The sequence below is a fragment of the Carcharhinus amblyrhynchos genome, chromosome 7 (assembly GCF_965287045.1).
Source record: "Carcharhinus amblyrhynchos chromosome 7, sCarAmb.v2.hapA, whole genome shotgun sequence".
Lineage (NCBI taxonomy): Eukaryota > Metazoa > Chordata > Chondrichthyes > Carcharhiniformes > Carcharhinidae > Carcharhinus > Carcharhinus amblyrhynchos.
Window position 1 is genome coordinate 18,952,244 of NC_137330.1, and position 144,179 is coordinate 19,096,422.

Consider the following 144,179-nt stretch of genomic DNA (forward strand, 5'->3'; position numbering starts at 1 on the left):
AATCAATTGTGCGTTCACTAAAATGTTTATCTCCCCAAGATATACACTTTGCCGCAATGTTAGAATTGTGGAGTTTAAGGTGACAATGGTATTGAGGAAAACATTGGAATCAACTCTGGTGGGACTCAACATGCTTACCTCATCCAGATATGCACTTTGCTGCAGTCTCCGCTTTTCAGCCAACATGAGTCACTGGGTTTGATCATATATTTACCTCCAAATCTGGATTTACTCAAAATGCTGATCTCGTCGAGATATGAACTTTGCCTCAATATGACAGGTTGGAATAGAAGTCTCAATGGCATTGAGACAATCTCTGGAAACAAAGCGGGATGGAGTGACATCATGAACTTGGTGAAAGATTCACTTTTTGAAACTGAAAAGCATTCACTGAATCCTGAAATGTCAAATTTTTGGAGATATCATTGCAGAAAAGGTCGGAAAGAACTCTGGAGTAGCTTGAAATGCCTATCTCATCTAGCTGTGGTACTTGGCGGAAGATCAGACTTTTGGCAAAAGAGACTGATAGTCATTCAGCAACTCTTTGGAAATCTCTGTTGATCTTACCAGAATTCATCGCGCTTTCAGATACTGACTGCAATGTCAGGTTTTCAGAAGGAACACCTCAAAGGCATTGAGGAAATTATTGGAATCAAATGTGGGTTGTCTAAAATGCTTATCTCACCGAGATATGCACTTTGCAGCAATATCATTGTTTTGGCAGTAAAGTGTCAATGGCATTGAGAGAATCTGTGGAAACAATGGTGGAGGAGTCAAATGATTCACTCTGGGAAATATTCACTTTTGCAAAGTGAACACCATTCCCTATACACTGGAATTCCAGATTTTTGTTGGTATCGTTGAGGAAATCGTCAGAAAGACTTCTGGATAAGCTCAAAATGACTATCTGATCTTCTTTTGGAACTTGACGAAAAATCAGACGTTTTGCCGAAGAGACTCATTGGCATTCAGCAACTCTATGGAATTCTATGTTGATCTACCCACAATGCTTCGCGCAGTTAGACCATGAGTGCAATATCAGATCTTCAGCAGGAATACATCATTGGCTTTGAGGGAATTATTGGAATCAATTGTGCGTTTACTAAAATGTTCATCTCCCCAAGATATACACTTTGCCGCAATGTTAGAATTGTGGAGTTTAAGGTGACAATGGTATTGAGGAAAACATTGGAATCAACACTGGTGGGACTCAACATGCTTACCTCATCCAGATATGCACTTTGCTGCAGTCTCCGCTTTTCAGCCAACATGAGTCACTGGGTTTGATCATATATTTACCTCCAAATCTGGATTTACTCAAAATGCTGATCTCGTCGAGATATGAACTTTGCCTCAATATGACAGTTTAGAATACAAGTCTCAATGGCATTGAGACAATCTCTGGAAACAAAGCGGGAGGGAGTGACATCATGAACTTGGTGAAAGATTCACTTTTTGAAACTGAAAAGCATTCACTTAATCCTGAAATGTCAAATTTTTGGGGATATCATTGCAGAAAAGGTCGGAAAGAACGCTGGAGTAGCTTGAAATGCCTATCTCATCTAGCTGTGGAACTTGGCGGAAGATCAGACTTTTGGCAAAAGAGACTGATAGTCATTCAGCAACTCTTTCGAAATCTCTGTTGATCTAACCAGAATTCATCGCGCATTCAGATACTGACTGCAATGTCAGGTTTTCAGAAGGAACACCTCAAAGGCATTGAGGAAATTATTGGAATCAAATGTGGGTTGACTAAAATGCTTATCTCACCGAGATATGCACTTTGCAGCAATATCATTGTTTTGGCAGTAAAGTGTCAATGGCATTGAGAGAATCTTTGGAAACAAAGGTGGGGGAGTCAAATGATTCACTCTGGGAAATATTCACTTTTGCAAAATGAACACCATTCCCTATACACTGGAATTCCAGATTTTTGTTGGTATCGTTGAGGAAATCGTCAGAAAGACATCTGGATAAGCTCAAAATGATTATCTGATCTACTTTTGGAACTTGACGAAAAATCAGACTTTTTGCCGTAGAGACTCATTGGCATTTGGCAACTCTATGGAAATCTATGTTGATCTACCCACAATGCTTCTCGCAGTTAGACCATGAGTGCAATATCAGATCTTCAGCAGGAATACATCATTGGCTTTGAGGGAATTATTGGAATCAATTGTTCGTTTACTAAAATGTTTATCTCCCCAAGATATACACTTTGCCGCAATGTTAGAATTGTGGAGTTTAAGGTGACAATGGTATTGAGGAAAACATTGGAATCAACTCTGGTGGGACTCAACATGCTTACCTCATCCAGATATGCACTTTGCTGCAGTCTCCGCTTTTCAGCCAACATGAGTTACTGGGTTTGATCATATATTTACCTCCAAATCTGGATTTACTCAAAATGCTGATCTCGTCGAGATATGAACTTTGCCTCAATATGACAGTTTGGAATAGAAGTCTCAATGGCATTGAGACAATCTCTGGAAACAAAGCGGGATGGAGTGACATCATGAACTTGGTGAAAGATTCACTTTTTGAAACTGAAAAGCATTCACTTAATCCTGAAATGTCAAATTTTTGGAGATATCATTGCAGAAAAGGTCGGAAAGAACTCTGGAGTAGCTTGAAATGCCTATCTCATCTAGCTGTGGAACTTGGCGGAAGATCAGACTTTTGGCAAAAGAGACTGATAGTCATTCCGCAACTCTTTGGAAATCTCTGTTGATCTAACCAGAATTCATCGCGCATTCAGATACTGACTGCATTGTCAGGTTTTCAGAAGGAACACCTCAAAGGCATTGAGGAAATTATTGGAATCAAATGTGGGTTGACTAAAATGCTTATCTCACCGAGATATGCACTTTGCAGCAATATCATTGTTTTGGCAGTAAAGTGTCAATGGCATTGAGAGAATCTTTGGAAACAAAGGTGGAGGAGTCAAATGATTCACTCTGGGAAATATTCACTTTTGCAAAATGAACACCATTCCCTGTATACTGGAATTCCAGATTTTTGTTGGTATCGTTGAGGAAATCGTCAGAAAGACTTCTGGATAAGCTGAAAATGACTATCTGATCTTCTTTTGGAACTTGTCAAAAAATCAGACGTTTTGCCGAAGAGACTCTTTGGCATTCAGCAACTCTATGGAATTCTATGTTGATCTACCCACAATGCTTCGCGCAGTTAGACCGTGAGGGCAATATCAGATCATCAGCAGGAAAACATCATTGGCTTTGAGGGAATTATTGGAATCAATTGTGCGTTCACTAAAATGTTTATCTCCCCAAGATATACACTTTGCCGCAATGTTAGAATTGTGGAGTTTAAGGTGACAATGGTATTGAGGAAAACATTGGAATCAACTCTGGTGGGACTCAACATGCTTACCTCATCCAGATATGCACTTTGCTGCAGTCTCCGCTTTTCAGCCAACATGAGTCACTGGGTTTGATCATATATTTACCTCCAAATCTGGATTTACTCAAAATGCTGATCTCGTCGAGATATGAACTTTGCCTCAATATGACAGGTTGGAATAGAAGTCTCAATGGCATTGAGACAATCTCTGGAAACAAAGCGGGATGGAGTGACATCATGAACTTGGTGAAAGATTCACTTTTTGAAACTGAAAAGATTCACTGAATCCTGAAATGTCAAATTTTTGGAGATATCATTGCAGAAAAGGTCGGAAAGAACTCTGGAGTAGCTTGAAATGCCTATCTCATCTAGCTGTGGAACTTGGCGGAAGATCAGACTTTTGGCAAAAGAGACTGATAGTCATTCAGCAACTCTTTGGAAATCTCTGTTGATCTTACCAGAATTCATCGCGCATTCAGATACTGACTGCAATGTCAGGTTTTCAGAAGGAACACCTCAAAGCCATTGAGGAAATTATTGGAATCAAATGTGGGTTGTCTAAAATGCTTATCTCACCGAGACATGCACTTTGCAGCAATATCATTGGTTTGGCAGTAAAGTGTCAATGGCATTGAGAGAATCTGTGGAAACAATGGTGGAGGAGTCAAATGATTCACTCTGGGAAATATTCACTTTTGCAAAGTGAACACCATTCCCTATACACTGGAATTCCAGATTTTTGTTGGTATCGTTGAGGAAATCCTCAGAAAGACTTCTGGATAAGCTCAAAATGACTATCTGATCTTCTTTTGGAACTTGACGAAAAATCAGACGTTTTGCCGAAGAGACTCATTGGCATTCAGCAACTCTATGGAATTCTATGTTGATCTACCCACAATGCTTCGCGCAGTTAGACCATGAGTGCAATATCAGATCTTCAGCAGGAATACATCATTGGCTTTGAGGGAATTATTGGAATCAATTGTGCGTTTACTAAAATGTTCATCTCCCCAAGATATACACTTTGCCGCAATGTTAGAATTGTGGAGTTTAGGGTGACAATGGTATTGAGGAAAACATTGGAATCAACTCTGGTGGGACTCAACATGCTTACCTCATCCAGATATGCACTTTGCTGCAGTCTCCGCTTTTCAGCCAACATGAGTCACTGGGTTTGATCATATATTTACCTCCAAATCTGGATTTACTCAAAATGCTGATCTCGTCGAGATATGAACTTTGCCTCAATATGACAGTTTAGAATACAAGTCTCAATGGCATTGAGACAATCTCTGGAAACAAAGCGGGAGGGAGTGACATCATGAACTTGGTGAAAGATTCACTTTTTGAAACTGAAAAGCATTCACTTAATCCTGAAATGTCAAATTTTTGGGGATATCATTGCAGAAAAGGTCGGAAAGAACGCTGGAGTAGCTTGAAATGCCTATCTCATCTAGCTGTGGAACTTGGCGGAAGATCAGACTTTTGGCAAAAGAGACTGATAGTCATTCAGCAACTCTTTCGAAATCTCTGTTGATCTAACCAGAATTCATCGCGCATTCAGATACTGACTGCAATGTCAGGTTTTCAGAAGGAACACCTCAAAGGCATTGAGGAAATTATTGGAATCAAATGTGGGTTGACTAAAATGCTTATCTCACCGAGATATGCACTTTGCAGCAATATCATTGTTTTGGCAGTAAAGTGTCAATGGCATTGAGAGAATCTTTGGAAACAAATGTGGGGGAGTCAAATGATTCACTCTGGGAAATATTCACTTTTGCAAAATTAACACCATTCCCTATACACTGGAATTCCAGATTTTTGTTGGTATCGTTGAGGAAATCGTCAGAAAGACTTCTGGATAAGCTCAAAATGATTATCTGATCTACTTTTGGAACTTGACGAAATATCAGACTTTTTGCCGTAGAGACTCACTGGCATTTGGCAACTCTATGGAAATCTATGTTGATCTACCCACAATGCTTCACGCAGTTAGACCATGAGTGCAATATCAGATCATCAGCAGGAAAACATCATTGGCTTTGAGGGAATTATTGGAATCAATTGTGCGTTCACTAAAATGTTTATCTCCCCAAGATATACACTTTGCCGCAATGTTAGAATTGTGGAGTTTAAGGTGACAATGGTATTGAGGAAAACATTGGAATCAACTCTGGTGGGACTCAACATGCTTACCTCATCCAGATATGCACTTTGCTGCAGTCTCCGCTTTTCAGCCAACATGAGTCACTGGGTTTGATCATATATTTACCTCCAAATCTGGATTTACTCAAAATGCTGATCTCGTCGAGATATGAACTTTGCCTCAATATGACAGGTTGGAATAGAAGTCTCAATGGCATTGAGACAATCTCTGGAAACAAAGCGGGATGGAGTGACATCATGAACTTGGTGAAAGATTCACTTTTTGAAACTGAAAAGCATTCACTGAATCCTGAAATGTCAAATTTTTGGAGATATCATTGCAGAAAAGGTCGGAAAGAACTCTGGAGTAGCTTGAAATGCCTATCTCATCTAGCTGTGGTACTTGGCGGAAGATCAGACTTTTGGCAAAAGAGACTGATAGTCATTCAGCAACTCTTTGGAAATCTCTGTTGATCTTACCAGAATTCATCGCGCTTTCAGATACTGACTGCAATGTCAGGTTTTCAGAAGGAACACCTCAAAGGCATTGAGGAAATTATTGGAATCAAATGTGGGTTGTCTAAAATGCTTATCTCACCGAGATATGCACTTTGCAGCAATATCATTGTTTTGGCAGTAAAGTGTCAATGGCATTGAGAGAATCTGTGGAAACAATGGTGGAGGAGTCAAATGATTCACTCTGGGAAATATTCACTTTTGCAAAGTGAACACCATTCCCTATACACTGGAATTCCAGATTTTTGTTGGTATCGTTGAGGAAATCGTCAGAAAGACTTCTGGATAAGCTCAAAATGACTATCTGATCTTCTTTTGGAACTTGACGAAAAATCAGACGTTTTGCCGAAGAGACTCATTGGCATTCAGCAACTCTATGGAATTCTATGTTGATCTACCCACAATGCTTCGCGCAGTTAGACCATGAGTGCAATATCAGATCTTCAGCAGGAATACATCATTGGCTTTGAGGGAATTATTGGAATCAATTGTGCGTTTACTAAAATGTTCATCTCCCCAAGATATACACTTTGCCGCAATGTTAGAATTGTGGAGTTTAAGGTGACAATGGTATTGAGGAAAACATTGGAATCAACACTGGTGGGACTCAACATGCTTACCTCATCCAGATATGCACTTTGCTGCAGTCTCCGCTTTTCAGCCAACATGAGTCACTGGGTTTGATCATATATTTACCTCCAAATCTGGATTTACTCAAAATGCTGATCTCGTCGAGATATGAACTTTGCCTCAATATGACAGTTTAGAATACAAGTCTCAATGGCATTGAGACAATCTCTGGAAACAAAGCGGGAGGGAGTGACATCATGAACTTGGTGAAAGATTCACTTTTTGAAACTGAAAAGCATTCACTTAATCCTGAAATGTCAAATTTTTGGGGATATCATTGCAGAAAAGGTCGGAAAGAACGCTGGAGTAGCTTGAAATGCCTATCTCATCTAGCTGTGGAACTTGGCGGAAGATCAGACTTTTGGCAAAAGAGACTGATAGTCATTCAGCAACTCTTTCGAAATCTCTGTTGATCTAACCAGAATTCATCGCGCATTCAGATACTGACTGCAATGTCAGGTTTTCAGAAGGAACACCTCAAAGGCATTGAGGAAATTATTGGAATCAAATGTGGGTTGACTAAAATGCTTATCTCACCGAGATATGCACTTTGCAGCAATATCATTGTTTTGGCAGTAAAGTGTCAATGGCATTGAGAGAATCTTTGGAAACAATGGTGGAGGAGTCAAATGATTCACTCTGGGAAATATTCACTTTTGCAAAATGAACACCATTCCCTGTATACTGGAATTCCAGATTTTTGTTGGTATCGTTGAGGAAATCGTCAGAAAGACTTCTGGATAAGCTGAAAATGACTATCTGATCTTCTTTTGGAACTTGTCGAAAAATCAGACGTTTTGCCGAAGAGACTCATTGGCATTCAGCAACTCTATGGAATTCTATGTTGATCTACCCACAATGCTTCGCGCAGTTAGACCGTGAGGGCAATATCAGATCATCAGCAGGAAAACATCATTGGCTTTGAGGGAATTATTGGAATCAATTGTGCGTTCACTAAAATGTTTATCTCCCCAAGATATACACTTTGCCGCAATTTTAGAATTGTGGAGTTTAAGGTGACAATGGTATTGAGGAAAACATTGGAATCAACTCTGGTGGGACTCAACATGCTTACCTCATCCAGATATGCACTTTGCTGCAGTCTCCGCTTTTCAGCCAACATGAGTTACTGGGTTTGATCATATATTTACCTCCAAATCTGGATTTACTCAAAATGCTGATCTCGTCGAGATATGAACTTTGCCTCAATATGACAGTTTGGAATAGAAGTCTCAATGGCATTGAGACAATCTCTGGAAACAAAGCGGGATGGAGTGACATCATGAACTTGGTGAAAGATTCACTTTTTGAAACTGAAAAGCATTCACTTAATCCTGAAATGTCAAATTTTTGGAGATATCATTGCAGAAAAGGTCGGAAAGAACTCTGGAGTAGCTTGAAATGCCTATCTCATCTAGCTGTGGAACTTGGCGGAAGATCAGACTTTTGGCAAAAGAGACTGATAGTCATTCAGCAACTCTTTGGAAATCTCTGTTGATCTAACCAGAATTCATCGCGCATTCAGATACTGACTGCATTGTTAGGTTTTCAGAAGGAACACCTCAAAGGCATTGAGGAAATTATTGGAATCAAATGTGGGTTGACTAAAATGCTTATCTCACCGAGATATGCACTTTGCAGCAATATCATTGTTTTGGCAGTAAAGTGTCAATGGCATTGAGAGAATCTTTGGAAACAAAGGTGGAGGAGTCAAATGATTCACTCTGGGAAATATTCACTTTTGCAAAATGAACACCATTCCCTGTATACTGGAATTCCAGATTTTTGTTGGTATCGTTGAGGAAATCGTCAGAAAGACTTCTGGATAAGCTGAAAATGACTATCTGATCTTCTTTTGGAACTTGTCGAAAAATCAGACGTTTTGCCGAAGAGACTCTTTGGCATTCAGCAACTCTATGGAATTCTATGTTGATCTACCCACAATGCTTCGCGCAGTTAGACCGTGAGGGCAATATCAGATCATCAGCAGGAAAACATCATTGGCTTTGAGGGAATTATTGGAATCAATTGTGCGTTCACTAAAATGTTTATCTCCCCAAGATATACACTTTGCCGCAATGTTAGAATTGTGGAGTTTAAGGTGACAATGGTATTGAGGAAAACATTGGAATCAACTCTGGTGGGACTCAACATGCTTACCTCATCCAGATATGCACTTTGCTGCAGTCTCCGCTTTTCAGCCAACATGAGTCACTGGGTTTGATCATATATTTACCTCCAAATCTGGATTTACTCAAAATGCTGATCTCGTCGAGATATGAACTTTGCCTCAATATGACAGGTTGGAATAGAAGTCTCAATGGCATTGAGACAATCTCTGGAAACAAAGCGGGATGGAGTGACATCATGAACTTGGTGAAAGATTCACTTTTTGAAACTGAAAAGATTCACTGAATCCTGAAATGTCAAATTTTTGGAGATATCATTGCAGAAAAGGTCGGAAAGAACTCTGGAGTAGCTTGAAATGCCTATCTCATCTAGCTGTGGTACTTGGCGGAAGATCAGACTTTTGGCAAAAGAGACTGATTGTCATTCAGCAACTCTTTGGAAATCTCTGTTGATCTTACCAGAATTCATCGCGCATTCAGATACTGACTGCAATGTCAGGTTTTCAGAAGGAACACCTCAAAGCCATTGAGGAAATTATTGGAATCAAATGTGGGTTGTCTAAAATGCTTATCTCACCGAGATATGCACTTTGCAGCAATATCATTGTTTTGGCAGTAAAGTGTCAATGGCATTGAGAGAATCTGTGGAAACAATGGTGGAGGAGTCAAATGATTCACTCTGGGAAATATTCACTTTTGCAAAGTGAACACCATTCCCTATACACTGGAATTCCAGATTTTTGTTGGTATCGTTGAGGAAATCGTCAGAAAGACTTCTGGATAAGCTCAAAATGACTATCTGATCTTCTTTTGGAACTTGACGAAAAATCAGACGTTTTGCCGAAGAGACTCATTGGCATTCAGCAACTCTATGGAATTCTATGTTGATCTACCCACAATGCTTCGCGCAGTTAGACCATGAGTGCAATATCAGATCTTCAGCAGGAATACATCATTGGCTTTGAGGGAATTATTGGAATCAATTGTGCGTTTACTAAAATGTTCATCTCCCCAAGATATACACTTTGCCGCAATGTTAGAATTGTGGAGTTTAAGGTGACAATGGTATTGAGGAAAACATTGGAATCAACTCTGGTGGGACTCAACATGCTTACCTCATCCAGATATGCACTTTGCTGCAGTCTCCGCTTTTCAGCCAACATGAGTCACTGGGTTTGATCATATATTTACCTCCAAATCTGGATTTACTCAAAATGCTGATCTCGTCGAGATATGAACTTTGCCTCAATATGACAGTTTAGAATACAAGTCTCAATGGCATTGAGACAATCTCTGGAAACAAAGCGGGAGGGAGTGACATCATGAACTTGGTGAAAGATTCACTTTTTGAAACTGAAAAGCATTCACTTAATCCTGAAATGTCAAATTTTTGGGGATATCATTGCAGAAAAGGTCGGAAAGAACTCTGGAGTAGCTTGAAATGCCTATCTCATCTAGCTGTGGAACTTGGCGGAAGATCAGACTTTTGGCAAAAGAGACTGATAGTCATTCAGCAACTCTTTGGAAATCTCTGTTGATCTAACCAGAATTCATCGCGCATTCAGATACTGACTGCATTGTCAGGTTTTCAGAAGGAACACCTCAAAGGCATTGAGGAAATTATTGGAATCAAATTTGGGTTGACTAAAATGCTTATCTCACCGAGATATGCACTTTGCAGCAATATCATTGTTTTGCCAGTAAAGTGTCAATGGCATTGAGAGAATCTTTGGAAACAAAGGTGGAGGAGTCAAATGATTCACTCTGGGAAATATTCACTTTCGCAAAATGAACACCATTCCCTGTATACTGGAATTCCAGATTTTTGTTGGTATCGTTGAGGAAATCGTCAGAAAGACTTCTGGATAAGTTGAAAATGACTATCTGATCTTCTTTTGGAACTTGTCGAAAAATCAGACGTTTTGCCGAAGAGACTCATTGGCATTCAGCAACTCTATGGAATTCTATGTTGATCTACCCACAATGCTTCGCGCAGTTAGACCGTGAGGGCAATATCAGATCATCAGCAGGAAAACATCATTGGCTTTGAGGGAATTATTGGAATCAAATGTGCGTTCACTAAAATGTTTATCTCCCCAAGATATACACTTTGCCGCAATGTTAGAATTGTGGAGTTTAAGGTGACAATGGTATTGAGGAAAACATTGGAATCAACTCTGGTGGGACTCAACATGCTTACCTCATCCAGATATGCACTTTGCTGCAGTCTCCGCTTTTCAGCCAACATGAGTCACTGGGTTTGATCATATATTTACCTCCAAATCTGGATTTACTCAAAATGCTGATCTCGTCGAGATATGAACTTTGCCTCAATATGACAGTTTAGAATACAAGTCTCAATGGCATTGAGACAATCTCTGGAAACAAAGCGGGAGGGAGTGACATCATGAACTTGGTGAAAGATTCACTTTTTGAAACTGAAAAGCATTCACTTAATCCTGAAATGTCAAATTTTTGGGGATATCATTGCAGAAAAGGTCGGAAAGAACGCTGGAGTAGCTTGAAATGCCTATCTCATCTAGCTGTGGAACTTGGCGGAAGATCAGACTTTTGGCAAAAGAGACTGATAGTCATTCAGCAACTCTTTCGAAATCTCTGTTGATCTAACCAGAATTCATCGCGCATTCAGATACTGACTGCAATGTCAGGTTTTCAGAAGGAACACCTCAAAGGCATGGAGGAAATTATTGGAATCAAATGTGGGTTGACTAAAATGCTTATCTCACCGAGATATGCACTTTGCAGCAATATCATTGTTTTGGCAGTAAAGTGTCAATGGCATTGAGAGAATCTTTGGAAACAAAGGTGGGGGAGTCAAATGATTCACTCTGGGAAATATTCACTTTTGCAAAATGAACACCATTCCCTATACACTGGAATTCCAGATTTTTGTTGGTATCGTTGAGGAAATCGTCAGAAAGACATCTGGATAAGCTCAAAATGATTATCTGATCTACTTTTGGAACTTGACGAAAAATCAGACTTTTTGCCGTAGAGACTCATTGGCATTTGGCAACTCTATGGAAATCTATGTTGATCTACCCACAATGCTTCTCGCAGTTAGACCATGAGTGCAATATCAGATCTTCAGCAGGAATACATCATTGGCTTTGAGGGAATTATTGGAATCAATTGTTCGTTTACTAAAATGTTTATCTCCCCAAGATATACACTTTGCCGCAATGTTAGAATTGTGGAGTTTAAGGTGACAATGGTATTGAGGAAAACATTGGAATCAACTCTGGTGGGACTCAACATGCTTACCTCATCCAGATATGCACTTTGCTGCAGTCTCCGCTTTTCAGCCAACATGAGTTACTGGGTTTGATCATATATTTACCTCCAAATCTGGATTTACTCAAAATGCTGATCTCGTCGAGATATGAACTTTGCCTCAATATGACAGTTTGGAATAGAAGTCTCAATGGCATTGAGACAATCTCTGGAAACAAAGCGGGATGGAGTGACATCATGAACTTGGTGAAAGATTCACTTTTTGAAACTGAAAAGCATTCACTTAATCCTGAAATGTCAAATTTTTGGGGATATCATTGCAGAAAAGGTCGGAAAGAACGCTGGAGTAGCTTGAAATGCCTATCTCATCTAGCTGTGGAACTTGGCGGAAGATCAGACTTTTGGCAAAAGAGACTGATAGTTATTCAGCAACTCTTTGGAAATCTCTGTTGATCTTACCAGAATTCATCGCGCATTCAGATACTGACTGCAATGTCAGGGTTTCAGAAGGAACACCTCAAAGGCATTGAGGAAATTATTGGAATCAAATGTGGGTTGTCTAAAATGCATATCTCACCGAGATATGCACTTTGCAGCAATATCATTGTTTTGGCAGTAAAGTGCCAATGGCATTGAGAGAATCTTTGGAAACAAAGGTGGGGGAGTCAAATGATTCACTCTGGGAAATATTCACTTTTGCAAAATTAACACCATTCCCTATACAATGGAATTCCAGATTTTTGTTGGTATCGTTGAGGAAATCGTCAGAAAGACTTCTGGATAAGCTCAAAATGACTATCTGATCTTCTTTTGGAACTTGTCGAAAAATCAGACGTTTTGCCGAAGAGACTCATTGGCATTCAGCAACTCTATGGAATTCTATGTTGATCTACCCACAATGCTTCGCGCAGTTAGACCGTGAGGGCAATATCAGATCATCAGCACGAAAACATCATTGGCTTTGAGGGAATTATTGGAATCAATTGTGCGTTCACTAAAATGTTTATCTCCCCAAGATATACACTTTGCCGCAATGTTAGAATTGTGGAGTTTAAGGTGACAATGGTATTGAGGAAAACATTGGAATCAACTCTGGTGGGACTCCTCATGCTTACCTCATCCAGATATGCACTTTGCTGCAGTCTCCGCTTTTCAGCCAACATGAGTCACTGGGTTTGATCATATATTTACCTCCAAATCTGGATTTACTCAAAATGCTGATCTCGTCGAGATATGAACTTTGCCTCAATATGACAGGTTGGAATAGAAGTCTCAATGGCATTGAGACAATCTCTGGAAACAAAGCGGGATGGAGAGACATCATGAACTTGGTGAAAGATTCACTTTTTGAAACTGAAAAGCATTCACTGAATCCTGAAATGTCAAATTTTTGGAGATATCATTGCAGAAAAGGTCGGAAAGAACGCTGGAGTAGCTTGAAATGCCTATCTCATCTAGCTGTGGAACTTGGCGGAAGATCAGACTTTTGGCAAAAGAGACTGATAGTCATTCAGCAACTCTTTCGAAATCTCTGTTGATCTAACCAGGATTCATCGCGCATTCAGATACTGACTGCAATGTCAGGTTTTCAGAAGGAACACCTCAAAGGCATTGAGGAAATTATTGGAATCAAATGTGGGTTGTCTAAAATGCTTATCTCACCGAGATATGCACTTTGCAGCAATATCATTGTTTTGGCAGTAAAGTGTCAATGGCATTGAGAGAATCTTTGGAAACAATGGTGGAGGAGTCAAATGATTCACTCTGGGAAATATTCACTTTTGCAAAGTGAACACCATTCCCTATACACTGGAATTCCAGATTTTTGTTGGTATCGTTGAGGAAATCGTCAGAAAGACTTCTGGATAAGCTGAAAATGACTATCTGATCTTCTTTTGGATCTTGACGAAAAATCAGACGTTTTGCCGAAGAGACTCATTGGCATTCAGCAACTCTATGGAATTCTATGTTGATCTACCCACAATGCTTCGCGCAGTTAGACCATGAGTGCAATATCAGATCTTCAGCAGGAATACATCATTGGCTTTGAGGGAATTATTGGAATCAATTGTGCGTTTACTAAAATGTTCATCTCCCCAAGATATACACTTTGCCGCAATGTTAGAATTGTGGAGTTTAAGGTGACAATGGTATTGAGGAAAACATTGGAATCAACTCTGGTGGGACTCAACATGCTTACCTCATCCAGATATGCACTTTGCTGCAGTCTCCGCTTTTCAGACAACATGAGTCACTGGGTTTGATCATATATTTACCTCCAAATCTGGATTTACTCAAAATGCTGATCTCGTCGAGATATGAACTTTGCCTCAATATGACAGTTTAGAATACAAGTCTCAATGGCATTGAGACAATCTCTGGAAACAAAGCGGGAAGGAGTGACATCATGAACTTGGTGAAAGATTCACTTTTTGAAACTGAAAAGCATTCACTTAATCCTGAAATGTCAAATTTTTGGGGATATCATTGCAGAAAAGGTCGGAAAGAACGCTGGAGTAGCTTGAAATGCCTATCTCATCTAGCTGTGGAACTTGGCGGAAGGTCAGACTTTTGGCAAAAGAGACTGATAGTCATTCAGCAACTCTTTCGAAATCTCTGTTGATCTAACCAGAATTCATCGCGCATTCAGATACTAACTGCAATGTCAGGTTTTCAGATGGAACACCTCAAAGGCATTGAGGAAATTATTGGAATCAAATGTGGGTTGACTAAAATGCTTATCTCACCGAGATATGCACTTTGCAGCAATATCATTGTTTTGGCAGTAAAGTGTCAATGGCATTGAGAGAATCTTTGGAAACAAAGGTGGGGGAGTCAAATGATTCACTCTGTGAAATATTCACTTTTGCAAAATTAACACCATTCCCTATACACTGGAATTCCAGATTTTTGTTGGTATCGTTGAGGAAATCGTCAGAAAGACTTCTGGATGAGCTCAAAATGATTATCTGATCTACTTTTGGAACTTGACGAAAAATCAGACTTTTTGCCGTAGAGACTCATTGGCATTTGGCAACTCTATGGAAATCTATGTTGATCTACCCACAATGCTTCTCGCAGTTCGACCATGAGTGCAATATCAGATCTTCAGCAGGAAAACATCATTGGCTTTGAGGGAATTATTGGAATCAATTGTGCGTTCACTAAAATGTTTATCTCCCCAAGATATACACTTTGCCGCAATTTTAGAATTGTGGAGTTTAAGGTGACAATGGTATTGAGGAAAACATTGGAATCAACTCTGGTGGGACTCAACATGCTTACCTCATCCAGATATGCACTTTGCTGCAGTCTCCGCTTTTCAGCCAACATGAGTTACTGGGTTTGATCATATATTTACCTCCAAATCTGGATTTACTCAAAATGCTGATCTCGTCGAGATATGAACTTTGCCTCAATATGACAGTTTGGAATAGAAGTCTCAATGGCATTGAGACAATCTCTGGAAACAAAGCGGGATGGAGTGACATCATGAACTTGGTGAAAGATTCACTTTTTGAAACTGAAAAGCATTCACTTAATCCTGAAATGTCAAATTTTTGGAGATATCATTGCAGAAAAGGTCGGAAAGAACTCTGGAGTAGCTTGAAATGCCTATCTCATCTAGCTGTGGAACTTGGCGGAAGATCAGACTTTTGGCAAAAGAGACTGATAGTCATTCAGCAACTCTTTGGAAATCTCTGTTGATCTAACCAGAATTCATCGCGCATTCAGATACTGACTGCATTGTTAGGTTTTCAGAAGGAACACCTCAAAGGCATTGAGGAAATTATTGGAATCAAATGTGGGTTGACTAAAATGCTTATCTCACCGAGATATGCACTTTGCAGCAATATCATTGTTTTGGCAGTAAAGTGTCAATGGCATTGAGAGAATCTTTGGAAACAAAGGTGGAGGAGTCAAATGATTCACTCTGGGAAATATTCACTTTTGCAAAATGAACACCATTCCCTGTATACTGGAATTCCAGATTTTTGTTGGTATCGTTGAGGAAATCGTCAGAAAGACTTCTGGATAAGCTGAAAATGACTATCTGATCTTCTTTTGGAACTTGTCGAAAAATCAGACGTTTTGCCGAAGAGACTCTTTGGCATTCAGCAACTCTATGGAATTCTATGTTGATCTACCCACAATGCTTCGCGCAGTTAGACCGTGAGGGCAATATCAGATCATCAGCAGGAAAACATCATTGGCTTTGAGGGAATTATTGGAATCAATTGTGCGTTCACTAAAATGTTTATCTCCCCAAGATATACACTTTGCCGCAATGTTAGAATTGTGGAGTTTAAGGTGACAATGGTATTGAGGAAAACATTGGAATCAACTCTGGTGGGACTCAACATGCTTACCTCATCCAGATATGCACTTTGCTGCAGTCTCCGCTTTTCAGCCAACATGAGTCACTGGGTTTGATCATATATTTACCTCCAAATCTGGATTTACTCAAAATGCTGATCTCGTCGAGATATGAACTTTGCCTCAATATGACAGGTTGGAATAGAAGTCTCAATGGCATTGAGACAATCTCTGGAAACAAAGCGGGATGGAGTGACATCATGAACTTGGTGAAAGATTCACTTTTTGAAACTGAAAAGATTCACTGAATCCTGAAATGTCAAATTTTTGGAGATATCATTGCAGAAAAGGTCGGAAAGAACTCTGGAGTAGCTTGAAATGCCTATCTCATCTAGCTGTGGTACTTGGCGGAAGATCAGACTTTTGGCAAAAGAGACTGATAGTCATTCAGCAACTCTTTGGAAATCTCTGTTGATCTTACCAGAATTCATCGCGCATTCAGATACTGACTGCAATGTCAGGTTTTCAGAAGGAACACCTCAAAGCCATTGAGGAAATTATTGGAATCAAATGTGGGTTGTCTAAAATGCTTATCTCACCGAGATATGCACTTTGCAGCAATATCATTGTTTTGGCAGTAAAGTGTCAATGGCATTGAGAGAATCTGTGGAAACAATGGTGGAGGAGTCAAATGATTCACTCTGGGAAATATTCACTTTTGCAAAGTGAACACCATTCCCTATACACTGGAATTCCAGATTTTTGTTGGTATCGTTGAGGAAATCGTCAGAAAGACTTCTGGATAAGCTCAAAATGACTATCTGATCTTCTTTTGGAACTTGACGAAAAATCAGACGTTTTGCCGAAGAGACTCATTGGCATTCAGCAACTCTATGGAATTCTATGTTGATCTACCCACAATGCTTCGCGCAGTTAGACCATGAGTGCAATATCAGATCTTCAGCAGGAATACATCATTGGCTTTGAGGGAATTATTGGAATCAATTGTGCGTTTACTAAAATGTTCATCTCCCCAAGATATACACTTTGCCGCAATGTTAGAATTGTGGAGTTTAAGGTGACAATGGTATTGAGGAAAACATTGGAATCAACTCTGGTGGGACTCAACATGCTTACCTCATCCAGATATGCACTTTGCTGCAGTCTCCGCTTTTCAGCCAACATGAGTCACTGGGTTTGATCATATATTTACCTCCAAATCTGGATTTACTCAAAATGCTGATCTCGTCGAGATATGAACTTTGCCTCAATATGACAGTTTAGAATACAAGTCTCAATGGCATTGAGACAATCTCTGGAAACAAAGCGGGAGGGAGTGACATCATGAACTTGGTGAAAGATTCACTTTTTGAAACTGAAAAGCATTCACTTAATCCTGAAATGTCAAATTTTTGGGGATATCATTGCAGAAAAGGTCGGAAAGAACTCTGGAGTAGCTTGAAATGCCTATCTCATCTAGCTGTGGAACTTGGCGGAAGATCAGACTTTTGGCAAAAGAGACTGATAGTCATTCAGCAACTCTTTGGAAATCTCTGTTGATCTAACCAGAATTCATCGCGCATTCAGATACTGACTGCATTGTCAGGTTTTCAGAAGGAACACCTCAAAGGCATTGAGGAAATTATTGGAATCAAATTTGGGTTGACTAAAATGCTTATCTCACCGAGATATGCACTTTGCAGCAATATCATTGTTTTGCCAGTAAAGTGTCAATGGCATTGAGAGAATCTTTGGAAACAAAGGTGGAGGAGTCAAATGATTCACTCTGGGAAATATTCACTTTCGCAAAATGAACACCATTCCCTGTATACTGGAATTCCAGATTTTTGTTGGTATCGTTGAGGAAATCGTCAGAAAGACTTCTGGATAAGTTGAAAATGACTATCTGATCTTCTTTTGGAACTTGTCGAAAAATCAGACGTTTTGCCGAAGAGACTCATTGGCATTCAGCAACTCTATGGAATTCTATGTTGATCTACCCACAATGCTTCGCGCAGTTAGACCGTGAGGGCAATATCAGATCATCAGCAGGAAAACATCATTGGCTTTGAGGGAATTATTGGAATCAAATGTGCGTTCACTAAAATGTTTATCTCCCCAAGATATACACTTTGCCGCAATGTTAGAATTGTGGAGTTTAAGGTGACAATGGTATTGAGGAAAACATTGGAATCAACTCTGGTGGGACTCAACATGCTTACCTCATCCAGATATGCACTTTGCTGCAGTCTCCGCTTTTCAGCCAACATGAGTCACTGGGTTTGATCATATATTTACCTCCAAATCTGGATTTACTCAAAATGCTGATCTCGTCGAGATATGAACTTTGCCTCAATATGACAGTTTAGAATACAAGTCTCAATGGCATTGAGACAATCTCTGGAAACAAAGCGGGAGGGAGTGACATCATGAACTTGGTGAAAGATTCACTTTTTGAAACTGAAAAGCATTCACTTAATCCTGAAATGTCAAATTTTTGGGGATATCATTGCAGAAAAGGTCGGAAAGAACGCTGGAGTAGCTTGAAATGCCTATCTCATCTAGCTGTGGAACTTGGCGGAAGATCAGACTTTTGGCAAAAGAGACTGATAGTCATTCAGCAACTCTTTCGAAATCTCTGTTGATCTAACCAGAATTCATCGCGCATTCAGATACTGACTGCAATGTCAGGTTTTCAGAAGGAACACCTCAAAGGCATGGAGGAAATTATTGGAATCAAATGTGGGTTGACTAAAATGCTTATCTCACCGAGATATGCACTTTGCAGCAATATCATTGTTTTGGCAGTAAAGTGTCAATGGCATTGAGAGAATCTTTGGAAACAAAGGTGGGGGAGTCAAATGATTCACTCTGGGAAATATTCACTTTTGCAAAATGAACACCATTCCCTATACACTGGAATTCCAGATTTTTGTTGGTATCGTTGAGGAAATCGTCAGAAAGACATCTGGATAAGCTCAAAATGATTATCTGATCTACTTTTGGAACTTGACGAAAAATCAGACTTTTTGCCGTAGAGACTCATTGGCATTTGGCAACTCTATGGAAATCTATGTTGATCTACCCACAATGCTTCTCGCAGTTAGACCATGAGTGCAATATCAGATCTTCAGCAGGAATACATCATTGGCTTTGAGGGAATTATTGGAATCAATTGTTCGTTTACTAAAATGTTTATCTCCCCAAGATATACACTTTGCCGCAATGTTAGAATTGTGGAGTTTAAGGTGACAATGGTATTGAGGAAAACATTGGAATCAACTCTGGTGGGACTCAACATGCTTACCTCATCCAGATATGCACTTTGCTGCAGTCTCCGCTTTTCAGCCAACATGAGTTACTGGGTTTGATCATATATTTACCTCCAAATCTGGATTTACTCAAAATGCTGATCTCGTCGAGATATGAACTTTGCCTCAATATGACAGTTTGGAATAGAAGTCTCAATGGCATTGAGACAATCTCTGGAAACAAAGCGGGATGGAGTGACATCATGAACTTGGTGAAAGATTCACTTTTTGAAACTGAAAAGCATTCACTTAATCCTGAAATGTCAAATTTTTGGGGATATCATTGCAGAAAAGGTCGGACAGAACGCTGGAGTAGCTTGAAATGCCTATCTCATCTAGCTGTGGAACTTGGCGGAAGATCAGACTTTTGGCAAAAGAGACTGATAGTTATTCAGCAACTCTTTGGAAATCTCTGTTGATCTTACCAGAATTCATCGCGCATTCAGATACTGACTGCAATGTCAGGGTTTCAGAAGGAACACCTCAAAGGCATTGAGGAAATTATTGGAATCAAATGTGGGTTGTCTAAAATGCATATCTCACCGAGATATGCACTTTGCAGCAATATCATTGTTTTGGCAGTAAAGTGCCAATGGCATTGAGAGAATCTTTGGAAACAAAGGTGGGGGAGTCAAATGATTCACTCTGGGAAATATTCACTTTTGCAAAATTAACACCATTCCCTATACAATGGAATTCCAGATTTTTGTTGGTATCGTTGAGGAAATCGTCAGAAAGACTTCTGGATAAGCTCAAAATGACTATCTGATCTTCTTTTGGAACTTGTCGAAAAATCAGACGTTTTGCCGAAGAGACTCATTGGCATTCAGCAACTCTATGGAATTCTATGTTGATCTACCCACAATGCTTCGCGCAGTTAGACCGTGAGGGCAATATCAGATCATCAGCACGAAAACATCATTGGCTTTGAGGGAATTATTGGAATCAATTGTGCGTTCACTAAAATGTTTATCTCCCCAAGATATACACTTTGCCGCAATGTTAGAATTGTGGAGTTTAAGGTGACAATGGTATTGAGGAAAACATTGGAATCAACTCTGGTGGGACTCCTCATGCTTACCTCATCCAGATATGCACTTTGCTGCAGTCTCCGCTTTTCAGCCAACATGAGTCACTGGGTTTGATCATATATTTACCTCCAAATCTGGATTTACTCAAAATGCTGATCTCGTCGAGATATGAACTTTGCCTCAATATGACAGGTTGGAATAGAAGTCTCAATGGCATTGAGACAATCTCTGGAAACAAAGCGGGATGGAGAGACATCATGAACTTGGTGAAAGATTCACTTTTTGAAACTGAAAAGCATTCACTGAATCCTGAAATGTCAAATTTTTGGAGATATCATTGCAGAAAAGGTCGGGAAGAACGCTGGAGTAGCTTGAAATGCCTATCTCATCTAGCTGTGGAACTTGGCGGAAGATCAGACTTTTGGCAAAAGAGACTGATAGTCATTCAGCAACTCTTTCGAAATCTCTGTTGATCTAACCAGGATTCATCGCGCATTCAGATACTGACTGCAATGTCAGGTTTTCAGAAGGAACACCTCAAAGGCATTGAGGAAATTATTGGAATCAAATGTGGGTTGTCTAAAATGCTTATCTCACCGAGATATGCACTTTGCAGCAATATCATTGTTTTGGCAGTAAAGTGTCAATGGCATTGAGAGAATCTTTGGAAACAATGGTGGAGGAGTCAAATGATTCACTCTGGGAAATATTCACTTTTGCAAAGTGAACACCATTCCCTATACACTGGAATTCCAGATTTTTGTTGGTATCGTTGAGGAAATCGTCAGAAAGACTTCTGGATAAGCTGAAAATGACTATCTGATCTTCTTTTGGATCTTGACGAAAAATCAGACGTTTTGCCGAAGAGACTCATTGGCATTCAGCAACTCTATGGAATTCTATGTTGATCTACCCACAATGCTTCGCGCAGTTAGACCATGAGTGCAATATCAGATCTTCAGCAGGAATACATCATTGGCTTTGAGGGAATTATTGGAATCAATTGTGCGTTTACTAAAATGTTCATCTCCCCAAGATATACACTTTGCCGCAATGTTAGAATTGTGGAGTTTAAGGTGACAATGGTATTGAGGAAAACATTGGAATCAACTCTGGTGGGACTCAACATGCTTACCTCATCCAGATATGCACTTTGCTGCAGTCTCCGCTTTTCAGACAACATGAGTCACTGGGTTTGATCATATATTTACCTCCAAATCTGGATTTACTCAAAATGCTGATCTCGTCGAGATATGAACTTTGCCTCAATATGACAGTTTAGAATACAAGTCTCAATGGCATTGAGACAATCTCTGGAAACAAAGCGGGAAGGAGTGACATCATGAACTTGGTGAAAGATTCACTTTTTGAAACTGAAAAGCATTCACTTAATCCTGAAATGTCAAATTTTTGGGGATATCATTGCAGAAAAGGTCGGAAAGAACGCTGGAGTAGCTTGAAATGCCTATCTCATCTAGCTGTGGAACTTGGCGGAAGGTCAGACTTTTGGCAAAAGAGACTGATAGTCATTCAGCAACTCTTTCGAAATCTCTGTTGATCTAACCAGAATTCATCGCGCATTCAGATACTAACTGCAATGTCAGGTTTTCAGATGGAACACCTCAAAGGCATTGAGGAAATTATTGGAATCAAATGTGGGTTGACTAAAATGCTTATCTCACCGAGATATGCACTTTGCAGCAATATCATTGTTTTGGCAGTAAAGTATCAATGGCATTGAGAGAATCTTTGGAAACAAAGGTGGGGGAGTCAAATGATTCACTCTGTGAAATATTCACTTTTGCAAAATTAACACCATTCCCTATACACTGGAATTCCAGATTTTTGTTGGTATCGTTGAGGAAATCGTCAGAAAGACTTCTGGATGAGCTCAAAATGATTATCTGATCTACTTTTGGAACTTGACGAAAAATCAGACTTTTTGCCGTAGAGACTCATTGGCATTTGGCAACTCTATGGAAATCTATGTTGATCTACCCACAATGCTTCTCGCAGTTCGACCATGAGTGCAATATCAGATCTTCAGCAGGAATACATCATTGGCTTTGAGGGAATTATTGGAATCAATTGTTCGTTTACTAAAATGTTTATCTCCCCAAGATATACACTTTGCCGCAATGTTAGAATTGTGGAGTTTAAGGTGACAATGGTATTGAGGAAAACATTGGAATCAACTCTGGTGGGACTCAACATGCTTACCTCATCCAGATATGCACTTTGCTGCAGTCTCCGCTTTTCAGCCAACATGAGTCACTGGGTTTGATCATATATTTACCTCCAAATCTGGATTTACTCAAAATGCTGATCTCGTCGAGATATGAACTTTGCCTCAATATGACAGTTTGGAATAGAAGTCTCAATGGCATTGAGACAATCTCTGGAAACGAAGCGGGATGGAGTGACATCATGAACTTGGTGAAAGATTCACTTTTTGAAACTGAAAAGCGTTCACTTAATCCTGAATTGTCAAATGTTTGGAGATATCATTGCAGAAAAGGTCGGAAAGAACTCTGGAGTAGCTTGAAATGCCTATCTCATCTAGCTGTGGAACTTGGCGGAAGATCAGACTTTTGGCAAAAGAGACTGATAGTCATTCAGCAACTCTTTGGAAATCTCTGTTGATCTAACCAGAATTCATCGCGCATTCAGATACTGACTGCATTGTCAGGTTTTCAGAAGGAACACCTCAAAGGCATTGAGGAAATTATTGGAATCAAATGTGGGTTGACTAAAATGCTTATCTCACCGAGATATGCACTTTGCAGCAATATCATTGTTTTGGCAGTAAAGTGTCAATGGCATTGAGAGAATCTTTGGAAACAAAGGTGGAGGAGTCAAATGATTCACTCTGGGAAATATTCACTTTTGCAAAATGAACACCATTCCCTGTATACTGGAATTCCAGATTTTTGTTGGTATCGTTGAGGAAATCGTCAGAAAGACTTCTGGATAAGCTGAAAATGACTATCTGATCTTCTTTTGGAACTTGTCGAAAAATCAGACGTTTTGCCGAAGAGACTCTTTGGCATTCAGCAACTCTATGGAATTCTATGTTGATCTACCCACAATGCTTCGCGCAGTTAGACCGTGAGGGCAATATCAGATCATCAGCAGGAAAACATCATTGGCTTTGAGGGAATTATTGGAATCAATTGTGCGTTCACTAAAATGTTTATCTCCCCAAGATATACACTTTGCCGCAATGTTAGAATTGTGGAGTTTAAGGTGACAATGGTATTGAGGAAAACATTGGAATCAACTCTGGTGGGACTCAACATGCTTACCTCATCCAGATATGCACTTTGCTGCAGTCTCCTCTTTTCAGCCAACATGAGTTACTGGGTTTGATCATATATTTACCTCCAAATCTGGATTTACTCAAAATGCTGATCTCGTCGAGATATGAACTTTGCCTCAATATGACAGGTTGGAATAGAAGTCTCAATGGCATTGAGACAATCTCTGGAAACAAAGCGGGATGGAGTGACATCATGAACTTGGTGAAAGATTCACTTTTTGAAACTGAAAAGATTCACTGAATCCTGAAATGTCAAATTTTTGGAGATATCATTGCAGAAAAGGTCGGAAAGAACTCTGGAGTAGCTTGAAATGCCTATATCATCTAGCTGTGGTACTTGGCGGAAGATCAGACTTTTGGCAAAAGAGACTGATAGTCATTCAGCAACTCTTTGGAAATCTCTGTTGATCTTACCAGAATTCATCGCGCATTCAGATACTGACTGCAATGTCAGGTTTTCAGAAGGAACACCTCAAAGCCATTGAGGAAATTATTGGAATCAAATGTGGGTTGTCTAAAATGCTTATCTCACCGAGATATGCACTTTGCAGCAATATCATTGTTTTGGCAGTAAAGTGTCAATGGCATTGAGAGAATCTGTGGAAACAATGGTGGAGGAGTCAAATGATTCACTCTGGGAAATATTCACTTTTGCAAAGTGAACACCATTCCCTATACACTGGAATTCCAGATTTTTGTTGGTATCGTTGAGGAAATCGTCAGAAAGACTTCTGGATAAGCTCAAAATGACTATCTGATCTTCTTTTGGAACTTGACGAAAAATCAGACGTTTTGCCGAAGAGACTCATTGGCATTCAGCAACTCTATGGAATTCTATGTTGATCTACCCACAATGCTTCGCGCAGTTAGACCATGAGTGCAATATCAGATCTTCAGCAGGAATACATCATTGGCTTTGAGGGAATTATTGGAATCAATTGTGCGTTTACTAAAATGTTCATCTCCCCAAGATATACACTTTGCCGCAATGTTAGAATTGTGGAGTTTAAGGTGACAATGGTATTGAGGAAAACATTGGAATCAACTCTGGTGGGACTCAACATGCTTACCTCATCCAGATATGCACTTTGCTGCAGTCTCCGCTTTTCAGCCAACATGAGTCACTGGGTTTGATCATATATTTACCTCCAAATCTGGATTTACTCAAAATGCTGATCTCGTCGAGATATGAACTTTGCCTCAATATGACAGTTTAGAATACAAGTCTCAATGGCATTGAGACAATCTCTGGAAACAAAGCGGGAGGGAGTGACATCATGAACTTGGTGAAAGATTCACTTTTTGAAACTGAAAAGCATTCACTTAATCCTGAAATGTCAAATTTTTGGGGATATCATTGCAGAAAAGGTCGGAAAGAACTCTGGAGTAGCTTGAAATGCCTATCTCATCTAGCTGTGGAACTTGGCGGAAGATCAGACTTTTGGCAAAAGAGACTGATAGTCATTCAGCAACTCTTTGGAAATCTCTGTTGATCTAACCAGAATTCATCGCGCATTCAGATACTGACTGCATTGTCAGGTTTTCAGAAGGAACACCTCAAAGGCATTGAGGAAATTATTGGAATCAAATTTGGGTTGACTAAAATGCTTATCTCACCGAGATATGCACTTTGCAGCAATATCATTGTTTTGCCAGTAAAGTGTCAATGGCATTGAGAGAATCTTTGGAAACAAAGGTGGAGGAGTCAAATGATTCACTCTGGGAAATATTCACTTTCGCAAAATGAACACCATTCCCTGTATACTGGAATTCCAGATTTTTGTTGGTATCGTTGAGGAAATCGTCAGAAAGACTTCTGGATAAGCTGAAAATGACTATCTGATCTTCTTTTGGAACTTGTCGAAAAATCAGACGTTTGGCCGAAGAGACTCTTTGGCATTCAGCAACTCTATGGAATTCTATGTTGATCTACCCACAATGCTTCGCGCAGTTAGACCGTGAGGGCAATATCAGATCATCAGCAGGAAAACATCATTGGCTTTGAGGGAATTATTGGAATCAAATGTGCGTTCACTAAAATGTTTATCTCCCCAAGATATACACTTTGCCGCAATGTTAGAATTGTGGAGTTTAAGGTGACAATGGTATTGAGGAAAACATTGGAATCAACTCTGGTGGGACTCCTCATGCTTACCTCATCCAGATATGCACTTTGCTGCAGTCTCCGCTTTTCAGCCAACATGAGTCACTGGGTTTGATCATATATTTACCTCCAAATCTGGATTTACTCAAAATGCTGATCTCGTCGAGATATGAACTTTGCCTCAATATGACAGGTTGGAATAGAAGTCTCAATGGCATTGAGACAATCTCTGGAAACAAAGCGGGATGGAGAGACATCATGAACTTGGTGAAAGATTCACTTTTTGAAACTGAAAAGCATTCACTGAATCCTGAAATGTCAAATTTTTGGAGATATCATTGCAGAAAAGGTCGGAAAGAACGCTGGAGTAGCTTGAAATGCCTATCTCATCTAGCTGTGGAACTTGGCGGAAGATCAGACTTTTGGCAAAAGAGACTGATAGTCATTCAGCAACTCTTTCGAAATCTCTGTTGATCTAACCAGGATTCATCGCGCATTCAGATACTGACTGCAATGTCAGGTTTTCAGAAGGAACACCTCAAAGGCATTGAGGAAATTATTGGAATCAAATGTGGGTTGACTAAAATGCTTATCTCACCGAGATATGCACTTTGCAGCAATATCATTGTTTTGGCAGTAAAGTGTCAATGGCATTGAGAGAATCTTTGGAAACAAAGGTGGGGGAGTCAAATGATTCACTCTGGGAAATATTCACTTTTGCAAAGTGAACACCATTCTCTATACACTGGAATTCCAGATTTTTGTTGGTATCGTTGAGGAAATCGTCAGAAAGACTTCTGGATAAGCTCAAAATGATTATCTGATCTACTTTTGGAACTTGACGAAACATCAGACTTTTTGCCGTAGAGACTCATTGGCATTTGGCAACTCTATGGAAATCTATGTTGATCTACCCACAATGCTTCTCGCAGTTAGACCATGAGTGCAATATCAGATCTTCAGCAGGAATACATCATTGGCTTTGAGGGAATTATTGGAATCAATTGTTCGTTTACTAAAATGTTTATCTCCCCAAGATATACACTTTGCCGCAATGTTAGAATTGTGGAGTTTAAGGTGACAATGGTATTGAGGAAAACATTGGAATCAACTCTGGTGGGACTCAACATGCTTACCTCATCCAGATATGCACTTTGCTGCAGTCTCCTCTTTTCAGCCAACATGAGTCACTGGGTTTGATCATATATTTACCTCCAAATCTGGATTTACTCAAAATGCTGATCTCGTCGAGATATGAACTTTGCCTCAATATGACAGATTGGAATAGAAGTCTCAATGGCATTGAGACAATCTCTGGAAACAAAGCGGGATGGAGTGACATCATGAACTTGGTGAAAGATTCACTTTTTGAAACTGAAAAGCATTCACTGAATCCTGAAATGTCAATTTTTTGGAGATATCATTGCAGAAAAGGTCGGAAAGAACTCTGGAGTAGCTTGAAATGCCTATCTCATCTAGCTGTGGAACTTGGCGGAAGATCAGACTTTTGGCAAAAGAGACTGATAGTCATTCAGCAACTCTTCGGAAATCTCTGTTGATCTTACCAGAATTCATCGCGCATTCAGATACTGACTGCAATGTCAGGGTTTCAGAAGGAACACCTCAAAGGCATTGAGGAAATTATTAGAATCAAATGTGGGTTGTCTAAAATGCTTATCTCACCGAGATATGCACTTTGCAGCGATATCATTGTTTTGGCAGTAAAGTGTCAATGGCATTGAGAGAATCTTTGGAAACAAATGTGGGGGAGTCAAATGATTCACTCTGGGAAATATTCACTTTTGCAAAATTAACACCATTCCCTATACACTGGAATTCCAGATTTTTGTTGGTATCGTTGAGGAAATCGTCAGAAAGACTTCTGGATAAGCTCAAAATGATTATCTGATCTACTTTTGGAACTTGACGAAAAATCAGACTTTTTGCCGTAGAGACTCATTGGGATTTGGCAACTCTATGGAAATCTATGTTGATCTACCCACAATGCTTCTCGCAGTTAGACCATGAGTGCAATATCAGATCTTCAGCAGGAATACATCATTGGCTTTGAGGGAATTATTGGAATCAATTGTTCGTTTACTAAAATGTTTATCTCCCCAAGATATACACTTTGCCGCAATGTTAGAATTGTGGAGTTTAAGGTGACAATGGTATTGAGGAAAACATTGGAATCAATCTGGTGGGACTCAACATGCTTACCTCATCCAGATATGCACTTTGCTGCAGTCTCCGCTTTTCAGCCAACATGAGTCACTGGGTTTGATCATATATTTACCTCCAAATCTGGATTTACTCAAAATGCTGATCTCGTCGAGATATGAACTTTGCCTCAATATGACAGTTTGGAATAGAAGTCTCAATGGCATTGAGACAATCTCTGGAAACAAAGCGGGATGGAGTGACATCATGAACTTGGTGAAAGATTCACTTTTTGAAACTGAAAAGCATTCACTTAATCCTGAAATGTCAAATTTTTGGAGATATCATTGCAGAAAAGGTCGGAAAGAACTCTGGAGTAGCTTGAAATGCCTATCTCATCTAGCTGTGGAACTTGGCGGAAGATCAGACTTTTGGCAAAAGAGACTGATAGTCATTCAGCAACTCTTTGGAAATCTCTGTTGATCTAACCAGAATTCATCGCGCATTCAGATACTGACTGCAATGTCAGGTTTTCAGAAGGAACACCTCAAAGGCATGGAGGAAATTATTGGAATCAAATGTGGGTTGACTAAAATGCTTATCTCACCGAGATATGCACTTTGCAGCAATATCATTGTTTTGGCAGTAAAGTGTCAATGGCATTGAGAGAATCTTTGGAAACAATGGTGGAGGAGTCAAATGATTCACTCTGGGAAATATTCACTTTTGCAAAGTGAACACCATTCCCTATATACTGGAATTCCAGATTTTTGTTGGTATCGTTGAGGAAATCGTCAGAAAGACTTCTGGATAAGCTCAAAATGACTATCTGATCTTCTTTTGGAACTTGACGAAAAATCAGACGTTTTGCCGAAGAGACTCATTGGCATTCAGCAACTCTATGGAATTCTATGTTGATCTACCCACAATGCTTCGCGCAGTTAGACCATGAGTGCAATATCAGATCTTCAGCAGGAATACATCATTGGTTTGAGGGAATTATTGGAATCAATTGTGCGTTTACTAAAATGTTCATCTCCCCAAGATATACACATTGCCGCAATGTTAGAATTGTGGAGTTTAAGGTGACAATGGTATTGAGGAAAACATTGGAATCAACTCTGGTGGGACTCAACATGCTTACCTCATCCAGATATGCACTTTGCTGCAGTCTCCGCTTTTCAGCCAACATGAGTCACTGGGTTTGATCATATATTTACCTCCAAATCTGGATTTACTCAAAATGCTGATCTCGTCGAGATATGAACTTTGCCTCAGTATGACAGTTTAGAATACAAGTCTCAATGGCATTGAGACAATCTCTGGAAACAAAGCGGGAGGGAGTGACATCATGAACTTGGTGAAAGATTCACTTTTTGAAACTGAAAAGCATTCACTTAATCCTGAAATGTCAAATTTTTGGGGATATCATTGCAGAAAAGGTCGGAAAGAACGCTGGAGTAGCTTGAAATGCCTATCTCATCTAGCTGTGGAACTTGGCGGAAGATCAGACTTTTGGCAAAAGAGACTGATAGTTATTCAGCAACTCTTTGGAAATCTCTGTTGATCTTACCAGAATTCATCGCGCATTCAGATACTGACTGCAATGTCAGGGTTTCAGAAGGAACACCTCAAAGGCATTGAGGAAATTATTGGAATCAAATGTGGGTTGTCTAAAATGCTTATCTCACCGAGATATGCACTTTGCAGCAATATCATTGTTTTGGCAGTAAAGTGCCAATGGCATTGAGAGAATCTTTGGAAACAAAGGTGGGGGAGTCAAATGATTCACTCTGGGAAATATTCACTTTTGCAAAATTAACACCATTCCCTATACACTGGAATTCCAGATTTTTGTTGGTATCGTTGAGGAAATCGTCAGAAAGACTTCTGGATATGCTCAAAATGACTATCTGATCTTCTTTTGGAACTTGTCGAAAAATCAGACGTTTTGCCGAAGAGACTCTTTGGCATTCAGCAACTCTATGGAATTCTATGTTGATCTACCCACAATGCTTCGCGCAGTTAGACCGTGAGGGCAATATCAGATCATCAGCACGAAAACATCATTGGCTTTGAGGGAATTATTGGAATCAATTGTGCGTTCACTAAAATGTTTATCTCCCCAAGATATACACTTTGCCGCAATGTTAGAATTGTGGAGTTTAAGGTGACAATGGTATTGAGGAAAACATTGGAATCAACTCTGGTGGGACTCAACATGCTTACCTCATCCAGATATGCACTTTGCTGCAGTCTCCGCTTTTCAGCCAACATGAGTCACTGGGTTTGATCATATATTTACCTCCAAATCTGGATTTACTCAAAATGCTGATCTCGTCGAGATATGAACTTTGCCTCAATATGACAGTTTGGAATAGAAGTCTCAATGGCATTGAGACAATCTCTGGAAACAAAGCGGGATGGAGTGACATCATGAACTTGGTGAAAGATTCACTTTTTGAAACTGAAAAGCATTCACTTAATCCTGAAATGTCAAATTTTTGGGGATATCATTGCAGAAAAGGTCGGAAAGAACGCTGGAGTAGCTTGAAATGCCTATCTCATCTAGCTGTGGAACTTGGCGGAAGGTCAGACTTTTGGCAAAAGAGACTGATAGTCATTCAGCAACTCTTTCGAAATCTCTGTTGATCTAACCAGAATTCATCGCGCATTCAGATACTGACTGCAATGTCAGGTTTTCAGATGGAACACCTCAAAGGCATTGAGGAAATTATTGGAATCACATGTGGGTTGACTAAAATGCTTATCTCACCGAGATATGCACTTTGCAGCAATATCATTGTTTTGGCAGTAAAGTGTCAATGGCATTGAGAGAATCTTTGGAAACAAAGGTGGGGGAGTCAAATGATTCACTCTGGGAAATATTCACTTTTGCAAAATAAACACCATTCCCCATACACTGGAATTCCAGATTTTTGTTGGTATCGTTGAGGAAATCGTCAGAAAGACTTCTGGATAAGCTCAAAATGACTATCTGATCTTCTTTTGGAACTTGACGAAAAATCAGACGTTTTGCCGAAGAGACTCATTGGCATTCAGCAACTCTATGGAATTCTATGTTGATCTACCCACAATGCTTCGCGCAGTTAGACCATGAGTGCAATATCAGATCTTCAGCAGGAATACATCATTGGTTTGAGGGAATTATTGGAATCAATTGTGCGTTTACTAAAATGTTCATCTCCCCAAGATATACACATTGCCGCAATGTTAGAATTGTGGAGTTTAAGGTGACAATGGTATTGAGGAAAACATTGGAATCAACTCTGGTGGGACTCAACATGCTTACCTCATCCAGATATGCACTTTGCTGCAGTCTCCGCTTTTCAGCCAACATGAGTCACTGGGTTTGATCATATATTTACCTCCAAATCTGGATTTACTCAAAATGCTGATCTCGTCGAGATATGAACTTTGCCTCAGTATGACAGTTTAGAATACAAGTCTCAATGGCATTGAGACAATCTCTGGAAACAAAGCGGGAGGGAGTGACATCATGAACTTGGTGAAAGATTCACTTTTTGAAACTGAAAAGCATTCACTTAATCCTGAAATGTCAAATTTTTGGGGATATCATTGCAGAAAAGGTCGGAAAGAACGCTGGAGTAGCTTGAAATGCCTATCTCATCTAGCTGTGGAACTTGGCGGAAGATCAGACTTTTGGCAAAAGAGACTGATAGTTATTCAGCAACTCTTCGGAAATCTCTGTTGATCTTACCAGAATTCATCGCGCATTCAGATACTGACTGCAATGTCAGGGTTTCAGAAGGAACACCTCAAAGGCATTGAGGAAATTATTGGAATCAAATGTGGGTTGTCTAAAATGCTTATCTCACCGAGATATGCACTTTGCAGCAATATCATTGTTTTGGCAGTAAAGTGCCAATGGCATTGAGAGAATCTTTGGAAACAAAGGTGGGGGAGTCAAATGATTCACTCTGGGAAATATTCACTTTTGCAAAATTAACACCATTCCCTATACACTGGAATTCCAGATTTTTGTTGGTATCGTTGAGGAAATCGTCAGAAAGACTTCTGGATAAGCTCAAAATGACTATCTGATCTTCTTTTGGAACTTGTCGAAAAATCAGACGTTTTGCCGAAGAGACTCTTTGGCATTCAGCAACTCTATGGAATTCTATGTTGATCTACCCACAATGCTTCGCGCAGTTAGACCGTGAGGGCAATATCAGATCATCAGCACGAAAACATCATTGGCTTTGAGGGAATTATTGGAATCAATTGTGCGTTCACTAAAATGTTTATCTCCCCAAGATATACACTTTGCCGCAATGTTAGAATTGTGGAGTTTAAGGTGACAATGGTATTGAGGAAAACATTGGAATCAACTCTGGTGGGACTCAACATGCTTACCTCATCCAGATATGCACTTTGCTGCAGTCTCCGCTTTTCAGCCAACATGAGTCACTGGGTTTGATCATATATTTACCTCCAAATCTGGATTTACTCAAAATGCAGATCTCGTCGAGATATGAACTTTGCCTCAATATGACAGTTTGGAATAGAAGTCTCAATGGCATTGAGACAATCTCTGGAAACAAAGCGGGATGGAGTGACATCATGAACTTGGTGAAAGATTCACTTTTTGAAACTGAAAAGCATTCACTTAATCCTGAAATGTCAAATTTTTGGGGATATCATTGCAGAAAAGGTCGGAAAGAACGCTGGAGTAGCTTGAAATGCCTATCTCATCTAGCTGTGGAACTTGGCGGAAGGTCAGACTTTTGGCAAAAGAGACTGATAGTCATTCAGCAACTCTTTCGAAATCTCTGTTGATCTAACCAGAATTCATCGCGCATTCAGATACTGACTGCAATGTCAGGTTTTCAGATGGAACACCTCAAAGGCATTGAGGAAATTATTGGAATCAAATGTGGGTTGACTAAAATGCTTATCTCACCGAGATATGCACTTTGCAGCAATATCATTGTTTTGGCAGTAAAGTGTCAATGGCATTGAGAGAATCTTTGGAAACAAAGGTGGGGGAGTCAAATGATTCACTCTGGGAAATATTCACTTTTGCAAAATAAACACCATTCCCCATACACTGGAATTCCAGATTTTTGTTGGTATCGTTGAGGAAATCGTCAGAAAGACTTCTGGATGAGCTCAAAATGATTATCTGATCTACTTTTGGAACTTGACGAAAAATCAGACTTTTTGCCGTAGAGACTCATTGGCATTTGGCAACTCTATGGAAATCTATGTTGATCTACCCACAATAATTCTCGCAGTTCGACCATGAGTGCAATATCAGATCTTCAGCAGGAATACATCATTGGCTTTGAGGGAATTATTGGAATCAATTGTTCGTTTACTAAAATGTTTATCTCCCCAAGATATACACTTTGCCGCAATGTTAGAATTGTGGAGTTTAAGGTGACAATGGTATTGAGGAAAACATTGGAATCAACTCTGGTGGGACTCAACATGCTTACCTCATCCAGATATGCACTTTGCTGCAGTCTCCGCTTTTCAGCCAACATGAGTCACTGGGTTTGATCATATATTTACCTCCAAATCTGGATTTACTCAAAATGCTGATCTCGTCGAGATATGAACTTTGCCTCAATATGACAGTTTGGAATAGAAGTCTCAATGGCATTGAGATAATCTCTGGAAACAAAGCGGGACGGAGTGACATCATGAACTTGGTGAAAGATTCACTTTTTGAAACTGAAAAGCATTCACTTAATCCTGAAATGTCAAATTTTTGGAGATATCATGGCAGAAAAGGTCGGAAAGAACTCTGGAGTAGCTTGAAATGCCTATCTCATCTAGCTGTGGAACTTGGCGGAAGATCAGACTTTTGGCAAAAGAGACTGATAGTCATTCAGCAACTCTTTGGAAATCTCTGTTGATCTTACCAGAATTCATCGCGCATTCAGATACTGACTGCAATGTCAGGTTTTCAGAAGGAACACCTCAAAGGCATTGAGGAAATTATTGGAATCAAATGTGGGTTGACTAAAATGCTTATCTCACCGAGATATGCACTTTGCAGCAATATCATTGTTTTGGCAGTAAAGTGTCAATGGCATTGAGAGAATCTTTGGAAACAAAGGTGGAGGAGTCAAATGATTCACTCTGGGAAATATTCACTTTTGCAAAATGAACACCATTCCCTGTATACTGGAATTCCAGATTTTTGTTGGTATCGTTGAGGAAATCGTCAGAAAGACTTCTGGATAAGCTGAAAATGACTATCTGATCTTCTTTTGGAACTTGTCGAAAAATCAGACGTTTTGCCGAAGAGACTCTTTGGCATTCAGCAACTCTATGGAATTCTATGTTGATCTACCCACAATGCTTCTCGCAGTTCGACCATGAGTGCAATATCAGATCTTCAGCAGGAATACATCATTGGCTTTGAGGGAATTATTGGAATCAATTGTGCGTTCACTAAAATGTTTATCTCCCCAAGATATACACTTTGCCGCAATGTTAGAATTGTGGAGTTTAAGGTGACAATGGTATTGAGGAAAACATTGGAATCAACTCTGGTGGGACTCAACATGCTTACCTCATCCAGATATGCACTTTGCTGCAGTCTCCGCTTTTCAGCCAACATGAGTCACTGGGTTTGATCATATATTTACCTCCAAATCTGGATTTACTCAAAATGCTGATCTCGTCGAGATATGAACTTTGCCTCAATATGACAGTTTAGAATACAAGTCTCAATGGCATTGAGACAATCTCTGGAAACAAAGCGGGAGGGAGTGACATCATGAACTTGGTGAAAGATTCACTTTTTGAAACTGAAAAGCATTCACTTAATCCTGAAATGTCAAATTTTTGGGGATATCATTGCAGAAAAGGTCGGAAAGAACGCTGGAGTAGCTTGAAATGCCTATCTCATCTAGCTGTGGAACTTGGCGGAAGATCAGACTTTTGGCAAAAGAGACTGATAGTCATTCAGCAACTCTTTCGAAATCTCTGTTGATCTAACCAGAATTCATCGCGCATTCAGATACTGACTGCAATGTCAGGTTTTCAGAAGGAACACCTCAAAGGCATGGAGGAAATTATTGGAATCAAATGTGGGTTGACTAAAATGCTTATCTCACCGAGATATGCACTTTGCAGCAATATCATTGTTTTGGCAGTAAAGTGTCAATGGCATTGAGAGAATCTTTGGAAACAAAGGTGGGGGAGTCAAATGATTCACTCTGGGAAATATTCACTTTTGCAAAATGAACACCATTCCCTATACACTGGAATTCCAGATTTTTGTTGGTATCGTTGAGGAAATCGTCAGAAAGACTTCTGGATAAGCTCAAAATGATTATCTGATCTACTTTTGGAACTTGACGAAAAATCAGACTTTTTGCCGTAGAGACTCATTGGCATTTGGCAACTCTATGGAAATCTATGTTGATCTACCCACAATGCTTCTCGCAGTTAGACCATGAGTGCAATATCAGATCTTCAGCAGGAATACATCATTGGCTTTGAGGGAATTATTGGAATCAATTGTTCGTTTACTAAAATGTTTATCTCCCCAAGATATACACTTTGCCGCAATGTTAGAATTGTGGCGTTTAAGGTGACAATGGTATTGAGGAAAACATTGGAATCAACTCTGGTGGGACTCAACATGCTTACCTCATCCAGATATGCACTTTGCTGCAGTCTCCGCTTTTCAGCCAACATGAGTTACTGGGTTTGATCATATATTTACCTCCAAATCTGGATTTACTCAAAATGCTGATCTCGTCGAGATATGAACTTTGCCTCAATATGACAGTTTGGAATAGAAGTCTCAATGGCATTGAGACAATCTCTGGAAACAAAGCGGGATGGAGTGACATCATGAACTTGGTGAAAGATTCACTTTTTGAAACTGAAAAGCATTCACTTAATCCTGAAATGTCAAATTTTTGGAGATATCATTGCAGAAAAGGTCGGAAAGAACTCTGGAGTAGCTTGAAATGCCTATCTCATCTAGCTGTGGAACTTGGCGGAAGATCAGACTTTTGGCAAAAGAGACTGATAGTCATTCAGCAACTCTTTGGAAATCTCTGTTGATCTAACCAGAATTCATCGCGCATTCAGATACTGACTGCATTGTCAGGTTTTCAGAAGGAACACCTCAAAGGCATTGAGGAAATTATTGGAATCAAATGTGGGTTGACTAAAATGCTTATCTCACCGAGATATGCACTTTGCAGCAATATCATTGTTTTGGCAGTAAAGTGTCAATGGCATTGAGAGAATCTTTGGAAACAAAGGTGGAGGAGTCAAATGATTCACTCTGGGAAATATTCACTTTTGCAAAATGAACACCATTCCCTGTATACTGGAATTCCAGATTTTTGTTGGTATCGTTGAGGAAATCGTCAGAAAGACTTCTGGATAAGCTCAAAATGACTATCTGATCTTCTTTTGGAACTTGTCGAAAAATCAGACGTTTTGCCGATGAGACTCTTTGGCATTCAGCAACTCTATGGAATTCTATGTTGATCTACCCACAATGCTTCGCGCAGTTAGACCGTGAGGGCAATATCAGATCATCAGCACGAAAACATCATTGGCTTTGAGGGAATTATTGGAATCAATTGTGCGTTCACTAAAATGTTTATCTCCCCAAGATATACACTTTGCCGCAATGTTAGAATTGTGGAGTTTAAGGTGACAATGGTATTGAGGAAAACATTGGAATCAACTCTGGTGGGACTCAACATGCTTACCTCATCCAGATATGCACTTTGCTGCAGTCTCCGCTTTTCAGCCAACATGAGTCACTGGGTTTGATCATATATTTACCTCCAAATCTGGATTTACTCAAAATGCTGATCTCGTCGAGATATGAACTTTGCCTCAATATGACAGGTTGGAATAGAAGTCTCAATGGCATTGAGACAATCTCTGGAAACAAAGCGGGATGGAGTGACATCATGAACTTGGTGAAAGATTCACTTTTTGAAACTGAAAAGCATTCACTTAATCCTGAAATGTCAAATTTTTGGAGATATCATTGCAGAAAAGGTCGGAAAGAACTCTGGAGTAGCTTGAAATGCCTATCTCATCTAGCTGTGGAACTTGGCGGAAGATCAGACTTTTGGCAAAAGAGACTGATAGTCATTCAGCAACTCTTTGGAAATCTCTGTTGATCTTACCAGAATTCATCGCGCATTCAGATACTGACTGCAATGTCAGGTTTTCAGAAGGAACACCTCAAAGGCATTGAGGAAATTATTGGAATCAAATGTGGGTTGTCTAAAATGCTTATCTCACCGAGATATGCACTTTGCAGCAATATCATTGTTTTGGCAGTAAAGTGTCAATGGCATTGAGAGAATCTTTGGAAACAATGGTGGAGGAGTCAAATGATTCACTCTGGGAAATATTCACTTTTGCAAAGTGAACACCATTCCCTATACACTGGAATTCCAGATTTTTGTTGGTATCGTTGAGGAAATCGTCAGAAAGACTTCTGGATAAGCTCAAAATGACTATCTGATCTTCTTTTGGAACTTGACGAAAAATCAGACGTTTTGCCGAAGAGACTCATTGGCATTCAGCAACTCTATGGAATTCTATGTTGATCTACCCACAATGCTTCGCGCAGTTAGACCATGAGTGCAATATCAGATCTTCAGCAGGAATACATCATTGGCTTTGAGGGAATTATTGGAATCAATTGTGCGTTTACTAAAATGTTCATCTCCCCAAGATATACACTTTGCCGCAATGTTAGAATTGTGGAGTTTAAGGTGACAATGGTATTGAGGAAAACATTGGAATCAACTCTGGTGGGACTCAACATGCTTACCTCATCCAGATATGCACTTTGCTGCAGTCTCCGCTTTTCAGCCAACATGAGTCACTGGGTTTGATCATATATTTACCTCCAAATCTGGATTTACTCAAAATGCTGATCTCGTCGAGATATGAACTTTGCCTCAATATGACAGTTTAGAATACAAGTCTCAATGGCATTGAGACAATCTCTGGAAACAAAGCGGGATGGAGTGACATCATGAACTTGGTGAAGGATTCACTTTTTGAAACTGAAAAGCATTCACTTAATCCTGAAATATCAATTTTTTGGAGATATCATTGCAGAAAAGGTCGGACAGAACTCTGGAGTAGCTTGAAATGCCTATCTCATCTAGCTGTGGAACTTGGCGGAAGATCAGACTTTTGGCAAAAGAGACTGATAGTCATTCAGCAACTCTTTGGAAATCTCTGTTGATCTTACCAGAATTCATCGCGCATTCAGATACTGACTGCAATGTCAGGTTTTCAGAAGGAACACCTCAAAGGCATTGAGGAAATTATTGGAATCAAATGTGGGTTGACTAAAATGCTTATCTCACCGAGATATGCACTTTGCAGCAATATCATTGTTTTGGCAGTAAAGTGTCAATGGCATTGAGAGAATCTTTGGAAACAATGGTGGAGGAGTCAAATGATTCACTCTGGGAAATATTCACTTTTGCAAAATGAACACCATTCCCTGTATACTGGAATTCCAGATTTTTGTTGGTATCGTTGAGGAAATCGTCAGAAAGACTTCTGGATAAGCTGAAAATGACTATCTGATCTTCTTTTGGAACTTGTCGAAAAATCAGACGTTTTGCCGAAGAGACTCATTGGCATTCAGCAACTCTATGGAATTCTATGTTGATCTACCCACAATGCTTCGCGCAGTTAGACCGTGAGGGCAATATCAGATCATCAGCACGAAAACATCATTGGCTTTGAGGGAATTATTGGAATCAATTGTGCGTTCACTAAAATGTTTATCTCCCCAAGATATACACTTTGCCGCAATGTTAGAATTGTGGAGTTTAAGGTGACAATGGTATTGAGGAAAACATTGGAATCAACTCTGGTGGGACTCAACATGCTTACCTCATCCAGATATGCACTTTGCTGCAGTCTCCGCTTTTCAGCCAACATGAGTCACTGGGTTTGATCATATATTTACCTCCAAATCTGGATTTACTCAAAATGCTGATCTCGTCGAGATATGAACTTTGCCTCAATATGACAGGTTGGAATAGAAGTCTCAATGGCATTGAGACAATCTCTGGAAACAAAGCGGGATGGAGTGACATCATGAACTTGGTGAAAGATTCACTTTTTGAAACTGAAAAGCATTCACTGAATCCTGAAATGTCAAATTTTTGAGATATCATTGCAGAAAAGGTCGGAAAGAACTCTGGAGTAGCTTGAAATGCCTATCTCATCTAGCTGTGGTACTTGGCGGAAGATCAGACTTTTGGCAAAAGAGACTGATAGTCATTCAGCAACTCTTTGGAAATCTCTGTTGATCTTACCAGAATTCATCGCGCATTCAGATACTGACTGCAATGTCAGGTTTTCAGAAGGAACACCTCAAAGGCATTGAGGAAATTATTGGAATCAAATGTGGGTTGTCTAAAATGCTTATCTCACCGAGATATGCACTTTGCAGCAATATCATTGTTTTGGCAGTAAAGTGTCAATGGCATTGAGAGAATCTGTGGAAACAATGGTGGAGGAGTCAAATGATTCACTCTGGGAAATATTCACTTTTGCAAAGTGAACACCATTCCCTATACACTGGAATTCCAGATTTTTGTTGGTATCGTTGAGGAAATCGTCAGAAAGACTTCTGGATAAGCTCAAAATGACTATCTGATCTTCTTTTGGAACTTGACGAAAAATCAGACGTTTTGCCGAAGAGACTCATTGGCATTCAGCAACTCTATGGAATTCTATGTTGATCTACCCACAATGCTTCGCGCAGTTAGACCATGAGTGCAATATCAGATCTTCAGCAGGAATACATCATTGGCTTTGAGGGAATTATTGGAATCAATTGTGCGTTTACTAAAATGTTCATCTCCCCAAGATATACACTTTGCCGCAATGTTAGAATTGTGGAGTTTAAGGTGACAATGGTATTGAGGAAAACATTGGAATCAACTCTGGTGGGACTCAACATGCTTACCTCATCCAGATATGCACTTTGCTGCAGTCTCCGCTTTTCAGCCAACATGAGTCACTGGGTTTGATCATATATTTACCTCCAAATCTGGATTTACTCAAAATGCTGATCTCGTCGAGATATGAACTTTGCCTCAATATGACAGTTTAGAATACAAGTCTCAATGGCATTGAGACAATCTCTGGAAACAAAGCGGGAGGGAGTGACATCATGAACTTGGTGAAAGATTCACTTTTTGAAACTGAAAAGCATTCACTTAATCCTGAAATGTCAAATTTTTGGAGATATCATTGCAGAAAAGGTCGGAAAGAACTCTGGAGTAGCTTGAAATGCCTATCTCATCTAGCTGTGGAACTTGGCGGAAGATCAGACTTTTGGCAAAAGAGACTGATAGTCATTCAGCAACTCTTTGGAAATCTCTGTTGATCTAACCCGAATTCATCGCGCATTCAGATACTGACTGCATTGTCAGGTTTTCAGAAGGAACACCTCAAAGGCATTGAGGAAATTATTGGAATCAAATGTGGGTTGACTAAAATGCTTATCTCACCGAGATATGCACTTTGCAGCAATATCATTGTTTTGGCAGTAAAGTGTCAATGGCATTGAGAGAATCTTTGGAAACAAAGGTGGGGGAGTCAAATGATTCACTCTGGGAAATATTCACTTTTGCAATATTAACACCATTCCCTATACACTGGAATTCCAGATTTTTGTTGGTATCGTTGAGGAAATCGTCAGAAAGACTTCTGGATAAGCTCAAAATGATTATCTGATCTACTTTTGGAACTTGACGAAAAATCAGACTTTTTGCCGTAGAGACTCTTTGGCATTTGGCAACTCTATGGAAATCTATGTTGATCTACCAACAATGCTTCTCGCAGTTAGACCATGAGTGCAATATCAGATCTTCAGCAGGAATACATCATTGGCTTTGAGGGAATTATTGGAATCAATTGTTCGTTTACTAAAATGTTTATCTCCCCAAGATATACACTTTGCCGCAATGTTAGAATTGTGGAGTTTAAGGTGACAATGGTATTGAGGAAAGCATTGGAATCAACTCTGGTGGGACTCAACATGCTTACCTCATCCAGATATGCACTTTGCTGCATTATCCCATTTTCAGCCAACATGAGTCACTGGGTTTGATCATATATTTACCTCCAAATCTGGATTTACTCAAAATGCTGATCTCGTCGAGATATGAAATTTGCCTCAATATGACAGTTTAGAATACAAGTCTCAATGGCATTGAGACAATCTCTGGAAACAAAGCGGGAGGGAGTGACATCATGAACTTGGTGAAAGATTCACTTTTAGAAACTGAACGGCATTCACTTAATCCTGAAATGTCAAATTTTTGGGGATATCATTGCAGACAAGGTCGGAAAGAACGCTGGAGTAGCTTGAAATGCCTATCTCATCTTGCTGTGGAACTTGGCGGAAGATCAGACTTTTGGCAAAAGAGACTGATAGTCATTCAGCAACTCTTTGGAAATCTCTGTTGATCTTACCAGAATTCATCGCGCATTCAGATACTGACTGCAATGTCAGGTTTTCAGAAGGAACACCTCAAAGGCATTGAGGAAATTATTGGAATCAAATGTGGGTTGACTAAAATGCTTATCTCACCGAGATATGCACTTTGCAGCAATATCATTGTTTTGGCAGTAAAGTGTCAATGGCATTGAGAGAATCTTTGGAAACAATGGTGGAGGAGTCAAATGATTCACTCTGGGAAATATTCACTTTTGCAAAATGAACACCATTCCCTGTATACTGGAATTCCAGATTTTTGTTGGTATCGTTGAGGAAATCGTCAGAAAGACTTCTGGATAAGCTGAAAATGACTATCTGATCTTCTTTTGGAACTTGTCGAAAAATCAGACGTTTTGCCGAAGAGACTCATTGGCATTCAGCAACTCTATGGAATTCTATGTTGATCTACCCACAATGCTTCGCGCAGTTAGACCGTGAGGGCAATATCAGATCATCAGCACGAAAACATCATTGGCTTTGAGGGAATTATTGGAATCAATTGTGCGTTCACTAAAATGTTTATCTCCCCAAGATATACACTTTGCCGCAATGTTAGAATTGTGGAGTTTAAGGTGACAATGGTATTGAGGAAAACATTGGAATCAACTCTGGTGGGACTCAACATGCTTACCTCATCCAGATATGCACTTTGCTGCAGTCTCCGCTTTTCAGCCAACATGAGTTACTGGGTTTGATCATATATTTACCTCCAAATCTGGATTTACTCAAAATGCTGATCTCGTCGAGATATGAACTTTGCCTCAATATGACAGTTTGGAATAGAAGTCTCAATGGCATTGAGACAATCTCTGGAAACAAAGCGGGATGGAGTGACATCATGAACTTGGTGAAAGATTCACTTTTTGAAACTGAAAAGCATTCACTTAATCCTGAAATGTCACATTTTTGGAGATATCATTGCAGAAAAGGTCGGAAAGAACTCTGGAGTAGCTTGAAATGCCTATCTCATCTAGCTGTGGAACTTGGCGGAAGATCAGACTTTTGGCAAAAGAGACTGATAGTCATTCAGCAACTCTTTGGAAATCTCTGTTGATCTAACCAGAATTCATCGCGCATTCAGATACTGACTGCATTGTCAGGTTTTCAGAAGGAACACCTCAAAGGCATTGAGGAAATTATTGGAATCAAATTTGGGTTGACTAAAATGCTTATCTCACCGAGATATGCACTTTGCAGCAATATCATTGTTTTGGCAGTAAAGTGTCAATGGCATTGAGAGAATCTTTGGAAACAAAGGTGGAGGAGTCAAATGATTCACTCTGGGAAATATTCACTTTTGCAAAATGAACACCATTCCCTGTATACTGGAATTCCAGATTTTTGTTGGTATCGTTGAGGAAATCGTCAGAAAGACTTATGGATAAGCTGAAAATGACTATCTGATCTTCTTTTGGAACTTGTCGAAAAATCAGACGTTTTGCCGAAGAGACTCTTTGGCATTCAGCAACTCTATGGAATTCTATGTTGATCTACCCACAATGCTTCGCGCAGTTAGACCGTGAGGGCAATATCAGATCATCAGCAGGAAAACATCATTGGCTTTGAGGGAATTATTGGAATCAATTGTGCGTTCACTAAAATGTTTATCTCCCCAAGATATACACTTTGCCGCAATGTTAGAATTGTGGAGTTTAAGGTGACAATGGTATTGAGGAAAACATTGGAATCAACTCTGGTGGGACTCAACATGCTTACCTCATCCAGATATGCACTTTGCTGCAGTCTCCGCTTTTCAGCCAACATGAGTCACTGGGTTTGATCATATATTTACCTCCAAATCTGGATTTACTCAAAATGCTGATCTCGTCGAGATATGAACTTTGCCTCAATATGACAGGTTGGAATAGAAGTCTCAATGGCATTGAGGCAATCTCTGGAAACAAAGCGGGATGGAGTGACATCATGAACTTGGTGAAAGATTCACTTTTTGAAACTGAAAAGATTCACTGAATCCTGAAATGTCAAATTTTTGGAGATATCATTGCAGAAAAGGTCGGAAAGAACTCTGGAGTAGCTTGAAATGCCTATCTCATCTAGCTGTGGAACTTGGCGGAAGATCAGACTTTTGGCAAAAGAGACTGATAGTCATTCAGCAACTCTTTGGAAATCTCTGTTGATCTAACCAGAATTCATCGCGCATTCAGATACTGACTGCATTGTCAGGTTTTCAGAAGGAACACCTCAAAGGCATTGAGGAAATTATTGGAATCAAATGTGGGTTGACTAAAATGCTTATCTCACCGAGATATGCACTTTGCAGCAATATCATTGTTTTGGCAGTAAAGTGTCAATGGCATTGAGAGAATCTTTGGAAACAAAGGTGGGGGAGTCAAATGATTCACTCTGGGAAATATTCACTTTTGCAAAATGAACACCATTCCCTGTATACAGGAATTCCAGATTTTTGTTGGTATCGTTGAGGAAATCGTCAGAAAGACTTCTGGATAAGCTGAAAATGACTATCTGATCTTCTTTTGGAACTTGTCGAAAAATCAGACGTTTTGCCGAAGAGACTCATTGGCATTTGGCAACTCTATGGAAATCTATGTTGATCTACCCACAATGCTTCTCGCAGTTAGACCATGAGTGCAATATCAGATCTTCAGCAGGAATACATCATTGGCTTTGAGGGAATTATTGGAATCAATTGTTCGTTTACTAAAATGTTTATCTCCCCAAGATATACACTTTGCCGCAATGTTAGAATTGTGGAGTTTAAGGTGACAATGGTATTGAGGAAAACATTGGAATCAACTCTGGTGGGACTCAACATGCTTACCTCATCCAGATATGCACTTTGCTGCAGTCTCCGCTTTTCAGCCAACATGAGTTACTGGGTTTGATCATATATTTACCTCCAAATCTGGATTTACTCAAAATGCTGATCTCGTCGAGATATGAACTTTGCCTCAATATGACAGTTTGGAATAGAAGTCTCAATGGCATTGAGACAATCTCTGGAAACAAAGCGGAATGGAGTGACTTCATGAACTTGGTGAAAGATTCACTTTTTGAAACTGAAAAGCATTCACTTAATCCTGAAATGTCAAATTTTTGGAGATATCATTGCACAAAAGGTCGGAAAGAACTCTGGAGTAGCTTGAAATGCCTATCTCATCTAGCTGTGGAACTTGGCGGAAGATCAGACTTTTGGCAAAAGAGACTGATAGTCATTCAGCAACTCTTTGGAAATCTCTGTTGATCTAACCAGAATTCATCGCGCATTCAGATACTGACTGCATTGTCAGGTTTTCAGAAGGAACACCTCAAAGGCATTGAGGAAATTATTGGAATGAAATGTGGGTTGACTAAAATGCTAATCTCACCGAGATATGCACTTTGCAGCAATATCATTGTTTTGGCAGTAAAGTGTCAATGGCATTGAGAGAATCTTTGGAAACAATGGTGGAGGAGTCAAATGATTCACTCTGGGAAATATTCACTTTTGCAAAGTGAACACCATTCCCTATATACTGGAATTCCAGATTTTTGTTGGTATCGTTGAGGAAATCGTCAGAAAGACTTCTGGATAAGCTCAAAATGACTATCTGATCTTCTTTTGGAACTTGACGAAAAATCAGACGTTTTGCCGAAGAGACTCATTGGCATTCAGCAACTCTATGGAATTCTATGTTGATCTACCCACAATGCTTCGCGCAGTTAGACCATGAGTGCAATATCAGATCTTCAGCAGGAATACATCATTGGCTTTGGGGGTATTATTGGAATCAATTGTGCGTTTACTAAAATGTTCATCTCCCCAAGATATACACTTTGCCGCAATGTTAGAATTGTGGAGTTTAAGGTGACAATGGTATTGAGGAAAACATTGGAATCAACTCTGGTGGGACTCAACATGCTTACCTCATCCAGATATGCACTTTGCTGCAGTCTCCGCTTTTCAGCCAACATGAGTCACTGGGTTTGATCATATATTTACCTCCAAATCTGGATTTACTCAAAATGCTGATCTCGTCGAGATATGAACTTTGCCTCAATATGACAGTTTAGAATACAAGTCTCAATGGCATTGAGACAATCTCTGGAAACAAAGCGGGAGGGAGTGACATCATGAACTTGGTGAAAGATTCACTTTTAGAAACTGAAAAGCATTCACTTAATCCTGAAATGTCAAATTTTTGGGGATATCATTGCAGAAAAGGTCGGAAAGAACGCTGGAGTAGCTTGAAATGCCTATCTCATCTAGCTGTGGAACTTGGCGGAAGATCAGACTTTTGGCAAAAGAGACTGATAGTCATTCAGCAACTCTTTGGAAATCTCTGTTGATCTAACCAGAATTCATCGCGCATTCAGATACTGACTGCAATGTCAGGTTTTCAGAAGGAACACCTCAAAGGCATTGAGGAAATTATTGGAATGAAATGTGGGTTGACTAAAATGCTAATCTCACCGAGATACGCACTTTGCAGCAATATCATTGTTTTGGCAGTAAAGTGTCAATGGCATTGAGAGAATCTTTGGAAACAAAGGTGGGGGAGTCAAATGATTCACTCTGGGAAATATTCACTTTTGCAAAATGAACACCATTCCCTATACACTGGAATTCCAGATTTTTGTTGGTATCGTTGAGGAAATCGTCAGAAAGACTTCTGGATAAGCTCAAAATGATTATCTGATCTACTTTTGGAACTTGACGAAAAATCAGACTTTTTGCCGTAGAGACTCATTGGCATTTGGCAACTTTATGGAAATCTATGTTGATCTACCCACAATGCTTCTCGCAGTTAGACCATGAGTGCAATATCAGATCTTCAGCAGGAATACATCATTGGCTTTGAGGGAATTATTGGAATCAATTGTTCGTTTACTAAAATGTTTATCTCCCCAAGATATACACTTTGCCGCAATGTTAGAATTGTGGAGTTTAAGGTGACAATGGTATTGAGGAAAACATTGGAATCAACTCTGGTGGGACTCAACATGCTTACCTCATCCAGATATGCACTTTGCTGCAGTCTCCTCTTTTCAGCCAACATGAGTCACTGGGTTTGATCATATATTTACCTCCAAATCTGGATTTACTCAAAATGCTGATCTCGTCGAGGTATGAACTTTGCCTCAATATGACAGTTTGGAATAGAATTCTCAATGGCATTGAGACAATCTCTGGAAACAAAGCGGGATGGAGTGACATCATGAACTTGGTGAAAGATTCACTTTTTGAAACTGAAAAACATTCACTTAATCCTGAAATGTCAATTTTTTGGAGATATCATTGCAGAAAAGGTCGGAAAGAACTCTGGAGTAGCTTGAAATGCCTATCTCATCTAGCTGTGGAACTTGGCGGAAGATCAGACTTTTGGCAAAAGAGACTGATAGTCATTCAGCAACTCTTTGGAAATCTCTGTTGATCTTACCAGAATTCATCGCGCATTCAGATACTGACTGCATTGTCAGGTTTTCAGAAGGAACACCTCAAAGGCATTGAGGAAATTATTGGAATCAAATGTGGGTTGACTAAAATGCTTATCTCACCGAGATATGCACTTTGCAGCAATATCATTGTTTTGGCAGTAAAGTGTCAATGGCATTGAGAGAATCTTTGGAAACAAAGGTGGGGGAGTCAAATGATTCACTCTGGGAAATATTCACTTTTGCAAAATGAACACCATTCCCTGTATACTGGAATTCCAGATTTTTGTTGGTATCGTTGAGGAAATCGTCAGAAAGACTTCTGGATAAGCTGAAAATGACTATCTGATCTTCTTTTGGAACTTGTCGAAAAATCAGACGTTTTGCCGAAGAGACTCATTGGCATTCAGCAACTCTATGGAATTCTATGTTGATCTACCCACAATGCTTCTCGCAGTTAGACCATGAGTGCAATATCAGATCTTCAGCAGGAATACATCATTGGCTTTGAGGGAATTATTGGAATCAATTGTTCGTTTACTAAAATGTTTATCTCCCCAAGATATACACTTTGCCGCAATGTTAGAATTGTGGAGTTTAAGGTGACAATGGTATTGAGGAAAACATTGGAATCAACTCTGGTGGGACTCAACATGCTTACCTCATCCAGATATGCACTTTGCTGCAGTCTCCGCTTTTCAGCCAACATGAGTTACTGGGTTTGATCATATATTTACCTCCAAATCTGGATTTACTCAAAATGCTGATCTCGTCGAGATATGAACTTTGCCTCAATATGACAGTTTGGAATAGAAGTCTCAATGGCATTGAGACAATCTCTGGAAACAAAGCGGAATGGAGTGACTTCATGAACTTGGTGAAAGATTCACTTTTTGAAACTGAAAAGCATTCACTTAATCCTGAAATGTCAAATTTTTGGAGATATCATTGCACAAAAGGTCGGAAAGAACTCTGGAGTAGCTTGAAATGCCTATCTCATCTAGCTGTGGAACTTGGCGGAAGATCAGACTTTTGGCAAAAGAGACTGATAGTCATTCAGCAACTCTTTGGAAATCTCTGTTGATCTAACCAGAATTCATCGCGCATTCAGATACTGACTGCATTGTCAGGTTTTCAGAAGGAACACCTCAAAGGCATTGAGGAAATTATTGGAATGAAATGTGGGTTGACTAAAATGCTAATCTCACCGAGATATGCACTTTGCAGCAATATCATTGTTTTGGCAGTAAAGTGTCAATGGCATTGAGAGAATCTTTGGAAACAATGGTGGAGGAGTCAAATGATTCACTCTGGGAAATATTCACTTTTGCAAAGTGAACACCATTCCCTATATACTGGAATTCCAGATTTTTGTTGGTATCGTTGAGGAAATCGTCAGAAAGACTTCTGGATAAGCTCAAAATGACTATCTGATCTTCTTTTGGAACTTGACGAAAAATCAGACGTTTTGCCGAAGAGACTCATTGGCATTCAGCAACTCTATGGAATTCTATGTTGATCTACCCACAATGCTTCGCGCAGTTAGACCATGAGTGCAATATCAGATCTTCAGCAGGAATACATCATTGGCTTTGGGGGTATTATTGGAATCAATTGTGCGTTTACTAAAATGTTCATCTCCCCAAGATATACACTTTGCCGCAATGTTAGAATTGTGGAGTTTAAGGTGACAATGGTATTGAGGAAAACATTGGAATCAACTCTGGTGGGACTCAACATGCTTACCTCATCCAGATATGCACTTTGCTGCAGTCTCCGCTTTTCAGCCAACATGAGTCACTGGGTTTGATCATATATTTACCTCCAAATCTGGATTTACTCAAAATGCTGATCTCGTCGAGATATGAACTTTGCCTCAATATGACAGTTTAGAATACAAGTCTCAATGGCATTGAGACAATCTCTGGAAACAAAGCGGGAGGGAGTGACATCATGAACTTGGTGAAAGATTCACTTTTAGAAACTGAAAAGCATTCACTTAATCCTGAAATGTCAAATTTTTGGGGATATCATTGCAGAAAAGGTCGGAAAGAACGCTGGAGTAGCTTGAAATGCCTATCTCATCTAGCTGTGGAACTTGGCGGAAGATCAGACTTTTGGCAAAAGAGACTGATAGTCATTCAGCAACTCTTTGGAAATCTCTGTTGATCTAACCAGAATTCATCGCGCATTCAGATACTGACTGCAATGTCAGGTTTTCAGAAGGAACACCTCAAAGGCATTGAGGAAATTATTGGAATGAAATGTGGGTTGACTAAAATGCTAATCTCACCGAGATATGCACTTTGCAGCAATATCATTGTTTTGGCAGTAAAGTGTCAATGGCATTGAGAGAATCTTTGGAAACAAAGGTGGGGGAGTCAAATGATTCACTCTGGGAAATATTCACTTTTGCAAAATGAACACCATTCCCTATACACTGGAATTCCAGATTTTTGTTTGTATCGTTGAGGAAATCGTCAGAAAGACTTCTGGATAAGCTCAAAATGATTATCTGATCTACTTTTGGAACTTGACGAAAAATCAGACTTTTTGCCGTAGAGACTCATTGGCATTTGGCAACTTTATGGAAATCTATGTTGATCTACCCACAATGCTTCTCGCAGTTAGACCATGAGTGCAATATCAGATCTTCAGCAGGAATACATCATTGGCTTTGAGGGAATTATTGGAATCAATTGTTCGTTTACTAAAATGTTTATCTCCCCAAGATATACACTTTGCCGCAATGTTAGAATTGTGGAGTTTAAGGTGACAATGGTATTGAGGAAAACATTGGAATCAACTCTGGTGGGACTCAACATGCTTACCTCATCCAGATATGCACTTTGCTGCAGTCTCCTCTTTTCAGCCAACATGAGTCACTGGGTTTGATCATATATTTACCTCCAAATCTGGATTTACTCAAAATGCTGATCTCGTCGAGGTATGAACTTTGCCTCAATATGACAGTTTGGAATAGAAGTCTCAATGGCATTGAGACAATCTCTGGAAACAAAGCGGGATGGAGTGACATCATGAACTTGGTGAAAGATTCACTTTTTGAAACTGAAAAACATTCACTTAATCCTGAAATGTCAATTTTTTGGAGATATCATTGCAGAAAAGGTCGGAAAGAACTCTGGAGTAGCTTGAAATGCCTATCTCATCTAGCTGTGGAACTTGGCGGAAGATCAGACTTTTGGCAAAAGAGACTGATAGTCATTCAGCAACTCTTTGGAACTCTCTGTTGATCTTACCAGAATTCATCGCGCATTCAGATACTGACTGCAATGTCTGGGTTTCAGAAGGAACACCTCAAAGGCATTGAGGAAATTATTGGGATCAAATGTGGGTTGTCTAAAATGCTTATCTCACCGAGATATGCACTTTGCAGCAATATCATTGTTTTGGCAGTAAAGTGTCAATGGCATTGAGAGAATCTTTGGAAACAAAGGTGGAGGAGTCAAATCATTCACTCTGGGAAATATTCACTTTTGCAAAATGAACACCATTCCCTGTATACTGGAATTCCAGATTTTTGTTGGTATCGTTGAGGAAATCGTCAGAAAGACTTCTGGATAAGCTCAAAATGACTATCTGATCTTCTTTTGGAACTTGTCGAAAAATCAGACGTTTTGCCGAAGAGACTCTTTGGCATTCAGCAACACTATGGAATTCTATGTTGATCTACCCACAATGCTTCGCGCAGTTAGACCGTGAGGGCAATATCAGATCATCAGCAGGAAAAGATCATTGGCTTTGAGGGAATTATTGGAATCAATTGTGCGTTCACTAAAATGTTTATCTCCCCAAGATATACACTTTGCCGCAATGTTAGAATTGTGGAGTTTAAGGTGACAATGGTATTGAGGAAAACATTGGAATCAACTCTGGTGGGACTCAACATGCTTACCTCATCCAGATATGCACTTTGCTGCATTATCCTCTTTTCAGCCAACATGAGTCACTGGGTTTGATCATATATTTACCTCCAAATCTGGATTTACTCAAAATGCTGATCTCGTCGAGATATGAAATTTGCCTCAATATGACAGTTTGGAATACAAGTCTCAATGGCATTGAGACAATCTCTGGAAACAAAGCGGGAGGGAGTGACATCATGAACTTGGTGAAAGATTCACTTTTAGAAACTGAACGTCATTCACTTAATCCTGAAATGTCAAATTTTTGGGGATATCATTGCAGACAAGGTCGGAAAGAACGCTGGAGTAGCTTGAAATGCCTATCTCATCTTGCTGTGGAACTTGGCGGAAGATCAGACTTTTGGCAAAAGAGACTGATAGTCATTCAGCAACTCTTTGGAAATCTCTGTTGATCTAACCAGAATTCATCGCGCATTCAGATACTGACTGCAATGTCAGGTTTTCAGAAGGAACACCTCAAAGGCATTGAGGAAATTATTGGAATCAAATGTGGGTTGACTAAAATGCTTATCTCACCGAGATATGCACTTTGCAGCAATATCATTGTTTTGGCAGTAAAGTGTCAATGGCATTGAGAGAATCTTTGGAAACAATGGTGGAGGAGTCAAATGATTCACTCTGGGAAATATTCACTTTTGCAAAATGAACACCATTCCCTGTATACTGGAATTCCAGATTTTTGTTGGTATCGTTGAGGAAATCGTCAGAAAGACTTCTGGATAAGCTGAAAATGACTATCTGATCTTCTTTTGGAACTTGTCGAAAAATCAGACGTTTTGCCGAAGAGACTCATTGGCATTCAGCAACTCTATGGAATTCTATGTTGATCTACCCACAATGCTTCGCGCAGTTAGACCGTGAGGGCAATATCAGATCATCAGCACGAAAACATCATTGGCTTTGAGGGAATTATTGGAATCAATTGTGCGTTCACTAAAATGTTTATCTCCCCAAGATATACACTTTGCCGCAATGTTAGAATTGTGGAGTTTAAGGTGACAATGGTATTGAGGAAAACATTGGAATCAACTCTGGTGGGACTCAACATGCTTACCTCATCCAGATATGCACTTTGCTGCAGTCTCCGCTTTTCAGCCAACATGAGTTACTGGGTTTGATCATATATTTACCTCCAAATCTGGATTTACTCAAAATGCTGATCTCGTCGAGATATGAACTTTGCCTCAATATGACAGTTTGGAATAGAAGTCTCAATGGCATTGAGACAATCTCTGGAAACAAAGCGGGATGGAGTGACATCATGAACTTGGTGAAAGATTCACTTTTTGAAACTGAAAAGCATTCACTTAATCCTGAAATGTCACATTTTTGGAGATATCATTGCAGAAAAGGTCGGAAAGAACTCTGGAGTAGCTTGAAATGCCTATCTCATCTAGCTGTGGAACTTGGCGGAAGATCAGACTTTTGGCAAAAGAGACTGATAGTCTTTCAGCAACTCTTTGGAAATCTCTGTTGATCTAACCAGAATTCATCGCGCATTCAGATACTGACTGCATTGTCAGGTTTTCAGAAGGAACACCTCAAAGGCATTGAGGAAATTATTGGAATCAAATTTGGGTTGACTAAAATGCTTATCTCACCGAGATATGCACTTTGCAGCAATATCATTGTTTTGGCAGTAAAGTGTCAATGGCATTGAGAGAATCTTTGGAAACAAAGGTGGAGGAGTCAAATGATTCACTCTGGGAAATATTCACTTTTGCAAAATGAACACCATTCCCTGTATACTGGAATTCCAGATTTTTGTTGGTATCGTTGAGGAAATCGTCAGAAAGACTTCTGGATAAGCTGAAAATGACTATCTGATCTTCTTTTGGAACTTGTCGAAAAATCAGACGTTTTGCCGAAGAGACTCTTTGGCATTCAGCAACTCTATGGAATTCTATGTTGATCTACCCACAATGCTTCGCGCAGTTAGACCGTGAGGGCAATATCAGATCATCAGCAGGAAAACATCATTGGCTTTGAGGGAATTATTGGAATCAATTGTGCGTTCACTAAAATGTTTATCTCCCCAAGATATACACTTTGCCGCAATGTTAGAATTGTGGAGTTTAAGGTGACAATGGTATTGAGGAAAACATTGGAATCAACTCTGGTGGGACTCAACATGCTTACCTCATCCAGATATGCACTTTGCTGCAGTCTCCGCTTTTCAGCCAACATGAGTCACTGGGTTTGATCATATATTTACCTCCAAATCTGGATTTACTCAAAATGCTGATCTCGTCGAGATATGAACTTTGCCTCAATATGACAGGTTGGAATAGAAGTCTCAATGGCATTGAGGCAATCTCTGGAAACAAAGCGGGATGGAGTGACATCATGAACTTGGTGAAAGATTCACTTTTTGAAACTGAAAAGATTCACTGAATCCTGAAATGTCAAATTTTTGGAGATATCATTGCAGAAAAGGTCGGAAAGAACTCTGGAGTAGCTTGAAATGCCTATCTCATCTAGCTGTGGAACTTGGCGGAAGATCAGACTTTTGGCAAAAGAGACTGATAGTCATTCAGCAACTCTTTGGAAATCTCTGTTGATCTAACCAGAATTCATCGCGCATTCAGATACTGACTGCATTGTCAGGTTTTCAGAAGGAACACCTCAAAGGCATTGAGGAAATTATTGGAATGAAATGTGGGTTGACTAAAATGCTAATCTCACCGAGATATGCACTTTGCAGCAATATCATTGTTTTGGCAGTAAAGTGTCAATGGCATTGAGAGAATCTTTGGAAACAATGGTGGAGGAGTCAAATGATTCACTCTGGGAAATATTCACTTTTGCAAAGTGAACACCATTCCCTATATACTGGAATTCCAGATTTTTGTTGGTATCGTTGAGGAAATCGTCAGAAAGACTTCTGGATAAGCTCAAAATGACTATCTGATCTTCTTTTGGAACTTGACGAAAAATCAGACGTTTTGCCGAAGAGACTCATTGGCATTCAGCAACTCTATGGAATTCTATGTTGATCTACCCACAATGCTTCGCGCAGTTAGACCATGAGTGCAATATCAAATCTTCAGCAGGAATACATCATTGGCTTTGGGGGTATTATTGGAATCAATTGTGCGTTTACTAAAATGTTCATCTCCCCAAGATATACACTTTGCCGCAATGTTAGAATTGTGGAGTTTAAGGTGACAATGGTATTGAGGAAAACATTGGAATCAACTCTGGTGGGACTCAACATGCTTACCTCATCCAGATATGCACTTTGCTGCAGTCTCCGCTTTTCAGCCAACATGAGTCACTGGGTTTGATCATATATTTACCTCCAAATCTGGATTTACTCAAAATGCTGATCTCGTCGAGATATGAACTTTGCCTCAATATGACAGTTTAGAATACAAGTCTCAATGGCATTGAGACAATCTCTGGAAACAAAGCGGGAGGGAGTGACATCATGAACTTGGTGAAAGATTCACTTTTTGAAACTGAAAAGCATTCACTTAATCCTGAAATGTCAAATTTTTGGGGATATCATTGCAGAAAAGGTCGGAAAGAACGCTGGAGTAGCTTGAAATGCCTATCTCATCTAGCTGTGGAACTTGGCGGAAGATCAGACTTTTGGCAAAAGAGACTGATAGTCATTCAGCAACTCTTTGGAAATCTCTGTTGATCTAACCAGAATTCATCGCGCATTCAGATACTGACTGCAATGTCAGGTTTTCAGAAGGAACACCTCAAAGGCATTGAGGAAATTATTGGAATGAAATGTGGGTTGACTAAAATGCTAATCTCACCGAGATATGCACTTTGCAGCAATATCATTGTTTTGGCAGTAAAGTGTCAATGGCATTGAGAGAATCTTTGGAAACAAAGGTGGGGGAGTCAAATGATTCACTCTGGGAAATATTCACTTTTGCAAAATGAACACCATTCCCTATACACTGGAATTCCAGATTTTTGTTGGTATCGTTGAGGAAATCGTCAGAAAGACTTCTGGATAAGCTCAAAATGATTATCTGATCTACTTTTGGAACTTGACGAAAAATCAGACTTTTTGCCGTAGAGACTCATTGGCATTTGGCAACTTTATGGAAATCTATGTTGATCTACCCACAATGCTTCTCGCAGTTAGACCATGAGTGCAATATCAGATCTTCAGCAGGAATACATCATTGGCTTTGAGGGAATTATTGGAATCAATTGTTCGTTTACTAAAATGTTTATCTCCCCAAGATATACACTTTGCCGCAATGTTAGAATTGTGGAGTTTAAGGTGACAATGGTATTGAGGAAAACATTGGAATCAACTCTGGTGGGACTCAACATGCTTACCTCATCCAGATATGCACTTTGCTGCAGTCTCCTCTTTTCAGCCAACATGAGTCACTGGGTTTGATCATATATTTACCTCCAAATCTGGATTTACTCAAAATGCTGATCTCGTCGAGGTATGAACTTTGCCTCAATATGACAGTTTGGAATAGAAGTCTCAATGGCATTGAGACAATCTCTGGAAACAAAGCGGGATGGAGTGACATCATGAACTTGGTGAAAGATGCACTTTTTGAAACTGAAAAACATTCACTTAATCCTGAAATGTCAATTTTTTGGAGATATCATTGCAGAAAAGGTCGGAAAGAACTCTGGAGTAGCTTGAAATGCCTATCTCATCTAGCTGTGGAACTTGGCGGAAGATCAGACTTTTGGCAAAAGAGACTGATAGTCATTCAGCAACTCTTTGGAACTCTCTGTTGATCTTACCAGAATTCATCGCGCATTCAGATACTGACTGCAATGTCAGGGTTTCAGAAGGAACACCTCAAAGGCATTGAGGAAATTATTGGGATCAAATGTGGGTTGTCTAAAATGCTTATCTCACCGAGATATGCACTTTGCAGCAATATCATTGTTTTGGCAGTAAAGTGTCAATGGCATTGAGAGAATCTTTGGAAACAAAGGTGGGGGAGTCAAATGATTCACTCTGGGAAATATTCACTTTTGCAAAATTAACACCATTCCCTATACACTGGAATTCCAGATTTTTGTTGGTATCGTTGAGGAAATCGTCAGAAAGACTTCTGGATAAGCTCAAAATGATTATCTGATCTACTTTTGGAACTTGACGAAAAATCAGACTTTTTCCGTAGAGACTCATTGGCATTTGGCAACTCTATGGAAATCTATGTTGATCTACCCACAATGCTTCTCGCAGTTAGACCATGAGTGCAATATCAGATCTTCAGCAGGAATACATCATTGGCTTTGAGGGAATTATTGGAATCAATTGTTCGTTTACTAAAATGTTTATCTCCCCAAGATATACACTTTGCCGCAATGTTAGAATTGTGGAGTTTAAGGTGACAATGGTATTGAGGAAAACATTGGAATCAACTCTGGTGGGACTCAACATGCTTACCTCATCCAGATATGCACTTTGCTGCAGTCTCCGCTTTTCAGCCAACATGAGTTACTGGGTTTGATCATATATTTACCTCCAAATCTGGATTTACTCAAAATGCTGATCTCGTCGAGATATGAACTTTGCCTCAATATGACAGTTTGGAATAGAAGTCTCAATGGCATTGAGACAATCTCTGGAAATAAAGCGGGATGGAGTGACATCATGAACTTGGTGAAAGATTCACTTTTTGAAACTGAAAAGCATTCACTTAATCCTGAAATGTCAAATTTTTGGAGATATCATTGCAGAAAAGGTCGGAAAGAACTCTGGAGTAGCTTGAAATGCCTATCTCATCTAGCTGTGGAACTTGGCGGAAGATCAGACTTTTGGCAAAAGAGACTGATAGTCATTCAGCAACTCTTTGGAAATCTCTGTTGATCTAACCAGAATTCATCGCGCTTTCAGATACTGACTGCATTGTCAGGTTTTCAGAAGGAACACCTCAAAGGCATTGAGGAAATTATTGGAATCAAATGTGGGTTGACTAAAATGCTTATCTCACCGAGATATGCACTTTGCAGCAATATCATTGTTTTGGCAGTAAAGTGTCAATGGCATTGAGAGAATCTTTGGAAACAAAGGTGGAGGAGTCAAATCATTCACTCTGGGAAATATTCACTTTTGCAAAATGAACACCATTCCCTGTATACTGGAATTCCAGATTTTTGTTGGTATCGTTGAGGAAATCGTCAGAAAGACTTCTGGATAAGCTGAAAATGACTATCTGATCTTCTTTTGGAACTTGTCGAAAAATCAGACGTTTTGCCGAAGAGACTCATTGGCATTCAGCAACTCTATGGAATTCTATGTTGATCTACCCACAATGCTTCGCGCAGTTAGACCGTGAGGGCAATATCAGATCATCAGCACGAAAACATCATTGGCTTTGAGGGAATTATTGGAATCAATTGTGCGTTCACTAAAATGTTTATCTCCCCAAGATATACACTTTGCCGCAATGTTAGAATTGTGGAGTTTAAGGTGACAATGGTATTGAGGAAAACATTGGAATCAACTCTGGTGGGACTCAACATGCTTACCTCATCCAGATATGCACTTTGCTGCAGTCTCCGCTTTTCAGCCAACATGAGTTACTGGGTTTGATCATATATTTACCTCCAAATCTGGATTTACTCAAAATGCTGATCTCGTCGAGATATGAACTTTGCCTCAATATGACAGTTTGGAATAGAAGTCTCAATGGCATTGAGACAATCTCTGGAAACAAAGCGGGATGGAGTGACATCATGAACTTGGTGAAAGATTCACTTTTTGAAACTGAAAAGCATTCACTTAATCCTGAAATGTCACATTTTTGGAGATATCATTGCAGAAAAGGTCGGAAAGAACTCTGGAGTAGCTTGAAATGCCTATCTCATCTAGCTGTGGAACTTGGCGGAAGATCAGACTTTTGGCAAAAGAGACTGATAGTCTTTCAGCAACTCTTTGGAAATCTCTGTTGATCTAACCAGAATTCATCGCGCATTCAGATACTGACTGCATTGTCAGGTTTTCAGAAGGAACACCTCAAAGGCATTGAGGAAATTATTGGAATCAAATTTGGGTTGACTAAAATGCTTATCTCACCGAGATATGCACTTTGCAGCAATATCATTGTTTTGGCAGTAAAGTGTCAATGGCATTGAGAGAATCTTTGGAAACAAAGGTGGAGGAGTCAAATGATTCACTCTGGGAAATATTCACTTTTGCAAAATGAACACCATTCCCTGTATACTGGAATTCCAGATTTTTGTTGGTATCGTTGAGGAAATCGTCAGAAAGACTTCTGGATAAGCTGAAAATGACTATCTGATCTTCTTTTGGAACTTGTCGAAAAATCAGACGTTTTGCCGAAGAGACTCTTTGGCATTCAGCAACTCTATGGAATTCTATGTTGATCTACCCACAATGCTTCGCGCAGTTAGACCGTGAGGGCAATATCAGATCATCAGCAGGAAAACATCATAGGCTTTGAGGGAATTATTGGAATCAATTGTGCGTTCACTAAAATGTTTATCTCCCCAAGATATACACTTTGCCGCAATGTTAGAATTGTGGAGTTTAAGGTGACAATGGTATTGAGGAAAACATTGGAATCAACTCTGGTGGGACTCAACATGCTTACCTCATCCAGATATGCACTTTGCTGCAGTCTCCGCTTTTCAGCCAACATGAGTCACTGGGTTTGATCATTATTTACCTCCAAATCTGGATTTACTCAAAATGCTGATCTCGTCGAGATATGAACTTTGCCTCAATATGACAGGTTGGAATAGAAGTCTCAATGGCATTGAGGCAATCTCTGGAAACAAAGCGGGATGGAGTGACATCATGAACTTGGTGAAAGATTCACTTTTTGAAACTGAAAAGATTCACTGAATCCTGAAATGTCAAATTTTTGAGATATCATTGCAGAAAAGGTCGGAAAGAACTCTGGAGTAGCTTGAAATGCCTATCTCATCTAGCTGTGGAACTTGGCGGAAGATCAGACTTTTGGCAAAAGAGACTGATAGTCATTCAGCAACTCTTTGGAAATCTCTGTTGATCTAACCAGAATTCATCGCGCATTCAGATACTGACTGCATTGTCAGGTTTTCAGAAGGAACACCTCAAAGGCATTGAGGAAATTATTGGAATGAAATGTGGGTTGACTAAAATGCTAATCTCACCGAGATATGCACTTTGCAGCAATATCATTGTTTTGGCAGTAAAGTGTCAATGGCATTGAGAGAATCTTTGGAAACAATGGTGGAGGAGTCAAATGATTCACTCTGGGAAATATTCACTTTTGCAAAGTGAACACCATTCCCTATATACTGGAATTCCAGATTTTTGTTGGTATCGTTGAGGAAATCGTCAGAAAGATTTCTGGATAAGCTCAAAATGACTATCTGATCTTCTTTTGGAACTTGACGAAAAATCAGACGTTTTGCCGAAGAGACTCATTGGCATTCAGCAACTCTATGGAATTCTATGTTGATCTACCCACAATGCTTCGCGCAGTTAGACCATGAGTGCAATATCAAATCTTCAGCAGGAATACATCATTGGCTTTGGGGGTATTATTGGAATCAATTGTGCGTTTACTAAAATGTTCATCTCCCCAAGATATACACTTTGCCGCAATGTTAGAATTGTGGAGTTTAAGGTGACAATGGTATTGAGGAAAACATTGGAATCAACTCTGGTGGGACTCAACATGCTTACCTCATCCAGATATGCACTTTGCTGCAGTCTCCGCTTTTCAGCCCACATGAGTCACTGGGTTTGATCATATATTTACCTCCAAATCTGGATTTACTCAAAATGCTGGTCTCGTCGAGATATGAACTTTGCCTCAGTATGACAGGTTGGAATAGAAGTCTCAATGGCATTGAGACAATCTCTGGAAACAAAGCGGGATGGAGTGACATCATGAACTTGGTGAAAGATTCACTTTTTGAAACTGAAAAGCATTCACTGAATCCTGAAATGTCAAATTTTTGGAGATATCATTGCAGAAAAGGTCGGAAAGAACTCTGGAGTAGCTTGAAATGCCTATCTCATCTAGCTGTGGAACTTGGCGGAAGATCAGACTTTTGGCAAAAGAGACTGATAGTCATTCAGCAACTCTTTGGAAATCTCTGTTGATCTTACCAGAATTCATCGCGCATTCAGATACTGACTGCAATGTCAGGTTTTCAGAAGGAACACCTCAAAGGCATTGAGGAAATTATTGGAATCAAATGTGGGTTGACTAAAATGCTTATCTCACCGAGATATGCACTTTGCAGCAATATCATTGTTTTGGCAGTAAAGTGTCAATGGCATTGAGAGAATCTTTGGAAACAAAGGTGGAGGAGTCAAATGATTCACTCTGGGAAATATTCACTTTTGCAAAATGAACACCATTCCCTGTATACTGGAATTCCAGATTTTTGTTGGTATCGTTGAGGAAATCGTCAGAAAGACTTCTGGATAAGCTGAAAATGACTATCTGATCTTCTTTTGGAACTTGTCGAAAAATCAGACGTTTTGCCGAAGAGACTCTTTGGCATTCAGCAACTCTATGGAATTCTATGTTGATCTACCCACAATGCTTCTCGCAGTTCGACCATGAGTGCAATATCAGATCTTCAGCAGGAATACATCATTGGCTTTGAGGGAATTATTGGAATCAATTGTGCGTTCACTAAAATGTTTATCTCCCCAAGATATACACTTTGCCGCAATGTTAGAATTGTGGAGTTTAAGGTGACAATGGTATTGAGGAAAACATTGGAATCAACTCTGGTGGGACTCAACATGCTTACCTCATCCAGATATGCACTTTGCTGCAGTCTCCGCTTTTCAGCCAACATGAGTCACTGGGTTTGATCATATATTTACCTCCAAATCTGGATTTACTCAAAATGCTGATCTCGTCGAGATATGAACTTTGCCTCAATATGACAGTTTAGAATACAAGTCTCAATGGCATTGAGACAATCTCTGGAAACAAAGCGGGAGGGAGTGACATCATGAACTTGGTGAAAGATTCACTTTTTGAAACTGAAAAGCATTCACTTAATCCTGAAATGTCAAATTTTTGGGGATATCATTGCAGAAAAGGTCGGAAAGAACGCTGGAGTAGCTTGAAATGCCTATCTCATCTAGCTGTGGAACTTGGCGGAAGATCAGACTTTTGGCAAAAGAGACTGATAGTCATTCAGCAACTCTTTCGAAATCTCTGTTGATCTAACCAGAATTCATCGCGCATTCAGATACTGACTGCAATGTCAGGTTTTCAGAAGGAACACCTCAAAGGCATGGAGGAAATTATTGGAATCAAATGTGGGTTGACTAAAATGCTTATCTCACCGAGATATGCACTTTGCAGCAATATCATTGTTTTGGCAGTAAAGTGTCAATGGCATTGAGAGAATCTTTGGAAACAAAGGTGGGGGAGTCAAATGATTCACTCTGGGAAATATTCACTTTTGCAAAATGAACACCATTCCCTATACACTGGAATTCCAGATTTTTGTTGGTATCGTTGAGGAAATCGTCAGAAAGACTTCTGGATAAGCTCAAAATGATTATCTGATCTACTTTTGGAACTTGACGAAAAATCAGACTTTTTGCCGTAGAGACTCATTGGCATTTGGCAACTCTATGGAAATCTATGTTGATCTACCCACAATGCTTCTCGCAGTTAGACCATGAGTGCAATATCAGATCTTCAGCAGGAATACATCATTGGCTTTGAGGGAATTATTGGAATCAATTGTTCGTTTACTAAAATGTTTATCTCCCCAAGATATACACTTTGCCGCAATGTTAGAATTGTGGAGTTTAAGGTGACAATGGTATTGAGGAAAACATTGGAATCAACTCTGGTGGGACTCAACATGCTTACCTCATCCAGATATGCACTTTGCTGCAGTCTCCGCTTTTCAGCCAACATGAGTTACTGGGTTTGATCATATATTTACCTCCAAATCTGGATTTACTCAAAATGCTGATCTCGTCGAGATATGAACTTTGCCTCAATATGACAGTTTGGAATAGAAGTCTCAATGGCATTGAGACAATCTCTGGAAACAAAGCGGGATGGAGTGACATCATGAACTTGGTGAAAGATTCACTTTTTGAAACTGAAAAGCATTCACTTAATCCTGAAATGTCAAATTTTTGGAGATATCATTGCAGAAAAGGTCGGAAAGAACTCTGGAGTAGCTTGAAATGCCTATCTCATCTAGCTGTGGAACTTGGCGGAAGATCAGACTTTTGGCAAAAGAGACTGATAGTCATTCAGCAACTCTTTGGAAATCTCTGTTGATCTAACCAGAATTCATCGCGCATTCAGATACTGACTGCATTGTCAGGTTTTCAGAAGGAACACCTCAAAGGCATTGAGGAAATTATTGGAATCAAATGTGGGTTGACTAAAATGCTTATCTCACCGAGATATGCACTTTGCAGCAATATCATTGTTTTGGCAGTAAAGTGTCAATGGCATTGAGAGAATCTTTGGAAACGAAGGTGGAGGAGTCAAATGATTCACTCTGGGAAATATTCACTTTTGCAAAATGAACACCATTCCCTGTATACTGGAATTCCAGATTTTTGTTGGTATCGTTGAGGAAATCGTCAGAAAGACTTCTGGATAAGCTCAAAATGACTATCTGATCTTCTTTTGGAACTTGTCGAAAAATCAGACGTTTTGCCGATGAGACTCTTTGGCATTCAGCAACTCTATGGAATTCTATGTTGATCTACCCACAATGCTTCGCGCAGTTAGACCGTGAGGGCAATATCAGATCATCAGCAGGAAAACATCATTGGCTTTGAGGGAATTATTGGAATCAATTGTGCGTTCACTAAAATGTTTATCTCCCCAAGATATACACTTTGCCGCAATGTTAGAATTGTGGAGTTTAAGGTGACAATGGTATTGAGGAAAACATTGGAATCAACTCTGGTGGGACTCAACATGCTTACCTCATCCAGATATGCACTTTGCTGCAGTCTCCGCTTTTCAGCCAACATGAGTCACTGGGTTTGATCATATATTTACCTCCAAATCTGGATTTACTCAAAATGCTGATCTCGTCGAGATATGAACTTTGCCTCAATATGACAGGTTGGAATAGAAGTCTCAATGGCATTGAGACAATCTCTGGAAACAAAGCGGGATGGAGTGACATCATGAACTTGGTGAAAGATTCACTTTTTGAAACTGAAAAGCATTCACTTAATCCTGAAATGTCAAATTTTTGGAGATATCATTGCAGAAAAGGTCGGAAAGAACTCTGGAGTAGCTTGAAATGCCTATCTCATCTAGCTGTGGAACTTGGCGGAAGATCAGACTTTTGGCAAAAGAGACTGATAGTCATTCAGCAACTCTTTGGAAATCTCTGTTGATCTTACCAGAATTCATCGCGCATTCAGATACTGACTGCAATGTCAGGTTTTCAGAAGGAACACCTCAAAGGCATTGAGGAAATTATTGGAATCAAATGTGGGTTGTCTAAAATGCTTATCTCACCGAGATATGCACTTTGCAGCAATATCATTGTTTTGGCAGTAAAGTGTCAATGGCATTGAGAGAATCTTTGGAAACAATGGTGGAGGAGTCAAATGATTCACTCTGGGAAATATTCACTTTTGCAAAGTGAACACCATTCCCTATACACTGGAATTCCAGATTTTTGTTGGTATCGTTGAGGAAATCGTCAGAAAGACTTCTGGATAAGCTCAAAATGACTATCTGATCTTCTTTTGGAACTTGACGAAAAATCAGACGTTTTGCCGAAGAGACTCATTGGCATTCAGCAACTCTATGGAATTCTATGTTGATCTACCCACAATGCTTCGCGCAGTTAGACCATGAGTGCAATATCAGATCTTCAGCAGGAATACATCATTGGCTTTGAGGGAATTATTGGAATCAATTGTGCGTTTACTAAAATGTTCATCTCCCCAAGATATACACTTTGCCGCAATGTTAGAATTGTGGAGTTTAAGGTGACAATGGTATTGAGGAAAACATTGGAATCAACTCTGGTGGGACTCAACATGCTTACCTCATCCAGATATGCACTTTGCTGCAGTCTCCGCTTTTCAGCCAACATGAGTCACTGGGTTTGATCATATATTTACCTCCAAATCTGGATTTACTCAAAATGCTGATCTCGTCGAGATATGAACTTTGCCTCAATATGACAGTTTAGAATACAAGTCTCAATGGCATTGAGACAATCTCTGGAAACAAAGCGGGATGGAGTGACATCATGAACTTGGTGAAGGATTCACTTTTTGAAACTGAAAAGCATTCACTTAATCCTGAAATATCAATTTTTTGGAGATATCATTGCAGAAAAGGTCGGACAGAACTCTGGAGTAGCTTGAAATGCCTATCTCATCTAGCTGTGGAACTTGGCGGAAGATCAGACTTTTGGCAAAAGAGACTGATAGTCATTCAGCAACTCTTTGGAAATCTCTGTTGATCTTACCAGAATTCATCGCGCATTCAGATACTGACTGCAATGTCAGGTTTTCAGAAGGAACACCTCAAAGGCATTGAGGAAATTATTGGAATCAAATGTGGGTTGACTAAAATGCTTATCTCACCGAGATATGCACTTTGCAGCAATATCATTGTTTTGGCAGTAAAGTGTCAATGGCATTGAGAGAATCTTTGGAAACAATGGTGGAGGAGTCAAATGATTCACTCTGGGAAATATTCACTTTTGCAAAATGAACACCATTCCCTGTATACTGGAATTCCAGATTTTTGTTGGTATCGTTGAGGAAATCGTCAGAAAGACTTCTGGATAAGCTGAAAATGACTATCTGATCTTCTTTTGGAACTTGTCGAAAAATCAGACGTTTTGCCGAAGAGACTCATTGGCATTCAGCAACTCTATGGAATTCTATGTTGATCTACCCACAATGCTTCGCGCAGTTAGACCGTGAGGGCAATATCAGATCATCAGCACGAAAACATCATTGGCTTTGAGGGAATTATTGGAATCAATTGTGCGTTCACTAAAATGTTTATCTCCCCAAGATATACACTTTGCCGCAATGTTAGAATTGTGGAGTTTAAGGTGACAATGGTATTGAGGAAAACATTGGAATCAACTCTGGTGGGACTCAACATGCTTACCTCATCCAGATATGCACTTTGCTGCAGTCTCCGCTTTTCAGCCAACATGAGTCACTGGGTTTGATCATATATTTACCTCCAAATCTGGATTTACTCAAAATGCTGATCTCGTCGAGATATGAACTTTGCCTCAATATGACAGGTTGGAATAGAAGTCTCAATGGCATTGAGACAATCTCTGGAAACAAAGCGGGATGGAGTGACATCATGAACTTGGTGAAAGATTCACTTTTTGAAACTGAAAAGCATTCACTGAATCCTGAAATGTCAAATTTTTGAGATATCATTGCAGAAAAGGTCGGAAAGAACTCTGGAGTAGCTTGAAATGCCTATCTCATCTAGCTGTGGTACTTGGCGGAAGATCAGACTTTTGGCAAAAGAGACTGATAGTCATTCAGCAACTCTTTGGAAATCTCTGTTGATCTTACCAGAATTCATCGCGCATTCAGATACTGACTGCAATGTCAGGTTTTCAGAAGGAACACCTCAAAGGCATTGAGGAAATTATTGGAATCAAATGTGGGTTGTCTAAAATGCTTATCTCACCGAGATATGCACTTTGCAGCAATATCATTGTTTTGGCAGTAAAGTGTCAATGGCATTGAGAGAATCTGTGGAAACAATGGTGGAGGAGTCAAATGATTCACTCTGGGAAATATTCACTTTTGCAAAGTGAACACCATTCCCTATACACTGGAATTCCAGATTTTTGTTGGTATCGTTGAGGAAATCGTCAGAAAGACTTCTGGATAAGCTCAAAATGACTATCTGATCTTCTTTTGGAACTTGACGAAAAATCAGACGTTTTGCCGAAGAGACTCATTGGCATTCAGCAACTCTATGGAATTCTATGTTGATCTACCCACAATGCTTCGCGCAGTTAGACCATGAGTGCAATATCAGATCTTCAGCAGGAATACATCATTGGCTTTGAGGGAATTATTGGAATCAATTGTGCGTTTACTAAAATGTTCATCTCCCCAAGATATACACTTTGCCGCAATGTTAGAATTGTGGAGTTTAAGGTGACAATGGTATTGAGGAAAACATTGGAATCAACTCTGGTGGGACTCAACATGCTTACCTCATCCAGATATGCACTTTGCTGCAGTCTCCGCTTTTCAGCCAACATGAGTCACTGGGTTTGATCATATATTTACCTCCAAATCTGGATTTACTCAAAATGCTGATCTCGTCGAGATATGAACTTTGCCTCAATATGACAGTTTAGAATACAAGTCTCAATGGCATTGAGACAATCTCTGGAAACAAAGCGGGAGGGAGTGACATCATGAACTTGGTGAAAGATTCACTTTTTGAAACTGAAAAGCATTCACTTAATCCTGAAATGTCAAATTTTTGGGGATATCATTGCAGAAAAGGTCGGAAGGAACGCTGGAGTAGCTTGAAATGCCTATCTCATCTAGCTGTGGAACTTGGCGGAAGATCAGACTTTTGGCAAAAGAGACTGATAGTCATTCAGCAACTCTTTGGAAATCTCTGTTGATCTAACCAGAATTCATCGCGCATTCAGATACTGACTGCATTGTCAGGTTTTCAGAAGGAACACCTCAAAGGCATTGAGGAAATTATTGGAATCAAATGTGGGTTGACTAAAATGCTTATCTCACCGAGATATGCACTTTGCAGCAATATCATTGTTTTGGCAGTAAAGTGTCAATGGCATTGAGAGAATCTTTGGAAACAATGGTGGAGGAGTCAAATGATTCACTCTGGGAAATATTCACTTTTGCAAAATGAACACCATTCCCTGTATACTGGAATTCCAGATTTTTGTTGGTATCGTTGAAGAAATCGTCAGAAAGACTTCTGGATAAGCTGAAAATGACTATCTGATCTTCTTTTGGAACTTGTCGAAAAATCAGACGTTTTGCCGAAGAGACTCATTGGCATTCAGCAACTCTATGGAATTCTATGTTGATCTACCCACAATGCTTCGCGCAGTTAGACCGTGAGGGCAATATCAGATCATCAGCACGAAAACATCATTGGCTTTGAGGGAATTATTGGAATCAATTGTGCGTTCACTAAAATGTTTATCTCCCCAAGATATACACTTTGCCGCAATGTTAGAATTGTGGAGTTTAAGGTGACAATGGTATTGAGGAAAACATTGGAATCAACTCTGGTGGGACTCAACATGCTTACCTCATCCAGATATGCACTTTGCTGCAGTCTCCGCTTTTCAGCCAACATGAGTCACTGGGTTTGATCATATATTTACCTCCAAATCTGGATTTACTCAAAATGCTGATCTCGTCGAGATATGAACTTTGCCTCAATATGACAGGTTGGAATAGAAGTCTCAATGGCATTGAGGCAATCTCTGGAAACAAAGCGGGATGGAGTGACATCATGAACTTGGTGAAAGATTCACTTTTTGAAACTGAAAAGATTCACTGAATCCTGAAATGTCAAATTTTTGGAGATATCATTGCAGAAAAGGTCGGAAAGAACTCTGGAGTAGCTTGAAATGCCTATCTCATCTAGCTGTGGTACTTGGCGGAAGATCAGACTTTTGGCAAAAGAGACTGATAGTCATTCAGCAACTCTTTGGAAATCTCTGTTGATCTAACCAGAATTCATCGCGCATTCAGATACTGACTGCATTGTCAGGTTTTCAGAAGGAACACCTCAAAGGCATTGAGGAAATTATTGGAATCAAATGTGGGTTGACTAAAATGCTTATCTCACCGAGATATGCACTTTGCAGCAATATCATTGTTTTGGCAGTAAAGTGTCAATGGCATTGAGAGAATCTTTGGAAACAAAGGTGGGGGAGTCAAATGATTCACTCTGGGAAATATTCACTTTTGCAATATTAACACCATTCCCTATACACTGGAATTCCAGATTTTTGTTGGTATCGTTGAGGAAATCGTCAGAAAGACTTCTGGATAAGCTCAAAATGATTATCTGATCTACTTTTGGAACTTGACGAAAAATCAGACTTTTTGCCGTAGAGACTCTTTGGCATTTGGCAACTCTATGGAAATCTATGTTGATCTACCAACAATGCTTCTCGCAGTTAGACCATGAGTGCAATATCAGATCTTCAGCAGGAATACATCATTGGCTTTGAGGGAATTATTGGAATCAATTGTTCGTTTACTAAAATGTTTATCTCCCCAAGATATACACTTTGCCGCAATGTTAGAATTGTGGAGTTTAAGGTGACAATGGTATTGAGGAAAGCATTGGAATCAACTCTGGTGGGACTCAACATGCTTACCTCATCCAGATATGCACTTTGCTGCATTATCCTCTTTTCAGCCAACATGAGTCACTGGGTTTGATCATATATTTACCTCCAAATCTGGATTTACTCAAAATGCTGATCTCGTCGAGATATGAAATTTGCCTCAATATGACAGTTTAGAATACAAGTCTCAATGGCATTGAGACAATCTCTGGAAACAAAGCGGGAGGGAGTGACATCATGAACTTGGTGAAAGATTCACTTTTAGAAACTGAACGGCATTCACTTAATCCTGAAATGTCAAATTTTTGGGGATATCATTGCAGAAAAGGTCGGAAAGAACGCTGGAGTAGCTTGAAATGCCTATCTCATCTTGCTGTGGAACTTGGCGGAAGATCAGACTTTTGGCAAAAGAGACTGATAGTCATTCAGCAACTCTTTGGAAAACTCTGTTGATCTTACCAGAATTCATCGCGCATTCAGATACTGACTGCAATGTCAGGTTTTCAGAAGGAACACCTCAAAGGCATTGAGGAAATTATTGGAATCAAATGTGGGTTGACTAAAATGCTTATCTCACCGAGATATGCACTTTGCAGCAATATCATTGTTTTGGCAGTAAAGTGTCAATGGCATTGAGAGAATCTTTGGAAACAATGGTGGAGGAGTCAAATGATTCACTCTGGGAAATATTCACTTTTGCAAAATGAACACCATTCCCTGTATACTGGAATTCCAGATTTTTGTTGGTATCGTTGAGGAAATCGTCAGAAAGACTTCTGGATAAGCTGAAAATGACTATCTGATCTTCTTTTGGAACTTGTCGAAAAATCAGACGTTTTGCCGAAGAGACTCATTGGCATTCAGCAACTCTATGGAATTCTATGTTGATCTACCCACAATGCTTCGCGCAGTTAGACCGTGAGGGCAATATCAGATCATCAGCACGAAAACATCATTGGCTTTGAGGGAATTATTGGAATCAATTGTGCGTTCACTAAAATGTTTATCTCCCCAAGATATACACTTTGCCGCAATGTTAGAATTGTGGAGTTTAAGGTGACAATGGTATTGAGGAAAACATTGGAATCAACTCTGGTGGGACTCAACATGCTTACCTCATCCAGATATGCACTTTGCTGCAGTCTCCGCTTTTCAGCCAACATGAGTTACTGGGTTTGATCATATATTTACCTCCAAATCTGGATTTACTCAAAATGCTGATCTCGTCGAGATATGAACTTTGCCTCAATATGACAGTTTGGAATAGAAGTCTCAATGGCATTGAGACAATCTCTGGAAACAAAGCGGGATGGAGTGACATCATGAACTTGGTGAAAGATTCACTTTTTGAAACTGAAAAGCATTCACTTAATCCTGAAATGTCACATTTTTGGAGATATCATTGCAGAAAAGGTCGGAAAGAACTCTGGAGTAGCTTGAAATGCCTATCTCATCTAGCTGTGGAACTTGGCGGAAGATCAGACTTTTGGCAAAAGAGACTGATAGTCATTCAGCAACTCTTTGGAAATCTCTGTTGATCTAACCAGAATTCATCGCGCATTCAGATACTGACTGCATTGTCAGGTTTTCAGAAGGAACACCTCAAAGGCATTGAGGAAATTATTGGAATCAAATTTGGGTTGACTAAAATGCTTATCTCACCGAGATATGCACTTTGCAGCAATATCATTGTTTTGGCAGTAAAGTGTCAATGGCATTGAGAGAATCTTTGGAAACAAAGGTGGAAGAGTCAAATGATTCACTCTGGGAAATATTCACTTTTGCAAAATGAACACCATTCCCTGTATACTGGAATTCCAGATTTTTGTTGGTATCGTTGAGGAAATAGTCAGAAAGACTTCTGGATAAGCTGAAAATGACTATCTGATCTTCTTTTGGAACTTGTCGAAAAATCAGACGTTTTGCCGAAGAGACTCTTTGGCATTCAGCAACTCTATGGAATTCTATGTTGATCTACCCACAATGCTTCGCGCAGTTAGACCGTGAGGGCAATATCAGATCATCAGCAGGAAAACATCATTGGCTTTGAGGGAATTATTGGAATCAATTGTGCGTTCACTAAAATGTTTATCTCCCCAAGATATACACTTTGCCACAATGTTAGAATTGTGGAGTTTAAGGTGACAATGGTATTGAGGAAAACATTGGAATCAACTCTGGTGGGACTCAACATGCTTACCTCATCCAGATATGAACTTTGCTGCAGTCTCCGCTTTTCAGCCAACATGAGTCACTGGGTTTGATCATATATTTACCTCCAAATCTGGATTTACTCAAAATGCTGATCTCGTCGAGATATGAACTTTGCCTCAATATGACAGGTTGGAATAGAAGTCTCAATGGCATTGAGGCAATCTCTGGAAACAAAGCGGGATGGAGTGACATCATGAACTTGGTGAAAGATTCACTTTTTGAAACTGAAAAGATTCACTGAATCCTGAAATGTCAAATTTTTGGAGATATCATTGCAGAAAAGGTCGGAAAGAACTCTGGAGTAGCTTGAAATGCCTATCTCATCTAGCTGTGGAACTTGGCGGAAGATCAGACTTTTGGCAAAAGAGACTGATAGTCATTCAGCAACTCTTTGGAAATCTCTGTTGATCTAACCAGAATTCATCGCGCATTCAGATACTGACTGCATTGTCAGGTTTTCAGAAGGAACACCTCAAAGGCATTGAGGAAATTATTGGAATCAAATGTGGGTTGACTAAAATGCTTATCTCACCGAGATATGCACTTTGCAGCAATATCATTGTTTTGGCAGTAAAGTGTCAATGGCATTGAGAGAATCTTTGGAAACAAAGGTGGGGGAGTCAAATGATTCACTCTGGGAAATATTCACTTTTGCAAAATGAACACCATTCCCTGTATACTGGAATTCCAGATTTTTGTTGGTATCGTTGAGGAAATCGTCAGAAAGACTTCTGGATAAGCTGAAAATGACTATCTGATCTTCTTTTGGAACTTGTCGAAAAATCAGACGTTTTGCCGAAGAGACTCATTGGCATTCAGCAACTCTATGGAATTCTATGTTGATCTACCCACAATGCTTCTCGCAGTTAGACCATGAGTGCAATATCAGATCTTCAGCAGGAATACATCATTGGCTTTGAGGGAATTATTGGAATCAATTGTTCGTTTACTAAAATGTTTATCTCCCCAAGATATACACTTTGCCGCAATGTTAGAATTGTGGAGTTTAAGGTGACAATGGTATTGAGGAAAACATTGGAATCAACTCTGGTGGGACTCAACATGCTTACCTCATCCAGATATGCACTTTGCTGCAGTCTCCGCTTTTCAGCCAACATGAGTTACTGGGTTTGATCATATATTTACCTCCAAATCTGGATTTACTCAAAATGCTGATCTCGTCGAGATATGAACTTTGCCTCAATATGACAGTTTGGAATAGAAGTCTCAATGGCATTGAGACAATCTCTGGAAACAAAGCGGAATGGAGTGACTTCATGAACTTGGTGAAAGATTCACTTTTTGAAACTGAAAAGCATTCACTTAATCCTGAAATGTCAAATTTTTGGAGATATCATTGCACAAAAGGTCGGAAAGAACTCTGGAGTAGCTTGAAATGCCTATCTCATCTAGCTGTGGAACTTGGCGGAAGATCAGACTTTTGGCAAAAGAGACTGATAGTCATTCAGCAACTCTTTGGAAATCTCTGTTGATCTAACCAGAATTCATCGCGCATTCAGATACTGACTGCATTGTCAGGTTTTCAGAAGGAACACCTCAAAGGCATTGAGGAAATTATTGGAATGAAATGTGGGTTGACTAAAATGCTAATCTCACCGAGATATGCACTTTGCAGCAATATCATTGTTTTGGCAGTAAAGTGTCAATGGCATTGAGAGAATCTTTGGAAACAATGGTGGAGGAGTCAAATGATTCACTCTGGGAAATATTCACTTTTGCAAAGTGAACACCATTCCCTATATACTGGAATTCCAGATTTTTGTTGGTATCGTTGAGGAAATCGTCAGAAAGACTTCTGGATAAGCTCAAAATGACTATCTGATCTTCTTTTGGAACTTGACGAAAAATCAGACGTTTTGCCGAAGAGACTCATTGGCATTCAGCAACTCTATGGAATTCTATGTTGATCTACCCACAATGCTTCGCGCAGTTAGACCATGAGTGCAATATCAGATCTTCAGCAGGAATACATCATTGGCTTTGGGGGTATTATTGGAATCAATTGTGCGTTTACTAAAATGTTCATCTCCCCAAGATATACACTTTGCCGCAATGTTAGAATTGTGGAGTTTAAGGTGACAATGGTATTGAGGAAAACATTGGAATCAACTCTGGTGGGACTCAACATGCTTACCTCATCCAGATATGCACTTTGCTGCAGTCTCCGCTTTTCAGCCAACATGAGTCACTGGGTTTGATCATATATTTACCTCCAAATCTGGATTTACTCAAAATGCTGATCTCGTCGAGATATGAACTTTGCCTCAATATGACAGTTTAGAATACAAGTCTCAATGGCATTGAGACAATCTCTGGAAACAAAGCGGGAGGGAGTGACATCATGAACTTGGTGAAAGATTCACTTTTAGAAACTGAAAAGCATTCACTTAATCCTGAAATGTCAAATTTTTGGGGATATCATTGCAGAAAAGGTCGGAAAGAACGCTGGAGTAGCTTGAAATGCCTATCTCATCTAGCTGTGGAACTTGGCGGAAGATCAGACTTTTGGCAAAAGAGACTGATAGTCATTCAGCAACTCTTTGGAAATCTCTGTTGATCTAACCAGAATTCATCGCGCATTCAGATACTGACTGCAATGTCAGGTTTTCAGAAGGAACACCTCAAAGGCATTGAGGAAATTATTGGAATGAAATGTGGGTTGACTAAAATGCTAATCTCACCGAGATATGCACTTTGCAGCAATATCATTGTTTTGGCAGTAAAGTGTCAATGGCATTGAGAGAATCTTTGGAAACAAAGGTGGGGGAGTCAAATGATTCACTCTGGGAAATATTCACTTTTGCAAAATGAACACCATTCCCTATACACTGGAATTCCAGATTTTTGTTTGTATCGTTGAGGAAATCGTCAGAAAGACTTCTGGATAAGCTCAAAATGATTATCTGATCTACTTTTGGAACTTGACGAAAAATCAGACTTTTTGCCGTAGAGACTCATTGGCATTTGGCAACTTTATGGAAATCTATGTTGATCTACCCACAATGCTTCTCGCAGTTAGACCATGAGTGCAATATCAGATCTTCAGCAGGAATACATCATTGGCTTTGAGGGAATTATTGGAATCAATTGTTCGTTTACTAAAATGTTTATCTCCCCAAGATATACACTTTGCCGCAATGTTAGAATTGTGGAGTTTAAGGTGACAATGGTATTGAGGAAAACATTGGAATCAACTCTGGTGGGACTCAACATGCTTACCTCATCCAGATATGCACTTTGCTGCAGTCTCCTCTTTTCAGCCAACATGAGTCACTGGGTTTGATCATATATTTACCTCCAAATCTGGATTTACTCAAAATGCTGATCTCGTCGAGGTATGAACTTTGCCTCAATATGACAGTTTGGAATAGAAGTCTCAATGGCATTGAGACAATCTCTGGAAACAAAGCGGGATGGAGTGACATCATGAACTTGGTGAAAGATTCACTTTTTGAAACTGAAAAACATTCACTTAATCCTGAAATGTCAATTTTTTGGGGATATCATTGCAGAAAAGGTCGGAAAGAACTCTGGAGTAGCTTGAAATGCCTATCTCATCTAGCTGTGGAACTTGGCGGAAGATCAGACTTTTGGCAAAAGAGACTGATAGTCATTCAGCAACTCTTTGGAACTCTCTGTTGATCTTACCAGAATTCATCGCGCATTCAGATACTGACTGCAATGTCTGGGTTTCAGAAGGAACACCTCAAAGGCATTGAGGAAATTATTGGGATCAAATGTGGGTTGTCTAAAATGCTTATCTCACCGAGATATGCACTTTGCAGCAATATCATTGTTTTGGCAGTAAAGTGTCAATGGCATTGAGAGAATCTTTGGAAACAAAGGTGGAGGAGTCAAATCATTCACTCTGGGAAATATTCACTTTTGCAAAATGAACACCATTCCCTGTATACTGGAATTCCAGATTTTTGTTGGTATCGTTGAGGAAATCGTCAGAAAGACTTCTGGATAAGCTCAAAATGACTATCTGATCTTCTTTTGGAACTTGTCGAAAAATCAGACGTTTTGCCGAAGAGACTCTTTGGCATTCAGCAACACTATGGAATTCTATGTTGATCTACCCACAATGCTTCGCGCAGTTAGACCGTGAGGGCAATATCAGATCATCAGCAGGAAAAGATCATTGGCTTTGAGGGAATTATTGGAATCAATTGTGCGTTCACTAAAATGTTTATCTCCCCAAGATATACACTTTGCCGCAATGTTAGAATTGTGGAGTTTAAGGTGACAATGGTATTGAGGAAAACATTGGAATCAACTCTGGTGGGACTCAACATGCTTACCTCATCCAGATATGCACTTTGCTGCATTATCCTCTTTTCAGCCAACATGAGTCACTGGGTTTGATCATATATTTACCTCCAAATCTGGATTTACTCAAAATGCTGATCTCGTCGAGATATGAAATTTGCCTCAATATGACAGTTTGGAATACAAGTCTCAATGGCATTGAGACAATCTCTGGAAACAAAGCGGGAGGGAGTGACATCATGAACTTGGTGAAAGATTCACTTTTAGAAACTGAACGTCATTCACTTAATCCTGAAATGTCAAATTTTTGGGGATATCATTGCAGACAAGGTCGGAAAGAACGCTGGAGTAGCTTGAAATGCCTATCTCATCTTGCTGTGGAACTTGGCGGAAGATCAGACTTTTGGCAAAAGAGACTGATAGTCATTCAGCAACTCTTTGGAAATCTCTGTTGATCTAACCAGAATTCATCGCGCATTCAGATACTGACTGCAATGTCAGGTTTTCAGAAGGAACACCTCAAAGGCATTGAGGAAATTATTGGAATCAAATGTGGGTTGACTAAAATGCTTATCTCACCGAGATATGCACTTTGCAGCAATATCATTGTTTTGGCAGTAAAGTGTCAATGGCATTGAGAGAATCTTTGGAAACAATGGTGGAGGAGTCAAATGATTCACTCTGGGAAATATTCACTTTTGCAAAATGAACACCATTCCCTGTATACTGGAATTCCAGATTTTTGTTGGTATCGTTGAGGAAATCGTCAGAAAGACTTCTGGATAAGCTGAAAATGACTATCTGATCTTCTTTTGGAACTTGTCGAAAAATCAGACGTTTTGCCGAAGAGACTCATTGGCATTCAGCAACTCTATGGAATTCTATGTTGATCTACCCACAATGCTTCGCGCAGTTAGACCGTGAGGGCAATATCAGATCATCAGCACGAAAACATCATTGGCTTTGAGGGAATTATTGGAATCAATTGTGCGTTCACTAAAATGTTTATCTCCCCAAGATATACACTTTGCCGCAATGTTAGAATTGTGGAGTTTAAGGTGACAATGGTATTGAGGAAAACATTGGAATCAACTCTGGTGGGACTCAACATGCTTACCTCATCCAGATATGCACTTTGCTGCAGTCTCCGCTTTTCAGCCAACATGAGTTACTGGGTTTGATCATATATTTACCTCCAAATCTGGATTTACTCAAAATGCTGATCTCGTCGAGATATGAACTTTGCCTCAATATGACAGTTTGGAATAGAAGTCTCAATGGCATTGAGACAATCTCTGGAAACAAAGCGGGATGGAGTGACATCATGAACTTGGTGAAAGATTCACTTTTTGAAACTGAAAAGCATTCACTTAATCCTGAAATGTCACATTTTTGGAGATATCATTGCAGAAAAGGTCGGAAAGAACTCTGGAGTAGCTTGAAATGCCTATCTCATCTAGCTGTGGAACTTGGCGGAAGATCAGACTTTTGGCAAAAGAGACTGATAGTCTTTCAGCAACTCTTTGGAAATCTCTGTTGATCTAACCAGAATTCATCGCGCATTCAGATACTGACTGCATTGTCAGGTTTTCAGAAGGAACACCTCAAAGGCATTGAGGAAATTATTGGAATCAAATTTGGGTTGACTAAAATGCTTATCTCACCGAGATATGCACTTTGCAGCAATATCATTGTTTTGGCAGTAAAGTGTCAATGGCATTGAGAGAATCTTTGGAAACAAAGGTGGAGGAGTCAAATGATTCACTCTGGGAAATATTCACTTTTGCAAAATGAACACCATTCCCTGTATACTGGAATTCCAGATTTTTGTTGGTATCGTTGAGGAAATCGTCAGAAAGACTTCTGGATAAGCTGAAAATGACTATCTGATCTTCTTTTGGAACTTGTCGAAAAATCAGACGTTTTGCCGAAGAGACTCTTTGGCATTCAGCAACTCTATGGAATTCTATGTTGATCTACCCACAATGCTTCGCGCAGTTAGACCGTGAGGGCAATATCAGATCATCAGCAGGAAAACATCATTGGCTTTGAGGGAATTATTGGAATCAATTGTGCGTTCACTAAAATGTTTATCTCCCCAAGATATACACTTTGCCGCAATGTTAGAATTGTGGAGTTTAAGGTGACAATGGTATTGAGGAAAACATTGGAATCAACTCTGGTGGGACTCAACATGCTTACCTCATCCAGATATGCACTTTGCTGCAGTCTCCGCTTTTCAGCCAACATGAGTCACTGGGTTTGATCATATATTTACCTCCAAATCTGGATTTACTCAAAATGCTGATCTCGTCGAGATATGAACTTTGCCTCAATATGACAGGTTGGAATAGAAGTCTCAATGGCATTGAGGCAATCTCTGGAAACAAAGCGGGATGGAGTGACATCATGAACTTGGTGAAAGATTCACTTTTTGAAACTGAAAAGATTCACTGAATCCTGAAATGTCAAATTTTTGGAGATATCATTGCAGAAAAGGTCGGAAAGAACTCTGGAGTAGCTTGAAATGCCTATCTCATCTAGCTGTGGAACTTGGCGGAAGATCAGACTTTTGGCAAAAGAGACTGATAGTCATTCAGCAACTCTTTGGAAATCTCTGTTGATCTAACCAGAATTCATCGCGCATTCAGATACTGACTGCATTGTCAGGTTTTCAGAAGGAACACCTCAAAGGCATTGAGGAAATTATTGGAATGAAATGTGGGTTGACTAAAATGCTAATCTCACCGAGATATGCACTTTGCAGCAATATCATTGTTTTGGCAGTAAAGTGTCAATGGCATTGAGAGAATCTTTGGAAACAATGGTGGAGGAGTCAAATGATTCACTCTGGGAAATATTCACTTTTGCAAAGTGAACACCATTCCCTATATACTGGAATTCCAGATTTTTGTTGGTATCGTTGAGGAAATCGTCAGAAAGACTTCTGGATAAGCTCAAAATGACTATCTGATCTTCTTTTGGAACTTGACGAAAAATCAGACGTTTTGCCGAAGAGACTCATTGGCATTCAGCAACTCTATGGAATTCTATGTTGATCTACCCACAATGCTTCGCGCAGTTAGACCATGAGTGCAATATCAAATCTTCAGCAGGAATACATCATTGGCTTTGGGGGTATTATTGGAATCAATTGTGCGTTTACTAAAATGTTCATCTCCCCAAGATATACACTTTGCCGCAATGTTAGAATTGTGGAGTTTAAGGTGACAATGGTATTGAGGAAAACATTGGAATCAACTCTGGTGGGACTCAACATGCTTACCTCATCCAGATATGCACTTTGCTGCAGTCTCCGCTTTTCAGCCAACATGAGTCACTGGGTTTGATCATATATTTACCTCCAAATCTGGATTTACTCAAAATGCTGATCTCGTCGAGATATGAACTTTGCCTCAATATGACAGTTTAGAATACAAGTCTCAATGGCATTGAGACAATCTCTGGAAACAAAGCGGGAGGGAGTGACATCATGAACTTGGTGAAAGATTCACTTTTTGAAACTGAAAAGCATTCACTTAATCCTGAAATGTCAAATTTTTGGGGATATCATTGCAGAAAAGGTCGGAAAGAACGCTGGAGTAGCTTGAAATGCCTATCTCATCTAGCTGTGGAACTTGGCGGAAGATCAGACTTTTGGCAAAAGAGACTGATAGTCATTCAGCAACTCTTTGGAAATCTCTGTTGATCTAACCAGAATTCATCGCGCATTCAGATACTGACTGCAATGTCAGGTTTTCAGAAGGAACACCTCAAAGGCATTGAGGAAATTATTGGAATGAAATGTGGGTTGACTAAAATGCTAATCTCACCGAGATATGCACTTTGCAGCAATATCATTGTTTTGGCAGTAAAGTGTCAATGGCATTGAGAGAATCTTTGGAAACAAAGGTGGGGGAGTCAAATGATTCACTCTGGGAAATATTCACTTTTGCAAAATGAACACCATTCCCTATACACTGGAATTCCAGATTTTTGTTGGTATCGTTGAGGAAATCGTCAGAAAGACTTCTGGATAAGCTCAAAATGATTATCTGATCTACTTTTGGAACTTGACGAAAAATCAGACTTTTTGCCGTAGAGACTCATTGGCATTTGGCAACTTTATGGAAATCTATGTTGATCTACCCACAATGCTTCTCGCAGTTAGACCATGAGTGCAATATCAGATCTTCAGCAGGAATACATCATTGGCTTTGAGGGAATTATTGGAATCAATTGTTCGTTTACTAAAATGTTTATCTCCCCAAGATATACACTTTGCCGCAATGTTAGAATTGTGGAGTTTAAGGTGACAATGGTATTGAGGAAAACATTGGAATCAACTCTGGTGGGACTCAACATGCTTACCTCATCCAGATATGCACTTTGCTGCAGTCTCCTCTTTTCAGCCAACATGAGTCACTGGGTTTGATCATATATTTACCTCCAAATCTGGATTTACTCAAAATGCTGATCTCGTCGAGGTATGAACTTTGCCTCAATATGACAGTTTGGAATAGAAGTCTCAATGGCATTGAGACAATCTCTGGAAACAAAGCGGGATGGAGTGACATCATGAACTTGGTGAAAGATGCACTTTTTGAAACTGAAAAACATTCACTTAATCCTGAAATGTCAATTTTTTGGAGATATCATTGCAGAAAAGGTCGGAAAGAACTCTGGAGTAGCTTGAAATGCCTATCTCATCTAGCTGTGGAACTTGGCGGAAGATCAGACTTTTGGCAAAAGAGACTGATAGTCATTCAGCAACTCTTTGGAACTCTCTGTTGATCTTACCAGAATTCATCGCGCATTCAGATACTGACTGCAATGTCAGGGTTTCAGAAGGAACACCTCAAAGGCATTGAGGAAATTATTGGGATCAAATGTGGGTTGTCTAAAATGCTTATCTCACCGAGATATGCACTTTGCAGCAATATCATTGTTTTGGCAGTAAAGTGTCAATGGCATTGAGAGAATCTTTGGAAACAAAGGTGGGGGAGTCAAATGATTCACTCTGGGAAATATTCACTTTTGCAAAATTAACACCATTCCCTATACACTGGAATTCCAGATTTTTGTTGGTATCGTTGAGGAAATCGTCAGAAAGACTTCTGGATAAGCTCAAAATGATTATCTGATCTACTTTTGGAACTTGACGAAAAATCAGACTTTTTCCGTAGAGACTCATTGGCATTTGGCAACTCTATGGAAATCTATGTTGATCTACCCACAATGCTTCTCGCAGTTAGACCATGAGTGCAATATCAGATCTTCAGCAGGAATACATCATTGGCTTTGAGGGAATTATTGGAATCAATTGTTCGTTTACTAAAATGTTTATCTCCCCAAGATATACACTTTGCCGCAATGTTAGAATTGTGGAGTTTAAGGTGACAATGGTATTGAGGAAAACATTGGAATCAACTCTGGTGGGACTCAACATGCTTACCTCATCCAGATATGCACTTTGCTGCAGTCTCCGCTTTTCAGCCAACATGAGTTACTGGGTTTGATCATATATTTACCTCCAAATCTGGATTTACTCAAAATGCTGATCTCGTCGAGATATGAACTTTGCCTCAATATGACAGTTTGGAATAGAAGTCTCAATGGCATTGAGACAATCTCTGGAAATAAAGCGGGATGGAGTGACATCATGAACTTGGTGAAAGATTCACTTTTTGAAACTGAAAAGCATTCACTTAATCCTGAAATGTCAAATTTTTGGAGATATCATTGCAGAAAAGGTCGGAAAGAACTCTGGAGTAGCTTGAAATGCCTATCTCATCTAGCTGTGGAACTTGGCGGAAGATCAGACTTTTGGCAAAAGAGACTGATAGTCATTCAGCAACTCTTTGGAAATCTCTGTTGATCTAACCAGAATTCATCGCGCTTTCAGATACTGACTGCATTGTCAGGTTTTCAGAAGGAACACCTCAAAGGCATTGAGGAAATTATTGGAATCAAATGTGGGTTGACTAAAATGCTTATCTCACCGAGATATGCACTTTGCAGCAATATCATTGTTTTGGCAGTAAAGTGTCAATGGCATTGAGAGAATCTTTGGAAACAAAGGTGGAGGAGTCAAATCATTCACTCTGGGAAATATTCACTTTTGCAAAATGAACACCATTCCCTGTATACTGGAATTCCAGATTTTTGTTGGTATCGTTGAGGAAATCGTCAGAAAGACTTCTGGATAAGCTGAAAATGACTATCTGATCTTCTTTTGGAACTTGTCGAAAAATCAGACGTTTTGCCGAAGAGACTCATTGGCATTCAGCAACTCTATGGAATTCTATGTTGATCTACCCACAATGCTTCGCGCAGTTAGACCGTGAGGGCAATATCAGATCATCAGCACGAAAACATCATTGGCTTTGAGGGAATTATTGGAATCAATTGTGCGTTCACTAAAATGTTTATCTCCCCAAGATATACACTTTGCCGCAATGTTAGAATTGTGGAGTTTAAGGTGACAATGGTATTGAGGAAAACATTGGAATCAACTCTGGTGGGACTCAACATGCTTACCTCATCCAGATATGCACTTTGCTGCAGTCTCCGCTTTTCAGCCAACATGAGTTACTGGGTTTGATCATATATTTACCTCCAAATCTGGATTTACTCAAAATGCTGATCTCGTCGAGATATGAACTTTGCCTCAATATGACAGTTTGGAATAGAAGTCTCAATGGCATTGAGACAATCTCTGGAAACAAAGCGGGATGGAGTGACATCATGAACTTGGTGAAAGATTCACTTTTTGAAACTGAAAAGCATTCACTTAATCCTGAAATGTCACATTTTTGGAGATATCATTGCAGAAAAGGTCGGAAAGAACTCTGGAGTAGCTTGAAATGCCTATCTCATCTAGCTGTGGAACTTGGCGGAAGATCAGACTTTTGGCAAAAGAGACTGATAGTCTTTCAGCAACTCTTTGGAAATCTCTGTTGATCTAACCAGAATTCATCGCGCATTCAGATACTGACTGCATTGTCAGGTTTTCAGAAGGAACACCTCAAAGGCATTGAGGAAATTATTGGAATCAAATTTGGGTTGACTAAAATGCTTATCTCACCGAGATATGCACTTTGCAGCAATATCATTGTTTTGGCAGTAAAGTGTCAATGGCATTGAGAGAATCTTTGGAAACAAAGGTGGAGGAGTCAAATGATTCACTCTGGGAAATATTCACTTTTGCAAAATGAACACCATTCCCTGTATACTGGAATTCCAGATTTTTGTTGGTATCGTTGAGGAAATCGTCAGAAAGACTTCTGGATAAGCTGAAAATGACTATCTGATCTTCTTTTGGAACTTGTCGAAAAATCAGACGTTTTGCCGAAGAGACTCTTTGGCATTCAGCAACTCTATGGAATTCTATGTTGATCTACCCACAATGCTTCGCGCAGTTAGACCGTGAGGGCAATATCAGATCATCAGCAGGAAAACATCATAGGCTTTGAGGGAATTATTGGAATCAATTGTGCGTTCACTAAAATGTTTATCTCCCCAAGATATACACTTTGCCGCAATGTTAGAATTGTGGAGTTTAAGGTGACAATGGTATTGAGGAAAACATTGGAATCAACTCTGGTGGGACTCAACATGCTTACCTCATCCAGATATGCACTTTGCTGCAGTCTCCGCTTTTCAGCCAACATGAGTCACTGGGTTTGATCATTATTTACCTCCAAATCTGGATTTACTCAAAATGCTGATCTCGTCGAGATATGAACTTTGCCTCAATATGACAGGTTGGAATAGAAGTCTCAATGGCATTGAGGCAATCTCTGGAAACAAAGCGGGATGGAGTGACATCATGAACTTGGTGAAAGATTCACTTTTTGAAACTGAAAAGATTCACTGAATCCTGAAATGTCAAATTTTTGAGATATCATTGCAGAAAAGGTCGGAAAGAACTCTGGAGTAGCTTGAAATGCCTATCTCATCTAGCTGTGGAACTTGGCGGAAGATCAGACTTTTGGCAAAAGAGACTGATAGTCATTCAGCAACTCTTTGGAAATCTCTGTTGATCTAACCAGAATTCATCGCGCATTCAGATACTGACTGCATTGTCAGGTTTTCAGAAGGAACACCTCAAAGGCATTGAGGAAATTATTGGAATGAAATGTGGGTTGACTAAAATGCTAATCTCACCGAGATATGCACTTTGCAGCAATATCATTGTTTTGGCAGTAAAGTGTCAATGGCATTGAGAGAATCTTTGGAAACAATGGTGGAGGAGTCAAATGATTCACTCTGGGAAATATTCACTTTTGCAAAGTGAACACCATTCCCTATATACTGGAATTCCAGATTTTTGTTGGTATCGTTGAGGAAATCGTCAGAAAGATTTCTGGATAAGCTCAAAATGACTATCTGATCTTCTTTTGGAACTTGACGAAAAATCAGACGTTTTGCCGAAGAGACTCATTGGCATTCAGCAACTCTATGGAATTCTATGTTGATCTACCCACAATGCTTCGCGCAGTTAGACCATGAGTGCAATATCAAATCTTCAGCAGGAATACATCATTGGCTTTGGGGGTATTATTGGAATCAATTGTGCGTTTACTAAAATGTTCATCTCCCCAAGATATACACTTTGCCGCAATGTTAGAATTGTGGAGTTTAAGGTGACAATGGTATTGAGGAAAACATTGGAATCAACTCTGGTGGGACTCAACATGCTTACCTCATCCAGATATGCACTTTGCTGCAGTCTCCGCTTTTCAGCCAACATGAGTCACTGGGTTTGATCATATATTTACCTCCAAATCTGGATTTACTCAAAATGCTGATCTCGTCGAGATATGAACTTTGCCTCAATATGACAGTTTAGAATACAAGTCTCAATGGCATTGAGACAATCTCTGGAAACAAAGCGGGAGGGAGTGACATCATGAACTTGGTGAAAGATTCACTTTTTGAAACTGAAAAGCATTCACTTAATCCTGAAATGTCAAATTTTTGGGGATATCATTGCAGAAAAGGTCGGAAAGAACGCTGGAGTAGCTTGAAATGCCTATCTCATCTAGCTGTGGAACTTGGCGGAAGATCAGACTTTTGGCAAAAGAGACTGATAGTCATTCAGCAACTCTTTGGAAATCTCTGTTGATCTAACCAGAATTCATCGCGCATTCAGATACTGACTGCAATGTCAGGTTTTCAGAAGGAACACCTCAAAGGCATTGAGGAAATTATTGGAATGAAATGTGGGTTGACTAAAATGCTAATCTCACCGAGATATGCACTTTGCAGCAATATGATTGTTTTGGCAGTAAAGTGTCAATGGCATTGAGAGAATCTTTGGAAACAAAGGTGGGGGACTCAAATGATTCACTCTGGGAAATATTCACTTTTGCAAAATGAACACCATTCCCTATACACTGGAATTCCAGATTTTTGTTGGTATCGTTGAGGAAATCGTCAGAAAGACTTCTGGATAAGCTCAAAATGATTATCTGATCTACTTTTGGAACTTGACGAAAAATCAGACTTTTTGCCGTAGAGACTCATTGGCATTTGGCAACTCTATGGAAATCTATGTTGATCTACCCACAATGCTTCTCGCAGTTAGACCATGAGTGCAATATCAGATCTTCAGCAGGAATACATCATTGGCTTTGAGGGAATTATTGGAATCAATTGTTCGTTTACTAAAATGTTTATCTCCCCAAGATATACACTTTGCCGCAATGTTAGAATTGTGGAGTTTAAGGTGACAATGGTATTGAGGAAAACATTGGAATCAACTCTGGTGGGACTCAACATGCTTACCTCATCCAGATATGCACTTTGCTGCAGTCTCCTCTTTTCAGCCAACATGAGTCACTGGGTTTGATCATATATTTACCTCCAAATCTGGATTTACTCAAAATGCTGATCTCGTCGAGGTATGAACTTTGCCTCAATATGACAGTTTGGAATAGAAGTCTCAATGGCATTGAGACAATCTCTGGAAACAAAGCGGGATGGAGTGACATCATGAACTTGGTGAAAGATTCACTTTTTGAAACTGAAAAACATTCACTTAATCCTGAAATGTCAATTTTTTGGAGATATCATTGCAGAAAAGGTCGGAAAGAACTCTGGAGTAGCTTGAAATGCCTATCTCATCTAGCTGTGGAACTTGGCGGAAGATCAGACTTTTGGCAAAAGAGACTGATAGTCATTCAGCAACTCTTTGGAACTCTCTGTTGATCTTACCAGAATTCATCGCGCATTCAGATACTGACTGCAATGTCAGGGTTTCAGAAGGAACACCTCAAAGGCATTGAGGAAATTATTGGGATCAAATGTGGGTCGTCTAGAATGCTTATCTCACCGAGATATGCACTTTGCAGCAATATCATTGTTTTGGCAGTAAAGTGTCAATGGCATTGAGAGAATCTTTGGAAACAAAGGTGGGGGAGTCAAATGATTCACTCTGGGAAATATTCACTTTTGCAAAATTAACACCATTCCCTATACACTGGAATTCCAGATTTTTGTTGGTATCGTTGAGGAAATCGTCAGAAAGACTTCTGGATAAGCTCAAAATGATTATCTGATCTACTTTTGGAAGTTGACGAAAAATCAGACTTTTTCCGTAGAGACTCATTGGCATTTGGCAACTCTATGGAAATCTATGTTGATCTACCCACAATGCTTCTCGCAGTTAGACCATGAGTGCAATATCAGATCTTCAGCAGGAATACATCATTGGCTTTGAGGGAATTATTGGAATCAATTGTTCGTTTACTAAAATGTTTATCTCCCCAAGATATACACTTTGCCGCAATGTTAGAATTGTGGAGTTTAAGGTGACAATGGTATTGAGGAAAACATTGGAATCAACTCTGGTGGGACTCAACATGCTTACCTCATCCAGATATGCACTTTGCTGCAGTCTCCTCTTTTCAGCCAACATGAGTCACTGGGTTTGATCATATATTTACCTCCAAATCTGGATTTACTCAAAATGCTGATCTCGTCGAGATATGAACTTTGCCTCAATATGACAGTTTGTAATAGAAGTCTCAATGGCATTGAGACAATCTCTGGAAACAAAGCGGGATGGAGTGACATCATGAACTTGGTGAAGGATTCACTTTTTGAAACTGAAAAGCATTCACTTAATCCTGAAATATCAATTTTTTGGAGATATCATTGCAGAAAAGGTCGGACAGAACTCTGGAGTAGCTTGAAATGCCTATCTCATCTAGCTGTGGAACTTGGCGGAAGATCAGACTTTTGGCAAAAGAGACTGATAGTCATTCAGCAACTCTTTGGAAATCTCTGTTGATCTTACCAGAATTCATCGCGCATTCAGATACTGACTGCAATGTCAGGTTTTCAGAAGGAACACCTCAAAGGCATTGAGGAAATTATTGGAATCAAATGTGGGTTGACTAAAATGCTTATCTCACCGAGATATGCACTTTGCAGCAATATCATTGTTTTGGCAGTAAAGTGTCAATGGCATTGAGAGAATCTTTGGAAACAATGGTGGAGGAGTCAAATGATTCACTCTGGGAAATATTCACTTTTGCAAAATGAACACCATTCCCTGTATACTGGAATTCCAGATTTTTGTTGGTATCGTTGAGGAAATCGTCAGAAAGACTTCTGGATAAGCTGAAAATGACTATCTGATCTTCTTTTGGAACTTGTCGAAAAATCAGACGTTTTGCCGAAGAGACTCATTGGCATTCAGCAACTCTATGGAATTCTATGTTGATCTACCCACAATGCTTCGCGCAGTTAGACCGTGAGGGCAATATCAGATCATCAGCACGAAAACATCATTGGCTTTGAGGGAATTATTGGAATCAATTGTGCGTTCACTAAAATGTTTATCTCCCCAAGATATACACTTTGCCGCAATGTTAGAATTGTGGAGTTTAAGGTGACAATGGTATTGAGGAAAACATTGGAATCAACTCTGGTGGGACTCAACATGCTTACCTCATCCAGATATGCACTTTGCTGCAGTCTCCGCTTTTCAGCCAACATGAGTTACTGGGTTTGATCATATATTTACCTCCAAATCTGGATTTACTCAAAATGCTGATCTCGTCGAGATATGAACTTTGCCTCAATATGACAGTTTGGAATAGAAGTCTCAATGGCATTGAGACAATCTCTGGAAACAAAGCGGGATGGAGTGACATCATGAACTTGGTGAAAGATTCACTTTTTGAAACTGAAAAGCATTCACTTAATCCTGAAATGTCAAATTTTTGGAGATATCATTGCAGAAAAGGTCGGAAAGAACTCTGGAGTAGCTTGAAATGCCTATCTCATCTAGCTGTGGAACTTGGCGGAAGATCAGACTTTTGGCAAAAGAGACTGATAGTCATTCAGCAACTCTTTGGAAATCTCTGTTGATCTAACCAGAATTCATCGCGCATTCAGATACTGACTGCATTGTCAGGTTTTCAGAAGGAACACCTCAAAGGCATTGAGGAAATTATTGGAATCAAATTTGGGTTGACTAAAATGCTTATCTCACCGAGATATGCACTTTGCAGCAATATCATTGTTTTGGCAGTAAAGTGTCAATGGCATTGAGAGAATCTTTGGAAACAAAGGTGGAGGAGTCAAATCATTCACTCTGGGAAATATTCACTTTTGCAAAATGAACACCATTCCCTGTATACTGGAATTCCAGATTTTTGTTGGTATCGTTGAGGAAATCGTCAGAAAGACTTCTGGATAAGCTCAAAATGACTATCTGATCTTCTTTTGGAACTTGTCGAAAAATCAGACGTTTTGCCGAAGAGACTCTTTGGCATTCAGCAACTCTATGGAATTCTATGTTGATCTACCCACAATGCTTCGCGCAGTTAGACCGTGAGGGCAATATCAGATCATCAGCAGGAAAACATCATTGGCTTTGAGGGAATTATTGGAATCAATTGTGCGTTCACTAAAATGTTTATCTCCCCAAGATATACACTTTGCCGCAATGTTAGAATTGTGGAGTTTAAGGTGACAATGGTATTGAGGAAAACATTGGAATCAACTCTGGTGGGACTCAACATGCTTACCTCATCCAGATATGCACTTTGCTGCAGTCTCCGCTTTTCAGCCAACATGAGTCACTGGGTTTGATCATATATTTACCTCCAAATCTGGATTTACTCAAAATGCTGATCTCGTCGAGATATGAACTTTGCCTCAATATGACAGTTTGGAATAGAAGTCTCAATGGCATTGAGACAATCTCTGGAAACAAAGCGGGATGGAGTGACATCATGAACTTGGTGAAAGATTCACTTTTTGAAACTGAAAAGCATTCACTGAATCCTGAAATGTCAAATTTTTGGAGATATCATTGCAGAAAAGGTCGGAAAGAACTCTGGAGTAGCTTGAAATGCCTATCTCATCTAGCTGTGGAACTTGGCGGAAGATCAGACTTTTGGCAAAAGAGACTGATAGTCATTCAGCAACTCTTTGGAAATCTCTGTTGATCTTACCAGAATTCATCGCGCATTCAGATACTGACTGCAATGTCAGGTTTTCAGAAGGAACACCTCAAAGGCATTGAGGAAATTATTGGAATCAAATGTGGGTTGTCTAAAATGCTTATCTCACCGAGATATGCACTTTGCAGCAATATCATTGTTTTGGCAGTAAAGTGTCAATGGCATTGAGAGAATCTTTGGAAACAATGGTGGAGGAGTCAAATGATTCACTCTGGGAAATATTCACTTTTGCAAAGTGAACACCATTCCCTATACACTGGAATTCCAGATTTTTGTTGGTATCGTTGAGGAAATCGTCAGAAAGACTTCTGGATAAGCTCAAAATGATTATCTGATCTACTTTTGGAACTTGACGAAAAATCAGACTTTTTGCCGTAGAGACTCATTGGCATTTGGCAACTCTATGGAATTCTATGTTGATCTACCCACAATGCTTCGCGCAGTTAGACCGTGAGGGCAATATCAGATCATCAGCACGAAAACATCATTGGCTTTGAGGGAATTATTGGAATCAATTGTGCGTTCACTAAAATGTTTATCTCCCCAAGATATACACTTTGCCGCAATGTTAGAATTGTGGAGTTTAAGGTGACAATGGTATTGAGGAAAACATTGGAATCAACTCTGGTGGGACTCAACATGCTTACCTCATCCAGATATGCACTTTGCTGCAGTCTCCGCTTTTCAGCCAACATGAGTTACTGGGTTTGATCATATATTTACCTCCAAATCTGGATTTACTCAAAATGCTGATCTCGTCGAGATATGAACTTTGCCTCAATATGACAGTTTGGAATAGAAGTCTCAATGGCATTGAGACAATCTCTGGAAACAAAGCGGGATGGAGTGACATCATGAACTTGGTGAAAGATTCACTTTTTGAAACTGAAAAGCATTCACTTAATCCTGAAATGTCAAATTTTTGGAGATATCATTGCAGAAAAGGTCGGAAAGAACTCTGGAGTAGCTTGAAATGCCTATCTCATCTAGCTGTGGAACTTGGCGGAAGATCAGACTTTTGGCAAAAGAGACTGATAGTCATTCAGCAACTCTTTGGAAATCTCTGTTGATCTAACCAGAATTCATCGCGCATTCAGATACTGACTGCATTGTCAGGTTTTCAGAAGGAACACCTCAAAGGCATTGAGGAAATTATTGGAATCAAATTTGGGTTGACTAAAATGCTTATCTCACCGAGATATGCACTTTGCAGCAATATCATTGTTTTGGCAGTAAAGTGTCAATGGCATTGAGAGAATCTTTGGAAACAAAGGTGGAGGAGTCAAATCATTCACTCTGGGAAATATTCACTTTTGCAAAATGAACACCATTCCCTGTATACTGGAATTCCAGATTTTTGTTGGTATCGTTGAGGAAATCGTCAGAAAGACTTCTGGATAAGCTCAAAATGACTATCTGATCTTCTTTTGGAACTTGTCGAAAAATCAGACGTTTTGCCGAAGAGACTCTTTGGCATTCAGCAACTCTATGGAATTCTATGTTGATCTACCCACAATGCTTCGCGCAGTTAGACCGTGAGGGCAATATCAGATCATCAGCAGGAAAACATCATTGGCTTTGAGGGAATTATTGGAATCAATTGTGCGTTCACTAAAATGTTTATCTCCCCAAGATATACACTTTGCCGCAATGTTAGAATTGTGGAGTTTAAGGTGACAATGGTATTGAGGAAAACATTGGAATCAACTCTGGTGGGACTCAACATGCTTACCTCATCCAGATATGCACTTTGCTGCAGTCTCCGCTTTTCAGCCAACATGAGTCACTGGGTTTGATCATATATTTACCTCCAAATCTGGATTTACTCAAAATGCTGATCTCGTCGAGATATGAACTTTGCCTCAATATGACAGGTTGGAATAGAAGTCTCAATGGCATTGAGACAATCTCTGGAAACAAAGCGGGATGGAGTGACATCATGAACTTGGTGAAAGATTCACTTTTTGAAACTGAAAAGCATTCACTGAATCCTGAAATGTCAAATTTTTGGAGATATCATTGCAGAAAAGGTCGGAAAGAACTCTGGAGTAGCTTGAAATGCCTATCTCATCTAGCTGTGGAACTTGGCGGAAGATCAGACTTTTGGCAAAAGAGACTGATAGTCATTCAGCAACTCTTTGGAAATCTCTGTTGATCTTACCAGAATTCATCGCGCATTCAGATACTGACTGCAATGTCAGGTTTTCAGAAGGAACACCTCAAAGGCATTGAGGAAATTATTGGAATCAAATGTGGGTTGTCTAAAATGCTTATCTCACCGAGATATGCACTTTGCAGCAATATCATTGTTTTGGCAGTAAAGTGTCAATGGCATTGAGAGAATCTTTGGAAACAATGGTGGAGGAGTCAAATGATTCACTCTGGGAAATATTCACTTTTGCAAAGTGAACACCATTCCCTATACACTGGAATTCCAGATTTTTGTTGGTATCGTTGAGGAAATCGTCAGAAAGACTTCTGGATAAGCTCAAAATGATTATCTGATCTACTTTTGGAACTTGACGAAAAATCAGACTTTTTGCCGTAGAGACTCATTGGCATTTGGCAACTCTATGGAAATCTATGTTGATCTACCCACAATGCTTCTCGCAGTTAGACCATGAGTGCAATATCAGATCTTCAGCAGGAATACATCATTGGCTTTGAGGGAATTATTGGAATCAATTGTTCGTTTACTAAAATGTTTATCTCCCCAAGATATACACTTTGCCGCAATGTTAGAATTGTGGAGTTTAAGGTGACAATGGTATTGAGGAAAACATTGGAATCAACTCTGGTGGGACTCAACATGCTTACCTCATCCAGATATGCACTTTGCTGCAGTCTCCTCTTTTCAGCCAACATGAGTCACTGGGTTTGATCATATATTTACCTCCAAATCTGGATTTACTCAAAATGCTGATCTCGTCGAGATCTGAACTTTGCCTCAATATGACAGTTTGGAATAGAAGTCTCAATGGCATTGAGACAATCTCTGGAAACAAAGCGGGATGGAGTGACATCATGAACTTGGTGAAGGATTCACTTTTTGAAACTGAAAAGCATTCACTTAATCCTGAAATATCAATTTTTTGGAGATATCATTGCAGAAAAGGTCGGACAGAACTCTGGAGCAGCTTGAAATGCCTATCTCATCTAGCTGTGGAACTTGGCGGAAGATCAGACTTTTGGCAAAAGAGACTGATAGTCATTCAGCAACTCTTTGGAAATCTCTGTTGATCTTACCAGAATTCATCGCGCATTCAGATACTGACTGCAATGTCAGGGTTTCAGAAGGAACACCTCAAAGGCATTGAGGAAATTATTGGAATCAAATGTGGGTTGACTAAAATGCTTATCTCACCGAGATATGCACTTTGCAGCAATATCATTGTTTTGGCAGTAAAGTGTCAATGGCATTGAGAGAATCTTTGGAACCAATGGTGGAGGAGTCAAATGATTCACTCTGGGAAATATTCACTTTTGCAAAATGAACACCATTCCCTGTATACTGGAATTCCAGATTTTTGTTGGTATCGTTGAGGAAATCGTCAGAAAGACTTCTGGATAAGCTGAAAATGACTATCTGATCTTCTTTTGGAACTTGTCGAAAAATCAGACGTTTTGCCGAAGAGACTCATTGGCATTCAGCAACTCTATGGAATTCTATGTTGATCTACCCACAATGCTTCGCGCAGTTAGACCGTGAGGGCAATATCAGATCATCAGCAGGAAAACATCATTGGCTTTGAGGGAATTATTGGAATCAATTGTGCATTCACTAAAATGTTTATCTCCCCAAGATATACACTTTGCCGCAATGTTAGAATTGTGGAGTTTAAGGTGACAATGGTATTGAGGAAAACATTGGAATCAACTCTGTTGGGACTCAACATGCTTACCTCATCCAGATATGCACTTTGCTGCAGTCTCCGCTTTTCAGCCAACATGAGTTACTGGGTTTGATCATTATTTACCTCCAAATCTGGATTTACTCAAAATGCTGATCTCGTCGAGATATGAACTTTGCCTCAATATGACAGTTTGGAATAGAAGTCTCAATGGCATTGAGACAATCTCTGGAAACAAAGCGGGATGGAGTGACATCATGAACTTGGTGAAAGATTCACTTTTTGAAACTGAAAAGCATTCACTTAATCCTGAAATGTCAAATTTTTGGAGATATCATTGCAGAAAAGGTCGGAAAGAACTCTGGAGTAGCTTGAAATGCCTATCTCATCTAGCTGTGGAACTTGGCGGAAGATCAGACTTTTGGCAAAAGAGACTGATAGTCATTCAGCAACTCTTTGGAAATCTCTGTTGATCTAACCAGAATTCATCGCGCATTCAGATACTGACTGCATTGTCAGGTTTTCAGAAGGAACACCTCAAAGGCATTGAGGAAATTATTGGAATCAAATTTGGGTTGACTAAAATGCTTATCTCACCGAGATATGCACTTTGCAGCAATATCATTGTTTTGCCAGTAAAGTGTCAATGGCATTGAGAGAATCTTTGGAAACAAAGGTGGAGGAGTCAAATGATTCACTCTGGGAAATATTCACTTTTGCAAAATGAACACCATTCCCTGTATACTGGAATTCCAGATTTTTGTTGGTATCGTTGAGGAAATCGTCAGAAAGACTTCTGGATAAGCTGAAAATGACTATCTGATCTTCTTTTGGAACTTGTCGAAAAATCAGACGTTTTGCCGAAGAGACTCTTTGGCATTCAGCAACTCTATGGAATTCTATGTTGATCTACCCACAATGCTTCGCGCAGTTAGACCGTGAGGGCAATATCAGATCATCAGCAGGAAAACATCATTGGCTTTGAGGGAATTATTGGAATCAATTGTGCGTTCACTAAAATGTTTATCTCCCCAAGATATACACTTTGCCTCAATGTTAGAATTGTGGAGTTTAAGGTGACAATGGTATTGAGGAAAACATTGGAATCAACTCTGGTGGGACTCAACATGCTTACCTCATCCAGATATGCACTTTGCTGCAGTCTCCGCTTTTCAGCCCACATGAGTCACTGGGTTTGATCATATATTTACCTCCAAATCTGGATTTACTCAAAATGCTGATCTCGTCGAGATATGAACTTTGCCTCAATATGACAGGTTGGAATAGAAGTCTCAATGGCATTGAGACAATCTCTGGAAACAAAGCGGGATGGAGTGACATCATGAACTTGGTGAAAGATTCACTTTTTGAAACTGAAAAGCATTCACTGAATCCTGAAATGTCAAATTTTTGGAGATATCATTGCAGAAAAGGTCGGAAAGAACTGTGGAGTAGCTTGAAATGCCTATCTCATCTAGCTGTGGTACTTGGCGGAAGATCAGACTTTTGGCAAAAGAGACTGATAGTCATTCAGCAACTCTTTCGAAATCTCTGTTGATCTAACCAGAAATCATCGCGCATTCAGATACTGACTGCAATGTCAGGTTTTCAGAAGGAACACCTCAAAGGCATTGAGGAAATTATTGGAATAAAATGTGGGTTGACTAAAATGCTTATCTCACCGAGATATGCACTTTGCAGCAATATCATTGTTTTGGCAGTAAAGTGTCAATGGCATTGAGAGAATCTTTGGAAACAAAGGTGGAGGAGTCAAATGATTCACTCTGGGAAATATTCACTTTTGCAAAATGAACACCATTCCCTGTATACTGGAATTCCAATTTTTGTTGGTATCGTTGAGGAAATCGTCAGAAAGACTTCTGGATAAGCTGAAAATGACTATCTGATCTTCTTTTGGAACTTGTCGAAAAATCAGACGTTTTGCCGAAGAGACTCTTTGGCATTCAGCAACTCTATGGAATTCTATGTTGATCTACCCACAATGCTTCGCGCAGTTAGACCGTGAGAGCAATATCAGATCATCAGCAGGAAAACATCATTGGCTTTGAGGGAATTATTGGAATCAATTGTGCGTTCACTAAAATGTTTATCTCCCCAAGATATACACTTTGCCGCAATGTTAGAATTGTGGAGTTTAAAGTGACAATGGTATTGAGGAAAACATTGGAATCAACTCTGGTGGGACTCAACATGCTTACCTCATCCAGATATGCACTTTGCTGCAGTCTCCGCTTTTCAGCCAACATGAGTCACTGGGTTTGATCATATATTTACCTCCAAATCTGGATTTACTCAAAATGCTGATCTCGTCGAGATATGAACTTTGCCTCAATATGACAGGTTGGAATAGAAGTCTCAATGGCATTGAGACAATCTCTGGAAACAAAGCGGGATGGAGTGACATCATGAACTTGGTGAAAGATTCACTTTTTGAAACTGAAAAGCATTCACTGAATCCTGAAATGTCAAATTTTTGGAGATATCATTGCAGAAAAGGTCGGAAAGAACTCTGGAGTAGCTTGAAATGCCTATCTCATCTAGCTGTGGTACTCGGCGGAAGATCAGACTTTTGGCAAAAGAGACTGATAGTCATTCAGCAACTCTTTGGAAATCTCTGTTGATCTTACCAGAATTCATCGCGCATTCAGATACTGACTGCAATGTCAGGTTTTCAGAAGGAACACCTCAAAGGCATTGAGGAAATTATTGGAATCAAATGTGGGTTGTCTAAAATGCTTATCTCACCGAGATATGCACTTTGCAGCAATATCATTGTTTTGGCAGTAAAGTGTCAATGGCATTGAGAGAATCTTTGGAAACAATGGTGGAGGAGTCAAATGATTCACTCTGGGAAATATTCACTTTTGCAAAATGAACACCATTCCCTGTATACTGGAATTCCTGATTTTTGTTGGTATCGTTGAGGAAATCGTCAGAAAGACTTCTGGATAAGCTGAAAATGACTATCTGATCTTCTTTTGGAACTTGTCGAAAAATCAGACGTTTTGCCGAAGAGACTCATTGGCATTCAGCAACTCTATGGAATTCTATGTTGATCTACCCACAATGCTTCGCGCAGTTAGACCGTGAGGGCAATATCAGATCATCAGCAGGAAAACATCATTGGCTTTGAGGGAATTATTGGAATCAATTGTGCGTTCACTAAAATGTTTATCTCCCCAAGATATACACTTTGCCGCAATGTTAGAATTGTGGAGTTTAAGGTGACAATGGTATTGAGGAAAACATTGGAATCAACTCTGGTGGGACTCAACATGCTTACCTCATCCAGATATGCACTTTGCTGCAGTCTCCGCTTTTCAGCCAACATGAGTCACTGGGTTTGATCATATATTTACCTCCAAATCTGGATTTACTCAAAATGCTGATCTCGTCGAGATATGAACTTTGCCTCAATATGACAGGTTGGAATAGAAGTCTCAATGGCATTGAGACAATCTCTGGAAACAAAGCGGGATGGAGTGACATCATGAACTTGGTGAAAGATTCACTTTTTGAAACTGAAAAGCATTCACTGAATCCTGAAATGTCAAATTTTTGGAGATATCATTGCAGAAAAGGTCGGAAAGAACTCTGGAGTAGCTTGAAATGCCTATCTCATCTAGCTGTGGTACTCGGCGGAAGATCAGACTTTTGGCAAAAGAGACTGATAGTCATTCAGCAACTCTTTGGAAATCTCTGTTGATCTTACCAGAATTCATCGCGCATTCAGATACTGACTGCAATGTCAGGTTTTCAGAAGGAACACCTCAAAGGCATTGAGGAAATTATTGGAATCAAATGTGGGTTGTCTAAAATGCTTATCTCACCGAGATATGCACTTTGCAGCAATATCATTGTTTTGGCAGTAAACTGTCAATGGCATTGAGAGAGTCCGTGGAAACAATGGTGGAGGAGTCAAATCATTCACTCTGGGAAATATTCACTTTTGCAAAATGAACACCATTCCCTGTATACTGGAATTCCAGATTTTTGTTGGTATCGTTGAGGAAATCGTCAGAAAGACTTCTGGATAAGCTCAAAATGACTATCTGATCTTCTTTTGGAACTTGTCGAAAAATCAGACGTTTTGCCGAAGAGACTCTTTGGCATTCAGCAACTCTATGGAATTCTATGTTGATCTACCCACAATGCTTCGCGCAGTTAGACCGTGAGGGCAATATCAGATCATCAGCAGGAAAACATCATTGGCTTTGAGGGAATTATTGGAATCAATTGTGCGTTCACTAAAATGTTTATCTCCCCAAGATATACACTTTGCCGCAATGTTAGAATTGTGGAGTTTAAGGTGACAATGGTATTGAGGAAAACATTGGAATCAACTCTGGTGGGACTCAACATGCTTACCTCATCCAGATATGCACTTTGCTGCAGTCTCCGCTTTTCAGCCAACATGAGTCACTGGGTTTGATCATATATTTACCTCCAAATCTGGATTTACTCAAAATGCTGATCTCGTCGAGATATGAACTTTGCCTCAATATGACAGGTTGGAATAGAAGTCTCAATGGCATTGAGACAATCTCTGGAAACAAAGCGGGATGGAGTGACATCATGAACTTGGTGAAAGATTCACTTTTTGAAACTGAAAAGCATTCACTGAATCCTGAAATGTCAAATTTTTGGAGATATCATTGCAGAAAAGGTCGGAAAGAACTCTGGAGTAGCTTGAAATGCCTATCTCATCTAGCTGTGGAACTTGGCGGAAGATCAGACTTTTGGCAAAAGAGACTGATAGTCATTCAGCAACTCTTTGGAAATCTCTGTTGATCTTACCAGAATTCATCGCGCATTCAGATACTGACTGCAATGTCAGGTTTTCAGAAGGAACACCTCAAAGGCATTGAGGAAATTATTGGAATCAAATGTGGGTTGTCTAAAATGCTTATCTCACCGAGATATGCACTTTGCAGCAATATCATTGTTTTGGCAGTAAAGTGTCAATGGCATTGAGAGAATCTTTGGAAACAATGGTGGAGGAGTCAAATGATTCACTCTGGGAAATATTCACTTTTGCAAAGTGAACACCATTCCCTATACACTGGAATTCCAGATTTTTGTTGGTATCGTTGAGGAAATCGTCAGAAAGACTTCTGGATAAGCTCAAAATGATTATCTGATCTACTTTTGGAACTTGACGAAAAATCAGACTTTTTGCCGTAGAGACTCATTGGCATTTGGCAACTCTATGGAAATCTATGTTGATCTACCCACAATGCTTCTCGCAGTTAGACCATGAGTGCAATATCAGATCTTCAGCAGGAATACATCATTGGCTTTGAGGGAATTATTGGAATCAATTGTTCGTTTACTAAAATGTTTATCTCCCCAAGATATACACTTTGCCGCAATGTTAGAATTGTGGAGTTTAAGGTGACAATGGTATTGAGGAAAACATTGGAATCAACTCTGGTGGGACTCAACATGCTTACCTCATCCAGATATGCACTTTGCTGCAGTCTCCTCTTTTCAGCCAACATGAGTCACTGGGTTTGATCATATATTTACCTCCAAATCTGGATTTACTCAAAATGCTGATCTCGTCGAGATCTGAACTTTGCCTCAATATGACAGTTTGGAATAGAAGTCTCAATGGCATTGAGACAATCTCTGGAAACAAAGCGGGATGGAGTGACATCATGAACTTGGTGAAGGATTCACTTTTTGAAACTGAAAAGCATTCACTTAATCCTGAAATATCAATTTTTTGGAGATATCATTGCAGAAAAGGTCGGACAGAACTCTGGAGCAGCTTGAAATGCCTATCTCATCTAGCTGTGGAACTTGGCGGAAGATCAGACTTTTGGCAAAAGAGACTGATAGTCATTCAGCAACTCTTTGGAAATCTCTGTTGATCTTACCAGAATTCATCGCGCATTCAGATACTGACTGCAATGTCAGGGTTTCAGAAGGAACACCTCAAAGGCATTGAGGAAATTATTGGAATCAAATGTGGGTTGACTAAAATGCTTATCTCACCGAGATATGCACTTTGCAGCAATATCATTGTTTTGGCAGTAAAGTGTCAATGGCATTGAGAGAATCTTTGGAACCAATGGTGGAGGAGTCAAATGATTCACTCTGGGAAATATTCACTTTTGCAAAATGAACACCATTCCCTGTATACTGGAATTCCAGATTTTTGTTGGTATCGTTGAGGAAATCGTCAGAAAGACTTCTGGATAAGCTGAAAATGACTATCTGATCTTCTTTTGGAACTTGTCGAAAAATCAGACGTTTTGCCGAAGAGACTCATTGGCATTCAGCAACTCTATGGAATTCTATGTTGATCTACCCACAATGCTTCGCGCAGTTAGACCGTGAGGGCAATATCAGATCATCAGCAGGAAAACATCATTGGCTTTGAGGGAATTATTGGAATCAATTGTGCGTTCACTAAAATGTTTATCTCCCCAAGATATACACTTTGCCGCAATGTTAGAATTGTGGAGTTTAAGGTGACAATGGTATTGAGGAAAACATTGGAATCAACTCTGTTGGGACTCAACATGCTTACCTCATCCAGATATGCACTTTGCTGCAGTCTCCGCTTTTCAGCCAACATGAGTTACTGGGTTTGATCATTATTTACCTCCAAATCTGGATTTACTCAAAATGCTGATCTCGTCGAGATATGAACTTTGCCTCAATATGACAGTTTGGAATAGAAGTCTCAATGGCATTGAGACAATCTCTGGAAACAAAGCGGGATGGAGTGACATCATGAACTTGGTGAAAGATTCACTTTTTGAAACTGAAAAGCATTCACTTAATCCTGAAATGTCAAATTTTTGGAGATATCATTGCAGAAAAGGTCGGAAAGAACTCTGGAGTAGCTTGAAATGCCTATCTCATCTAGCTGTGGAACTTGGCGGAAGATCAGACTTTTGGCAAAAGAGACTGATAGTCATTCAGCAACTCTTTGGAAATCTCTGTTGATCTAACCAGAATTCATCGCGCATTCAGATACTGACTGCATTGTCAGGTTTTCAGAAGGAACACCTCAAAGGCATTGAGGAAATTATTGGAATCAAATTTGGGTTGACTAAAATGCTTATCTCACCGAGATATGCACTTTGCAGCAATATCATTGTTTTGCCAGTAAAGTGTCAATGGCATTGAGAGAATCTTTGGAAACAAAGGTGGAGGAGTCAAATGATTCACTCTGGGAAATATTCACTTTTGCAAAATGAACACCATTCCCTGTATACTGGAATTCCAGATTTTTGTTGGTATCGTTGAGGAAATCGTCAGAAAGACTTCTGGATAAGCTGAAAATGACTATCTGATCTTCTTTTGGAACTTGTCGAAAAATCAGACGTTTTGCCGAAGAGACTCTTTGGCATTCAGCAACTCTATGGAATTCTATGTTGATCTACCCACAATGCTTCGCGCAGTTAGACCGTGAGGGCAATATCAGATCATCAGCAGGAAAACATCATTGGCTTTGAGGGAATTATTGGAATCAATTGTGCGTTCACTAAAATGTTTATCTCCCCAAGATATACACTTTGCCTCAATGTTAGAATTGTGGAGTTTAAGGTGACAATGGTATTGAGGAAAACATTGGAATCAACTCTGGTGGGACTCAACATGCTTACCTCATCCAGATATGCACTTTGCTGCAGTCTCCGCTTTTCAGCCCACATGAGTCACTGGGTTTGATCATATATTTACCTCCAAATCTGGATTTACTCAAAATGCTGATCTCGTCGAGATATGAACTTTGCCTCAATATGACAGGTTGGAATAGAAGTCTCAATGGCATTGAGACAATCTCTGGAAACAAAGCGGGATGGAGTGACATCATGAACTTGGTGAAAGATTCACTTTTTGAAACTGAAAAGCATTCACTGAATCCTGAAATGTCAAATTTTTGGAGATATCATTGCAGAAAAGGTCGGAAAGAACTCTGGAGTAGCTTGAAATGCCTATCTCATCTAGCTGTGGTACTTGGCGGAAGATCAGACTTTTGGCAAAAGAGACTGATAGTCATTCAGCAACTCTTTCGAAATCTCTGTTGATCTAACCAGAAATCATCGCGCATTCAGATACTGACTGCAATGTCAGGTTTTCAGAAGGAACACCTCAAAGGCATTGAGGAAATTATTGGAATAAAATGTGGGTTGACTAAAATGCTTATCTCACCGAGATATGCACTTTGCAGCAATATCATTGTTTTGGCAGTAAAGTGTCAATGGCATTGAGAGAATCTTTGGAAACAAAGGTGGAGGAGTCAAATGATTCACTCTGGGAAATATTCACTTTTGCAAAATGAACACCATTCCCTGTATACTGGAATTCCAATTTTTGTTGGTATCGTTGAGGAAATCGTCAGAAAGACTTCTGGATAAGCTGAAAATGACTATCTGATCTTCTTTTGGAACTTGTCGAAAAATCAGACGTTTTGCCGAAGAGACTCTTTGGCATTCAGCAACTCTATGGAATTCTATGTTGATCTACCCACAATGCTTCGCGCAGTTAGACCGTGAGAGCAATATCAGATCATCAGCAGGAAAACATCATTGGCTTTGAGGGAATTATTGGAATCAATTGTGCGTTCACTAAAATGTTTATCTCCCCAAGATATACACTTTGCCGCAATGTTAGAATTGTGGAGTTTAAAGTGACAATGGTATTGAGGAAAACATTGGAATCAACTCTGGTGGGACTCAACATGCTTACCTCATCCAGATATGCACTTTGCTGCAGTCTCCGCTTTTCAGCCAACATGAGTCACTGGGTTTGATCATATATTTACCTCCAAATCTGGATTTACTCAAAATGCTGATCTCGTCGAGATATGAACTTTGCCTCAATATGACAGGTTGGAATAGAAGTCTCAATGGCATTGAGACAATCTCTGGAAACAAAGCGGGATGGAGTGACATCATGAACTTGGTGAAAGATTCACTTTTTGAAACTGAAAAGCATTCACTGAATCCTGAAATGTCAAATTTTTGGAGATATCATTGCAGAAAAGGTCGGAAAGAACTCTGGAGTAGCTTGAAATGCCTATCTCATCTAGCTGTGGTACTCGGCGGAAGATCAGACTTTTGGCAAAAGAGACTGATAGTCATTCAGCAACTCTTTGGAAATCTCTGTTGATCTTACCAGAATTCATCGCGCATTCAGATACTGACTGCAATGTCAGGTTTTCAGAAGGAACACCTCAAAGGCATTGAGGAAATTATTGGAATCAAATGTGGGTTGTCTAAAATGCTTATCTCACCGAGATATGCACTTTGCAGCAATATCATTGTTTTGGCAGTAAAGTGTCAATGGCATTGAGAGAATCTTTGGAAACAATGGTGGAGGAGTCAAATGATTCACTCTGGGAAATATTCACTTTTGCAAAATGAACACCATTCCCTGTATACTGGAATTCCTGATTTTTGTTGGTATCGTTGAGGAAATCGTCAGAAAGACTTCTGGATAAGCTGAAAATGACTATCTGATCTTCTTTTGGAACTTGTCGAAAAATCAGACGTTTTGCCGAAGAGACTCATTGGCATTCAGCAACTCTATGGAATTCTATGTTGATCTACCCACAATGCTTCGCGCAGTTAGACCGTGAGGGCAATATCAGATCATCAGCAGGAAAACATCATTGGCTTTGAGGGAATTATTGGAATCAATTGTGCGTTCACTAAAATGTTTATCTCCCCAAGATATACACTTTGCCGCAATGTTAGAATTGTGGAGTTTAAGGTGACAATGGTATTGAGGAAAACATTGGAATCAACTCTGGTGGGACTCAACATGCTTACCTCATCCAGATATGCACTTTGCTGCAGTCTCCGCTTTTCAGCCAACATGAGTCACTGGGTTTGATCATATATTTACCTCCAAATCTGGATTTACTCAAAATGCTGATCTCGTCGAGATATGAACTTTGCCTCAATATGACAGGTTGGAATAGAAGTCTCAATGGCATTGAGACAATCTCTGGAAACAAAGCGGGATGGAGTGACATCATGAACTTGGTGAAAGATTCACTTTTTGAAACTGAAAAGCATTCACTGAATCCTGAAATGTCAAATTTTTGGAGATATCATTGCAGAAAAGGTCGGAAAGAACTCTGGAGTAGCTTGAAATGCCTATCTCATCTAGCTGTGGTACTCGGCGGAAGATCAGACTTTTGGCAAAAGAGACTGATAGTCATTCAGCAACTCTTTGGAAATCTCTGTTGATCTTACCAGAATTCATCGCGCATTCAGATACTGACTGCAATGTCAGGTTTTCAGAAGGAACACCTCAAAGGCATTGAGGAAATTATTGGAATCAAATGTGGGTTGTCTAAAATGCTTATCTCACCGAGATATGCACTTTGCAGCAATATCATTGTTTTGGCAGTAAACTGTCAATGGCATTGAGAGAGTCCGTGGAAACAATGGTGGAGGAGTCAAATGATTCACTCTGGGAAATATTCACTTTTGCAAAGTGAACACCATTCCCTATACACTGGAATTCCAGATTTTTGTTGGTATCGTTGAGGAAATCGTCAGAAAGACTTCTGGATAAGCTGAAAATGACTATCTGATCTTCTTTTGGAACTTGACGAAAAATCAGACGTTTTGCCGAAGAGACTCATTGGCATTCAGCAACTCTATGGAATTCTATGTTGATCTACCCACAATGCTTCTCGCAGTTAGACCATGAGTGCAATATCAGATCTTCAGCAGGAATACATCATTGGCTTTGAGGGAATTATTGGAATCAATTGTGCGTTTACTAAAATGTTCATCTCCCCAAGATATACACTTTGCCGCAATGTTAGAATTGTGGAGTTTAAGGTGACAATGGTATTGAGGAAAACATTGGAATCAACTCTGGTGGGACTCAACATGCTTACCTCATCCAGATATGCACTTTGCTGCAGTCTCCGCTTTTCAGCCAACATGAGTCACTGGGTTTGATCATATATTTACCTCCAAATCTGGATTTACTCAAAATGCTGATCTCGTCGAGATATGAACTATGCCTCAATATGACAGTTTAGAATAGAAGTCTGAATGGCATTGAGACAATCTCTGGAAACAAAGCGGGATGGAGTGACATCATGAACTTGGTGAAAGATTCACTTTTTGAAACTGAAAAGCATTCACTTAATCCTGAAATATCAATTTTATGGAGATATCATTGCAGAAAAGGTCGGACAGAACTCTGGAGTAGCTTGAAATGCCTATCTCATCTAGCTGTGGAACTTGGCGGAAGATCAGACTTTTGGCAAAAGAGACTGGTAGTCATTCAGCAACTCTTTGGAAATCTCTGTTGATCTTACCAGAATTCATCGCGCATTCAGATACTGACTGCATTGTCAGGTTTTCAGAAGGAACACCTCAAAGGCATTGAGGAAATTATTGGAATCAAATGTGGGTTGACTAAAATGCTTATCTCACCGAGATATGCACTTTGCAGCAATATCATTGTTTTGGCAGTAAAGTGTCAATGGCATTGAGAGAATCTTTGGAAACAATGGTGGAGGAGTCAAATGATTCACTCTGGGAAATATTCACTTTTGCAAAATGAACACCATTCCCTGTATACTGGAATTCCAGATTTTTGTTGGTATCGTTGAGGAAATCGTCAGAAAGACTTCTGGATAAGCTGAAAATGACTATCTGATCTTCTTTTGGAACTTGTCGAAAAATCAGACGTTTTGCCGAAGAGACTCATTGGCATTCAGCAACTCTATGGAATTCTATGTTGATCTACCCACAATGCTTCGCGCAGTTAGACCGTGAGGGCAATATCAGATCATCAGCAGGAAAACATCATTGGCTTTGAGGGAATTATTGGAATCAATTGTGCGTTCACTAAAATGTTTATCTCCCCAAGATATACACTTTGCCGCAATGTTAGAATTGTGGAGTTTAAGGTGACAATGGTATTGAGGAAAACATTGGAATCAACTCTGGTGGGACTCAACATGCTTACCTCATCCAGATATGCACTTTGCTGCAGTCTCCGCTTTTCAGCCAACATGAGTTACTGGGTTTGATCATATATTTACCTCCAAATCTGGATTTACTCAAAATGCTGATCTCGTCGAGATATGAACTTTGCCTCAATATGACAGTTTGGAATAGAAGTCTCAATGGCATTGAGACAATCTCTGGAAACAAAGCGGGATGGAGTGACATCATGAACTTGGTGAAAGATTCACTTTTTGAAACTGAAAAGCATTCACTTAATCCTGAAATGTCAAATTTTTGGAGATATCATTGCAGAAAAGGTCGGAAAGAACTCTGGAGTAGCTTGAAATGCCTATCTCATCTAGCTGTGGAACTTGGCGGAAGATCAGACTTTTGGCAAAAGAGACTGATAGTCATTCAGCAACTCTTTGGAAATCTCTGTTGATCTAACCCGAATTCATCGCGCATTCAGATACTGACTGCAATGTCAGGGTTTCAGAAGGAACACCTCAAAGGCATTGAGGAAATTATTGGGATCAAATGTGGGTTGTCTAAAATGCTTATCTCACCGAGATATGCACTTTGCAGCAATATCATTGTTTTGGCAGTAAAGTGTCAATGGCATTGAGAGAATCTTTGGAAACAAAGGTGGGGGAGTCAAATGATTCACTCTGGGAAATATTCACTTTTGCAAAATTAACACCATTCCCTATACACTGGAATTCCAGATTTTTGTTGGTATCGTTGAGGAAATCGTCAGAAAGACTTCTGGATAAGCTCAAAATGATTATCTGATCTACTTTTGGAACTTGACGAAAAATCAGACTTTTTCCGTAGAGACTCATTGGCATTTGGCAACTCTATGGAAATCTATGTTGATCTACCCACAATGCTTCTCGCAGTTAGACCATGAGTGCAATATCAGATCTTCAGCAGGAATACATCATTGGCTTTGAGGGAATTATTGGAATCAATTGTTCGTTTACTAAAATGTTTATCTCCCCAAGATATACACTTTGCCGCAATGTTAGAATTGTGGAGTTTAAGGTGACAATGGTATTGAGGAAAACATTGGAATCAACTCTGGTGGGACTCAACATGCTTACCTCATCCAGATATGCACTTTGCTGCAGTCTCCGCTTTTCAGCCAACATGAGTTACTGGGTTTGATCATATATTTACCTCCAAATCTGGATTTACTCAAAATGCTGATCTCGTCGAGATATGAACTTTGCCTCAATATGACAGTTTGGAATAGAAGTCTCAATGGCATTGAGACAATCTCTGGAAATAAAGCGGGATGGAGTGACATCATGAACTTGGTGAAAGATTCACTTTTTGAAACTGAAAAGCATTCACTTAATCCTGAAATGTCAAATTTTTGGAGATATCATTGCAGAAAAGGTCGGAAAGAACTCTGGAGTAGCTTGAAATGCCTATCTCATCTAGCTGTGCAACTTGGCGGAAGATCAGACTTTTGGCAAAAGAGACTGATAGTCATTCAGCAACTCTTTGGAAATCTCTGTTGATCTAACCAGAATTCATCGCGCTTTCAGATACTGACTGCATTGTCAGGTTTTCAGAAGGAACACCTCAAAGGCATTGAGGAAATTATTGGAATCAAATGTGGGTTGACTAAAATGCTTATCTCACCGAGATATGCACTTTGCAGCAATATCATTGTTTTGGCAGTAAAGTGTCAATGGCATTGAGAGAATCTTTGGAAACAAAGGTGGAGGAGTCAAATCATTCACTCTGGGAAATATTCACTTTTGCAAAATGAACACCATTCCCTGTATACTGGAATTCCAATTTTTGTTGGTATCGTTGAGGAAATCGTCAGAAAGACTTCTGGATAAGCTCAAAATGACTATCTGATCTTCTTTTGGAACTTGTCGAAAAATCAGACGTTTTGCCGAAGAGACTCTTTGGCATTCAGCAACTCTATGGAATTCTATGTTGATCTACCCACAATGCTTCGCGCAGTTAGACCGTGAGGGCAATATCAGATCATCAGCAGGAAAACATCATTGGCTTTGAGGGAATTATTGGAATCAATTGTGCGTTCACTAAAATGTTTATCTCCCCAAGATATACACTTTGCCGCAATGTTAGAATTGTGGAGTTTAAGGTGACAATGGTATTGAGGAAAACATTGGAATCAACTCTGGTGGGACTCAACATGCTTACCTCATCCAGATATGCACTTTGCTGCAGTCTCCGCTTTTCAGCCAACATGAGTCACTGGGTTTGATCATATATTTACCTCCAAATCTGGATTTACTCAAAATGCTGATCTCGTCGAGATATGAACTTTGCCTCAATATGACAGGTTGGAATAGAAGTCTCAATGGCATTGAGACAATCTCTGGAAACAAAGCGGGATGGAGTGACATCATGAACTTGGTGAAAGATTCACTTTTTGAAACTGAAAAGCATTCACTGAATCCTGAAATGTCAAATTTTTGGAGATATCATTGCAGAAAAGGTCGGAAAGAACTCTGGAGTAGCTTGAAATGCCTATCTCATCTAGCTGTGGAACTTGGCGGAAGATCAGACTTTTGGCAAAAGAGACTGATAGTCATTCAGCAACTCTTTGGAAATCTCTGTTGATCTTACCAGAATTCATCGCGCATTCAGATACTGACTGCAATGTCAGGTTTTCAGAAGGAACACCTCAAAGGCATTGAGGAAATTATTGGAATCAAATGTGGGTTGTCTAAAATGCTTATCTCACCGAGATATGCACTTTGCAGCAATATCATTGTTTTGGCAGTAAAGTGTCAATGGCATTGAGAGAATCTTTGGAAACAATGGTGGAGGAGTCAAATGATTCACTCTGGGAAATATTCACTTTTGCAAAGTGAACACCATTCCCTATACACTGGAATTCCAGATTTTTGTTGGTATCGTTGAGGAAATCGTCAGAAAGACTTCTGGATAAGCTCAAAATGATTATCTGATCTACTTTTGGAACTTGACGAAAAATCAGACTTTTTGCCGTAGAGACTCATTGGCATTTGGCAACTCTATGGAAATCTATGTTGATCTACCCACAATGCTTCTCGCAGTTAGACCATGAGTGCAATATCAGATCTTCAGCAGGAATACATCATTGGCTTTGAGGGAATTATTGGAATCAATTGTTCGTTTACTAAAATGTTTATCTCCCCAAGATATACACTTTGCCGCAATGTTAGAATTGTGGAGTTTAAGGTGACAATGGTATTGAGGAAAACATTGGAATCAACTCTGGTGGGACTCAACATGCTTACCTCATCCAGATATGCACTTTGCTGCAGTCTCCTCTTTTCAGCCAACATGAGTCACTGGGTTTGATCATATATTTACCTCCAAATCTGGATTTACTCAAAATGCTGATCTCGTCGAGATCTGAACTTTGCCTCAATATGACAGTTTGGAATAGAAGTCTCAATGGCATTGAGACAATCTCTGGAAACAAAGCGGGATGGAGTGACATCATGAACTTGGTGAAGGATTCACTTTTTGAAACTGAAAAGCATTCACTTAATCCTGAAATATCAATTTTTTGGAGATATCATTGCAGAAAAGGTCGGACAGAACTCTGGAGCAGCTTGAAATGCCTATCTCATCTAGCTGTGGAACTTGGCGGAAGATCAGACTTTTGGCAAAAGAGACTGATAGTCATTCAGCAACTCTTTGGAAATCTCTGTTGATCTTACCAGAATTCATCGCGCATTCAGATACTGACTGCAATGTCAGGGTTTCAGAAGGAACACCTCAAAGGCATTGAGGAAATTATTGGAATCAAATGTGGGTTGACTAAAATGCTTATCTCACCGAGATATGCACTTTGCAGCAATATCATTGTTTTGGCAGTAAAGTGTCAATGGCATTGAGAGAATCTTTGGAACCAATGGTGGAGGAGTCAAATGATTCACTCTGGGAAATATTCACTTTTGCAAAATGAACACCATTCCCTGTATACTGGAATTCCAGATTTTTGTTGGTATCGTTGAGGAAATCGTCAGAAAGACTTCTGGATAAGCTGAAAATGACTATCTGATCTTCTTTTGGAACTTGTCGAAAAATCAGACGTTTTGCCGAAGAGACTCATTGGCATTCAGCAACTCTATGGAATTCTATGTTGATCTACCCACAATGCTTCGCGCAGTTAGACCGTGAGGGCAATATCAGATCATCAGCAGGAAAACATCATTGGCTTTGAGGGAATTATTGGAATCAATTGTGCGTTCACTAAAATGTTTATCTCCCCAAGATATACACTTTGCCGCAATGTTAGAATTGTGGAGTTTAAGGTGACAATGGTATTGAGGAAAACATTGGAATCAACTCTGTTGGGACTCAACATGCTTACCTCATCCAGATATGCACTTTGCTGCAGTCTCCGCTTTTCAGCCAACATGAGTTACTGGGTTTGATCATTATTTACCTCCAAATCTGGATTTACTCAAAATGCTGATCTCGTCGAGATATGAACTTTGCCTCAATATGACAGTTTGGAATAGAAGTCTCAATGGCATTGAGACAATCTCTGGAAACAAAGCGGGATGGAGTGACATCATGAACTTGGTGAAAGATTCACTTTTTGAAACTGAAAAGCATTCACTTAATCCTGAAATGTCAAATTTTTGGAGATATCATTGCAGAAAAGGTCGGAAAGAACTCTGGAGTAGCTTGAAATGCCTATCTCATCTAGCTGTGGAACTTGGCGGAAGATCAGACTTTTGGCAAAAGAGACTGATAGTCATTCAGCAACTCTTTGGAAATCTCTGTTGATCTAACCAGAATTCATCGCGCATTCAGATACTGACTGCATTGTCAGGTTTTCAGAAGGAACACCTCAAAGGCATTGAGGAAATTATTGGAATCAAATTTGGGTTGACTAAAATGCTTATCTCACCGAGATATGCACTTTGCAGCAATATCATTGTTTTGCCAGTAAAGTGTCAATGGCATTGAGAGAATCTTTGGAAACAAAGGTGGAGGAGTCAAATGATTCACTCTGGGAAATATTCACTTTTGCAAAATGAACACCATTCCCTGTATACTGGAATTCCAGATTTTTGTTGGTATCGTTGAGGAAATCGTCAGAAAGACTTCTGGATAAGCTGAAAATGACTATCTGATCTTCTTTTGGAACTTGTCGAAAAATCAGACGTTTTGCCGAAGAGACTCTTTAGCATTCAGCAACTCTATGGAATTCTATGTTGATCTACCCACAATGCTTCGCGCAGTTAGACCGTGAGGGCAATATCAGATCATCAGCAGGAAAACATCATTGGCTTTGAGGGAATTATTGGAATCAATTGTGCGTTCACTAAAATGTTTATCTCCCCAAGATATACACTTTGCCGCAATGTTAGAATTGTGGAGTTTAAGGTGACAATGGTATTGAGGAAAACATTGGAATCAACTCTGGTGGGACTCAACATGCTTACCTCATCCAGATATGCACTTTGCTGCAGTCTCCGCTTTTCAGCCAACATGAGTCACTGGGTTTGATCATATATTTACCTCCAAATCTGGATTTACTCAAAATGCTGATCTCGTCGAGATATGAACTTTGCCTCAATATGACAGGTTGGAATAGAAGTCTCAATGGCATTGAGACAATCTCTGGAAACAAAGCGGGATGGAGTGACATCATGAACTTGGTGAAAGATTCACTTTTTGAAACTGAAAAGCATTCACTGAATCCTGAAATGTCAAATTTTTGGAGATATCATTGCAGAAAAGGTCGGAAAGAACTCTGGAGTAGCTTGAAATGCCTATCTCATCTAGCTGTGGTACTTGGCGGAAGATCAGACTTTTGGCAAAAGAGACTGATAGTCATTCAGCAACTCTTTGGAAATCTCTGTTGATCTTACCAGAATTCATCGCGCATTCAGATACTGACTGCAATGTCAGGTTTTCAGAAGGAACACCTCAAAGGCATTGAGGAAATTATTGGAATCAAATGTGGGTTGTCTAAAATGCTTATCTCACCGAGATATGCACTTTGCAGCAATATCATTGTTTTGGCAGTAAAGTGTCAATGGCATTGAGAGAATCTGTGGAAACAATGGTGGAGGAGTCAAATGATTCACTCTGGGAAATATTCACTTTTGCAAAGTGAACACCATTCCCTATACACTGGAATTCCAGATTTTTGTTGGTATCGTTGAGGAAATCGTCAGAAAGACTTCTGGATAAGCTCAAAATGACTATCTGATCTTCTTTTGGAACTTGACGAAAAATCAGACGTTTTGCCGTAGAGACTCATTGGCATTCAGCAACTCTATGGAATTCTATGTTGATCTACCCACAATGCTTCGCGCAGTTAGACCATGAGTGCAATATCAGATCTTCAGCAGGAATACATCATTGGCTTTGAGGGAATTATTGGAATCAATTGTGCGTTTACTAAAATGTTCATCTCCCCAAGATATACACTTTGCCGCAATGTTAGAATTGTGGAGTTTAAGGTGACAATGGTATTGAGGAAAACACTGGAATCAACTCTGGTGGGACTCAACATGCTTACCTCATCCAGATATGCACTTTGCTGCAGTCTCCGCTTTTCAGCCAACATGACTCACTGGGTTTGATCATATATTTACCTCCAAATCTGGATTTACTCAAAATGCTGATCTCGTCGAGATATGAACTTTGCCTCAATATGACAGTTTAGAATACAAGTCTCAATGGCATTGAGACAATCTCTGGAAACAAAGCGGGAGGGAGTGACATCATGAACTTGGTGAAAGATTCACTTTTTGAAACTGAAAAGCATTCACTTAATCCTGAAATGTCAAATTTTTGGGGATATCATTGCAGAAAAGGTCGGAAAGAACGCTGGAATAGCTTGAAATGCCTATCTCATCTAGCTGTGGAACTTGGCGGAAGATCAGACTTTTGGCAAAAGAGACTGATAGTCATTCAGCAACTCTTTCGAAATCTCTGTTGATCTAACCAGAAATCATCGCGCATTCAGATACTGACTGCAATGTCAGGTTTTCAGAAGGAACACCTCAAAGGCATTGAGGAAATTATTGGAATGAAATGTGGGTTGACTAAAATGCTTATCTCACCGAGATATGCACTTTGCAGCAATATCATTGTTTTGGCAGTAAAGTGTCAATGGCATTGAGAGAATCTTTGGAAACAAAGGTGGAGGAGTCAAATGATTCACTCTGGGAAATATTCACTTTTGCAAAATGAACACCATTCCCTGTATACTGGAATTCCAATTTTTGTTGGTATCGTTGAGGAAATCGTCAGAAAGACTTCTGGATAAGCTGAAAATGACTATCTGATCTTCTTTTGGAACTTGTCGAAAAATCAGACGTTTTGCCGAAGAGACTCTTTGGCATTCAGCAACTCTATGGAATTCTATGTTGATCTACCCACAATGCTTCGCGCAGTTAGACCGTGAGAGCAATATCAGATCATCAGCAGGAAAACATCATTGGCTTTGAGGGAATTATTGGAATCAATTGTGCGTTCACTAAAATGTTTATCTCCCCAAGATATACACTTTGCCGCAATGTTAGAATTGTGGAGTTTAAAGTGACAATGGTATTGAGGAAAACATTGGAATCAACTCTGTTGGGACTCAACATGCTTACCTCATCCAGATATGCACTTTGCTGCAGTCTCCGCTTTTCAGCCAACATGAGTCACTGGGTTTGATCATATATTTACCTCCAAATCTGGATTTACTCAAAATGCTGATCTCGTCGAGATATGAACTTTGCCTCAATATGACAGGTTGGAATAGAAGTCTCAATGGCATTGAGACAATCTCTGGAAACAAAGCGGGATGGAGTGACATCATGAACTTGGTGAAAGATTCACTTTTTGAAACTGAAAAGCATTCACTGAATCCTGAAATGTCAAATTTTTGGAGATATCATTGCAGAAAAGGTCGGAAAGAACTCTGGAGTAGCTTGAAATGCCTATCTCATCTAGCTGTGGTACTCGGCGGAAGATCAGACTTTTGGCAAAAGAGACTGACAGTCATTCAGCAACTCTTTGGAAATCTCTGTTGATCTTACCAGAATTCATCGCGCATTCAGATACTGACTGCAATGTCAGGTTTTCAGAAGGAACACCTCAAAGGCATTGAGGAAATTATTGGAATCAAATGTGGGTTGTCTAAAATGCTTATCTCACCGAGATATGCACTTTGCAGCAATATCATTGTTTTGGCAGTAAACTGTCAATGGCATTGAGAGAGTCCGTGGAAACAATGGTGGAGGAGTCAAATGATTCACTCTGGGAAATATTCACTTTTGCAAAGTGAACACCATTCCCTATACACTGGAATTCCAGATTTTTGTTGGTATCGTTGAGGAAATCGTCAGAAAGACTTCTGGATAAGCTGAAAATGACTATCTGATCTTCTTTTGGAACTTGACGAAAAATCAGACGTTTTGCCGAAGAGACTCATTGGCATTCAGCAACTCTATGGAATTCTATGTTGATCTACCCACAATGCTTCGCGCAGTTAGACCATGAGTGCAATATCAGATCTTCAGCAGGAATACATCATTGGCTTTGAGGGAATTATTGGAATCAATTGTGTGTTTACTAAAATGTTCATCTCCCCAAGATATACACTTTGCCGCAATGTTAGAATTGTGGAGTTTAAGGTGACAATGGTATTGAGGAAAACATTGGAATCAACTCTGGTGGGACTCAACATGCTTACCTCATCCAGATATGCACTTTGCTGCAGTCTCCGCTTTTCAGCCAACATGAGTCACTGGGTTTGATCATATATTTACCTCCAAATCTGGATTTACTCAAAATGCTGATCTCGTCGAGATATGAACTATGCCTCAATATGACAGTTTAGAATAGAAGTCTCAATGGCATTGAGACAATCTCTGGAAACAAAGCGGGATGGAGTGACATCATGAACTTGGTGAAAGATTCACTTTTTGAAACTGAAAAGCATTCACTTAATCCTGAAATATCAATTTTATGGAGATATCATTGCAGAAAAGGTCGGACAGAACTCTGGAGTAGCTTGAAATGCCTATCTCATCTAGCTGTGGAACTTGGCGGAAGATCAGACTTTTGGCAAAAGAGACTGGTAGTCATTCAGCAACTCTTTGGAAATCTCTGTTGATCTTACCAGAATTCATCGCGCATTCAGATACTGACTGCATTGTCAGGTTTTCAGAAGGAACACCTCAAAGGCATTGAGGAAATTATTGGAATCAAATGTGGGTTGACTAAAATGCTTATCTCACCGAGATATGCACTTTGCAGCAATATCATTGTTTTGGCAGTAAAGTGTCAATGGCATTGAGAGAATCTTTGGAAACAATGGTGGAGGAGTCAAATGATTCACTCTGGGAAATATTCACTTTTGCAAAATGAACACCATTCCCTGTATACTGGAATTCCAGATTTTTGTTGGTATCGTTGAGGAAATCGTCAGAAAGACTTCTGGATAAGCTGAAAATGACTATCTGATCTTCTTTTGGAACTTGTCGAAAAATCAGACGTTTTGCCGAAGAGACTCATTGGCATTCAGCAACTCTATGGAATTCTATGTTGATCTACCCACAATGCTTCGCGCAGTTAGACCGTGAGGGCAATATCAGATCATCAGCAGGAAAACATCATTGGCTTTGAGGGAATTATTGGAATCAATTGTGCGTTCACTAAAATGTTTATCTCCCCAAGATATACACTTTGCCGCAATGTTAGAATTGTGGAGTTTAAGGTGACAATGGTATTGAGGAAAACATTGGAATCAACTCTGGTGGGACTCAACATGCTTACCTCATCCAGATATGCACTTTGCTGCAGTCTCCTCTTTTCAGCCAACATGAGTTACTGGGTTTGATCATATATTTACCTCCAAATCTGGATTTACTCAAAATGCTGATCTCGTCGAGATATGAACTTTGCCTCAATATGACAGGTTGGAATAGAAGTCTCAATGCCATTGAGACAATCTCTGGAAACAAAGCGGGATGGAGTGACATCATGAACTTGGTGAAAGATTCACTTTTTGAAACTGAAAAGATTCACTGAATCCTGAAATGTCAAATTTTTGGAGATATCATTGCAGAAAAGGTCGGAAAGAACTCTGGAGTAGCTTGAAATGCCTATATCATCTAGCTGTGGTACTTGGCGGAAGATCAGACTTTTGGCAAAAGAGACTGATAGTCATTCAGCAACTCTTTGGAAATCTCTGTTGATCTTACCAGAATTCATCGCGCATTCAGATACTGACTGCAATGTCAGGGTTTCAGAAGGAACACCTCAAAGGCATTGAGGAAATTATTGGGATCAAATGTGGGTTGTCTAAAATGCTTATCTCACCGAGATATGCACTTTGCAGCAATATCATTGTTTTGGCAGTAAAGTGTCAATGGCATTGAGAGAATCTTTGGAAACAAAGGTGGGGGAGTCAAATGATTCACTCTGGGAAATATTCACTTTTGCAAAATTAACACCATTCCCTATACACTGGAATTCCAGATTTTTGTTGGTATCGTTGAGGAAATCGTCAGAAAGACTTCTGGATAAGCTCAAAATGATTATCTGATCTACTTTTGGAACTTGACGAAAAATCAGACTTTTTCCGTAGAGACTCATTGGCATTTGGCAACTCTATGGAAATCTATGTTGATCTACCCACAATGCTTCTCGCAGTTAGACCATGAGTGCAATATCAGATCTTCAGCAGGAATACATCATTGGCTTTGAGGGAATTATTGGAATCAATTGTTCGTTTACTAAAATGTTTATCTCCCCAAGATATACACTTTGCCGCAATGTTAGAATTGTGGAGTTTAAGGTGACAATGGTATTGAGGAAAACATTGGAATCAACTCTGGTGGGACTCAACATGCTTACCTCATCCAGATATGCACTTTGCTGCAGTCTCCGCTTTTCAGCCAACATGAGTTACTGGGTTTGATCATATATTTACCTCCAAATCTGGATTTACTCAAAATGCTGATCTCGTCGAGATATGAACTTTGCCTCAATATGACAGTTTGGAATAGAAGTCTCAATGGCATTGAGACAATCTCTGGAAATAAAGCGGGATGGAGTGACATCATGAACTTGGTGAAAGATTCACTTTTTGAAACTGAAAAGCATTCACTTAATCCTGAAATGTCAAATGTTTGGAGATATCATTGCAGAAAAGGTCGGAAAGAACTCTGGAGTAGCTTGAAATGCCTATCTCATCTAGCTGTGGAACTTGGCGGAAGATCAGACTTTTGGCAAAAGAGACTGATAGTCATTCAGCAACTCTTTGGAAATCTCTGTTGATCTAACCAGAATTCATCGCGCTTTCAGATACTGACTGCATTGTCAGGTTTTCAGAAGGAACACCTCAAAGGCATTGAGGAAATTATTGGAATCAAATGTGGGTTGACTAAAATGCTTATCTCACCGAGATATGCACTTTGCAGCAATATCATTGTTTTGGCAGTAAAGTGTCAATGGCATTGAGAGAATCTTTGGAAACAAAGGTGGAGGAGTCAAATCATTCACTCTGGGAAATATTCACTTTTGCAAAATGAACACCATTCCCTGTATACTGGAATTCCAATTTTTGTTGGTATCGTTGAGGAAATCGTCAGAAAGACTTCTGGATAAGCTCAAAATGACTATCTGATCTTCTTTTGGAACTTGTCGAAAAATCAGACGTTTTGCCGAAGAGACTCTTTGACATTCAGCAATACTATGGAATTCTATGTTGATCTACCCACAATGCTTCGCGCAGTTAGACCGTGAGGGCAATATCAGATCATCAGCAGGAGAAGATCATTGGCTTTGAGGGAATTATTGGAATCAATTGTGCGTTCACTAAAATGTTTATCTCCCCAAGATATACACTTTGCCGCAATGTTAGAATTGTGGAGTTTAAGGTGACAATGGTATTGAGGAAAACATTGGAATCAACTCTGGTGGGACTCAACATGCTTACCTCATCCAGATATGCACTTTGCTGCAGTCTCCGCTTTTCAGCCAACATGAGTCACTGGGTTTGATCATATATTTACCTCCAAATCTGGATTTACTCAAAATGCTGATCTCGTCGAGATATGAACTTTGCCTCAATATGACAGTTTAGAATACAAGTCTCAATGGCATTGAGACAATCTCTGGAAACAAAGCGGGATGGAGTGACATCATGAACTTGGTGAAAGATTCACTTTTTGAAACTGAAAAGCATTCACTGAATCCTGAAATGTCAAATTTTTGGAGATATCATTGCAGAAAAGGTCGGAAAGAACTCTGGAGTAGCTTGAAATGCCTATCTCATCTAGCTGTGGAACTTGGCGGAAGATCAGACTTTTGGCAAAAGAGACTGATAGTCATTCAGCAACTCTTTGGAAATCTCTGTTGATCTTACCAGAATTCATCGCGCATTCAGATACTGACTGCAATGTCAGGTTTTCAGAAGGAACACCTCAAAGGCATTGAGGAAATTATTGGAATCAAATGTGGGTTGTCTAAAATGCTTATCTCACCGAGATATGCACTTTGCAGCAATATCATTGTTTTGGCAGTAAAGTGTCAATGGCATTGAGAGAATCTTTGGAAACAATGGTGGAGGAGTCAAATGATTCACTCTGGGAAATATTCACTTTTGCAAAGTGAACACCATTCCCTATACACTGGAATTCCAGATTTTTGTTGGTATCGTTGAGGAAATCGTCAGAAAGACTTCTGGATAAGCTCAAAATGATTATCTGATCTACTTTTGGAACTTGACGAAAAATCAGACTTTTTGCCGTAGAGACTCATTGGCATTTGGCAACTCTATGGAAATCTATGTTGATCTACCCACAATGCTTCTCGCAGTTAGACCATGAGTGCAATATCAGATCTTCAGCAGGAATACATCATTGGCTTTGAGGGAATTATTGGAATCAATTGTTCGTTTACTAAAATGTTTATCTCCCCAAGATATACACTTTGCCGCAATGTTAGAATTGTGGAGTTTAAGGTGACAATGGTATTGAGGAAAACATTGGAATCAACTCTGGTGGGACTCAACATGCTTACCTCATCCAGATATGCACTTTGCTGCAGTCTCCTCTTTTCAGCCAACATGAGTCACTGGGTTTGATCATATATTTACCTCCAAATCTGGATTTACTCAAAATGCTGATCTCGTCGAGATCTGAACTTTGCCTCAATATGACAGTTTGGAATAGAAGTCTCAATGGCATTGAGACAATCTCTGGAAACAAAGCGGGATGGAGTGACATCATGAACTTGGTGAAGGATTCACTTTTTGAAACTGAAAAGCATTCACTTAATCCTGAAATATCAATTTTTTGGAGATATCATTGCAGAAAAGGTCGGACAGAACTCTGGAGTAGCTTGAAATGCCTATCTCATCTAGCTGTGGAACTTGGCGGAAGATCAGACTTTTGGCAAAAGAGACTGATAGTCATTCAGCAACTCTTTGGAAATCTCTGTTGATCTTACCAGAATTCATCGCGCATTCAGATACTGACTGCAATGTCAGGTTTTCAGAAGGAACACCTCAAAGGCATTGAGGAAATTATTGGAATCAAATGTGGGTTGACTAAAATGCTTATCTCACCGAGATATGCACTTTGCAGCAATATCATTGTTTTGGCAGTAAAGTGTCAATGGCATTGAGAGAATCTTTGGAAACAATGGTGGAGGAGTCAAATGATTCACTCTGGGAAATATTCACTTTTGCAAAATGAACACCATTCCCTGTATACTGGAATTCCAGATTTTTGTTGGTATCGTTGAGGAAATCGTCAGAAAGACTTCTGGATAAGCTGAAAATGACTATCTGATCTTCTTTTGGAACTTGTCGAAAAATCAGACGTTTTGCCGAAGAGACTCATTGGCATTCAGCAACTCTATGGAATTCTATGTTGATCTACCCACAATGCTTCGCGCAGTTAGACCGTGAGGGCAATATCAGATCATCAGCACGAAAACATCATTGGCTTTGAGGGAATTATTGGAATCAATTGTGCGTTCACTAAAATGTTTATCTCCCCAAGATATACACTTTGCCGCAATGTTAGAATTGTGGAGTTTAAGGTGACAATGGTATTGAGGAAAACATTGGAATCAACTCTGGTGGGACTCAACATGCTTACCTCATCCAGATATGCACTTTGCTGCAGTCTCCGCTTTTCAGCCAACATGAGTTACTGGGTTTGATCATATATTTACCTCCAAATCTGGATTTACTCAAAATGCTGATCTCGTCGAGATATGAACTTTGCCTCAATATGACAGTTTGGAATAGAAGTCTCAATGGCATTGAGACAATCTCTGGAAACAAAGCGGGATGGAGTGACATCATGAACTTGGTGAAAGATTCACTTTTTGAAACTGAAAAGCATTCACTTAATCCTGAAATGTCAAATTTTTGGAGATATCATTGCAGAAAAGGTCGGAAAGAACTCTGGAGTAGCTTGAAATGCCTATCTCATCTAGCTGTGGAACTTGGCGGAAGATCAGACTTTTGGCAAAAGAGACTGATAGTCATTCAGCAACTCTTTGGAAATCTCTGTTGATCTAACCAGAATTCATCGCGCATTCAGATACTGACTGCATTGTCAGGTTTTCAGAAGGAACACCTCAAAGGCATTGAGGAAATTATTGGAATCAAATTTGGGTTGACTAAAATGCTTATCTCACCGAGATATGCACTTTGCAGCAATATCATTGTTTTGGCAGTAAAGTGTCAATGGCATTGAGAGAATCTTTGGAAACAAAGGTGGAGGAGTCAAATCATTCACTCTGGGAAATATTCACTTTTGCAAAATGAACACCATTCCCTGTATACTGGAATTCCAGATTTTTGTTGGTATCGTTGAGGAAATCGTCAGAAAGACTTCTGGATAAGCTGAAAATGACTATCTGATCTTCTTTTGGAACTTGTCGAAAAATCAGACGTTTTGCCGAAGAGACTCTTTGGCATTCAGCAACTCTATGGAATTCTATGTTGATCTACCCACAATGCTTCGCGCAGTTAGACCGTGAGGGCAATATCAGATCATCAGCAGGAAAACATCATTGGCTTTGAGGGAATTATTGGAATCAATTGTGCGTTCACTAAAATGTTTATCTCCCCAAGATATACACTTTGCCGCAATGTTAGAATTGTGGAGTTTAAGGTGACAATGGTATTGAGGAAAACATTGGAATCAACTCTGGTGGGACTCAACATGCTTACCTCATCCAGATATGCACTTTGCTGCAGTCTCCGCTTTTCAGCCAACATGAGTCACTGGGTTTGATCATATATTTACCTCCAAATCTGGATTTACTCAAAATGCTGATCTCGTCGAGATATGAACTTTGCCTCAATATGACAGGTTGGAATAGAAGTCTCAATGGCATTGAGACAATCTCTGGAAACAAAGCGGGATGGAGTGACATCATGAACTTGGTGAAAGATTCACTTTTTGAAACTGAAAAGCATTCACTGAATCCTGAAATGTCAAATTTTTGGAGATATCATTGCAGAAAAGGTCGGAAAGAACTCTGGAGTAGCTTGAAATGCCTATCTCATCTAGCTGTGGAACTTGGCGGAAGATCAGACTTTTGGCAAAAGAGACTGATAGTCATTCAGCAACTCTTTGGAAATCTCTGTTGATCTTACCAGAATTCATCGCGCATTCAGATACTGACTGCAATGTCAGGTTTTCAGAAGGAACACCTCAAAGGCATTGAGGAAATTATTGGAATCAAATGTGGGTTGTCTAAAATGCTTATCTCACCGAGATATGCACTTTGCAGCAATATCATTGTTTTGGCAGTAAAGTGTCAATGGCATTGAGAGAATCTTTGGAAACAATGGTGGAGGAGTCAAATGATTCACTCTGGGAAATATTCACTTTTGCAAAATGAACACCATTCCCTGTATACTGGAATTCCAGATTTTTGTTGGTATCGTTGAGGAAATCGTCAGAAAGACTTCTGGATAAGCTGAAAATGACTATCTGATCTTCTTTTGGAACTTGTCGAAAAATCAGACGTTTTGCCGAAGAGACTCATTGGCATTCAGCAACTCTATGGAATTCTATGTTGATCTACCCACAATGCTTCGCGCAGTTAGACCGTGAGGGCAATATCAGATCATCAGCACGAAAACATCATTGGCTTTGAGGGAATTATTGGAATCAATTGTGCGTTCACTAAAATGTTTATCTCCCCAAGATATACACTTTGCCGCAATGTTAGAATTGTGGAGTTTAAGGTGACAATGGTATTGAGGAAAACATTGGAATCAACTCTGGTGGGACTCAACATGCTTACCTCATCCAGATATGCACTTTGCTGCAGTCTCCGCTTTTCAGCCAACATGAGTTACTGGGTTTGATCATATATTTACCTCCAAATCTGGATTTACTCAAAATGCTGATCTCGTCGAGATATGAACTTTGCCTCAATATGACAGTTTGGAATAGAAGTCTCAATGGCATTGAGACAATCTCTGGAAACAAAGCGGGATGGAGTGACATCATGAACTTGGTGAAAGATTCACTTTTTGAAACTGAAAAGCATTCACTTAATCCTGAAATGTCAAATTTTTGGAGATATCATTGCAGAAAAGGTCGGAAAGAACTCTGGAGTAGCTTGAAATGCCTATCTCATCTAGCTGTGGAACTTGGCGGAAGATCAGACTTTTGGCAAAAGAGACTGATAGTCATTCAGCAACTCTTTGGAAATCTCTGTTGATCTTACCAGAATTCATCGCGCATTCAGATACTGACTGCATTGTCAGGTTTTCAGAAGGAACACCTCAAAGGCATTGAGGAAATTATTGGAATCAAATTTGGGTTGACTAAAATGCTTATCTCACCGAGATATGCACTTTGCAGCAATATCATTGTTTTGGCAGTAAAGTGTCAATGGCATTGAGAGAATCTTTGGAAACAAAGGTGGAGGAGTCAAATCATTCACTCTGGGAAATATTCACTTTTGCAAAATGAACACCATTCCCTGTATACTGGAATTCCAGATTTTTGTTGGTATCGTTGAGGAAATCGTCAGAAAGACTTCTGGATAAGCTGAAAATGACTATCTGATCTTCTTTTGGAACTTGTCGAAAAATCAGACGTTTTGCCGAAGAGACTCTTTGGCATTCAGCAACTCTATGGAATTCTATGTTGATCTACCCACAATGCTTCGCGCAGTTAGACCGTGAGGGCAATATCAGATCATCAGCAGGAAAACATCATTGGCTTTGAGGGAATTATTGGAATCAATTGTGCGTTCACTAAAATGTTTATCTCCCCAAGATATACACTTTGCCGCAATGTTAGAATTGTGGAGTTTAAGGTGACAATGGTATTGAGGAAAACATTGGAATCAACTCTGGTGGGACTCAACATGCTTACCTCATCCAGATATGCACTTTGCTGCAGTCTCCGCTTTTCAGCCAACATGAGTCACTGGGTTTGATCATATATTTACCTCCAAATCTGGATTTACTCAAAATGCTGATCTCGTCGAGATATGAACTTTGCCTCAATATGACAGGTTGGAATAGAAGTCTCAATGGCATTGAGACAATCTCTGGAAACAAAGCGGGATGGAGTGACATCATGAACTTGGTGAAAGATTCACTTTTTGAAACTGAAAAGCATTCACTGAATCCTGAAATGTCAAATTTTTGGAGATATCATTGCAGAAAAGGTCGGAAAGAACTCTGGAGTAGCTTGAAATGCCTATCTCATCTAGCTGTGGAACTTGGCGGAAGATCAGACTTTTGGCAAAAGAGACTGATAGTCATTCAGCAACTCTTTGGAAATCTCTGTTGATCTTACCAGAATTCATCGCGCATTCAGATACTGACTGCAATGTCAGGTTTTCAGAAGGAACACCTCAAAGGCATTGAGGAAATTATTGGAATCAAATGTGGGTTGTCTAAAATGCTTATCTCACCGAGATATGCACTTTGCAGCAATATCATTGTTTTGGCAGTAAAGTGTCAATGGCATTGAGAGAATCTTTGGAAACAATGGTGGAGGAGTCAAATGATTCACTCTGGGAAATATTCACTTTTGCAAAGTGAACACCATTCCCTATACACTGGAATTCCAGAGTTTTGTTGGTATCGTTGAGGAAATCGTCAGAAAGACTTCTGGATAAGCTCAAAATGATTATCTGATCTACTTTTGGAACTTGACGAAAAATCAGACTTTTTGCCGTAGAGACTCATTGGCATTTGGCAACTCTATGGAAATCTATGTTGATCTACCCACAATGCTTCTCGCAGTTAGACCATGAGTGCAATATCAGATCTTCAGCAGGAATACATCATTGGCTTTGAGGGAATTATTGGAATCAATTGTTCGTTTACTAAAATGTTTATCTCCCCAAGATATACACTTTGCCGCAATGTTAGAATTGTGGAGTTTAAGGTGACAATGGTATTGAGGAAAACATTGGAATCAACTCTGGTGGGACTCAACATGCTTACCTCATCCAGATATGCACTTTGCTGCAGTCTCCTCTTTTCAGCCAACATGAGTCACTGGGTTTGATCATATATTTACCTCCAAATCTGGATTTACTCAAAATGCTGATCTCGTCGAGATCTGAACTTTGCCTCAATATGACAGTTTGGAATAGAAGTCTCAATGGCATTGAGACAATCTCTGGAAACAAAGCGGGATGGAGTGACATCATGAACTTGGTGAAGGATTCACTTTTTGAAACTGAAAAGCATTCACCTAATCCTGAAATATCAATTTTTTGGAGATATCAATGCAGAAAAGGTCGGACAGAACTCTGGAGCAGCTTGAAATGCCTATCTCATCTAGCTGTGGAACTTGGCGGAAGATCAGACTTTTGGCAAAAGAGACTGATAGTCATTCAGCAACTCTTTGGAAATCTCTGTTGATCTTACCAGAATTCATCGCGCATTCAGATACTTACTGCAATGTCAGGTTTTCAGAAGGAACACCTCAAAGGCATTGAGGAAATTATTGGAATCAAATGTGGGTTGACTAAAATGCTTATCTCACCGAGATATGCACTTTGCAGCAATATCATTGTTTTGGCAGTAAAGTGTCAATGGCATTGAGAGAATCTTTGGAACCAATGGTGGAGGAGTCAAATGATTCACTCTGGGAAATATTCACTTTTGCAAAATGAACACCATTCCCTGTATACTGGAATTCCAGATTTTTGTTGGTATCGTTGAGGAAATCGTCAGAAAGACTTCTGGATAAGCTGAAAATGACTATCTGATCTTCTTTTGGAACTTGTCGAAAAATCAGACGTTTTGCCGAAGAGACTCATTGGCATTCAGCAACTCTATGGAATTCTATGTTGATCTACCCACAATGCTTCGCGCAGTTAGACCGTGAGGGCAATATCAGATCATCAGCAGGAAAACATCATTGGCTTTGAGGGAATTATTGGAATCAATTGTGCGTTCACTAAAATGTTTATCTCCCCAAGATATACACTTTGCCGCAATGTTAGAATTGTGGAGTTTAAGGTGACAATGGTATTGAGGAAAACATTGGAATCAACTCTGTTGGGACTCAACATGCTTACCTCATCCAGATATGCACTTTGCTGCAGTCTCCGCTTTTCAGCCAACATGAGTTACTGGGTTTGATCATTATTTACCTCCAAATCTGGATTTACTCAAAATGCTGATCTCGTCGAGATATGATCTTTGCCTCAATATGACAGTTTGGAATAGAAGTCTCAATGGCATTGAGACAATCTCTGGAAACAAAGCGGGATGGAGTGACATCATGAACTTGGTGAAAGATTCACTTTTTGAAACTGAAAAGCATTCACTTAATCCTGAAATGTCAAATTTTTGGAGATATCATTGCAGAAAAGGTCGGAAAGAACTCTGGAGTAGCTTGAAATGCCTATCTCATCTAGCTGTGGAACTTGGCGGAAGATCAGACTTTTGGCAAAAGAGACTGATAGTCATTCAGCAACTCTTTGGAAATCTCTGTTGATCTAACCAGAATTCATCGCGCATTCAGATACTGACTGCATTGTCAGGTTTTCAGAAGGAACACCTCAAAGGCATTGAGGAAATTATTGGAATCAAATTTGGGTTGACTAAAATGCTTATCTCACCGAGATATGCACTTTGCAGCAATATCATTGTTTTGGCAGTAAAGTGTCAATGGCATTGAGAGAATCTTTGGAAACAAAGGTGGAGGAGTCAAATGATTCACTCTGGGAAATATTCACTTTTGCAAAATGAACACCATTCCCTGTATACTGGAATTCCAGATTTTTGTTGGTATCGTTGAGGAAATCGTCAGAAAGACTTCTGGATAAGCTGAAAATGACTATCTGATCTTCTTTTGGAACTTGTCGAAAAATCAGACGTTTTGCCGAAGAGACTCTTTGGCATTCAGCAACTCTATGGAATTCTATGTTGATCTACCCACAATGCTTCGCGCAGTTAGACCGTGAGGGCAATATCAGATCATCAGCAGGAAAACATCATTGGCTTTGAGGGAATTATTGGAATCAATTGTGCGTTTACTAAAATGTTCATCTCCCCAAGATATACACTTTGCCGCAATGTTAGAATTGTGGAGTTTAAGGTGACAATGGTATTGAGGAAAACATTGGAATCAACTCTGGTGGGACTCAACATGCTTACCTCATCCAGATATGCACTTTGCTGCAGTCTCCGCTTTTCAGCCAACATGAGTCACTGGGTTTGATCATATATTTACCTCCAAATCTGGATTTACTCAAAATGCTGATCTCGTCGAGATATGAACTTTGCCTCAATATGACAGGTTGGAATAGAAGTCTCAATGGCATTGAGACAATCTCTGGAAACAAAGCGGGATGGAGTGACATCATGAACTTGGTGAAAGATTCACTTTTTGAAACTGAAAAGCATTCACTGAATCCTGAAATGTCAAATTTTTGGAGATATCATTGCAAAAAAGGTCGGAAAGAACTCTGGAGTAGCTTGAAATGCCTATCTCATCTAGCTGTGGTACTTGGCGGAAGATCAGACTTTTGGCAAAAGAGACTGATAGTCATTCGGCAACTCTTTCGAAATCTCTGTTGATCTAACCAGAATTCATCGCGCATTCAGATACTGACTGCAAAGTCAGGTTTTCAGAAGGAACACCTCAAAGGCATTGAGGAAATTATTGGAATCAAATGTGGGTTGACTAAAATGCTTATCTCACCGAGATATGCACTTTGCAGCAATATCATTGTTTTGGCAGTAAAGTGTCAATGGCATTGAGAGAATCTTTGGAAACAAAGGTGGGGGAGTCAAATGATTCACTCTGGGAAATATTCACTTTTGCAAAGTGAACACCATTCCCTATATACTGGAATTCCAGATTTTTGTTGGTATCGTTGAGGAAATCGTCAGAAAGACTTCTGGATAAGCTCAAAATGATTATCTGATCTACTTTTGGAACTTGACGAAAAATCAGACTTTTTGCCGTAGAGACTCATTGGCATTTGGCAACTCTATGGAAATCTATGTTGATCTACCCACAATGCTTCTCGCAGTTAGACCATGAGTGCAATATCAGATCTTCAGCAGGAATACATCATTGGCTTTGAGGGAATTATTGGAATCAATTGTTCGTTTACTAAAATGTTTATCTCCCCAAGATATACACTTTGCCGCAATGTTAGAATTGTGGAGTTTAAGGTGACAATGGTATTGAGGAAAACATTGGAATCAACTCTGGTGGGACTCAACATGCTTACCTCATCCAGATATGCACTTTGCTGCAGTCTCCTCTTTTCAGCCAACATGAGTCACTGGGTTTGATCATATATTTACCTCCAAATCTGGATTTACTCAAAATGCTGATCTCGTCGAGATATGAACTTTGCCTCAATATGACAGTTTGGAATAGAAGTCTCAATGGCATTGAGACAATCTCTGGAAACAAAGCGGGATGGAGTGACATCATGAACTTGGTGAAAGATTCACTTTTTGAAACTGAAAAGCATTCACTTAATCCTGAAATGTCAATTTTTTGGAGATATCATTGCAGAAAAGGTCGGAAAGAACTCTGGAGTAGCTTGAAATGCCTATCTCATCTAGCTGTGGAACTTGGCGGAAGATCAGACTTTTGGCAAAAGAGACTGATAGTCATTCAGCAACTCTTTGGAAATCTCTGTTGATCTTACCAGAATTCATCGCGCATTCAGATACTGACTGCAATGTCAGGGTTTCAGAAGGAACACCTCAAAGGCATTGAGGAAATTATTAGAATCAAATGTGGGTTGTCTAAAATGCTTATCTCACCGAGATATGCACTTTGCAGCAATATCATTGTTTTGGCAGTAAAGTGTCAATGGCATTGAGAGAATCTTTGGAAACAAATGTGGGGGAGTCAAATGATTCACTCTGGGAAATATTCACTTTTGCAAAATGAACACCATTCCCTATACACTGGAATTCCAGATTTTTGTTGGTATCGTTGAGGAAATCGTCAGAAAGACTTCTGGATAAGCTCAAAATGATTATCTGATCTACTTTTGGAACTTGACGAAAAATCAGACTTTTTGCCGTAGAGACTCATTGGCATTTGGCAACTCTATGGAAATCTATGTTGATCTACCCACAATGCTTCTCGCAGTTAGACCATGAGTGCAATATCAGATCTTCAGCAGGAATACATCATTGGCTTTGAGGGAATTATTGGAATCAATTGTTCGTTTACTAAAATGTTTATCTCCCCAAGATATACACTTTGCCGCAATGTTAGAATTGTGGAGTTTAAGGTGACAATGGTATTGAGGAAAACATTGGAATCAACTCTGGTGGGACTCAACATGCTTACCTCATCCAGATATGCACTTTGCTGCAGTCTCCGCTTTTCAGCCAACATGAGTTACTGGGTTTGATCATATATTTACCTCCAAATCTGGATTTACTCAAAATGCTGATCTCGTCGAGATATGAACTTTGCCTCAATATGACAGTTTGGAATAGAAGTCTCAATGGCATTGAGACAATCTCTGGAAACAAAGCGGGATGGAGTGACATCATGAACTTGGTGAAAGATTCACTTTTTGAAACTGAAAAGCATTCACTTAATCCTGAAATGTCAAATTTTTGGAGATATCATTGCAGAAAAGGTCGGAAAGAACTCTGGAGTAGCTTGAAATGCCTATCTCATCTAGCTGTGGAACTTGGCGGAAGATCAGACTTTTGGCAAAAGAGACTGATAGTCATTCAGCAACTCTTTGGAAATCTCTGTTGCTCTAACCAGAATTCATCGCGCATTCAGATACTGACTGCAATGTCAGGTTTTCAGAAGGAACACCTCAAAGGCATTGAGGAAATTATTGGAATCAAATTTGGGTTGACTAAAATGCTTATCTCACCGAGATATGCACTTTGCAGCAATATCATTGTTTTGCCAGTAAAGTGTCAATGGCATTGAGAGAATCTTTGGAAACAAAGGTGGAGGAGTCAAATGATTCACTCTGGGAAATATTCACTTTCGCAAAATGAACACCATTCCCTGTATACTGGAATTCCAGATTTTTGTTGGTATCGTTGAGGAAATCGTCAGAAAGACTTCTGGATAAGCTGAAAATGACTATCTGATCTTCTTTTGGAACTTGTCGAAAAATCAGACGTTTTGCCGAAGAGACTCTTTGGCATTCAGCAACTCTATGGAATTCTATGTTGATCTACCCACAATGCTTCGCGCAGTTAGACCGTGAGGGCAATATCAGATCATCAGCACGAAAACATCATTGGCTTTGAGGGAATTATTGGAATCAATTGTGCGTTCACTAAAATGTTTATCTCCCCAAGATATACACTTTGCCGCAATGTTAGAATTGTGGAGTTTAAGGTGACAATGGTATTGAGGAAAACATTGGAATCAACTCTGGTGGGACTCAACATGCTTACCTCATCCAGATATGCACTTTGCTGCAGTCTCCGCTTTTCAGCCAACATGAGTCACTGGGTTTGATCATATATTTACCTCCAAATCTGGATTTACTCAAAATGCTGATCTCGTCGAGATATGAACTTTGCCTCAATATGACAGGTTGGAATAGAAGTCTCAATGGCATTGAGACAATCTCTGGAAACAAAGCGGGATGGAGTGACATCATGAACTTGGTGAAAGATTCACTTTTTGAAACTGAAAAGCATTCACTGAATCCTGAAATGTCAAATTTTTGGAGATATCATTGCAGAAAAGGTCGGAAAGAACTCTGGAGTAGCTTGAAATGCCTATCTCATCTAGCTGTGGCACTTGGCGGAAGATCAGACTTTTGGCTAAAGAGACTGATAGTCATTCAGCAACTCTTTGGAAATCTCTGTTGATCTTACCAGAATTCATCGCGCATTCAGATACTGACTGCAATGTCAGGTTTTCAGAAGGAACACCTCAAAGGCATTGAGGAAATTATTGGAATCAAATGTGGGTTGTCTAAAATGCTTATCTCACCGAGATATGCACTTTGCAGCAATATCATTGTTTTGGCAGTAAAGTGTCAATGGCATTGAGAGAATCTGTGGAAACAATGGTGGAGGAGTCAAATGATTCACTCTGGGAAATATTCACTTTTGCAAAGTGAACACCATTCCCTATACACTGGAATTCCAGATTTTTGTTGGTATCGTTGAGGAAATCGTCAGAAAGACTTCTGGATAAGCTCAAAATGACTATCTGATCTTCTTTTGGAACTTGACGAAAAATCAGACGTTTTGCCGAAGAGACTCATTGGCATTCAGCAACTCTATGGAATTCTTTGTTGATCTACCCACAATGCTTCGCGCAGTTAGACCATGAGTGCAATATCAGATCTTCAGCAGGAATACATCATTGGCTTTGAGGGAATTATTGGAATCAATTGTGCGTTTACTAAAATGTTCATCTCCCCAAGATATACACTTTGCCGCAATGTTAGAATTGTGGAGTTTAAGGTGACAATGGTATTGAGGAAAACATTGGAATCAACTCTGGTGGGACTCAACATGCTTACCTCATCCAGATATGCACTTTGCTGCAGTCTCCGCTTTTCAGCCAACATGAGTCACTGGGTTTGATCATATATTTACCTCCAAATCTGGATTTACTCAAAATGCTGATCTCGTCGAGATATGAACTTTGCCTCAATATGACAGTTTAGAATACAAGTCTCAATGGCATTGAGACAATCTCTGGAAACAAAGCGGGACGGAGTGACATCATGAACTTGGTGAAAGATTCACTTTTTGAAACTGAAAAGCATTCACTTAATCCTGAAATGTCAAATTTTTGGGGATATCATTGCAGAAAAGGTCGGAAAGAACGCTGGAGTAGCTTGAAATGCCTATCTCATCTAGCTGTGGAACTTGGCGGAAGATCAGACTTTTGGCAAAAGAGACTGATAGTCATTCAGCAACTCTTTCGAAATCTCTGTTGATCTAACCAGAATTCATCGCGCATTCAGATACTGACTGCAAAGTCAGGTTTTCAGAAGGAACACCTCAAAGGCATTGAGGAAATTATTGGAATCAAATGTGGGTTGACTAAAATGCTTATCTCACCGAGATATGCACTTTGCAGCAATATCATTGTTTTGGCAGTAAAGTGTCAATGGCATTGAGAGAATCTTTGGAAACAAAGGTGGGGGAGTCAAATGATTCACTCTGGGAAATATTCACTTTTGCAAAGTGAACACCATTCCCTATATACTGGAATTCCAGATTTTTGTTGGGATCGTTGAGGAAATCGTCAGAAAGACTTCTGGATAAGCTCAAAACGATTATCTGATCTACTTTTGGAACTTGACGAAAAATCAGACTTTTTGCCGTAGAGACTCATTGGCATTTGGCAACTCTATGGAAATCTATGTTGATCTACCCACAATGCTTCTCGCAGTTAGACCATGAGTGCAATATCAGATCTTCAGCAGGAATACATCATTGGCTTTGAGGGAATTATTGGAATCAATTGTTCGTTTACTAAAATGTTTATCTCCCCAAGATATACACTTTGCCGCAATGTTAGAATTGTGGAGTTTAAGGTGACAATGGTATTGAGGAAAACATTGGAATCAACTCTGGTGGGACTCAACATGCTTACCTCATCCAGATATGCACTTTGCTGCAGTCTCCTCTTTTCAGCCAACATGAGTCACTGGGTTTTATCATATATTTACCTCCAAATCTGGATTTACTCAAAATGCTGATCTCGTCGAGATATGAACTTTGCCTCAATATGACAGTTTGGAATAGAATTCTCAATGGCATTGAGACAATCTCTGGAAACAAAGCGGGATGGAGTGACATCATGAACTTGGTGAAAGATTCACTTTTTGAAACTGAAAAGCATTCACTTAATCCTGAAATGTCAATTTTTTGGAGATATCATTGCAGAAAAGGTCGGAAAGAACTCTGGAGTAGCTTGAAATGCCTATCTCATCTAGCTGTGGAACTTGGCGGAAGATCAGACTTTTGGCAAAAGAGACTGATAGTCATTCAGCAACTCTTTGGAAATCTCTGTTGATCTTACCAGAATTCATCGCGCATTCAGATACTGACTGCAATGTCAGGGTTTCAGAAGGAACACCTCAAAGGCATGGAGGAAATTATTGGAATCAAATGTGGGTTGACTAAAATGCTTATCTCACCGAGATATGCACTTTGCAGCAATATCATTGTTTTGGCAGTAAAGTGTCAATGGCATTGAGAGAATCTTTGGAAACAAAGGTGGAGGAGTCAAATGATTCACTCTGGGAAATATTCACTTTCGCAAAATGAACACCATTCCCTGTATACTGGAATTCCAGATTTTTGTTGGTATCGTTGAGGAAATCGTCAGAAAGACTTCTGGATAAGCTGAAAATGACTATCTGATCTTCTTTTGGAACTTGTCGAAAAATCAGACGTTTTGCCGAAGAGACTCTTTGGCATTCAGCAACTCTATGGAATTCTATGTTGATCTACCCACAATGCTTCGCGCAGTTAGACCGTGAGGGCAATATCAGATCATCAGCAGGAAAACATCATTGGCTTTGAGGGAATTATTGGAATCAATTGTGCGTTCACTAAAATGTTTATCTCCCCAAGATATACACTTTGCCGCAATGTTAGAATTGTGGAGTTTAAGGTGACAATGGTATTGAGGAAAACATTGGAATCAACTCTGGTGGGACTCAACATGCTTACCTCATCCAGATATGCACTTTGCTGCAGTCACCGCTTTTCAGCCAACATGAGTCACTGGGTTTGATCATATATTTACCTCCAAATCTGGATTTACTCAAAATGCTGATCTCGTCGAGATATGAACTTTGCCTCAATATGACAGTTTAGAATACAAGTCTCAATGGCATTGAGACAATCTCTGGAAACAAAGCGGGACGGAGTGACATCATGAACTTGGTGAAAGATTCACTTTTTGAAACTGAAAAGCATTCACTTAATCCTGAAATGTCAAATTTTTGGGGATATCATTGCAGAAAAGGTCGGAAAGAACGCTGGAGTAGCTTGAAATGCCTATCTCATCTAGCTGTGGAACTTGGCGGAAGATCAGACTTTTGGCAAAAGAGACTGATAGTCATTCAGCAACTCTTTCGAAATCTCTGTTGATCTAACCAGAATTCATCGCGCATTCAGATACTGACTGCAAAGTCAGGTTTTCAGAAGGAACACCTCAAAGGCATTGAGGAAATTATTGGAATCAAATGTGGGTTGACTAAAATGCTTATCTCACCGAGATATGCACTTTGCAGCAATATCATTGTTTTGGCAGTAAAGTGTCAATGGCATTGAGAGAATCTTTGGAAACAAAGGTGGGGGAGTCAAATGATTCACTCTGGGAAATATTCACTTTTGCAAAGTGAACACCATTCCCTATATACTGGAATTCCAGATTTTTGTTGGTATCGTTGAGGAAATCGTCAGAAAGACTTCTGGATAAGCTCAAAATGATTATCTGATCTACTTTTGGAACTTGACGAAAAATCAGACTTTTTGCCGTAGAGACTCATTGGCATTTGGCAACTCTATGGAAATCTATGTTGATCTACCCACAATGCTTCTCGCAGTTAGACCATGAGTGCAATATCAGATCTTCAGCAGGAATACATCATTGGCTTTGAGGGAATTATTGGAATCAATTGTTCGTTTACTAAAATGTTTATCTCCCCAAGATATACACTTTGCCGCAATGTTAGAATTGTGGAGTTTAAGGTGACAATGGTATTGAGGAAAACATTGGAATCAACTCTGGTGGGACTCAACATGCTTACCTCATCCAGATATGCACTTTGCTGCAGTCTCCTCTTTTCAGCCAACATGAGTCACTGGGTTTGATCATATATTTACCTCCAAATCTGGATTTACTCAAAATGCTGATCTCGTCGAGATATGAACTTTGCCTCAATATGACAGTTTAGAATACAAGTCTCAATGGCATTGAGACAATCTCTGGAAACAAAGCGGGACGGAGTGACATCATGAACTTGGTGAAAGATTCACTTTTTGAAACTGAAAAGCATTCACTTAATCCTGAAATGTCAAATTTTTGGGGATATCATTGCAGAAAAGGTCGGAAAGAACGCTGGAGTAGCTTGAAATGCCTATCTCATCTAGCTGTGGAACTTGGCGGAAGATCAGACTTTTGGCAAAAGAGACTGATAGTCATTCAGCAACTCTTTCGAAATCTCTGTTGATCTAACCAGAATTCATCGCGCATTCAGATACTGACTGCAAAGTCAGGTTTTCAGAAGGAACACCTCAAAGGCATTGAGGAAATTATTGGAATCAAATGTGGGTTGACTAAAATGCTTATCTCACCGAGATATGCACTTTGCAGCAATATCATTGTTTTGGCAGTAAAGTGTCAATGGCATTGAGAGAATCTTTGGAAACAAAGGTGGGGGAGTCAAATGATTCACTCTGGGAAATATTCACTTTTGCAAAGTGAACACCATTCCCTATATACTGGAATTCCAGATTTTTGTTGGTATCGTTGAGGAAATCGTCAGAAAGACTTCTGGATAAGCTCAAAACGATTATCTGATCTACTTTTGGAACTTGACGAAAAATCAGACTTTTTGCCGTAGAGACTCATTGGCATTTGGCAACTCTATGGAAATCTATGTTGATCTACCCACAATGCTTCTCGCAGTTAGACCATGAGTGCAATATCAGATCTTCAGCAGGAATACATCATTGGCTTTGAGGGAATTATTGGAATCAATTGTTCGTTTACTAAAATGTTTATCTCCCCAAGATATACACTTTGCCGCAATGTTAGAATTGTGGAGTTTAAGGTGACAATGGTATTGAGGAAAACATTGGAATCAACTCTGGTGGGACTCAACATGCTTACCTCATCCAGATATGCACTTTGCTGCAGTCTCCTCTTTTCAGCCAACATGAGTCACTGGGTTTGATCATATATTTACCTCCAAATCTGGATTTACTCAAAATGCTGATCTCGTCGAGATATGAACTTTGCCTCAATATGACAGTTTGGAATAGAATTCTCAATGGCATTGAGACAATCTCTGGAAACAAAGCGGGATGGAGTGACATCATGAACTTGGTGAAAGATTCACTTTTTGAAACTGAAAAGCATTCACTTAATCCTGAAATGTCAATTTTTTGGAGATATCATTGCAGAAAAGGTCGGAAAGAACTCTGGAGTAGCTTGAAATGCCTATCTCATCTAGCTGTGGAACTTGGCGGAAGATCAGACTTTTGGCAAAAGAGACTGATAGTCATTCAGCAACTCTTTGGAAATCTCTGTTGATCTTACCAGAATTCATCGCGCATTCAGATACTGACTGCAATGTCAGGGTTTCAGAAGGAACACCTCAAAGGCATTGAGGAAATTATTAGAATCAAATGTGGGTTGTCTAAAATGCTTATCTCACCGAGATATGCACTTTGCAGCAATATCATTGTTTTGGCAGTAAAGTGTCAATGGCATTGAGAGAATCTTTGGAAACAAATGTGGGGGAGTCAAATGATTCACTCTGGGAAATATTCACTTTTGCAAAGTGAACACCATTCCCTATATACTGGAATTCCAGATTTTTGTTGGTATCGTTGAGGAAATCGTCAGAAAGACTTCTGGATAAGCTCAAAATGATTATCTGATCTACTTTTGGAACTTGACGAAAAATCAGACTTTTTGCCGTAGAGACTCATTGGCATTTGGCAACTCTATGGAAATCTATGTTGATCTACCCACAATGCTTCTCGCAGTTAGACCATGAGTGCAATATCAGATCTTCAGCAGGAATACATCATTGGCTTTGAGGGAATTATTGGAATCAATTGTTCGTTTACTAAAATGTTTATCTCCCCAAGATATACACTTTGCCGCAATGTTAGAATTGTGGAGTTTAAGGTGACAATGGTATTGAGGAAAACATTGGAATCAACTCTGGTGGGACTCAACATGCTTACCTCATCCAGATATGCACTTTGCTGCAGTCTCCGCTTTTCAGCCAACATGAGTTACTGGGTTTGATCATATATTTACCTCCAAATCTGGATTTACTCAAAATGCTGATCTCGTCGAGATATGAACTTTGCCTCAATATGACAGTTTGGAATAGAAGTCTCAATGGCATTGAGACAATCTCTGGAAACAAAGCGGGATGGAGTGACATCATGAACTTGGTGAAAGATTCACTTTTTGAAACTGAAAAGCATTCACTTAATCCTGAAATGTCAATTTTTTGGAGATATCATTGCAGAAAAGGTCGGAAAGAACTCTGGAGTAGCTTGAAATGCCTATCTCATCTAGCTGTGGAACTTGGCGGAAGATCAGACTTTTGGCAAAAGAGACTGATAGTCATTCAGCAACTCTTTGGAAATCTCTGTTGATCTAACCAGAATTCATCGCGCATTCAGATACTGACTGCAATGTCAGGTTTTCAGAAGGAACACCTCAAAGGCATGGAGGAAATTATTGGAATCAAATGTGGGTTGACTAAAATGCTTATCTCACCGAGATATGCACTTTGCAGCAATATCATTGTTTTGGCAGTAAAGTGTCAATGGCATTGAGAGAATCTTTGGAAACAAAGGTGGAGGAGTCAAATGATTCACTCTGGGAAATATTCACTTTCGCAAAATGAACACCATTCCCTGTATACTGGAATTCCAGATTTTTGTTGGTATCGTTGAGGAAATCGTCAGAAAGACTTCTGGATAAGCTGAAAATGACTATCTGATCTTCTTTTGGAACTTGTCGAAAAATCAGACGTTTTGCCGAAGAGACTCTTTGGCATTCAGCAACTCTATGGAATTCTATGTTGATCTACCCACAATGCTTCGCGCAGTTAGACCGTGAGGGCAATATCAGATCATCAGCAGGAAAACATCATTGGCTTTGAGGGAATTATTGGAATCAATTGTGCGTTCACTAAAATGTTTATCTCCCCAAGATATACACTTTGCCGCAATGTTAGAATTGTGGAGTTTAAGGTGACAATGGTATTGAGGAAAACATTGGAATCAACTCTGGTGGGACTCAACATGCTTACCTCATCCAGATATGCACTTTGCTGCAGTCTCCGCTTTTCAGCCAACATGAGTCACTGGGTTTGATCATATATTTACCTCCAAATCTGGATTTACTCAAAATGCTGATCTCGTCGAGATATGAACTTTGCCTCAATATGACAGGTTGGAATAGAAGTCTCAATGGCATTGAGACAATCTCTGGAAACAAAGCGGGATGGAGTGACATCATGAACTTGGTGAAAGATTCACTTTTTGAAACTGAAAAGCATTCACTGAATCCTGAAATGTCAAATTTTTGGAGATATCATTGCAGAAAAGGTCGGAAAGAACTCTGGAGTAGCTTGAAATGCCTATCTCATCTAGCTGTGGTACTTGGCGGAAGATCAGACTTTTGGCAAAAGAGACTGATAGTCATTCAGCAACTCTTTGGAAATCTCTGTTGATCTTACCAGAATTCATCGCGCATTCAGATACTGACTGCAATGTCAGGTTTTCAGAAGGAACACCTCAAAGGCATTGAGGAAATTATTGGAATCAAATGTGGGTTGTCTAAAATGCTTATCTCACCGAGATATGCACTTTGCAGCAATATCATTGTTTTGGCAGTAAAGTGTCAATGGCATTGAGAGAATCTGTGGAAACAATGGTGGAGGAGTCAAATGATTCACTCTGGGAAATATTCACTTTTGCAAAGTGAACACCATTCCCTATACACTGGAATTCCAGATTTTTGTTGGTATCGTTGAGGAAATCGTCAGAAAGACTTCTGGATAAGCTCAAAATGACTATCTGATCTTCTTTTGGAACTTGACGAAAAGTCAGACGTTTTGCCGAAGAGACTCATTGGCATTCAGCAACTCTATGGAATTCTTTGTTGATCTACCCACAATGCTTCGCGCAGTTAGACCATGAGTGCAATATCAGATCTTCAGCAGGAATACATCATTGGCTTTGAGGGAATTATTGGAATCAATTGTGCGTTTACTAAAATGTTCATCTCCCCAAGATATACACTTTGCCGCAATGTTAGAATTGTGGAGTTTAAGGTGACAATGGTATTGAGGAAAACATTGGAATCAACTCTGGTGGGACTCAACATGCTTACCTCATCCAGATATGCACTTTGCTGCAGTCACCGCTTTTCAGCCAACATGAGTCACTGGGTTTGATCATATATTTACCTCCAAATCTGGATTTACTCAAAATGCTGATCTCGTCGAGATATGAACTTTGCCTCAATATGACAGTTTAGAATACAAGTCTCAATGGCATTGAGACAATCTCTGGAAACAAAGCGGGACGGAGTGACATCATGAACTTGGTGAAAGATTCACTTTTTGAAACTGAAAAGCATTCACTTAATCCTGAAATGTCAAATTTTTGGGGATATCATTGCAGAAAAGGTCGGAAAGAACGCTGGAGTAGCTTGAAATGCCTATCTCATCTAGCTGTGGAACTTGGCGGAAGATCAGACTTTTGGCAAAAGAGACTGATAGTCATTCAGCAACTCTTTCGAAATCTCTGTTGATCTAACCAGAATTCATCGCGCATTCAGATACTGACTGCAAAGTCAGGTTTTCAGAAGGAACACCTCAAAGGCATTGAGGAAATTATTGGAATCAAATGTGGGTTGACTAAAATGCTTATCTCACCGAGATATGCACTTTGCAGCAATATCATTGTTTTGGCAGTAAAGTGTCAATGGCATTGAGAGAATCTTTGGAAACAAAGGTGGGGGAGTCAAATGATTCACTCTGGGAAATATTCACTTTTGCAAAGTGAACACCATTCCCTATATACTGGAATTCCAGATTTTTGTTGGTATCGTTGAGGAAATCGTCAGAAAGACTTCTGGATAAGCTCAAAATGATTATCTGATCTACTTTTGGAACTTGACGAAAAATCAGACTTTTTGCCGTAGAGACTCATTGGCATTTGGCAACTCTATGGAAATCTATGTTGATCTACCCACAATGCTTCTCGCAGTTAGACCATGAGTGCAATATCAGATCTTCAGCAGGAATACATCATTGGCTTTGAGGGAATTATTGGAATCAATTGTTCGTTTACTAAAATGTTTATCTCCCCAAGATATACACTTTGCCGCAATGTTAGAATTGTGGAGTTTAAGGTGACAATGGTATTGAGGAAAACATTGGAATCAACTCTGGTGGGACTCAACATGCTTACCTCATCCAGATATGCACTTTGCTGCAGTCTCCTCTTTTCAGCCAACATGAGTCACTGGGTTTGATCATATATTTACCTCCAAATCTGGATTTACTCAAAATGCTGATCTCGTCGAGATATGAACTTTGCCTCAATATGACAGTTTGGAATAGAAGTCTCAATGGCATTGAGACAATCTCTGGAAACAAAGCGGGATGGAGTGACATCATGAACTTGGTGAAAGATTCACTTTTTGAAACTGAAAAGCATTCACTTAATCCTGAAATGTCAATTTTTTGGAGATATCATTGCAGAAAAGGTCGGAAAGAACTCTGGAGTAGCTTGAAATGCCTATCTCATCTAGCTGTGGAACTTGGCGGAAGATCAGACTTTTGGCAAAAGAGACTGATAGTCATTCAGCAACTCTTTGGAAATCTCTGTTGATCTTACCAGAATTCATCGCGCATTCAGATACTGACTGCAATGTCAGGGTTTCAGAAGGAACACCTCAAAGGCATTGAGGAAATTATTAGAATCAAATGTGGGTTGTCTAAAATGCTTATCTCACCGAGATATGCACTTTGCAGCAATATCATTGTTTTGGCAGTAAAGTGTCAATGGCATTGAGAGAATCTTTGGAAACAAATGTGGGGGAGTCAAATGATTCACTCTGGGAAATATTCACTTTTGCAAAATTAACACCATTCCCTATACACTGGAATTCCAGATTTTTGTTGGTATCGTTGAGGAAATCGTCAGAAAGACTTCTGGATAAGCTCAAAATGATTATCTGATCTACTTTTGGAACTTGACGAAAAATCAGACTTTTTGCCGTAGAGACTCATTGGCATTTGGCAACTCTATGGAAATCTATGTTGATCTACCCACAATGCTTCTCGCAGTTAGACCATGAGTGCAATATCAGATCTTCAGCAGGAATACATCATTGGCTTTGAGGGAATTATTGGAATCAATTGTTCGTTTACTAAAATGTTTATCTCCCCAAGATATACACTTTGCCGCAATGTTAGAATTGTGGAGTTTAAGGTGACAATGGTATTGAGGAAAACATTGGAATCAACTCTGGTGGGACTCAACATGCTTACCTCATCCAGATATGCACTTTGCTGCAGTCTCCGCTTTTCAGCCAACATGAGTTACTGGGTTTGATCATATATTTACCTCCAAATCTGGATTTACTCAAAATGCTGATCTCGTCGAGATATGAACTTTGCCTCAATATGACAGTTTGGAATAGAAGTCTCAATGGCATTGAGACAATCTCTGGAAACAAAGCGGGATGGAGTGACATCATGAACTTGGTGAAAGATTCACTTTTTGAAACTGAAAAGCATTCACTTAATCCTGAAATGTCAAATTTTTGGAGATATCATTGCAGAAAAGGTCGGAAAGAACTCTGGAGTAGCTTGAAATGCCTATCTCATCTAGCTGTGGAACTTGGCGGAAGATCAGACTTTTGGCAAAAGAGATTGATAGTCATTCAGCAACTCTTTGGAAATCTCTGTTGATCTAACCAGAATTCATCGCGCATTCAGATACTGACTGCAATGTCAGGTTTTCAGAAGGAACACCTCAAAGGCATGGAGGAAATTATTGGAATCAAATGTGGGTTGACTAAAATGCTTATCTCACCGAGATATGCACTTTGCAGCAATATCATTGTTTTGGCAGTAAAGTGTCAATGGCATTGAGAGAATCTTTGGAAACAATGGTGGAGGAGTCAAATGATTCACTCTGGGAAATATTCACTTTTGCAAAGTGAACACCATTCCCTATATAGTGGAATTCCAGATTTTTGTTGGTATCGTTGAGGAAATCGTCAGAAAGACTTCTGGATAAGCTCAAAATGACTATCTGATCTTCTTTTGGAACTTGACGAAAAATCAGACGTTTTGCCGAAGAGACTCATGGGAATTCAGCAACTCTATGGAATTCTATGTTGATCTACCCACAATGCTTCGCGCAGTTAGACCGTGAGGGCAATATCAGATCATCAGCAGGAAAACATCATTGGCTTTGAGGGAATTATTGGAATCAATTGTGCGTTCACTAAAATGTTCATCTCCCCAAGATATACACTTTGCCGCAATGTTAGAATTGTGGAGTTTAAGGTGACAATGGTATTGAGGAAAACATTGGAATCAACTCTGGTGGGACTCAACATGCTTACCTCATCCAGATATGCACTTTGCTGCAGTCTCCGCTGTTCAGCCAACATGAGTCACTGGGTTTGATCATATATTTACCTCCAAATCTGGATTTACTCAAAATGCTGATCTCGTCGAGATATGAACTTTGCCTCAATATGACAGTTTGGAATAGAAGTCTCAATGGCATTGAGACAATCTCTGGAAACAAAGCGGGATGGAGTGACATCATGAACTTGGTGAAAGATTCACTTTTTGAAACTGAAAAGCATTCACTGAATCCTGAAATGTCAAATTTTTGGAGATATCATTGCAGAAAAGGACGGAAAGAACTCTGGAGTAGCTTGAAATGCCTATCTCATCTAGCTGTGGAACTTGGCGGAAGAACAGACTTTTGGCAAAAGAGACTGATAGTCATTCAGCAACTCTTTGGAAATCTCTGTTGATCTTACCAGAATTCATCGCGCATTCAGATACTGACTGCAATGTCAGGTTTTCAGAAGGAACACCTCAAAGGCATTGAGGAAATTATTGGAATCAAATGTGTGTTGACTAAAACGCTTATCTCACCGAGACATGCACTTTGCAGCAATACCATTGTTCTGGCAGAAAAGTGTCAATGGCATTGAGAGAATCTTTGGAAACAAAGGTGGAGTTGAGAAATGATTCACTCTGGGAAACATTCACTTTTGCAAAGTGAACACCATTCCCTATATACTGGAATTCCAGATTTTTGTTGGTATCGTTGAGGAAATCGTCAGAAAGACTTCTGGATAAGCTCAAAATGACTATCTGATCTTCTTTTGGAACTTGTCGAAAAATCAGACGTTTTGCCGAAGAGACTCATTGGCATTCAGCAACTCTATGGAATTCTATGTTGATCTACCCACAATGCTTCGCGCAGTTAGACCATGAGGGCAATATCAGATCATCAGCAGGGAAACATCATTGGCTTTGAGGGAATTATTGGAATCAATTGTGCGTTCACTAAAATGTTTATCTCCCCAAGATATACACTTTGCCGCAATGTTAGAATTGTGGAGTTTAAGGTGACAATGGTATTGAGGAAAACATTGGAATCAACTCTGGTGGGACTCAACATGCTTACCTCATCCAGATATGCACTTTGTTGCAGTCTCCGCTTTTCAGCCAACATGAGTCACTGGGTTTGATCATATATTTACCTCCAAATCTGGATTTACTCAAAATGCTGATCTCGTCGAGATATGAACTTTGCCTCAATATGACAGTTTGGAATAGAAGTCTCAATGGCATTGAGACAATCTCTGGAAACAAAGCGGGATGGAGTGACATCATGAACTTGGTGAAAGATTCACTTTTTGAAACTGAAAAGCATTCACTGAATCCTGAAATGTCAAATTTTTGGAGATATCATTGCAGAAAAGGACGGAAAGAACTCTGGAGTAGCTTGAAATGCCTATCTCATCTAGCTGTGGAACTTGGCGGAAGATCAGACTTTTGGCAAAAGAGACTGATAGTCATTCAGCAACTCTTTGGAAATCTCTGTTGATCTTACCAGAATTCATCGCGCATTCAGATACTGACTGCAATGTCAGGTTTTCAGAAGGAACACCTCAAAGGCATTGAGGAAATTATTGGAATCAAATGTGGGTTGTCTAAAATGCTTATCTCACCGAGATATGCACTTTGCAGCAATATCATTGTTTTGGCAGTAAAGTGTCAATGGCATTGAGAGAATCTTTGGAAACAATGGTGGAGGAGTCAAATGATTCACTCTGGGAAATATTCACTTTTGCAAAGTGAACACCATTCCCTATATACTGGAATTCCAGATTTTTGTTGGTATCGTTGAGGAAATCGTCAGAAAGACTTCTGGATAAGCTCAAAATGACTATCTGATCTTCTTTTGGAACTTGTCGAAAAATCAGACGTTTTGCCGAAGAGACTCATTGGCATTCAGCAACTCTATGGAATTCTATGTTGATCTACCCACAATGCTTCGCGCAGTTAGACCGTGAGGGCAATATCAGATCATCAGCAGGAAAACATCATTGGCTTTGAGGGAATTATTGGAATCAATTGTGCGTTCACTAAAATGTTTATCTCCCCAAGATATACACTTTGCCGCAATGTTAGAATTGTGGAGTTTAAGGTGACAATGGTATTGAGGAAAACATTGGAATCAACTCTGGTGGGACTCAACATGCTTACCTCATCCAGATATGCACTTTGCTGCAGTCTCCGCTTTTCAGCCAACATGAGTCACTGGGTTTGATCATATATTTACCTCCAAATCTGGATTTACTCAAAATGCTGATCTCGTCGAGATATGAACTTTGCCTCAATATGACAGTTTGGAATAGAAGTCTCAATGGCATTGAGACAATCTCTGGAAACAAAGCGGGATGGAGTGACATCATGAACTTGGTGAAAGATTCACTTTTTGAAACTGAAAAGCATTTACTTAATCCTGAAATGTCAAATTTTTGGAGATATCATTGCAGAAAAGGTCGGAAAGAACTCTGGAGTAGCTTGAAATGCCTATCTCATCTAGCTGTGGAACTTGGCGGAAGATCAGACTTTTGGCAAAAGAGACTGATAGTCATTCAGCAACTCTTTGGAAATCTCTGTTGATCTAACCAGAATTCATCGCGCATTCAGATACTGACTGCAATGTCAGGTTTTCAGAAGGAACACCTCAAAGGCATTGAGGAAATTATTGGTATCAAATGTGGGTTGACTAAAATGCTTATCTCACCGAGATATGCACTTTGCAGCAATATCATTGTTTTGGCAGTAAAGTGTCAATGGCATTGAGAGAATCTTTGGAAACAATGGTGGAGGAGTCAAATGATTCACTCTGGGAAATATTCACTTTTGCAAAGTGAACACCATTCCCTATATACTGGAATTCCAGATTTTTGTTGGTATCGTTGAGGAAATCGTCAGAAAGACTTCTGGATAAGCTCAAAATGACTATCTGATCTTCTTTTGGAACTTGTCGAAAAATCAGACGTTTTGCCGAAGAGACTCATTGGCATTCAGCAACTCTATGGAATTCTATGTTGATCTACCCACAATGCTTCGCGCAGTTAGACCGTGAGGGCAATATCAGATCATCAGCAGGAAAACATCATTGGCTTTGAGGGAATTATTGGAATCAATTGTGCGTTCACTAAAATGTTTATCTCCCCAAGATATACACTTTGCCGCAATGTTAGAATTGTGGAGTTTAAGGTGACAATGGTATTGAGGAAAACATTGGAATCAACTCTGGTGGGACTCAACATGCTTACCTCATCCAGATATGCACTTTGCTGCAGTCTCCGCTTTTCAGCCAACATGAGTCACTGGGTTTGATCATATATTTACCTCCAAATCTGGATTTACTCAAAATGCTGATCTCGTCGAGATATGAACTTTGCCTCAATATGACAGTTTGGAATAGAAGTCTCAATGGCATTGAGACAATCTCTGGAAACAAAGCGGGATGGAGTGACATCATGAACTTGGTGAAAGATTCACTTTTTGAAACTGAAAAGCATTCACTTAATCCTGAAATGTCAAATTTTTGGAGATATCATGGCAGAAAAGGTCGGAAAGAACTCTGGAGTAGCTTGAAATGCCTATCTCATCTAGCTGTGGAACTTGGCGGAAGATCAGACTTTTGGCAAAAGAGATTGATAGTCATTCAGCAACTCTTTGGAAATCTCTGTTGATCTAACCAGAATTCATCGCGCATTCAGATACTGACTGCAATGTCAGGTTTTCAGAAGGAACACCCCAAAGGCATGGAGGAAATTATTGGAATCAAATGTGGGTTGACTAAAATGCTTATCTCACCGAGATATGCACTTTGCAGCAATATCATTGTTTTGGCAGTAAAGTGTCAATGGCATTGAGAGAATCTTTGGAAACAATGGTGGAGGAGTCAAATGATTCACTCTGGGAAATATTCACTTTTGCAAAGTGAACACCATTCCCTATATAGTGGAATTCCAGATTTTTGTTGGTATCGTTGAGGAAATCGTCAGAAAGACTTCTGGATAAGCTCAAAATGACTATCTGATCTTCTTTTGGAACTTGACGAAAAATCAGACGTTTTGCCGAAGAGACTCATGGGAATTCAGCAACTCTATGGAATTCTATGTT